Source organism: Ictidomys tridecemlineatus, chromosome X (assembly GCF_052094955.1).
Source record: "Ictidomys tridecemlineatus isolate mIctTri1 chromosome X, mIctTri1.hap1, whole genome shotgun sequence".
NCBI lineage: Eukaryota > Metazoa > Chordata > Mammalia > Rodentia > Sciuridae > Ictidomys > Ictidomys tridecemlineatus.
In genome coordinates, this window is record NC_135493.1 from 57,555,431 (window position 1) to 57,689,734 (window position 134,304).

A 134,304-nucleotide genomic window follows, 5' to 3' on the forward strand; every position below is an offset into this window, starting at 1 on the left:
AATTATATGTATCCACCATTGTGGTATTATATAGAATATTTGTACTGTCAAAAAACACAACAAGGGCTGGGGATATGGCTCAGTTGATAGAGTGCTTGCCTTGCATGCACAAGGCCCTGGGTTCAATCCCCAGCAACACACACACACACACACACACACACACACACAAATACCCTTTGTGCTCCACTTATTAATCCTTTCCCCTTCCCTTCCCCTTGCCCTAATGGTGTCTTTTTTGTTTTGTTTTGTTTGTATCAGGGATTGAACACGGGGGTGCTCAATCACTGAGCCATATCCTCAGGCCTTTTTTTAGTATTTTATTTAGAGACAGGGTCTTGCTGAGCTGCTTAGGGCCTAATTTGCTGAGGCTGGCTTTGAACTTGTAATCCTCCTGCCTCAGCCTCCCAAGCTTCTGGGTTTACATGTGTGCCTCACCATGCCCAGCTAATGGTGTCTTCTTTAGGTGGGTAGAAATTAGTATCACTGCATCTTATCAATTTTACAGAATTATAAAATGACTGGACCCTAATCGATTATGCAAAATCACAGTTTACTGTAGATGTAGAAAGTCAGATGACTCTCAGCATGTTAGAAAATGTCTTAATATGACCTTAAAGCATCAAGTAATCATCTTGCATACTAGCTTCTGGTGCCTTTGTAACAAATTAGCACAAAGTGGGTAGCTTAAAAAACCATACATTTATTTTCTTGTGGTTCTGGAGGTTAGATGTTGGATATCAGTTACATTGGGCTGAAATCTGAAGGCTCTAAGGGAGACTATTTCCTTGCTTTTTGCAGTTTCTAGAATTGCATTCTTGCATTCCTTGGTTTGTGTCCTCCTCCTCCATTGTTAAAGCCAATAGCAGCTAGGTGTGGTGGCACACTCCTGTAATCTCAGTGGCTTGGGAGGCTGAGGCAAGAGGATCATGAGTTCAAAGCCAGTCTCAGCAAAAGTGAGGCCCTAAGCAACTCAGTGAGACCCTGTCTCTAAATAAAATACAAAATAGGGCTGTGGCTGGGACTCAATGGTCAAATGCCTTGAGTTCAATCCCCGGCACCTAATCCAAAAAGCCAACTGCAAATCTTCTTCAAATCTATCAGCCTTCATCTTCATATCAGCTTCTCTCTTATAAGGACCCTTATGACTACATCAAGCATAACTAGGTAACTTATTTCAAGGTCAACTGATTAGCAACCCTAATTCCCCTAGTCATGTAACATAACATTCACATGTTAAAAAGAATAGGATATCAATATCACCAGGGGTATTGGTGGGGTCATATTCTTCCTATCACACCCTTGTTTCCAAATTTGAATGATTCTTTATAACCTCATCTTGTGTTTTATTCAACTTGGATATTGTCACTTATCCTTTCACTCCGCACATGCTGTATACATCGACTCCTCCTCTTCTTCCTCCTCTTCCTCTCCTTCTCCTTTTCCTTCTTCTTCTTCACTGGGGATTGAACCCAGAAGTGGTGCTTAACCCCTGAGCCACACACCCAGCCCTTTTTAAAAATTTTATTTAGAAACAGAGTCTTGCCAAGTTGCTTAGGTCCTAAATTGGTAAGGCTGGCTTTGAACTCATAATCCTCCTGCCTCAGCCTCCTAAGGTGTAGGATTTACCCCACTCTTTTTATATCTTTTTTTTTTAAAGAGAGAGTGAGAGAGGAGAGAGAGAGAGAGAGAGAATTTTTAATATTTATTTTTTAGTTCTCGGCGGACACAACATCTTTGTTGGTACGTGGTGCTGAGGATCGAACCCAGGCCGCACGCATGCCAGGCGAGCGCGCTACCGCTTGAGCCACATCCCCAGCCCGGATTTACCCCACTCTTGTAACTCATAATCATCCTGCCTCAGCCTCCCAAGGGGTAGGATTTACCCCACTCTTCTTAATGGATAGATAGCATTCCAATAATGGAACTGCCAGAGTTTAATCATGTCCCCATAGATGAAAATTTATTACCAATTTTCACCATTATAAATAGTGGTGCAATGAACATCCCTGTACATATCTCTTTGTACAATCAACCATATTTCCATAGGAAAAAATCAAAGAGTTTAAAATTCTAAGACAAAATGTACATACATTTTGACAAATCCTTATTCAAAAAAACGTGTGGCAATATTCTACACTCATAGCAATAGAGAGTGCCTGTTTTTCTCCAACATTACTTATGCCATGTATTTGGGATTCATTTTTTAGTCTTTTGACATCTATATAGCACTTTATAATAGCCACATTGCTTTTCCTGGTGCACAAACAGACACACAAAGCTTAATGATGTTTGGTGAATTGGAGGTTAGAGCAATACAAATTCATGTGAACAAGTCATAAGCCTTGTCTTAAACAATGATGTCTTTGGAACAGATAATGTGTATAAATGTGCCTTGTATATTACAAAGTGCTATTCCAATGTTATTTTCATGCATGGAATGTGGTCTTTTCACACTTATTTTTCATATATTACACAGGTTGAACTCACTACTTTTGTTTCACATTGTATATGCTTTGTTGTTAAGGCCAACAACATACTTTGACCATGTCCCCCACAAGCTTTAAGGTTTAAAGTGTGAGACTAACTGTGCCAGTCCTTCAGGAGGAAAGACATAAGATTATAGACATATGTGTTCTCTAATGATAGTAAAAATAGCACAATTGCAAAAGCTTCAAAGAATTAGTATTCCCTCTTGGATAGGCGAGTATTTTGGAGAGTTCATAGTCACCTATGTATTTAAGGATTTCTTAGAGACAGAGCTTCATGGCTTTAAATGGACCATTCTGGTGGGCATCCTACCCTATGTATATACCCTGCCTCCACCCTGGGAAGTGACAGTAAACTCTGCAACACTAAGGACTACACCCTTATGAGGTGTGTGGGGACTAGTTGAGGGCACTGAAAGTTGACCTAAATCCTTAGGACTATGATAGCAGAAAGAGGGTCATTATTCTTCAGCATCCATTTCCCCTGGCTCTAGAACAAGGAGTCAGCTTCTCAATGGGAGTAAGAACAGTGTTGGCAAGAGGAAGTGTAAAAGAAAGGGGTTAGGAACTTCCCTGATGGATTGTTTCCGGGGTCAAAGTTCATACAATCCTGAGTATAAATTTCTCCCTAGTTTCCTCCCCATGACAAAGTTTGAAGGTATGTGTTTAAGAACAAAATGAAATGAAGTCTGAAACTAAAAAGGAAATGTGCTCTTTTACCATACTCTCTCACACCTCCTTAATACTAACCTACAAATGCATAGAAGCATGTGCTCAGTTTCATCCCAGACTTCTAAGAACTTGTGCCTTCTCTTTTTACTGTGAATTGAGGGGTATTCTCTGATAAGAAGTGTTTGTGGGGAAAAAAGTTTGGTACAAACCCATTCATAGCTCAGAAAATACTCCTGAGACCAGGAACATATTAAAATAATTTCACAAAGACCAAAGAGGACTCAAGAGGCTTGGGTCATAGTTAAGACTAAGTTCTGGAACCTATGAGCCTAAGACTGAATCCTGGCTCTGATACTAGCTGTGACCTTGGGCAGATCACATGAATTTTCTTTTCTTTAAATATATTTATTAGTTGTTGATGGATCTTTATTTTATTTATTTATATACAGTGCTGAGGATTGAACCCAGTGCCTCACATATGCTAGGTAAGTGCTCTACCACTGAGCCACAACCACAGCCCAGGTCACTTGACTTTTCCATGCCTTATATTCTTCACCTGTAAAGTGGAAGATGATAACGATGATAACAATAGCTTCATCAGGTTGGTTGTAAGAATTGAACAAAGTAATGTGTATAAAGGACCTATGACAGACAAAAAGTGCCCAGAAATTCAAGCTATTATTCAATTCTCCCACAGTACCTCCCAGTTCATTCCCCCAAATCTTTAAAGTATTTGTGGAGCAAAGAAATTGACAACTGGGCTGGGGATGTGGCTCAAGTGGTAGCACAATCGCCTGGCTTGCCTGCGGCCTGGGTTCGATCCTCAGCACCACATACAAATAAAGATGTGTCCACCAAAAACTAAAAAATAAACCTTAAAATTCTCATTCTCTCTCTCTCTCTCTCTCTCTCTCTCTCTCTCTCTCTCTCTCTCTCTCTCTCTCTCTCTCTCAAAAAAAAAGAAGAAATTGACAACTATTAGTTTATTTATATTTCCCTAACAGGATATTTTACTCACATTTAGCCTATCAAATTCCCAATAATGAGAATATGTGTTGTTACAATAGCCTAGTTCCTTTCCTCAGACTTCCACGATTCTGCTTCCTTATCCAGAAACCATTTATTGACCCCATCTCAACCTCCTCTTTTACTCAGTAAGACTTATCCCCACACATGTCCCCTGTGCTGCTGTAAGATTTCAGAGGATCAAAAAGAGATTTGTCAATTAAAGACATGTTTGCCACGGAAGGTGGTACTTCCCCTGCCCACCACCTTACGTTCCACAATTCCTTCTTCTGTGTATCTGGAAGATTTCTGTGGAACAGAAAAGCCACCACCTATAAGAGGTTCTGAGGGTCCATTTGCATAATGTATCACTAGAGTCTCCTCCTTGGGTGAGGACAGCAGGTTTTTCAGGTTGGAAGCTACTCCACACCCTCTCCCTAAACTCTCTACATTCCTACCACATTAAGTCACCGCAGCTGGAGGACATGGGGGAGAAAATTTTGCTTTGTCCAGTACTGAGGAACACTTTTCTGCCCTGTGCATCTTCTCTTTATCTGTAATTGATCTGCCTGACTCCGTGTGTGCATATGTGTATATGTGTGTGCATCTTTCTCTCTGTTTCCATAGTAGCCTCCTCTTAATTATCTGATTCACTTGGCTTTTATGGACCAAATTATTGTTCCATGCTGGTTCTGCTCTAAATCAAGGGCATGTTAACAATTGAGGAAAAATTCTTGTTTGAATTCCAAAGAGGCAGTGTGTTCTTCTAGAGATCTGATGGATTCTTTCTTTCAAGTTCACCTCAAATAACAGAAGTCAGTGTGAGCTTTATAGGACAATCAGCTTAATCTCTTCATCATGAAAAAATGGAATGAGGGAACTGGGTTTGTAAAAGAAAATCTCTGTTGCTCCAAAGTAAGTCCCTACATCTCCTCCAAATTAAGTAGCTAATTCTTTTAACTCCAAACAGTTGCTGAAGTTGGGAAAACCACACTAGCCATTTCAGGAATTAGGATAATTCTGGTTAACAGCCTTGCTACTTAGAAGAGGAAGCTCCCTCAATATATAGAATGCCCTGACACTGGATAAGAAGAGGGGAAATTGTTATATGCATGCATGAATATATAACAACAAATCCCACCATTATGTACAACTATAATGCACAAATAAAAATATGAAAAACATAGCTGGCATGGTGGCACATGCCTGTAATCCCAGAGGCTCAGGAGGCTGAGATAGGAGGATCCCAAGTTCAAAGCCAGCCTCAGCAATGGCGAGGTGCTAAGCAACTCGGTGAGACCCTATCTCTAATCAAAATAGGGCTGAGGATGTGGCTCAGTAGTCAAGTGTCCCTGAGTTCAATCCCTGGTACCAAATAAATAAATAAATAAATAGGAGGGGAAATGACACACAAAAAATTATTTTTAACTTCTTCTTAAAAAATAGAGCTTTATAGTTACACATAGTAGTTGGATTCATCCCAACAAACCATGCACAGAATTCAAATTCAGTTCATGATCCTTCCCTTTCCCTCCTTCCCTCCCTCCCCTCCCTTGTTCTTCTTTCTCTACTCTATTAGACTTCCTTACACTCATCTATTTATACTTGACTGGTTCTTTTTACTTATATATACAGGTGAAATTCCCTGTAGTATATTCATATATGCACATAACATGATTTTTAAAGAATTCATTCTGCATTGCCTCCCCTTTCCCATCCCTCCACTCTACCTCTGGATCTCTTTCTTCTACATTACTGGTCTTCCCTTTACAAAGATAAATTTCTTAGCATAATCCCAAGAGTAAAAGTGGATAGGGATGGAAAAGTTTAGGTCAGATTGTTTATAAATTATTGAAGCATTGGGAGTGGCCACAACTATACACAGTACTAGGAGGACTACTCACTTTCCTGGTCTGTGGAGGAAAAACATTCCTTAGGTAATTATTGGAATACTTGGTCACAATAGGAAGTGGTCATAGTAACCTCAATTCCTTGGTTACTTTAGAGGCATCCAGCTTACATTCCCACCATGAGATTAAACATGAAAGGTAAACATTGAGGTACATGAAAAAAGGAGGTATGAATTCATTCACTGGTTCTGAGAATGGTCAGAGGGTTTGAGAAACCCATATTACTTGTTATAAAGTAAAGTCCTGCAAACAAAAACAAGTACCTGTGGTAATTTAATGTTATCTGGTTTCCCCTCTCTATGTTCACGCTACTTTGAAGTATTAGCCACCCATCCCAACCCCAAGCAACATGAGGGTGATAACACAGCCATTATTACTTTCTCTTTCTCCTGTCCTAAAAAGCAAACCACAGATCAATGAAATACCCAGGACAGTAGCAGACACAAAGAAGTCTTCATTTCTTTCATATACAGAAACAGTTTCAATTACATTTCAGATTCCCTGAGGCCTACATCAAATAGTAAAATGACAAGAGCACAGAATAGCTGGGTTAGAGGGAATCCCTGTTAATGAGGCAATAAGTAACCATTCCACTTGACAACTGGATGCCCATGCAGGTTCCTAAGAAAAGAGTCATTCTGGCTTACACCCTGAAGGAACCCTACCCTGCACTCCCTCCTCAAGGTGTACCTATGAAAGACCACTGCAAATGACCTGTGAATAGCCATTAGTAAAATCCTAATAGAGATCTAATACATCTGGGGAGCAGCTCTTTTAATGGTGGGGCTCTTTTCTTCTTGGTCAGAGCTTCTCATTGGAGTTAAAAGAATCTAGTCACACTCATATCTGTAGGTTCCACAATAGTCAGAGGGTTTCCTGAGAGATACCCATATCTAGTAAGCTGCCACATATTCTGTTTAGCAGGATATATTCTAGTGAGATTCTGAGTCTTCAGCACCTTTTGGGCAAACTCTTTTGCCCCAAGCAAACAAACAGACCTGCAAAGTCACAGAGAGCCTAAGGTGCTTAGAGGTCAGTTATCTCAACTGACCTGGGTAGAAGGGGCGTGAACAATATTTCTGACTGTTCCACTCCTGGTTTCCAAACATAGCAGTAAATCTCCAAGAAGTAAAACCTATTTGGGGGTCACTCTTCTGATAGACTTACCAGAATACTCAAGAAAATGTTCTGTTGAGTACTCATCCATGAGCCTCACCCTCTCCTTCAATTTCAGAGTTGATCTTGGCAACCCCCAAACCATCCCATGATACTCAGATGATAGAATCAGACAATGCTTTGTCTTGTTTCAGCCTCAAAGCTTGGCTCTGAGTTCTCAGCCCTTCGCTGATGGTGCCGATGGCAGCAGACACAGTGGAGGTAGTCTACTACGTTATGAGTGAAGAGTGAGCGCAATGGGTGCAAGTACTGGAAGAAAAGTAGCATGAAACCAATGGAAATCAGATAAGCAATAATAAGCTGCAGGGCAATCAAGGAATGACAGTAATTCAGCAATACTTTGACTCCCCAAAACTTAAAAACCAAGACCATGATCACATTCTCTACCAACCTCGCACTATAGTGCAGGCCCATATGTCCCCAGTTTTGACCTTTGTCAACAAGATCTCTGTCTGCCAACCTCAACTGCAAAGCTGACCAGCAAGAGAAGTTAATGCCAGCATAGAGGATGGTGACTGAAATCAGCACCACCAGGGTGCCAACACGGCTGAAATTTTTCTCAATATTATTGGGCATCTGGGCACCACTCCTCCAGAACCTAACCCAAGGCTCAAAAAGGATAATCAGGAAGTTGAGCACTAAGAAGGGCACAGCCTTCAACTTCAAGGTAGCTGAGAAGAGCACCAGAATCATGAGGCGGGAAGTGATCTCCAACGTCCTCCAGATGGTGATGCAAAGGACTTCTAGTGGCCCAAGGCGAATCTTGTAGTCATCATACTTGATCTGGATAGCCAACATATTGCAGAGGGTAGCCCCATAGGTTACAGACATCAGGGAAAAGACCATTAGCACAGCTGTAAAAACAAAACAAAACAAGGAATGGGGGAGGAGGAGAGAGGCAAGCAGTTAATGTTGGTATAAAACCTGTACTCAGACCCAGAGGTCCAGAGATGATAGGTAGGACTTCAGAGCCTCACCTAAGAGTAAATTCATGTATGATAACAGCTATGCAAACAAATAACATGCACCTGAATAGACATGTTTGCAAAGAAGACCAAATGGCCAAGAGATACATGAAAAGGTGTTCAATATCACTAATCATCAGGGAAAATCAAATCAAAATCAAAGTGAGGGCTGGGAGTATAGCTCAGTATAAACATATACTGTAATACATTAATAATCATAAATGTACAAACTAAGCTTTTTTAAAAAAGGGTAGGTCTTAAAACACTAAGAAGTCACTAATATAAGAAAAGGACATATAAAGGTTCCAGGTAGGACTACCTAACAGAGCAGGCTTCTGAGCAAAAACTGTATGAGGGAAATAAATAAATAAATAAACTTTCTGAAAAAAAAATCCAAGCTTAGGAGACTCAGAGAATGTATTTTCTAATTGAAGTCCCTTCTTTGATGTATATTTTCTTCAAGGAGCAAATCTTCTTTGTGCGGGCTTCTAGAATATTTAACTCCAGTTGCATGTGTCAAAAAGTATACTAAATATTTCATGAGGGCAGAGGAGATCATATCTATTTTACCCACTGCTGTATCCTCAGAGCCTAACATACTGACTAGAACATGGTTGATGCACAATAAATGTGTGTGGAATTAATGAAGAATTTTGAGTTTAGAGAAGCAGCATAAAATACCTAGAAGTCCTTGGTTCAGCTGTGTATGAGCTTGTGAAATCATTGAATATCTATGTGCCTCAGTTTCCCAATTCATGAGGTAGTCTAGAGTTGCTTGTATTTGTCATCAGTAATGCCAATTCATCACTCCTATTTGTTAGTACACATTAGGAATCTCTGAACTTCCAGTAGAGTGGTTCAAAAACATTAAAACTCTGTTTCCCAGTCCATGGCATCCATAACACTAGATGTTAAAGTAGGGGCCAAGAAAGGCAGAATGCTCCCTAACCTTCCTTAACTATAGACCATACAGGTGGCCCTTTGCTTATTTTTTTGTTGTTGTTAAAGTATACTGATTACTGGGGTGCACGGGCGAGGGGTGGGATTTAGTGCTCTCAAGAAAAGTGGAAGGTGTAAGGAGTATTCCCCCAAAAGAAAATCTGTAGTTTTCTCTTCCTATAAAAATAATGGATCCAGAGAAACTTGAGCTATAGTATATCAAGTTAATCTTCAAGAAAAGTGAAGCCTTCCCCATGAAAATACAAAAGAAAATACAGCTCTCATTTCTAAGAATTTTCTTCAGCTAATAAGTAGTGTTGGAATCTTAAAGAATAGAGTGGGAGACTCTCGAAGTGGCTACTCTTAAATTTCTTCTTTTTTTTTTGTACTGGAGATTAACCACTGAGCCACATTGCCCCCTTTTATATTTTATATTGAGACAGGGTCTTACTAAGTTGCTTAGGGCCTCACTGAATTGCTGAGGCTGGCTTCACACTTGCACTCCTCCTGCCCCAGCCACCCAAACTGCCGGGATTACAGATATGTGCCACTGAGCCCAACCTAGTACTTTTGTATTTCTAAACCACTCTCATTCCTATCCTCAGGAAATGATACTCTTTGTGGACATGGGAACATCAGCTATACATTGAGCCAAGTGTCAAGTGTCTGATGCCTTCTCTTAAATTAGAACTCATTTCTTGAAAGTAGTACAATAGAAGGAAGAAAACCTGATGCTTCCAATAAATGGAAAACATTTTCCATATGTCTCCCTACAAATAGATTCATGCCATAAGAGATCAAAAGGCTGCTATAGTTAGAAACATAGGCTCTGGAGGCACACATCCTGAATTTCCATCCAGTCTTTGCCATTTACTACTTATAAGACCTTGGGGAATTTTCTTAACCTCTCAGAGTCTGTTTCCTCATTCATAAGAAGGGGTTAATAATAACCTTGAAGAACTGTTTTGAAGATGAAATGAAATAATTACATGTAAATTGCTTGGAGAAATGCCTGAAACCTAATAAAAGCTATCTGCTAATTTCTGTCTTTCTACTCTCTCCACCCCCACCCCCCACCATTTAAAATTTATAGTATGTACATTTACTTTACCAGTGCTCTGTCCTTGCACTTAAATCTAGCATTTAAGGGGTGGGGTTGGAACTCAGTGGTAGAGCGCTTGCCTTGCATGTATGAGGCACTGAGTTCGATCCTCAACACTACATAAAAATAAATAAAAGTTAAAAAAACTAATATTTTAAAACTGAAAGAACACCTAGAAATAAGCTCTAAAATGTTCAAGACCTGGGCTGGAGTTGTGCCTCAGTGGCGTAGTGTTTGCCTAGCATGTGTGAGGCACTGGGTTCGATACTCAGCACTGCATATAAATAAATAAAACAAAGGTCCACTGATAATGAAAATAATAAAAATAAATTAATAAAATTTTTTTAAAGTTCAAGACTTATGGTGAGAAAACTACATAATTTTACTGAAGTACATGTTAAAACATTTAATGAAATGGAGATTTATCATCTTCCTATATGAATTTGATTGATCCTGTGAACATCCCATAACTTGAATAATTTTACTGCAATTTCAATCAGAATCTCCATGAAATGTGATTTTTTGGTTATTACTTTGCTTTGCTTTATTCTTTGGTGGGGAAATTGACAAATTTATATTAGACACTAATATATTTGGAAAATGAGTAAATTACTCTATCAGCTAAGACTCTGAAAGGCCTTTCTTGTAAGAAAGACACAAAATCTATAAGCAATAAAGAATTTGAATACATAAAAATGTAATAATTCACAATACCAGAAGACATAGCAAAGTATATTGTGCACATTAAGTGTAGGGTATTGCACATGTGTGATACGTATATGCACATAGAAAATGTGTGTATTTTAAACACAAAAATATACAAACATGTATGCACATGTTTGTGTGCATAGCAAAAAAAAGAATTAATGCTAGAATAAGTAAATAGCTCCTACAAATTAATTTGAAAGATAAACAATCCACTAGAAAAAGTGAGCAAAATATGTAATTAGCAATTCAAAGAACACATACAATGACCAAATGTAAAAGATACTTAGCTATAGCCACAAAGAAAACCAATTATTTTAAAAGCCAGTTACTTATAATTATAAAAATAAATATTTAGTTTGAGATATGAGGAAACAGCTACTTTTATATACTGTGAATGGGAGTATAAATTCATAAACCCCTTTTCAGAGAGTTATTTGGCAACATCAATAAAATTCTAAACACACATTTTCTTTCATCTAGAAATTCTAATACCATATATTTGTTGTACAAAGTTTAATTCACATACATAGATGTTTATAAAGATGTTAACTGTAGCATAATTTGTAATTGGAAAAAAATTGTGAAAAATTAGAAACTTTAGAAAATTAGGGAAATGAAAAAGAATGTTCCAATTCATACAAGATAAATATATTCTATATACTTATACATGTATGTATAAATAACTATTGAAAAATAGCATAGTTTTGAGGATGATATCACTGAAAAACATGTTTAATACATTCCATTTTTGGCAAAACATGTACATATATGTTGTATGTTTATATTTACATAGTAAAAAATCTGGAATGATACATACTGAATGGCTAACAGATTATTTTGGGGGAGTGAATTTACATTTCCTTTTTTATATCTATTGTTTATTTTGAATTTTTACTATAGCTAGTCCTATTTTTATAATTTAAAAAATGACTAAAAATAATAGTACATGATCTTGGCAAAAATTTCAAGCCATACTGAAGTAAAAATAAAAGTCTGCTAATTTGTCATTCCCACTCTTCAGAGGTAATATCTGTCATAGCTTTCTGGAAAATTCCTGTGTATATACAATTGTCTATAGGTCAATCACTTTGCACATGTATTACTTTTGTAGTGTATGTATGTATCTTAATTGGAAGATTTCATGACCCTCAAAATTCTCAAGAGGAAAACCATCATCATTTCCCTGAAACTACTGTCAATTCTATGTACATGAAAAGCTTCAGAACCAATAGAACTTTATGAAATGTTCTCAGTGGAATTAGTTCTCCCTGCATTTGAGACAGGGGACTTTGCCAAGCGGAATCAACACAAAATAATAAAAAAAATGATCCAAAGCTGCACCCACACCCATACCAGCTTCTGTCCAAGCAGATGAAGCAAATCACAGGCTGTTAAAACTCATTAACAGCACTTTATCTTGACTTTGAAAACACTGACTCACATTTCATCCTCTGCTGGAGGTCTTACTCATCTCAGGATCCATTTTTTTACAAGTGAAAAATTAAGACAGTGACTGCTTTATAACTTCCTCCAAAGATTACAGCAAGGGTCAGAACTTGAACTAGGTCTGATTCTCCTCAGTATTCATCCCATACCCTTTTGCTTTCTCTTCACTGACATTGGGAGAAAATGATTAAATTAGTGGTTCCCAAATCAGGCTGCTCAGAATCAATTAAGGTACTTCATAAAAATGCAGATTCCTTACCTCCCCACATTCTGGGATTAATTCAGATCTGGGGAGGAAATGTGATTTTAAAAAGAACCTTACCACATGATTCTGATGATCAGTAATATTTGGGAACCTCTTCCTAAAGATGGCCATCCCTAAACAAACAAAACAACTAACATCATAATTTAAACACTCTGAACAAGGGAAAATATCCTACTGACTGTTGGTGTTACTAGCTTCTTTTGAGGCCAGGTAGGGTTTATCTGTAACATTTTTAATCTAAATAGTTTGCTCCAACTTAAAAATCAGGCAGGCCTAAGATGCCTGACTCCCTAATTTTTTTAACTACTAGTGCTTTTCAGAATTTTCTGTGATAATGGAAATATTCTAAATCTGTGCCATTCAAAACAATAGTCACTAACCTACATGGCTATTGAAAACTTGAAATGTGGCCAGTATTACTGAACCAGTATATTTCTAATCTTATTTAATTCTCATTGAAATTGTCACATGAAGCTAGTGGCCAGTATATTGGACAGCTCAAGGCTAAACTTCTAAGACCCTTGATTTAAGTGGATCCCTCCCCTCTCCTGACCCCACTCACCTCTACCCAGGGGGACCTCTGCAGAGATCAGGGTCACATAGAGCTGATAGGTCAGCTGGGGCACTGAGCCCAGGAAGGCTTGGATCTGTGACATACGTTTGTAGGCATTGCGATGCATAGCCAGGGTCCGGATGGAGTGGCCCACCTCCCATTCTATCAGCACCTCCTCGCCATCTATTAGCATCTTCTTTCTGGTGAGGCTGACATACGGCTCCTCCTGCCCCTCTTTCTTCCACAGTGTGAGGTACTTAATCATGGCCTCCAAACACCTGCAGGTGTAAAGCATCATGGGAACTTAACTAAAGCTGTCCTGGGAAGGGAGGTTGTAACAAGGAGGGAAATTTGGGGAGGTTATGCTACTTTTTGCTTTTTACTCTCTTCTGCTAATTTCTGGTGAGTCAAAGGATTGGTCATGGGGCTGGACTTGCAGCTCAGCGGTAGAGAGCTTGCCTAGCATGTGCGAGGCCCTGGGTTCGATCCTCAGCACCACATAAAAATAAATAAATAAAATAAAGGTATTGTGTCCAACTACAGTTAAAAATAAATATTAAAAAAAAAGGATTGGTCAGACCTTCTACAAATTATGTGAGTCTAAGTCCATTTCTATTTGGTCTAATCTACTAACCTAACAACACCATTTCAGAAGTACTTCTTGGAAAACAGGAAATTGTTTTGTCTGCTTAAGAACAGGCCTGCATTGGAGGCTGAGGCAGGAGGATCATGAGTTCAAAGACAGACTCAGCAATTTAGCAAAGACTTAAGCAACTTTGTGAGACTCTGTCTCTAGATACACACACACACACACACACACACACACACACACACGTGGCTGGGGAGGTGACTCGCCCCTAGGCTTAATCCAAAAAAAAAAAAAAATAGATTTGAGGAAATGTTTTATTCAGAGAAAAAGGTGAAGGTTCCCAAAAGCCCTGTTTTGGGTTTTTTGTTTTGTTTTTTATTTTTAGCTGTAGGGGTAGAAAAAATATATTTTTAGTTGTAGATGGACACAATTTATTTTTATGTGGTGCTGAGGATTGAACCAAGTGCCTTTCAAATGCTAGGCAAGCACTCTACCACTGAGCCCCAGCCCCAAGCATTCTTTTTTCAAGGCATTCAGCTCTATAATTGGGGTCTCAAATTCTGTTTTTTCAAGAAAGTGCCTTTGTTGTGTCATGAGACCTGTTGGAAAACAATAGCCTTTTAAACCTGATTACTTCTTTATGAAGAAGAAAATATTCTTATGAAAATCTATCACTCTTGAAATAGTGATAAGACATTTCCTGCTGTATCTCTCTCATCTCCCCAATTATATCAGAAGTCTCTAGTAGTTCTGAAGTGGTGAATAGATGAGAAACAACTAGAACATCTTGTTTTGGAACACCTGAGTTACCACTTCCCCCATTGATTCTGAACTCAATGGAAGCTATGGGCTATTTTTTTAGTGACAAGTAAGAACGTTTGTGGTGGAAATTAAGACATCTTCCCCAATAGACTGAGGGCAGGGGTTGTATTTATCTTGCTCAAAGGCCTTATCACATAGTGGGAATTTGATAAATATTTGCTGAGTAAATGAAAGGATGAAAAGGAAAACAAAGAATACAGGGTGAAAGTGACAGAAGGAGAGGATAATAGCACCAATGAGATTTAACAGAAAAATAGATGAAAGACAAGCTTAGAGATTTATATGCTCTCTAGTCTTTATCCCCCAGTAGGAAGGTTTGAAACATGCACTGACTGCCATTCTCCACAGGATCGCCCAGAGATTGATTCAGGTGTACCAATTCAAAGTGTGTAGCCAGAAACTTCCCACATTCTAGAGACAAACTCAAAGACCTGGGAAAGAATAAAAAAGAAAAAGCAATATCTCTTCCTAATTAGGGAAAATGCATAAGTGCCTTTTCCACAAAAGATTTTAGATTTTAACCCAAGTCTATCCACACTATTGTGGAATAAACTATTACTCTTTATTTATGTTTTTTTTTGTATCAGGGATTGAACCCAGGGGCACTTAACCACTGAGCCACATCCCAGCCCTTTTTCATATTTTATTTAGAGACAGAGTCTTTCTGAGTTGCTTAAGGCCTCACTAAGTTGCTGAGGCTGGCTTTGAACTCCCAATCCTCCTGCCTCAGCCTCCCAGGTCACTGGGATTACAGGCATTTGATATTGCACCAGGCTATTCTTCTCTTCTCAAGGCTGGTTTGAAATAGGGTGTTTGCCTTGCTTATAAGCTTCAGTAAACCAGAGTACATTTTCATTTCCAGAAGAATGTTTGGATTTCATGTAACAGAGTCAGTCTCTACAAACACCTTCATTTGCTCGATAGCACTAATCAGGTTCCTACTTGATTAGTAAAAAGTAATTGGCCTTGAATATAAGCATATAAAGAATATAATTTATGGGCTGGAGATGTGGCTCAAGCTGTAGCACGCTTGCCTGGCATGCATGCAGCCCGGGTTCCATCCTCAGCACCACATACAAATAAAGATGTTATGTCCGCCGAAAACTAAAAAATAAATATTAAAAAATTCTCTCTCTCTCTCTCTCTCTCTCTCTCTCTCTCTCTCTCTCTCAAAAAAAAAAAAAGAATATAATTTATGAGTTTTCAATTACTTTTCCCTGCTATGGGTTTAAGTGATTGAGGCTAAAAATATTTTTTAAATTATTCTTAGTGGAAGCTAAACAACAAAAATGAAAAACAGTGAATACAGAGGGTCCAAATCAAAGAAGCTTAGGAAGTCACAAGCAAAAGTCAAAACTGGGATCTGAAAAAAAAAAAAAAAAAGAAGAAGAAACCTGGGGTCTGGCTACTCACTGAAATTTGCTTCTTGAGAATTCTAGATCTTAATATATTGCATTTGAAAAGGGACAGAAAAATGGTTCCCTTGCTCCTCTAGTGACATCTTAAAATTTCTTGGTTCCAAGTTCAAGATAAGGTCTTCCTTTATAACTTCAAAAATTTAGAACTGGAAAGTACCTTTAGAACACCCAGTCCAAAGGACTGATACAATGTTGTTTGTTTTAAGTCAGTTGCCAATATTTAAAGTCATGACATTTCATATAAAATCCTGCATTGGGAAATTCTCCTGAAAAATTAGGAGATCTGGCAATACTGGCTCTGAATCCTCACATGGATAATGGACTGGAGTTGTAGAGTGGCTGCCTCCTCTATAGGCAGGTCACAGACTCCAGATTACCATGATACTTCCCAACATTTCTCTAACAATGAGACTTTGTTTTCATTTATCATCACACATGAGACTACTGGTTTTCTCATACTTGCCCTACATCAATCATTAAATTACCTGCCTGGTTCCTGCAAGCATTTAGGATTCGTGATCTAGCTTAGACAATTTATTTTACAAAAGAGGGAACTAAAGCCCAAGGCATCTTCTGAGATTTCACCAAGGCCACACAACTAGTCAATGGCAGAAGGAGGACTAGATTCCAGGTCTCCTGAATTCCAGGCCACTCTAAGATATCTCATATTTTCTGTGATGAAGCCTAATCAATTCCTCTCCATTAAAACCATACTGATAAAATTTTTTTCAAGCTTTTTGAAGGTATAATTGTCAGTAAAATTATGTGTATTTACAGATAAAATTTTTTATAAACGGGGAAGTTCCATCCTTAACCAGTTTCATAGCCTATTTTTAGTTCTTAATGATGAGATACCTTCCCAGCCAATTACAACATTAACACTCTGACCCATATTTCTCAGCTGACTGAGAAGGTGTTTGTCTCTCTTGCAATCATGACAAACTTGGTCCATTCCTCCCTCCTGACCTCATAAGTTTTGCAATGTCTACTTTGAAAACCCTATAGTATCCAAATGAGACTGTTGACACAGATTCCTGTCTCCCTACAATTAAGTACATTATCTTCCCTTCAAAGCAACCTGGATGGGAACACATGATTCTATTACATTGTGCTACTGCATCCAGACAGCAATGGATTCCTTTGCCCCCTTCCAACTGTGTACTTTTTTTGCAGAATATAAATAAATAAACAGGAGATTTGATGACCTGAAAGAGAAAAATGAACTACATTGGGTTGGGGTACCGGATTACCACTGGTAGCTATTTTGGTATTTTCCAGATGTCAAATAACTATAGAATTTGAAAATGGCAGCAGCAGCAGCCTAAGTAGCTCAAGGTAAAGAAAATAAATGTGGGATATGAGGGATGCAAGGAAAAACTTTCATCTCATTTACAAAATGTCTGAAAGACAAAGTTAAAATTACACACTCTGGGTTGGGTGGGGGTGTATGTAACTCAGTAGTAGAGCACTTGTCTAGCATACCCAAGGCCCTGGGTTCAATCCAGCACCAAGGGAAAAATTACACTCTACAGCTATTGGCCTGTGTGCACAGGGTGACCACATCTGTTAATCTCAAATCAGTTTCCACAGTCCAAATCCAAATATCATGCATAATTTAATGAAATCTCTTAGATGGTATCATTTACAGTTTTGGAACACAGATACATGCCACATGTTCATCAGTTTGGCACTTAAGGTTCCAGATAAGTTTTCTGGATGGCAGGCAGGGAAGCCAAGAATGGAAAGGAATGGGAGAGTCATTAAGATTAGAGGCCCAGGGGCTGGGGTTGTGGCTCAGTGGTAGAACCATCCTCTAGCACATGCAAGGCCCTGGGTTCGATCCTCAGCACCACATAAAAATAAATAAAGGTATTGTGTCCAAGTACTTCTAAAAAATAAATATTTTGTAAAAAGATTAGAGGCACAGTATCAATCTTGTGAATATTAGTTTTCTCTTTCTCTGCACAAGTTTTGAGGGGGTATGTAGAGATTTAAAAAGTGCTCACCTGATAACAGGTCCCAAGAGGATTAGATGCATAAATAATGACAGTGGTTTGTCTTTGGCCAGATCTCTGTGGACAAAAATGAGGGTCAACTGGACCATAATGGATGAAAACATAAAGAAGGAAAAGGTGTATGTCATCCAGAAGGTTTCATTATTCTTTCGATAAATTCTAACCATGTATAAGGCAGATGCAGCCTCCCCACAGTACAAAAAGGTGGAGAACAGGATACCAAATGGAAAGGTAAATCGAGGGTTGGCCCCACGGATGACATCTTCCTCCAGAGATGAAACTGGATCTACATTTGGCTCCTCAGGAATTTCATAAACTCTGTCCATTGTGGAGGTTCTGAGTGTTGTGGTCTGGTGTTCACAGCACCACTCCACCCATCCCAACAGAACCTGTAGCCACTGCAGTCCAAGTAACAGTCAAGTGGGCTCTGTCAAGTTGAATTCCAGAATGGAGATCAACTAATTAGAACCAGAGACTCCTGTCTTCTAGACCCAATTAGATGTGGAGTCTGGGATGAAGAGTCCAAGAGGACCACTCTGAACTTGATTCTTGATTGGCCCAGGAATCCAATCGTCAATATACGTGCTGAGAAATTTGGACAAGGCAAAAGCAAGCATCCCAGCGCCGAGTCTGGAGTCCAGTTCCAAGCGTATGAAAAGACATGGGAACAGCGTTTTCCTTTCCGTGGCAGCTCCTTTCGCACCCCGGCTCCAGGCAGGAGGGTAGCCACTCTGTCAAGACACTGCTAGCAGCTCCCCGGGAGATATTCTGAGCAGTGTGCCCTCTCAATTCAGTAGCAAATTGAGCCAGAGCAGAAGAAAGGGCGCAGTTTGAGCGTTCCCTGGAGGATTGGGTTCAGCGCCAGGATACCTTAGCTACTTCTAGGTTATGGCTCTTAGCTCGCCCTCTCATGTGTTCACCGGTGCTCTCTCAAGATCCGCGCCAAATCACAGGTTCTCCAGGTGGCTCTACGGATTCCCCAGGCCCCGCCTCCAAGACAGCCGGGCTGGGGGCAGGAGTAATGTCACTACTCCGTCCTCAAGCTCAGTCACTAGGGAGAGAAGAACTGCACGCTTGCTCCTGGAATCAAGCAAAGGCTGGAGGGGCTTCTCCACCCAGAAACTTTGCTAGTGAAAGGCACAAGGTGCAAGCCGCCAAACCGGCCGGGCAGATGTCGCCAAACTCTTGGACGCTGTAGGCTGCCCGGGTCTAGTCTGGCCTGCGGTTCAAGCCACAAGAGGTCCGGTGGCTTCAGGCGCTAAAGCACCTGGATGGCGGGGGCGGGCGAGATAGGAGGGACAGCTGGGGCCAAAAAAAGAAACCCGAGAGTTCCAAGTCAATCAGCCAAAGGATGCTCCGGGTACAGGCGCGACAAGGAGGGCTTGGACCACTCTTCAGAAGCACTGCTCAGCACGACCCCCAGACCCAGGAGGGAGCCAAAGCTTTCCTCTCCCCAGGAGCATAAGGCACCCACTTCTACCCCCACCCTCCCTAACTAGCTAAGTGGCTGCTCCCACACTAGCTCAACCCACGCGGTTAGGCAGGTGTGTCTCCCTTGGGCGCAGGGTTGAACCTCCCTAGGTCCTATTGCCCTCCAGATAATATCACAGGAGAGGGTACCTGGGAGGCAATTGGGAAAGAATTTCCTTTTCAGTTGATTTTAGCTAAAGGAAGACTAAACAGGGTAGAAATCAAGACACAAAACTAGCCCACAGACACTGAAAGCTCATATTATACGCCTTGATTTCTCCACTTGCAAAATGAAGCCAGGACTGGAGCTTTATGGACTTTCAGGTTTTGGGCTAAAACGTTCCAAAGAGGGGCCAAATTCTAAATAGACTGACAAGTAGCCAAGGGTGCTGTTAGTAAAACTGACATGTCTTAGCTCTGAAAATTTGCTGGATTCTTAAGTGCAATCCTCCCCCACCTCGCCAAGCTTTTGTTTTCATGCCTAATTTGCATAATTCTAAACCCCAGAGAAAAGGAGAAAACATCTGCCTCTGGGTGGTAATATAAATGTACTAGAGCCTGTGCCAATCTCCTGTTGGTGCAGTTAAAAGAATCAGTGAGGAGTGGTCAAGTTAGCCACCAAAAGGATGGCCTCAAGATAGACTTAGTCTTATCATTTTTTTTTTTTTTAAGGTTTCCTGGATTGCTGCCTCCTTTCCTCAGGGCTGATTCGGGGACAGACTCAGCATCTAAGGGTTGTTGCTTTCTGAAGCAGATTCTCCATCTTGATCTGCACCTGTGGTAGCAGCTGGGCTAAGAGGGTGATACTTTCTCCTTCCCATTTCACACTAGAGGTCAACAGTATAGAGAACTTCAGTCCAAGTACTGATTACCTGAAACATTCTAACTAGAAAGAGGTTCTCTACCAGGGGCATACAATACAGATCATCTTGGGGATACTGAGCAACCTGCTTGCAAGATGGATCTCAGGCAGGGTGACTAACTCATTCCACTTTGCTAGGATGGAATAGATTAATCATCTTAACACGGGAGAATGAGGCTAGGAAGAATATAGAACCCTAGTGTTCTAGTTTTTCTTCCCCAGGCCTTTACCAGTCCCCAAATATGCAAATTTACAATGCCTTTCTACTTTGTTCCAAAATAACTCCTTTCTTCTGCCATCCAAGGCTCTCTGTAATCACCCTGCTTCTCTCTCAAACTTTAATTGCCCACGCTACCCTACCACACACCTTTTGCTCCAGTCCAGCAGGTTTTCTCATTTATATTCAACCTGCTCACTACCACCTTATGTGCCTTGTTGATGCTATTTATAGCCCCATTCACCTTTTCCTCTATTAATGCAAACCTTCCTTCAAGGGTCAGCTCCAGAATGACCTTCTCCAAGCTTTCTCTCCTCTCCAACCCTTTCCTAGCTTTGTGCTATTGGCACATGTCTCTTGTACTAACTAGTCCCTCAACTCTTTGTTTGCTCTGCCTCCCCAATATAAGTGTAAACTTAGTGAGGAAGGGATGTGCAATGAATGTTTACTGTGGATCTTGTTGATGACAATGGTGATTGACAAATGATGACGAAACTTCCTCCCCCATATTTCCTCCATGAAACCAGGCAAGACTCAGACACACTCATCTCTAAAAGCTGTAGGCACTGTAGCTTAAAGTACTTTGGCTGAATGAACACTGCCTTATTCACTCATTCAGCTCAGAGGAAGCCAGCCTACATGACCAGTCCCTTCTCAGACATTTTTGTCAAATACCAGTTTAGCACCAAATTACAAATTTGTTTCAAGTGTACAAACTTTTATGCCCCAACTAAATTATTATAGGCTTCTTGATGGCAGAAGTCCTACTATAATGCTTTTATTGGATTCCCCCATGGCTGCTACAGACCTGTAAATTTCCTGCCATCTGATTCCTCTCATCCATCAGCTTCTCCATTTTCATCCGTAAGACTTTCTGGCGCTTTAGGACACTAAATCTCTGGTCTCTGATTTCCCTTTTCCTTTGCCCTGCTGGGAGAAACTTAAAAGACGATGTTCCCTATTGCTATCTAATACTCTTTACCCTTTAAAGCAATCTCTAGATTCCAACTTCACTCTTCTTAGGATGAGATGCTGGAAATGTTGGTAGTGGTGAGCCTGCCCAGTAGCCCCTTCCCCACTGAAAGCACAGATCTCCCAAGGGCTAATTTGCTGAGGTGGTACCTCTAAGTGGCCCCCTAAATTCTAGGTAATGCTCAAGGGTCAATTTTCCCCTCCAGGAAGTACCAAAATTCTGCAAGAAAGGGAGGCCTAGGATCCAGAAGGAACAAATAATGGGCCTAAAAGCTATCTGATCTAAAAGCTCTTTGCATCTTAAGCAGCATTCAGAAGCCCCTGAAATCACATAAAGCTTTGGGATAGGGATGAGGTTTCTATGCCACCATGGCCTGAAGAAAAATGGCTCCTAGACGTTCCAGGAGCTGCTTCTGTAAAAGGCAGCTAGCTGGCCTCTACAAGAGGAGAGGAAGAGAGATGAGCAACAAGTGGCTGATTGTCCAGTCACAAATGTACAAGTGGCTGGTAGGTGGGAAGTAATGAACAAGGTCCAGAGTATCAATTCCTAGGGAAGAAGGATGCCTTCCTTCCATAGAATTCTGTTTGGTCTGTTAAGAGTTCTTGAAAGGGCTGGGGATGTGGCTCAAGTGGTAGCGCGCTTGCCTGGCATGCCTGTGGCCCAGGTTCGATCCTTAGCACCACATACAAAGATGTTGTGTCTGTCGAAAACTAAAAAATTCTCTCTCCTCTCTCTCTCTCTTAAAAAAAAACAAACAAAACAAGTTTTAGTAACCAATGTGATTCTGCAATCTGTATACGGGGTAAAAATGGGAGCTCATAACCCACTTGAATCAAATGTATGAAATATGATATGTCAAGAGCTTTGTAATGTTTTGAACAACCAATTTTTAAAAAAGAAAAAAAGAGTTCTTGAAAGATATCTAAGGCAAAACCAGTCACCTGGATCTGATTTTTTTCATTGTAAGCTCCTTGAGAACAATGACTTTTGCTTTTTAGTATTGAGTCCATGCCCTCATTAGTATTATCCATAGGTAGGATCTGGGCTTAAGTCAAAACACAAATTAGATCTCTCTGCAGCCCTTAAGCAGCCTTGAAGAGAATGAAGGGCTATCACAAAATATAGCATAAAACATGGGGATGGTGGCAAGCTCCATTTACATTGCTTGGTAGAGGGAATGAGGGAGAGGGATGCAATGAATAATACTTATTTCTTAAATAATACCTTTAAATATAATTCATGTACCATATAATTCACCCATTTAAAGAGAGCAATTTAGTGGTCTTTAGTGCAAAGCTGTGCAGCCATTACCCCAATCTAATTTCAGAACATCTCATCACCCCCCAAAATAAACCCATACCCATTAAGTGCTCACTCCCCACTCCCTAAACAATCTAAAATCTACTTTTCATCTCATTGGGTTTGTTTATTCTGGATTGTATTAGCCTATTTTGTTGCCAATAATATCATAGAAAGGGTGATTTAAGGTTTATTATGGGTCATAGTTTTAGGTGAAGGATGATGGGCCACATTTGGTGATAACTTTTTTTTTTTCCTTTTTGGTACTGGGGTTTGAACTCAGGGGCACTCAACCACTGAGCCACAATCCCATCCCTATTTTTTTGTTTGTTTGTTTTTATTTAGAGATAGGGTCTCACTGAGTTGCTTAGCATCTCATTATTGCTGAGGCTGGCTTTGAACTTGCAATCCTCCCATTTCAGCCTCTCAAGCCACTGAGATTAAAGGTGTGCAACACGGTACCAGGCTAGTGATAACTTTTTTTGCTGGCAGAATTCCAAGTTGGCAAAGAGTATCACATAGCAAGAGAATGTGTTCTCTTTTCCTCCTCTTATGAACCTTCCAAGATTCAATTATGGGGCTCCACCCTAATAACTTTAATCCCAATTATTCCCCAAGGACCCCATCTCTAAACACCAGAGTTGGATTAAGTTTCCATCCCCTTAATACCTCACAATGGGGGTTAAATTTCAACACATGAAAACCTAGGAGACAAACCATGAAATGTGTACTTCATGTAAATGGAAATCAATTAATATGGGACCTGTTGTGTCTGGATTTTTTTACTTAGCATGTTTCAAGGATTATTCATGTTGTAACATGTATTACTTTGTTCCTTATGAATAATAGTCCACCACATAGGTCTACCACACAGAAACAGAATCACTGGGTCACTTGTAGTTCTCAAATTCAGGGCACATTGGGAGGCTGCAAATTCAGGGAAAAGCTGGTGTGGCAGGATTCATCTGGAAGTTGAAAAGTCAGCAGAATTTCTATATTGCAGCCTGGAGGCAGTATTCTATCTTCTGCAGGGGACCTTTGCTCTTTAGGCCTTCAATGGATTGGATAAGGCTCACCTATATTATGGAGGGTAATGTTTTATTCAATATCTGATGACTTTAGTGATAATCAAATTTGAAAAATATCTTCATGATATTTAAACTGGTGTTTGACCAAACTGGGCACCATAACCTAGACAAGTTGATACACAAAAACATGACAGGGTTGTTTCTTCTTTTCAACTCTCATCAATAAAGCAACTAAGAACATTTGTGTACAAGTTTTCACATGTGTTTTCAATTCACTTGAGTATATGCCTAGAAGTAAAATGCTAGATCATATGGTAACTATGTCTAAATTTTTGAGGAAAAGTCATCAGACTTTTCCTAAATGGCTGCACAATTTTACATTTCCTTTGGCTGTATATGAGTTTCTAATTTCTCCACATTCTCAACATCAGTTGTCTTTTTTATTATAACCATTGTACTGGATTTTTATTTGCACTTCCATACAGCTAAATTGAGTGTAGGTATGTGTGTGTAAGGGCATTGGAGCACCAGCTGCCTACATTCATCCAATTATTTCAGTAAATAAGACAAAGATTTCTGGTCTCAATTTTACATAGTGCAGTGGACATGTGCTTTTTATTGGAGGTTTGGGGATTGCTCTCCAGCATCTCAACCCTTTTATCTGGGAGAGAATACTTACGACTCTTGTTGGGGGGGAAGTCAGGACACAGGTATGTGACTAAGGCTCACTAAATCCAATGATCTAGCTCTTGAATTGGGAGCCAGTGGCCCAAAGCAGTGGAAAATTTCTAAAACATCTATGAAAATGTGTATCTCAGTTCTCCCAGTTTGAAAGCACTATTGACCTTGACCCCAGCTGCTACGCTTTAAATTCACCCCAATATTTGCTGCTTTGCTCTGAGGTCACACCACTCCCAGAAAATGACTGAGCACAGCAGGCTTATTTCTGAGAAATATCAAACTATTCTAGTTGATGTCTCTGGCTACATAACTTGCTGTCAATCTTGCCAAATTTTATTAGAACTGCACTCCAGTCTAAAACTCTTCCTACCCAAATTTCATCTTGCCTTCCCTCATCCATAGATAAAATTTATATTGCAGTCCCAACCTCCCCTAGACCTATTTTCTGTCACACATTTTCCTCCAACAAATTTCTTGCATCCCATCTTGTTATCTGCTCCTCAGATTACCTCAGTGTAGCAGTAGTAACAGTGGCTGCTGTGATATTGACTGTGTAGCCTGAACTGGTTCTCTAGTCCAAGACTGGCAATTCTGTGAGCTATTTAATACACTTTCAATATATATGTATTCTTCTTAAATTAACCAGTCAATTTCTTTTGCTCACAACTAAGAACTCTCCAGATTATACAGGGACAGGACAAAAACATCCAACTAATACAGCATAAGAGAAGTGTAGAATCTATGGGATTACATTGGGGAGGAATCTAACCCAGTCTTTGTCTTCCCAAATAAAATACCTACATGCTACCTGGATTTGCTAGTCAACTCTTATCACAAATTTTATAGTCCACCCCAAATTGAAAGGCTCATGACCATCTCTCCAGTTTATGACTTCTTATGCCAACAGTTCTCAGTTAAATTCACATAAAAATCACTTGAGGGCTGGGGTTGGAGCTCAGTGGAAGAGCACTTGCCTAGTATGTGTGAGGCACCACATAAAATAAAGGTCCATAGACAACTAAAAAAATATTTTTACTTGAATGCAGAAGATGACAAATCACCAACTCCAGAGCCCCAAATGTCAAGCAACACACATACTCAGGTTAAGTATGCTTCTGAAAAACTGTCCTAGGGATAGCTCTATAGTCTGTTTCTAGAACACTTGTATCCATCATCATACTGGGCATTTCATAAAGATTTGCAGCAGCTGACCACTCTATGACCTGGGCCAGATTTAAAAATTGACTTAAGTGAGCTGGGATTATAGCTCAGAGGTAGAGCTCTTGCCTCACACATGTGAAGCACTGAGTTCGATCCTCAGCACCACATAAAAATAAATACATAAAATAAATAAAGATATTGTGTCCATGTTTTTAAAAAATCTTTTAAAAAATTGACTTAAGAGTAATCTGCACACAAGGGTATGTCTCCAACACCAAAATTCTCGATTTCCTTCGTCTGCACACAAAGAATATCATCTTCTACTATAATTTGGTAAGAATGAAACTGTGTGTACAAACTTTGATTTTTTTTTTAGTTGTAGACAGACACAATGCCTTTATTTTTATGTGGTGCTGAAGACTGAACCCAGTGCCTTACATGTGCTAGGCAAGCACTCTACCACTGAGCTACAACCCCAGGCCATGATATTCTTTCTTAATGGGCACATTCAACATTTTTTGGGCCTAGCAGTTCTCAATCTTATAACAAAGGGAAGGAGATGTTCTGGTAATTCCAAGAGGAAAAGGGACTCCTTCTGTACTGCAGGATGACTCAATGAAAGAGGTAAGCATAGAAAGTAAAAGGAAAGATCATGAATCTTTTGCCAGATCACCTCCTTAGCATTTCCATGTCTCATTCTTGGCTTTAATTCTTTTTTTAAAAAAAGTCCTTTTTTTCCTCAAATAATTATCACAAACTGCATTTACTGAAAGCTAGTGGCAACCAAAAGTGAAAAGTTTACAAAGATCTAAAATTTACACCCAAGAACTGATCATAGGTTAATAGGAAGAACAATTCATCCTCTGTTTAGACTTATTTTATGAAGGATAATTATATATTAAATTAAGGGCAGCATTGTGCTTTGAAATACAATAAACGAAAAAGACTAAAAACGGACTCAGTTTTAATATGCTGAATGGGCAAATTTAACACTTTTGTGATATGTAATTGACTGGCTCTATTATACAAATGGGAATAAACTAAAGAGTTTTTCAGTTTAAATAATGTTAATGCCAATATTTATTGATTACTAAGTGCCAGGCACTGTTGTAAGCCCTTTCTGAACTAATTTAATACTTACAAAGCCCTCTGAGATAGGAGCTGTATTCATCTCCAATTTCCTATTAGGTAAGGAAATTGAAACACAGAAAAGTTAAGACATGTCCAAGCTAAAGTAGCTTATATAGTAGGGCTGAGGTCTAAATAGAGGGAGTCAGATTCTGGTGCCTTGGCCCTAGTCATTTAGAACAGCAAACAAATTGCATTGAAAATTCAAGATTGTCTATAATCTGCCCCACACCTGGCTAACTCCTATTATGAATGTTCCATTTTAGAATGGCTGTCATCCCCAAACTTCTCAAATACATGCATTTCCAACTCCAAGCCTTTACCTGCCCCTTTCAACCCATCTGGAATAACTTCCTGCCTGCCTTCCTCCTATCCAAACCCTCATACCTCCCTCTAGGTCAAGTCCAAGTTTTACCTGCTCTATAAGGTTCTAAATTCTAGAGGGCATTTTTTTCCTAAACAATTAAGCCTCTACTGTCTGAACCCCCTTACTTTTGGTGTTTAACTGGTCTCAAGAATATATACCTTGCTCTTCAATTAAGACTAATGGCTTTCCCAGGGCAACCAGAACTACACTATCCACATAATAGAAAGTTCTAATGGAGGGGCTGGGGTTGTAGCTCAGTGGTAGAGTGCTTGCCTGGCATGTGAAGCACTGAGTTCCATCCTAAGCACCACATAAAAATAAATAAAACAAAGGTTGCTAAGGCCGTCACAGCTCTAGTTACCTTTTTACATACTCACTCTATGTAAATACTGCTTGCTCTAAACTTATATATCCTAAATAAAAAAAAAATGAATTTTCTTTTTAAACTCCAATTCTTTTAATATTTTTTTAGTTGTAGATGGCCACAATCTTTATTTATTTTTTATGTGGTGCCGAGGATCAACCCCAGTGCCTCACACATGCGAGGCAGGCGCTCTACCATTGAGTCACAGCCCCAGCCCTAAACTCCAATTCTTATTTCTAGTAAAAGGAGCTCAGAAGATGTCTCAAATGTAAATATCACTAGCATTTCTAATCAAATCTCAATACTCTTGATTTTTCTCAATCCTCATCCTCCTTGAGCCCCAGCTGCACCTGGCATTATGTAGACCAGCTTCCCTCTCCTACTCAAAAATTGTCCCAGCTGTCTCACTCCTTGGGGTTTATCCAAAAGAAAGAAAATCAGGAGCTGTTTTATAACTCAGTTGTGGAGTTATGGTTTAGATATGAGGTGGCCCCCCAAAAGCTCATCTATAAATGACACAGGAACGTTCAGAGGTGGAATGGTTAGATGATGAGAGCTGTAGGAATTAACTGGGTGGTAACTATAGGAAGGTAGGATGTGATTGGAGGAGGTGGGTCATTGGGAGCATGACTTTGGGGTATATATTTTGTCCCTGGTGAAGAGAATGCTGTTTTCTTGTTACATGTCCTGAGCTGTTTTCCTCTGCCACATCCTTCTGCCAAGATGTTCTGCCTCACCGCTGGTCCAGGGCTATGAAGTCAGTGGTCTATGATCCGAGTCCTCTAAAACCATGAGCCAAATAAACTTTTCCTTTTCTAAATGTTCCTGTGAAGTCTTTTGGGCACTGTGATAAAAAAAAAAGTTGGCTAAAATATAAACAACGGCATTTTATTTAAAAAAGAATATTATCATGGTATTTGCTGGTAAAAGGATGGAACTAGAGAACAGGACATCATGTCAGGGGAAATAAGGTAGACTCAGAAAGTCAAGGATCAAATATTTTCTCTCAAATCCAGACGCTAGAGCAAAATAAAGAAAAAAAAGGAGGGGATCTCATTAAAATTGGAAGGAAATCAGTGGAATGAGTGGGGGTAGGAAGAGATTGAGGAAGAGAGAGGAGGGACATGAGAAGGGAGGAACTGCAGAATGAAATTGACTAAATTATGCTATTACATATATGAATATATCATATTAAATTACATGTTTATGTATTATCTATAAAGCACCAATTGAAAACAAGTAAATATAAGGAAGACCAGTAGAGTAGAGAAAGGGGAATATAGGGAGAGAAAGGGAGGGAAAAGAGGAAGCACCAGGGACTAAAATGGGCCAAATTTTATTCCATGCATGTATGATTATGTCAAAATGAAACTCACTATTATGTATAACTATAATGCATTGATAAAAACATTAAAAATTGTCCTTTTTGTGTCTATGACACTGCAACAAAGAGAAGAATGATCATCACTAATTTATTGATAGCTTTGTGCCACATACCATGGTAAATGCTTTAGGTACCTCAACAACTACATTAGGTAAACATTATTACAGCTTGAGCATCCCTAACTGAAATCCAAAATGTTTTGAAATCTGAAACTCTTTGAGCATGAGAAGTGTTTTGGATTTTGAAGCATTTTGGATTTTTTTTATTTTTACTTTTTGTAGTTGTGAATGGTCAGAATGCCTTTATTTGTTTATTTTTATGCAGTGCTGAGGATTGAACCCAGTGACTTATGCATGCTAGGCAAGCACTCTGCCACTCAGCTACAGCCCCAATCCTAGATATTTTTTTAATCGGTATTTTTAAAATGTATTTTTAGTTGTTGATACACCTTTGTTTTATTTATTTATTTATTGTGGTGCTGAGAATCAAACCCAGTATTTCACACATGCTAGGCATGCACTCTACCACTGAGCTACAATTCCAGCCCCTGAATCTGTACTTTTTATTTATACATGACAGTAGAATCCATTTTGACATCATTATAAAAGCATGGGATATATCTTTTTCTAATTCTGTCCCCAGTACCTCCCCTTCCCCCACTCCTGTTGCTCCTTTCTCTCTAATGATCTTTCTGCCATTTATCCAGTTATTTTCAAAATTAATTTCTTGTGGATGTACACAATGGTGGAGATTCACTGTGGCATATTCATATCTGGACATAGGAATGTTATGTCAGATTCATTCCATTGTCTTTCCTATTCCCATCTCCCCTCCTTTCCCTTCATTCCCCATCCTCTACCCCATTGGACTTTTATTTTTTTTAACCCCTGCTCCCCATTGTGGATTAGCTTTTACATATCAGAGAAAACATTCAACCTTTGGCTTTCTCAGACTGGATTATTCACTTAGTGTGGTAGGATTTTGGATTTTCAAATTAGGGATGCTGAACTAGTAAAGACTACACAGATATTCCAAAATCTGGAAAACTGTAATTTAAAACACTTGTCCCAAGCATTTCAGATAAGGAATGCTCAGTCTGTGTTATCACCATTTTAGAGATGAGGTACCTAAAGTTCAAAGATATTACTTGACATGTTCAAGGTCATTGAGCTGGTGGTGCTAAAACTAAAACCTAAACCTCAAAAGACTCTTCTTATAAGTCATTACTAGATCAAATGGATAAAATAGGTCAGTCAAGCAATCAATTTCAACATCAAAGAACAGAAACAATCTATTCAAAAAAGCCTTCTTTTTCTATTTCTAAAACTTACCCCAATACACCTCTGGTAGATTTTTAAGGTTGTAATAGCCTAGGAAATTTAAAGGCAATTACCAAGTAATTGAGACAAAATAACCACAGTAGGTCCAGGAGAGCAATCAATTTCAACATCAAAGAACAGAAACAATCTATTCAAAAAAGCCTTCTTTTTCTATTTCTAAAACTTACCCCAATACACCTCTGGTAGATTTTTAAGGTTGTAATAGCCTAGGAAATTTAAAGGCAATTACCAAGTAATTGAGACAAAATAACCACAGTAGGTCCAGGAGAGCAGAGACCATGTGGCTTTCATTTTCCAGAATTCTGTTTTCTCCTAAACACCCTGTAGGCCCTTTACATTAAAATCTGAGTTGTTCAGAACTTAGAATTTCCATCTAAGCACTTTGCCAATGGTCCATTTTAATTACACCAGGGACCACTTATAGCTTTTTGGTTCGCTGGGCTAGTCTTTATGTCTGCAGCTGCTGCCAGAGCTAGTCAAACATAACTGAGAAGTGCTAGAGGGGGTCAGCTTTAGGTTGGAACAATCATCTGGTTACTACAGTTTTATGTTACCCTGTTTACTGATACCCTGAAGCAGTTCAAACTCAGTATTTCTGGCCAGTAGACAGAAGGGGAGGATGTGAAAAAAAGTTTATAGCAAACTTGCCCCCTGCCTTCCTATAAAAGAGATGATTAACCTATTGATTCCACAGTCTCACCAGGCTCCCATAATGTGTTATGAGCTACACACTAGGAGATAGCTAGGCCTTGTGTAGTTCATAACACATTATGGGAGTGTGGCAAATAATTGTGCAGACCTTTGGATTTTGAAGCCTCTAATACTTAGGTTAATGAAGAGTAAGAAAAATTGGCTTCTTATCCTAGTTCTGCAACTGATTATTTGGTGAGAACTTTTTTTCTCTTACAATCTATACCTGCGCCATAAACACCTGATCTACTCATGTACAATGAACATAAAAATCTAAATTTTTCCTTATACTGTCTGTGCATGTACCACAAACAATATCCTATTATATATTTATGCTTTTATATTTTACATAAATGTGACTACAAAGAATTTTTCCTTCAACAATGTAGGTTCAACCCATTTTGCTCTGGTTCTATGTTGCTATGTGTAGCAATAATTCATTTTACTGGTTTTATGGAATCTCACAAGATGAATACACCATAATTTATGTATCATTCTATTGATAGTCATTTAGGTTGCTTTCCATGTTTTACTGTAGTAAAAAAAAAATTCTTCAGTGGACATCGATAAATGCATGCATATCCTTATGCTCATATGGGAGAGTTTCTCTTGGTTAAAAATCTAAGAATGGTATTACTTTGTCATTAACACATACCTAAGTTCAGCTTTAGTAGATACTGCCAAAGAGCTTTCCAAAATAGTTTTATCAATTTACATCGCCACAGCAATATACAAAACATCCAATCTTCATCAGTATATGGCATTTCCTGTCTTTATTATTATTATTATTATTATATTTAATTCTAATGGGTATGGAATAGTATCTCATTTAATTTCCCTGATTACAATTAAGGCAGGAAACATTTCATAGATTTATCAGCCGATTCTTCCCCCAGTCCTGAATATTGAACTATTTTTCCCCCAGTTCTCCTGTATATTGAACCCAGGGCCTCAGGCATTCTAGGCAAGTGCTCTATCACTGAGCTATACACCCAGCACTATTTTTTTTTTTTAATTTTACAACAGGATACCACGAAATTGCCCGGATTGGGCTTAAACTCACAATCCTCCTGCCTCAGACTTCCAAGTAGCTGGCATCCAAGGTGTGTGCCACCAAGCCCTGCCCAATATGTTTTTTTTAAAGTAGATAATATCAGGAACAAAAAAAAAGAGTTGAAAAGGAGGGCATGAGGGTGTGAGTAGTAGTGACTATGGGATGATTTTTTTCAGATTCTAGTTGGAAGATCATGCAATATTAGCATTAATGAGCTCAGAATGGCCAATGATTTTTTAACCCAGCATCAAACACAGAACATTCTATATTAGTCTACAATAGCAAGACTATAACTCTATTGTTTAGAATACTGCTTCTCAACCTTTAAGATGCATGGGAATCACTTAGGGATCTTGCTAATACACAGATTCTGACTCAAAAATCGAGGTGAAGCCAGGTATAGTGGCACATGCCTGAAATTCCAGCAGCTCAGGAGGCTGAGACAGAAGGATGGTGAGTTCAAAGCCAGCCTCAGCAAAGGCGAGACACTAAGCAATTCAGTGAAAATTGTCTCTAATAAAATACAAAATTGGGCTGGGGATGTGGCTCAGTGGTTGAGTGCCTCTAAATTCAATCCCTGGTACTCCCCTCCCCCCAAAAAAGTGGTTAAGCCCGTGAGTCTACATTTAAAAAAAAATTAGTTGTAGATGGACACAATACCTTTATTTTATTTATTTATTTTTATGTGGTGCTGAGGATTGAACCCAATACCTCATACATGCAAGGCAAGCACTCTGCCACTGAGCCACAATCCCAGTCTGAATCTACATTTTTAACAAGTTCCTAGATGCTGCTGATCTGAGACTTTAGAACATGAAGTATGGAATCATTCTGAGTCTCAACTCCAACTCTGTTTTTTCTTAGGTGTGAAATCTGTAGCAGGCTATTTAATCTCTCTGAGCTTTTGTTTCGTTGCCTACAAAAGGAAGATTTAAAAAATTGGGTTATTTCATTGCGTTGCTATGGAGGTTACAAGAAATAATGCACATAAAACATGCTTAGCACAGTGCATGGGAAGAGCAAATAATTAATAAATGCTAGTTATTAATAATATTCCATGAACTGACACTCCCAAATGTCGACGATTCTCTGAAGACTGCAGTTCAGAATGATTATCTGAAAGCACTGAAAGAGCCTAGATTAATCAGAGAGACAGATTGAATCATATTTAGTCATATTTTGTTAGGCTTATGTCATTGTATTCTAATTCTTTGAAAATTGAGACCTCATCTGTTATCAGTCAGGGTCCCACCAGGAAACAGATGGCATACTCAAATTAGCATAATTAGTGGAAAGTTTAACAAAAGGACTATCTACAAAGGTGTGAGCAGAGTGTAGGAAAACCAAGAAGGACAGAGAGTAAAGTAAGTTGGGGCGTTACCACTCTAGGATGAAGAGAGGGAACTGGTGTTGTATAAGAAAAAAAGGGAGAATGTGGTATATAGAAAGAATCCCTTTGAGAAGAGTTGTGACCTTTAGTTAAGGGACAGTTGCCAGCCTGAGGCAACGCTGCAAGGAGTAAGCCAAGAATAAACACTCTGACCTCGGTTTCTTCCCTTCCTTTGAAGTCCTGCCAGGCATCTCCATTACTCAAATCTACCAGAAGCCAAGAAGAGACTCACTGATGTGACCCATATAGGTTAGCCTCCCTGGGCACAGAGCAGAGAACAAAAGGATGGCAAATTAATCAGGACCAGGTAAGTAGAAAATATCTGGTACACCACCTATGGTACATACACTCAACCAAAATACATTCAAATCAGAGCACTGTATTCCTCTGACCAAGAGAGAAGAGACTTCTATTTTAGACAACACTAAACTCACTAAATGAGGATCAACAACTTCCAAGATTATCTCCCCACTGGATGTCCTATAATCATACAAAATTCAACACAACTAAAACTGAAATTCATCTTCCTCTACTACCCATAACTTTCCCATTACGATCTGTGGTAGCCCATGAATATGCCAATCTCTCAGCCTGCAACATCCTTACATTTTCTCTCAGCATATTTAAGTCCTACTTATCCCTTATGTCCAACTAAAATACTTCTCCATCTTCCATGAGATCTTCCCCAACAAATACTGTAGCCCACACTGATTTCCCTAGTCTATGAAAAAACATTGCTAATAATTTAGTCACTACTATTTTTTTAGTTGTAGAAGGACATAATATCTTTATTTTATTTATGTATTTGTATGTGGTACTGAGGATGGAACCCAGAGCCTCATACATGCCAGGCAAGTGCTCTACCACTGAGCCACAACCCCAGCCCTTTAATCACTACTACTGGCTACTATTTTTTTAACATTTATTTTTAGATGGACATAATAACTTTATTTTATGTGGTGTTAAGGATGGAACCCAGTGTCTCATGCATGCTAGGCAAGTGCTCTTCCCCTGAGCCACAACCCTAGCCCCTGACTACTATTTTTAACTGGTTTGTGTATACATACCATCACATCGACCTGATACTACACTTTACTTAAAGTCAAGAACAATGTCTTAACTTTTTCTCCTTGATGAGAGCAAGAATCTTGAGAGGTATTGCATATAAGTATAAAATAAATACCCAAAGAATGAAGATAGGAAAAGAATAGCAGGAGACCAAATACCCAATCTCATTTTTCCATGAGAACTTTTCTCAGAAAAAAATCCTAGTGCTCTGAGAGCCTGCCTGGCCTCATGTGGAAATACACAGGCTCAAAGGACAGCTCTACCTCCCATCTGTCTGTTTGGCATTTTAAAAACACTCTTCTAAATAAACCTTGAGTTAAATAGAGAATCAAAACAGAAATTACAAACATTTGAACTTATCAACAGGGAAACCAACACCCATCAAAACGCATGAGGGCTGAGGGTATAGCTCAGTTGGTAGAGTACTTGCCTAGCATAATGAGGCACTGGGGTCCATCCACAGTCCAGCAGAAAAAAAGTTAAAAACCCATGATATATATAGCTAACATGGTACTCATAAGGAAGTTACAGCATTAAATTCACTTACTTATTCCAATATATACAAATATATTTTAACTGACAATGCATGAATTATTTTGACTGACAATAAATGAAATAAACAGTTAACTCAAGAATATGATAAATAACAAAAAGCACACCCAAAGAAAATACAATGAAGGAATTAAAGGTTTTTTAAAAAAAATCAATGACCATCAGATTGGGGATGCAGGTCAGTGATAGAACATGTACTTAAGCTTATGCAAGACCCTGAATTCAATCCCAAACACCTCCCGAAAAAAAATCAATGACCCATTTCTCACTAGTCCTCACTCTTATAATAATAGTTTTGTGGGGCTGGGATTGTGGTTTAGTGGTAGAGCGCTCGTCTCAGCACCACATAAAAATAAACAAAATTAAGATATTGTGTCCAACTACTTCTAAAAAATAAATATTAAAAATAATAGTTTTATAAAACTTTGATGTAATAACAATCAATTATAAAAAGATACTGAAAGGCAGAAAGGACAGGGTGGACTGCCTAGGGACTAGAGGACCTAAAGAACACTATGGTGGTAAGTTGCCTGGGATTTCTGTTGTTTCTCATATATTCCAGATGGGTTGAAGAATAAGCTCATTACTTTAAACTTCTAATAGGTACACATCCCCAAAAAGAGTTCCAAGAAAACTCTGTACCCATTAGTTAAATGACTAGGAAAATGGTGGCTAGAACAGAAAACCTTTTGAAAATACTTGTTATGCTTTGGATCTAGAATGTCCCCCAAAGGCTCATGTGTTGAAGTGGAGCTTTTGGGAAGTAAACAGATCATGAGAATTCTGATATCATCAATGGACTAATCCATGGATGGGTTCTAGCTGAATGGACTATTGGGAGGTGATGGAAATTATAGGTGGAGGGGCTCACTAGGAGGGAGTAAGTCGCTGGAGGCATGCCCTGGAAAGGTATATCTTGTCCCCACCACTTTTATCCTTCTATTCCTCTGCTGCCTTGCTGCCATGAGGTAAGCAGCTTTGTTCTTCTCTTCTGCCATGATGTTCTATCTTGCTTCAGGCCCAAACCAATGCAGTCAGCCAACCATGGATTAAAACCTCTGAAACCAAGAGCCAAAATAAGCCATTCCTTCTTGAAGCTGTTTTTCTTGGGTATTTTGTCCCAGTGATGAAAAGCCAATTAACACAATACCCACCCTACTCTAGTCAAATATTACAGGAAAATCTGCCCATTGTTTTCAGTGTCAGCTGTACTAGAGATACCAATTTCTGGCCTCACATGGCTGTAGTCAGGCAAGGTTAGTAGGTCCTTGACCTTCCCTATAAAGGTGTTGTCAGCAGGGGGCTGGATGGTTCAGTGGTAGAACACTTGCCTAGCATGTGTGAGGCACTGGGTTTGATCCTCAGCACCACATATAAATAAATAAATAAATAAATAAAATAAAGATCCATGAACAACTAACAAAAATATATTTTTAAAAAAGGTGGTGTCAGCAGGATCAATGGAATTGAACTTCTACCCGCTTTCCCCAGTAGCAAACAAGTAGAACAAGACTATGGTAGGTAGTGCTAGTTGGCATTCTACTTTCCCCACTAGGGTAGTATCAGTGGGACCATGCCCACCTGATAATCCACACTCCATTCCCCATTCTTTTACCTGTCATTTGGATAGGGCCCATCAGGGGGCTAACATTCTACCTCTCCCACCTCCAGTGCCTATAAGGTGGAAAAAGACAGGTTATGTACCACACTACTTCTCCCAAATTCTATATCAATGGGCTGGGGTTGTAGCTCAGTGGTAGAGTGCTTGCCTAGCATGTGTGAAGCCCTGGGTTTGATCCTCAGCACTGTATAGAAATAATAAATAAATAAAATATAGGTAATATGTCCATCTACAACTAAAAATTTACCAAAAAAAAACTTAAAAAAAAAGGCCTAAGAAGGAGCACAATTTCCAACTTCAGCCAGAAGCAACAAGCTGATGCAAGTAGTACTACATTTTTGGCAGGAAGGTGTCAGTAGGTAGAGTGGGGAGAGAAACTTTCACTCCCATTCATTGAAACAACACAGTGAGGTAGTATTTCACTTTTGCCAGGGTCAGCAGAGTCCAATAGAGAGCTGTATATTTACCCCAACACAAATCCACACAGCACAACACACTTAAACAGGATGACTACATGCAAAAAAGGAAGAAATAAAATATAGTCTCACAACATAATACCCAAATATCCAAAATACAATAGAAAAATCACTCATTATTACCAAGAACCACAAAAATCTCAACTTGAATGAAAATAACAACAATAAATCATGGGCTGGGGTTGTGGCTCAGCAGTAGAGCACTCACCTAGCATGTGAGAGGCCCTGGGTTCAATCCTCAGCACCACATAAAAATAAACAAAATAAAGGTATTGTGTCCAACTAAAACTAAAAAACATATATATTAAAAAAATACACTCAAAGTCTATATGGATAAATCAAAATAGAACTTTTTTTTTTTTTAAAAAGAGGTCCTGTAATCCCAGTGGCTTGGGAGGCTGAGGCAGGAGGATGGTGAGTTCAAAGCCAGCCTCAGCAAAAGTGAGGCTAACCAACTCAGTGAGACCCTGTCTCTAAATAAAATACAAAATAGGGCTGGGGATGTGCCTCAGTGGTTAAAGGCCTCTGGGTTAAATCTGTGGTACTAAAAAAGAAAAGAACAAATTGATAGTTAAAATATGACCAAAAGATGCTATTTACAAGAAATCTTCAAATATAATGGCACAGGCAGGATGGAAATAAAAGGATATGAAAAGATATATCATGTATACAAAAATCAAAAGATAAGGTAGACTTTAGAATAAAGAAAATTACCAGGGCATAATATGGTGGTGCATGTAATCCACCTATCAGCAGGCTTAAAACTACAAACCACATGATCATATCAAATGATGTAGAAAAAGCATCTGACTAAATTCCTTGAAAAACAAGTAGAAATGGTCATAACCAACTTTGTTATAACAAAGGTTATAATAGTCAAGTAAACGAAACAAAAAGGAGAAGCTTCAAAATGGTAGAAGAACTTTGTGGTGTTCTATTCATCTTTGTCCTACTTCTTTCTTCATTCATGAGTGGTCTTGAAGATGTTGGGTTGCATTCCTAATGTGGGACCATACAACTTGGTCAAAGAGAGCACAGAACAGATTTTGTTGATAAATTATTAAGTAGTGTTGAGAGCCACAGCCGAAGGGGCCCCAGCAAACTTCCAGCTGCCAGCAAACTTCCAGCTGCCAGCTGATGATTGGCTCACAGCGCCCCAGCAAACTTCTAGCTGCCAACTGATTGGCTCCTCTTTGGTAATGCTCATTGGGCTGTTTCCCCGCCCTTTCAGACCATGCAGCTACTCATCGGGGACTTTTTTTGGCTCCGCTCATGCGACCCAGTCAATTGGCCTCAAGAGCAGGAGGAGTAGGGGAGGAGGAGAGGCTTGTGGGAAGCCGGTGGTGGCAGTTGGGCTCTGAGGGTTTTCCTGAAGAGCTGTGTGGTGCGGTGTGTGTGTTCTAAAAATAAAGTTCGTTTTCTTTTGACAAGTGGCTCCTGAATTGTGCCCAGCCAGACTGTGGCAATGTAGGTCTACTCTAACCTGTCTGGGGCTAGCTGAAGAATGTATCCAAGGTACCATTCAGGGCAGAAAAGTGAGGATAATTGCTTGAAAATATTGTAAGGCAAAACAACAACAAACATAAAACCACCACAGCTGCAGCTGCCTGGGGCAAGGATGACTGGAGAATCATACAACATTCTGCCTGAAATCTAGGAGAAAAAGCTGGGGAAAAAATTATTTTGGAAATTAAGGCCTTTGTAAGTGCTTGTGTATACTTGGGAATGTAGCCACACACATACATAGGGTAGAATGTGTGCTCAGAGAAGATATGAGAAGACCCTAAACATTTGCCTTTGACTGATCTTTAGATCCAATGCAGGCAGGAAGTGAAGGCCAAGACAAAGTTGTAAACAGTTTGCATAAAGGTTGAAGAAGTCCTCTATAACAGACCCAAGAAGAGGTGAGGTTTTTTTTTTCTGGGGGGGGTACTGGGAACTGAATTCAGGGGTACTCAGCCACTGAGTCACATCCCCAGCCCTATTTTGTATTTTATTTAGAGACAAGGTCTCACTAAGTTGCTTAGCACATGGCTTTGACTGAGGCGGGCTTTGAACTGGCGATCTTCCTGTCTCAGCCTCCTGAGCCACTGGGATTACACAGGCATGTGCCACTGTACCCGGCAAGGTGGGTTTTTGTTGTTGTTTATTTTAGTTCTTTGAGCTTAAGGAAGTTTCTGTCAAAACATGACAAGATAAGCTAAAAGAAAAGAAACCTCAGTGATAACACACAATAAGGAATACAACTTTTACAAAAATAATTTGGAGAAGTCACTAAATAAACAGATGACTACAGCTCTCAAAAAAAAAAAAAAAAAAACCAAAACCCTGAGGGAATGGGAGAATCTGATTTTCAGAATTATTACAATAAAATATTTAAATATGCAGGTTTCAACAAAAAAAAATCACCAGGCATGCAAAGAAACAAGAATACAAGATCCATTCACAGGAAGAAAGAAAAAAAAACTAAAAAGTGACAGAAACCAACCCTAAAGAAGCTCAGACATTGGACTTAATAAACAAAGATTTTAAATCAATTGTCCCAAATATTCTCAAAGGAACCAAATAAAAATTCTAGTGCTAAAAAGTAAAAATAATTGAAAATTTAAAATTCACTAGAGGATTTCAACAGCAGATTTGAACAAGCAAAAGAAATAATCAGGGGACTTGGTTATGGCTCAGCAGTAGAGTGCTTGCCTAGCACGTGTGAAGCCCTGGGTTTGAGCCTCAGCACCACATAAAAATAAATAAGTAAAATAAAGGTATTGTGTCCAACTACAACTAGAAAATTAATATTTAAAAAAAGAATCAGTTAACCTGAACATAAATGGAGATTAAAATTATCAACTTTAAATATTCATACATATGCACACAATAAAAATAAAATTTGGAAAATGCCATTCCCTAGTATTTCCCCTTTCCCTCCCCTCCCCCTGGTCCCCATACTCTATTACTCTCCCTTATAATTTTATGAGATTCCACCCACCCTTCTTTTTTTCCTCTCTAGCTTCCACATGAGAGAACATACATATACCTTGACTTTCTGAGTTTGGTTTATTTGCTTAACGTAATAGTCTCAAGTTCCATCCATTTATCTGAAAATGATATGATATAAATTCCTTCTTTATGACTGAATAAAACTTCATTGCTGGCCAGGTGTGTGGTGGCACACACCTGAGAGGCTGAGGCAGGAGGATCACAAGTTCAAAGCTAGCCTAAACGAAAGCAAGGCGCTAAGCAAGTCAATGAGACCCTGTCTCTAAATAAAATACAAAATAGTGCTGGTGGGTTGGCTCAGTGGTTGAGTGCCTCTGAGTTCAATCCCTGGTATACACCCCCCCCCAAAAAAAAAAACTCCATTGTCTATATGTACCATATTTTCTTTATTCATTCATTTATTGATGAACACCTAGGCTGGTTCCACAGTTTGGTTACTGTGAATTGTGCTGCTATAAAACATGAGTATACCTGTAACCCTATGATATGATGACTTCAATTCTTTAGGATAAATACTGAGGAATGGTATAGATGGGTCATATGGTGGTTCCATGCTTAGTATTTTGAGGAACCTCAATACTGGAATTGGTATATTTAAAGTGTTGAAAGAAAGAAGTCAACCAAGAATTATGTATCCAAAAAAAAAAAAAACCTCAAAAATGGGGCAAATAAGGCATTCCCAGCTTTAAAAAAAAAAAAAAGCTGAAGGAATTCACTACCAGTGGACCTGCTTTATAAAAAAATGCAAAACAGCATCCTTCAAGTCAAAACAGATACTAGACAGCAACTTGAAACCATATGAAGAAATAAATATCTCTAGAAAAGGAAACTACATAAAAATTAAAAGCAGTATTAGCACATGTAAGGCAATGGGTTCAATCCTCAGCACCACATAAAAATAGATAAATAAAATAAAGGTATTGTGCCCATCTACAACTTAAACAAATATTTTTTTAAAGTATTACTGCATTTCTGGTTTACAATTTCATTTTTATTTCCTATATGATTTAGAAGACAAATGCATAAAATAATCCTAAATGTATATTATAGAGCATATGATGAACAAAAAGATATAAGTCATGATAACAACAAGGTGGGAGTACAGCTGTAAAGTAACAATTTTTATATGCAATTGAAATTAAGTTGATATGAATTTGAAATAGTGTCATAAATTCAGGCTGTTAATTATAGTCTCTGGGTAACTACTAAAAAAAACCTTAAAAAAGAAGAAAATCTATAATGTCTAAGAATAGATCCTTAGGTGATAAAAATAAGGAAACACAAAGAAGTGATTTTACCAAAAAAGTCAAGATAATGGCTACTGGGGACGGGGTGTGGGGGTAGGAAGGATAATAGAATGAATCAGACACTATTACCCTATGTGCATATATGATTACATGACTAGTATAATTCTACATCACGTACAACCAGAAGAATGTGAAGTTATACTCTGTTCATGTATGTTGTGTCAAAATGCATTCTATTGTTAGGTATAACTAATTAGAACAAACTAAAAAATAATAATAAAAAAAGACAATGGCTACTTTTGTAGGGAAGGAGAGAGCTGCGATTTGAATGAGACACAAAAAGGGTCTTATAGGATGGCTGACAACATTCTCCTTCTTGACCTAGATGATGGTTATAAGGGTGTTCATTTTAAAATAACTCTTTAAGCTTAGCTATGTTTTGTGTAGTTTTCTCTAATCATGCTTTATTTTATACTAAAAACTAGTCAAAAATAAATATAAGGGCAGGGATTGTGGCTCAGTGGTAGAGTGCTCACCTGGTACATGGGAGGCCCTGGGTTCAATCCTCAGCACTGCATTAAAAAAATAAATTAAACAAAGGTATTATGTCCAACTACAACTAAAAAAATGATATTAAAAAATTAAAAATAAATAAATATAACAGGACTAGAAAAGAACATAACAGGAATAGAAGGGGAAAGAGAAATAAGATGGGTCAGAGAAGTCTTCTTTGAGGAAGAGTCATATAAGTTGAGCACTGAAAAATGAAAAGGAGCCACTAAAGTGAAGGATGGCAGGGGAAATCTAAGGCAAAGAACAAGGAGAATAGAAGGAGTAGGATATAAGGATGCCTCAAGGAAAGAATATGTAGTTGTTCACATCGTACAAGCTGAGTTGAGGCTGGAATTCAAAGGGCATGGGGAGAGACAGGAACAAAGAGGAGGAGCTGGCAAGGTGGAAAGGTACAAATCAGCCAGGAATTTTCAGAGTACGAAGAGAACTTTGGAATTTATTGAAAAATCTAGGAAAGTTTTAAAGGTTTTCTTTCTTTATTTTTCCCCTTCTCCAGCACTGGGGATTGAACCCAAGAGCACTCTTATGTAGCTCTGAGCTACATCCTCAGGCATTTTTGTTTTAATTATTTTGTAGCTGTAGATGAACAGATGCCTTTTGTTTATTTTTATGCGGTGCTAAGGATCGAACCCAGTGCCTCACATGTGCTAGGCAAGCATTCTGCCACTGAGCCAGAGCCCCAACCCTGTTTCTGTCCCCGTCCTCAGCCATTTTTTTTTCATTTTGAAGAAAAATCACACTAAGTTGCCAAGGCTGGCTTCAAACTTGCAATCTCACTGCCTCAGTCTACAGAGGCACTGGGATTACCAGCATGTGCCACCACACCTGGCACAGGTGAGGTTTCTAAACTTAGAGTGCTATGTTCTGTGTTGGCTCATTTAAATACTCTGCCACTTATTCGATGGGACACTATATGGGAAGAGGCACAAATGGAAGTGCAGGCTAACACAGAAGTACAAGGAAGAGGTGATAGGAGCTTGCAGGTGGATAGGAGCCATGGATGGTTTCTAATTTCTATTTTTATATTTCACAACAATCCAAATGCACAATTGTTCACAACACTGGAACAAAATAAATAATAATCTTCCTTACCCCCTCTTTGCTTTCCTACCTCTACTACTCAAAATAATGAATATAACATCCTGATTTTGTGAAATCATACTTCTCTATCCTCATATAAACATAAACATGTATGTATGTTTATAGATTGAAAGGGTTAATTATGTATTTGTGAAGAAATAATTGTTTCATAATTATGAAATAGAAAATAAACTGTCAGTCAGTCGTGGTAGCACACACCTGTAATCCCAGCAGTTCAGGAGGCTGAGGCAGGAAGACTACAAGTTTGAGGCCAGCTCAGCAATTTTACAAGGCCCTAAGCAAGTTAAGGAGACCCAGTCTCCAAGTACAATTCAAAATTTTTTTTTAGTTATAGATGGACACAATATCTTTATTTTGTTTGTTTTTATGTGGTGCTAAGGATCAAACCCAGTGCCTCACACATGTAAGGCAAGCACTTTGCCACTGAGCTACAACCCCAGCCCCTCTAAATACAATTTTTAAAATGAGCTGGGGTTGTGGCTCAATGGTAGAATGCTTGCCTTGCACATGTGAGGCACTGGAATCAATACTCAGCACCACATAAAAATAAATAAACAAAATAAAAATATTGTATCCATGTATAACTAAAAAAAATTTTTTTTTTTTAAAAAAAGGGCTGGGGTTGACTCTCTCCTGGAGTTCATTCATCGTCCTTGGTCAGTGAGCCTCCTGGGTCCTGTAGTGTGGCAGAGCCTGCAGAAACTGGATCCTGGATCTGTGAGTTTCTGGAAACATTCAGGGACACTTCAAATCTACAGAGTAGAAACTATCCTGCCTCAGAACACACGGCTAGATTGGAAAACAAACAAACAAAATGAAAAAAAAAACAAGGGAATAAAGTGCTCCAAACAAACCAAGCTGCTCCCATAAGAGAATCCATGGAAGAAATATCAGAGAAGGAGTTGAGGATGTATTTAGTAAAACTGTTCTACAACTTAAAGAATTATATAAGAGAGCAGGCACAGGAGTTTTGCAGTAAAATAACAGAATCGCTCCAGGAGATGAAAGATCACTTCTGTAAAGATCTATTAGAGGTCCTGAAAAGAAATAAAGAAGAAATCATTGAAGGGAAGGAATCACTAAACCAACTTAAAAGTTCAATGGAAAGTATCACCCACAGACAAGACCATTTGGAAGATAGAACCTCAGGCAATGAAGACAAAATATATAATCTTGAAAATAAAGTTGACCCCACAGAGAAGATGATAAATTGTGTGACATTCCCTCACCCAGACACCATGCCTGAACAGCAACTGCTAAAGCCAACCGAGTGGAGCTACTGTGACTACTTCTGGGCTGATAAGAAGGATCCCCAAGGCAATGGCACGGTGGCTGGGTTCGAACTGCTGCTCCAAAAGCAACTGAAAGGCAAACAAATGCAGAAAGAAATGTCTGAATTCGTCTTAGAGAGGATAAAGATTGAAGAAGAATATGCAAAGAATTTGGCTAAGCTCTCTCAGAACTCCTTGGCTGCACAAGAAGAAGGCTCCTTGGGAGAAGCCTGGGCCCAGGTGAAGAAGAGTCCGGCAGAAGAAGCAGAGGTTCATCTCAAGTTCTCCCCCAAGCTTCACAGCGAGGTAGAGAAGCCCCTAATGAACTTTCGTGAGAACTTCAAGAAAGACATGAAAAAGTGTGACCACCATATCGCTGACCTCCGCAAGCAGCTCGCCAGCCACTACGCGTCGGTGGAGAAGCCCCGGAAAGCCCTCACAGAGCGGCAGAGAGACCTGAAGATGAAGACTCAGCAGCTGGAGATCAAGCTGAGCAACAAGACAGAGGAGGACATCAAGAAGGCACGGAGAAAGTCCACATAGGCTGGTGATGACCTCATGTGCTGTGTGGACCTCTACAACCAGGCCCAGTCCAAGTGGTTTGAAGAGATGGTGACCACCACTTTGGAGCTGGAGCGGCTGGAGGTAGAGAGGGTGGAGATGATCCGGCAACATCTGTGTCAGTACACACAGCTGCAGCATGAGACAGACATGTTCAACCAAAGCACAGTGGAGCCTGTGGACCAACTGCTTTGAAAAGTGGACCCGGAGGAAAAAAAAAAAAAAAAAGAAAAGTGGACCCGGCCAAAGACAGAGAGCTGTGGGTCAGAGAGCACAAAATGGGCAACATTCGCCCCATGGACATGGAGATCTAGACACGCCTGTGCAGCCCTGGGGGTCCTGCCCCAGGAGAGGGGCTGGGGGTCCCATGGAGAGGGGGTGGTGGCTCCCGCTGGGTGAAGCTGCCCTCCCACCCACTCTCCTGTCCACTGAGGAGAGAGGAGAGAGCTAGCAATTCCAGAAGGGTAATCTGGATGGCTCAGCTGGGGAATCCCAAATATTCCCAGGCCAAGAAGACAGACCTGCAACCCCGTCCTTGACTCCAAGACTGAAACCCCCCCAAACCCCATGCCGTGCTTGTTGCTCTGAGAACAAACTGAGGCTGGAACTTTGTGGTCCCTGCTGAGTTCCATAGGGGTGGCCGTCATATACTTGTACCCTTGGATGCCCCAAAGCCCATCCTTCACCTGGTCCCTTTATCTCCCGGGGTTTTGGAAGATCAGGGAAGGGCTGTCTCTACCTCCAAGCCAATGTCAGGATCAGAATCTTGGATAGAAGGCACCGTCAGCTCAGCCTGCACCTAAAATCCTTTACGGCCCTCTCTCTTTCTCATTGTGTTCTGGGAGCCCAAATCTGGCTTTTCTTGGCCACTTTTCATCCCTGTGGGTCTTGGGAAGGCCTGTTTTCTGTCTTCCCTGACCAACCCTGCCCAGGGAGTTCAGGATGGAACTACCTCATTCGGCAAATTAGCCCCAAGTCAGAGCATTGAATCACGGTTCCTATCAGACCAGGCATCATCTCTGAAGTCTCTGGAAATCCCCATCCCTCCATTCCTCAGCTGTTTTTTCAAGGCAGTCCCCACCCCCACCCTGCCACCCCTGCCCAGTCTCACTAGAGGGAGCTTTCCAAAGTTCTCCGCCAGGGAGACCTCCTCCAACTATGTGCATGTCCAAAAGCTTTGAGAGATGGAGATGAGCCAGAAACCACATGGGGTCTGTCTCCCATGGTATCCTATCCAACTCTGGGCTACCCTGACCCCCGCTCTCTCAGGCTGCCCACCAAGGGCTTAATAGGGCGAGGTCAGTCCCACATGGGAGACAGGTTAGGGCAAGTCTTTGTCAGCTTCCATTTTGCTTATGCATGAGGGGGTTTGGACTGCTGTCCCTTGTATGAGCATTGCAGACTCTCTCCTTGCTATCTAAGTGTGTCCTGCCACCTGGGCCTCCAGCTCCTCTGAACTTTCCAGAGTCCTGTGCCAAGCCCTTCCTTGGTACCAGCACCTCTCTTCCCTCTGTCCATCTTCCCTGGAGAAGCCTGAGCCAAGCGTGACTTGGGAAGCTTTTCAGCCCTACCCCTGGGTTCAGCCCATCACTTCCTCTCTCAACTACAGCAAACACCATCTCCACCATCTTAGCCTAGAGAATCAGCCTGAGGGGGCTGGGAGAAAAAATTGATACCATGAGCAAGGAACAGCTTCTAGCCAGAAACCCGTGCTCTGAGAGCCCATCTTTCTTCATCTTTCCCATTGATGGCTTTCGGCTTGACCCTTCCATCTCCCTTGGGGGCAGAATCTTTCCCTCCATTTTACAGTGCTAATAATGGATATTAATCTTGAATCTTTCAGCATCTCTTCCATTGAATTAAAATGGCTTTCTCATAGTTTATTTTAGAAAGATGTTCAATATACTAAAGCAAACCAGAAAAAAAAAAAAGGGCTGGGGTTGTAGCCCAGTGGTTTAGCATCCCTGAGTTTAATCCCCAATATATATATATATAAAAGAAAGAAATTAACTGTCAAAAATTCTTAGCAGACCTTCAATAGATGAATGGATAAAAAATGTGGCATTTATACACAATGGAGTATTACTCTGCATTAAAAATGACAAAATCATAGAATTTGGAGGGAAATGGATGGCATTAGAGCAGATTATGCTAAGTGAAGCTAGCCAATCTTTAAAAAACAAATGCCAAATGACTCCTTTGATATAAGGGGAGTAACCAAGGACAGGGAAGGGATGAAGAGCTTGAGAAGAAGATTAACATTAAACAGGGATGAGAGGTGGGAGGGAAAGGGAGTGAGAAGGGAAATCGCATGGAAATGGAAGGTGATCCTTAGGGTTATACAAAATGACATATAAGAGGAAAGGAGGGGTAAAACAAGATAATACAAGTGGAAGAAATGATTTACAGTAGAGGGGGTAGAGAGAGAAAAGGGGAGGGGAGGGGAGGGGAGGGGAGGGGGGATAGTGGAGAATAGGATAGACAGCAGAATACATCAGTCACTAGAATGGCAATATGTAAATCAATGGAAGTGTAACTGATGTGATACAGCAATCTGTATACGGGGTAAAATTGGGAGTTCATAACCCACTTGAATCAAACTGTGAAATATGATATATTAAGAACTATGTAATGTTTTGAATGACCAACAATAAAAAAAAATTCCTAGCAGAATTGGTCAACAAAAAACTAAATGGCCAGTAAATCAGAGACATATAGGTACTGTGAGAGGCAGTGCCACTAGGTTGGTGGAATTATGAGGTAGTAATAAAGGAATCTGAGAAAAAATTCAAAAGAAAAATAGCTTTATTTTCAAAGGGTCATGAAAGAACTCTAATGGGCAACTCAGGCTGGTTTGGAAGCGAAGTGTTATACCAGGGTCAAATCAGTAGAAGATCCCACAACCAATGCCCTAGGACAAAACTGGACCTATATAGAGAACTGCTGACACATATTTATCCTCCTCTAATATTTAACTGCTTCAAAAGTAGAATTTATTCCTGATGACATTTAACAGTAAACAATTATGGTTATTCTTACTAATTTTATCTCCACTAATTGTAAAGATAATCAATGAGGGGCTGGGGCTGTAGCTCAGTGGCAGAGCACTTACCTTGTACCTGTGAGGCACTGGGTTCCATCCTCAGCACCACATAAAAATAAATAAAGATATTGTACCAACTACAACTAAAAAAAGCTAAAAAAAAGATAATCAATGATATTAACTACTACAATAAATATCCATCTGGTTAGGTCCAATTTTATCCTAAGCCTGCTATTCACTGATACTCATGCTATCCAATATAATGCTAGTCAGTAAGAAGTAAATGATCCTAGTTATTACTAACATTTTACCTTGTGTGAGGACAAATCAATTTTGGACTGGTCTCAGTCACGACTCCTCATTCATCTTCCTCAATGTTAACTTTTCCTTCAAAAGTCTAAATAGCATATGAGAATCCTTTGTACTATATTTTTAATTTTTCTGTAAGCATTCTAAAAAGTAAAGTTTTTTAAGTTCACTAAAAATGAATAAGTAATGATATAGTTTAGACAGAAGAGATAGAGAGGCCCAAATCATAGGCAGTTTCTCTGGTACCTCAGGGCTTCTCACTCACACAGCCTGTCAGACCTTTTACCTAGTACACAGACTCTGAAGCCCGACTGCCTAGGTTTTGATTTTGGCTTCACAATTTTCTAGCTGTTGGCAAGCTACTTAACCTTTTCTCTTAAATGTAAGAATGACAGACCAGGTGTGGTAGTACACACCTGTAACCCCAGCACTCCTATAACCCCTGCTGCTTGGGAGTCTAAAGCAAGAGGATCATTCAAGGCCAGCCCGGGCAATTTAGAGTGACCCTGTCTCAAAATTTTAAAAAAGTTTTTAAAAAAGGCTGGGGATGTCACTTATTAGTAGCATGCCTGTCTAGCATGTGTGAGGCCCTAGTCTCAATCCCCAGTCCTGCCCCCCCCCCGAAAAAAAGAATGTCAGTCCCAACTTTTTTTGTGGTCATAAGGATTAAATGACATAATATGCATAAAGTACTGAAATGAATGATGTCACACAGTAACTTCCACATAAGTATTTGTAAAATGAATAAAGTTATTATTAATTATCTATAGTCACACAAGTTAAGAAGATATGAGCATGGTTGCTAAGAACCAGGTAGTGGTTGCCATAGATATACCAGAACCTCGACAGCCATTATTAGGACATTGCCTACCCTTTAGAAGTGGACAAGTGGGCTGTTACTCTGTCAAGAAGGCTAGAAAGCTCAATGAACCTTTTCATTACTCTATATACCTTATGTTTCTCATCCAAAAAGGAGCAACTACTCATTACAGAAGTAATTAACCACCTCAAGGTAAGCAAACTATAATGTCAATCTCCTTTTACAGATGAGAAATCTGAAAACAGTAGTTTCAATGTAGGTGATACACAGGAGAGGCACTAGAAATAAAAGATAGGATCATTTATCACTAGTTCAATTGTTTTCCCACTTGGTTATACTACTTACTCTCTGTTCTAAAGGAAGAACTTCTGTGATGCCTATTTGATTCTTCTTAGTGGCACTGACAAATACACAGAGCCAGGGTTCAAGCCCGGATGCTCTGCCAATGATCAGAATAGACATGAAGCTGTTACTGGACCTTGCTTATCTTAAGGGGAGATAGCTATCATGGAACCCAGACAATTAGACTCTGGTGTTTCAAGCTTCAGGTCTTATCAGCTTCATCAGCAAAACTGGAATAAGGCCGGTTTTGATCACTAGCCATATATAAGGTTTCCCTTTTGTATGGCATAAGCCAGAGCCATACTCCAGGAGTGTTTATGGAAGCTGAATGATTTCCTACAGAGAGAGCTGTGCTCTAAGAAATGCTATGAAATGTGACTATTTGGGAATGGCAATCCTCCAAAAGAGGATGACTAGATGACTCTGCAAAACCCTGCCAAGTTATCCATTAATAAGCTGGCACACAAACGCTCATCAGATAGCAAAATCCCATCTAAGTATCAACTGAAGTATTTTCCTAAGCCAACCAGGCCTTCCTCCAATTCTGAACTCCAATATAATTAACTACTAGGGAAATGTAAACCAAAACTACAAGGAGCCAGATGCAGTGGTACATACCTGTAAACCTAGTTATTGGGAGGTGAGGGAGTACGGAAGCAGAAGGATTCCAAATTCGAGGCCAGCCTGGTCAACTTATTGAGACCCTGTCTCAAAATTAAATAAAAATATGACTCAGGAGACTGAGACAGGAGGGTCACAAATACAAGGCCAGCCTCAGCAACTTAGTGAGACCCCTATCTCAAAATAAAAAAATAAATAAAATAAAAATGGAGAGTTGTTACTGAGAACAGATTTCCCAACAGGGCCTTCTTTAAATCTAACCTGATTTCTCTCCAAGATATAGTCCTACTCCCTTCCCAAGGTAGAATAAATATATTACTAACAAATAGGGACAAACTAGTTGAAGGGATAGACCACACCACCTGTGTCTATGTGGGTTGCTTTAATAACAAGCCACTAGCTGGGCATGGTGGCACATGCCTGTAGTTTAATTCCCAGCAGCTCAGGAGGCTGAGCCAGGAGGATCGCTAGTTCAAAGCCAGCGTCTGCAAAAGTGAGGCACTGCCAGGGTTGTGGCTCAGTGGTACAGTGCATGCCTGGCATGGGTGAGGTGCTGGGTTTGATCCTCAGCACACATAAAAATAAACAAACAAAGGAATTGTGTCCAACTACAAATAAATAAATAAATAAAGGGAGGCCCTAAGCAACTCAGTGAGACCCTGTCTCTAAATAAAATACAAAATAGGGCTGGGAAGGTGGCTCAGTGGTCAAATGCCCGAGTTTAATCCCTGGTGCTGTCCTCCACCCAAAAAAAGCCACTTCATTTTGTTGGAAGATATATATCAGCACAAGAGCTGTCACTGGAGTTGAGGATAACCTGTTTCTCTATGACATTTATAGACAAAGTTGGACAGAATAAAGTAATAAAATTATAACAGTCCCAGGATTTCTGTTTACCAGCACCTGTGTAGTTGTAAGTTGATTTAGGTTCAAGTGTTAATAATGGGCCTGAGTTCTCATATACTTTCTTCTCTTAATATTCAAGAACCAAGTTGAATCATGTTCCGGCTACTGACCTCTTGCTGGTCCCGGCTAAAACCAACTGAAGAGAAACGAAGGTAATGTTACAATTATTTTTCTAAACCCATTCTACCACCTCCTCCCATGTATTTGCCCACAATCCCTCAAGGGACAAATCATTGTGATATATTTGGGAAATGACTGAGTAGTAGCTGCATGATGGGGAATAGGGCTGAGGGAGGAAGGCTGTTTCTACAAGGTAATTTAATTAAGAAAGAAGAGCATCCTTGGAGGCTTTGGGGAGGGGCTCACATAGCACCTTCTACCACTTTAGCTGGGCTTTTTATGTTACATGCATTGGGACTACTACATATCCTCAAACACTAAGGAAGACTAGAATTCTAGTATCTTTCGCTGAACAATTAACAATGTTTTATGGGTTTGGCTAATTTCTCTTTTCTATTTCCAGGAATGCGACTGTCATTATCATTGGCTTGGAAAACTCAGGCAAAACTGTTCTTGTGGAGGCCTTTCAAAGATGTGAGAAACTAAGAGCATTAGATACTGGTGTAGGTCTTCCAGAGTCCAGTGAAATAGTCATTCCATCCTAGTCTTATTTCCTAGACCTTAATTTCCCTCTTTTGAAGGATAAACACCTCCCAAAACACACACACACACACACACACACACACACACACACACACACACACACACACCCTTCAGTGTTACCAGCCTGTTTTTTAACTTTTTATGTTTTAATTAGTTATACATGACAGTAGAATGCACTTATATACTTTGATATATCATACATAGATGGGATATAAGTTCTCATTTTTCTGAGTATACATATTATAGAATCACATCGGTCATACAGTCATACATACATAAAGTAATAATGTCTGCTTCATTCTACTATCTTTCTTATCCCCACATACCCTTCCTTCCCCTCCTTTCACTTCCCTCTACCTAATCAAGATAACACTATTTTTTTTATTTCTTAATACACATATATACCACAATTTTTGTATCTGTTTGTATATAATGTTGACACCCAATTAAAGTCTTCATACATGTACTTTGTATAATAATGTCCATCACATTCCACCATCCTTACTAATCCCCTGCCCCCTCCCTTTCACTCCCACCCCTCTTTCCCTATCTAGAATTCACCTATTCCTCCCATACTCTCCCTCCCAATCCCACTATGAGTCAACCTCCTTATATCAGAGAAAACATTCGGCATTTGTTTTTTTTTTGGGGGGGGGGATTGGCTGACTTCACTTAGCATTATCTTCTCCAACGCCATCCATTTACCTGCAAATGCCATGATTTTGTTCTTTTTTAATGCTGAGTAAAATTCCATTGTGTGTATATGCCACATATTTTTATCTATTCATCCACTGAAGGACATCTAGTTTGGCTCCACAGTTTAGCAATTGTGAATTGTGCTGCTATAAACATTGATGTGGCTGTGTCCCTATAGTATGCTGTTTTTAAGTCCTTTGGGTATAGTCCGAGGAGAGGGATAGCTGGGGCAAATGGTGGTTCCATACCCAGTTTTCCAAGGAATCTCTGTATTTCAGCCTGTTTATATAATATCTGTCATGCATTCCCTTTGTAAGATGACCTAATTGAAAGTCTTCTCATATTGTCTATATAAATGAATTCAAACTATGTAAAGCATTGCAGTCAATTATGAAGGAGGGCATGTTTGAAATGGTGTCTAGTTCCAGAACTCAATTAAAGTGGAATTTGGTCTAGATAAGAGACAAGTGTGGATGATAAAGAAGTTTAATAACATGAAACCCTTGGTGACAACTAATATAGAAAGTTGGAGCTTCAGAACTGTCAGTTTGGAGATGTGCAAGTTTAATACCATATCTCTAGTTTAATACCTTGACATTTCAAGAAGCACTTACACAGAATTTCAGGAAGCTACTATACTAGTTGTGAAGACCCAGCTAACTGCTAGTCAATCACTTAAAGAGGCCAGTACTGTGTCTGGTTTAGGACATCCTCAATGTTCACTGAATAAATGAAGGGGTATGATGACATGGCTGAATTTTATCTAAACTGGCAGCCCTAAGCTGACTCTTCTGCCACTGGCCAATTTGAAGCCCCTAAACTATAGCAGCAGCTTTCTGGATGATCTTCCTATCTCCGGCCTCCCCACCCCCAGTTAACATGAGGAATTATACAAAACTCTGATCATGCTTTCCTGCACAAAACTGCTCAATGCCTCCCCGTTGTCTTCAAAACAAAACTTACATTCCTTAGCAGTACACAAAGCCTTTCATGGTTTGGTCCCCAACTCCTCCTTCAGCTTCATTTTCCATTCTCCCCACGTATGTCCTCTGATAAAATCAATACAGATGCTTTGCCATCCTCTGTCACCACAGCACTCTAAGTCACAGGACTGCATTTTCTGAACCTGCTGCCCACTACTTAGAATTTCATTCCCTCCATTATCTATCTGCTTAATCAAACACCTCAAGTCACAGTGGAAGCTTGAACACAGGAAAGCCTCCTCTAATCCCCAGTTCCTCACTCCCACTTTATCCTAAGCATCCCTATAGCATGCATTTGTAAGAATACCCTGTTCAACTCCAAGTCCATACCCTAGACTGTGATCCCCTTGAGGAGACATAATGGATCTCGTCTTCTCTATCTTTAGTGCCTTCACTAAAGTGAAGTATCTTCAGGAGGGTACTCAATACATATTTGTGGAATTAATGTGTTCCCCCATTCAAGACTACATTTACCATCTTATCTTTTTTAATATTTTTTTATTTGTTGATAGACCTTTACTTTAATGTGGTATTGAGAATCGAACCCAGTGCCTCACACATGCTGGGCAAGTGTGCTTTCACTGAGCCACAGCCCCAGTCCCCCATCTTATATCTTCTTCCCCTGCCCCAACAGCAGCTCCAAGCACCACATTTTAGCCAATGGTTCCCTGCCTCCCTGCTCAGTAAAGGCAGCAAACTTGATTCCTTGCTTCTTAATTCTCATAGGCAAACATTATAAGAAAATCAGCAGCAGCAGGAAAGTCAAGGAGCCAGGATAGACCACCATATTACTGATATAACTGAGGTTAATTTTCTAGAGCTCCAACTCAGCTTCATGTCTAGATTCCCATTCAGTTTGGGTGGGACCTGGGAATCTATTTTAAGAACTCTCCAGGTGTTACTGATGGTCAGCCAGCTTTTGGGAAGTACTCATCTGAAAGTAGCCCTATGTAATTTGTCTATGAGAATAGTGTCTGTTTTCTGCTATAATTCCTGAGAAAAATGCCTGAAGTCTATTTATTGTTACTGCATAACTTGCCTTGTGCTCAGTGAATGACTTGGGACTAATTCACAAATGTATTGGTTTATAGTGGTGACTTCATTCTCAGAAGAGTTTTTAATGAGCACTGATATCACATTCTGAGGCATATCTCATGTTACTCTGTTCACACAGGACCACCAGAGTCAATGTAGTAGGTTATTCTGTACCCCAAATTGAGTAGGTCACCTCCCCTACTCCTGCAAATGTTTTTAAGATGATTGCCAAGAACAGACAATTGCCTAGAAGGAAATTCCAGTCTACAAGTAGTAATTTGTGTGAACATTTAGAGACATCAGCTATAAAATATTGTGGTACACTTTGGGGGGGGCGGGTACCTGGGATTGAACCCAAGGGTGCTTAACCACTGAGCCACATCCCCAGTTCTTTTATATATTTTTATTTAGAGACAAGTCCTCGCTAAGTTGCTGAGGCTGGCTTTGAACTCATAATCCTCTGGCTTCAGCCTCCAGAGCCACTGGGATGACAAGTGTGTGCCACCTACCGACCCTGGCAAGATATGATTATTGATGACACCATTCACTGTAACTGTTTTTTTCTGACATGGTCATATGGGGTAAGAAACTCGAGCATGAGCACAAAAAGGTGCCCTAAATAAGGACATATGGACCAGTGCCTCTCAAAATTGGCTATGTGTTTTAATTACCTAGAAGCATTATTAAAAAAAAAAAAAAAACTCACAGAAACCCATGATGTTTAAGCACCACCCCAGATCTATGAAATCAAACTATCAGAGAATGAAGCCTATCTTCACAGGTTTCCACAGGTAGCCTGATGTGGTTGTGCATGTGTATAATCCCAGTGACTTGGGAGGCTAAGGCAGGAGGTTTGCAAGTTTGAGACCAGCCTTGCAACCAAGTGAGACTCTGTCTCAAAATTAAAAAACAGAAGTGTTGGGGATATAGTTCAGTAGTAAAGCAAAAAGCTTCAGAGGTAATCATGAACAATGAATACTAAGAGCCTATGACCAGAATCACCTAGGAAGCCTTCAAACCTCTGACTAAGCACCTGCAGGCCCAGACACTTTGGTCTGGGGCAGGTTATGAAATCCGTAACTTAATAACTTTCTCCAGATGATACTGAGATACATCAGGCATGAGTTTCATGTCTCTCTAGAGCAGTGGTTTTTCTGCTCTTATGTGCAGAAGAATCACCTGGGGATTTTGTTAATTATAAGGAATTTGTTACACATACAAATGATTGGATCCCAAACCTAGAGATTCTGAATCATTTGGCCCAGTTTAGGAGCTAACAATCATGCCCATGCAACTCTGAAGTAGACAATCCCCCAACCATGCTTTATGAAACACTGTCAGGAATGAGAGCCAATACTTTTCCTTGGGGGTGTTTATGAATTAATAGAGGAAATAAGAGAAATGTAAATTGTAAGGGAACTTATGGCATCTAGGGTTCATCAACAATAGATTGTTACTGAAGGAATTAGCAAGATTTCAAGTAGAAGGAAAAAAATAGGAAAAACTTTTTTTAAAATTCTGACATGGAAAAAATAGCATAAAGCTCATCAAGGTACAGGAATCAAGATTTTAAAATTACCTTCTGAGTTTTTAACCTATTCACTTATTAAGTAGTCTAATACACACATACCAAATGTCATATCAAAGTTGTGACTGAAAATTGTTATCTGAGAGCTATAATGAAAAAGATCATTGACTTATAAAACAGGTTTTATAAAATCAGATTAAAATGTAATAATATACATATAAACATATATACTCATAAAAGTGTGGAATCATATATTTCTAAAGATCTAAAAGCATATTACTAACTACTCAGCTTAATGACTCATTTTGGCAATCCTGTGGAGAATGTCACAGGCAGATCTGAGGCTATAAGAAGTTATTGATTCTGGTCTTAGTACTCCCAGGTGTGGGTGTCAAGAATCAATAAAAGCATTTTGCTACTAACATGAGCAGAGAGCTAGGCCAGAACTAACAGTTCAGCAGACTGAAATTCATATAAAGGCTGTTTGGGTTGTTTTTTGTTTTGGTACCGGGGATTGAACTCAGGGGCACTCAACCACTGAGTCACATCCCCATGCCTATTTTGTATTTTATTTAGAGGCAGGATTTCACTGAGTTGCCTAGGGCCTCGATAAATTGCTGTGCCTGGCTTTGAACTCAAGATCTCCTATCTCAGCCTCCTAAGCAGCTGGGATTGCAGGCGTGAGCCACCACACCTGGCTAGGGCTGTTGTTTTGAACTGAATTTCTATGGATGCTGAATGAAGTATGGACTTCTGTATGAGATTTTATGATCTGGACATGGCTTTTAAAGAGGGAAATGTGCCCAAGTCTGTCATGGTTTCTTGGAAGAGATATGTGAGACAAAGCTTCATACCTTCATCCATAGAAACTGCCACCATAAACACTTAAGCGAATACATACGGTGTAACCCACGGTTTAACAGGTAATAGGCAAGCACAGAAATAGATGAAGGACCAGTCCAGACAATGTGTTGAGAGAGTTGAGAGGTGAGCAGACCAGAGAAGGCTCTTAAGTTGGGCCTAAAGAAAGGGGGCAGAGAGAAGGGCCTCCTGTTGGTTCATTCATTCATCAAATTCTTTCAACAAATATTTAGTGAGTACCTGTGTGCCAGCCGTCATGCTGAGCATCATGAATCTAATAGCGAACAAAATTAAAAGGGCTCCCTTTCCTGTTGTAGTTTAGTTGATAAGTAAACCATAAAATTAATAATACTGTGATATATGTGATGAAAGGCACATTATCCATACTGGGGATGGTGGTGTAAAGCAAATTTTTCTATAACAAACAAGATCTAATTGATTTTTTTAAAAAAATAGGCTTTATCCAAACATATAGTAGTAGAAGAGTATTCTAAGCTGAGAGAATAGCATCCTGTGAAGGCCAAGGAAAGAGAGAGCATGGCATGTGTGTCAAGTGGGGAAAGTGTAAGCAAAGGAGCAGAGGGAGGAACAGACTGGATGGGAGCCAGAGACATTGTGACCATCAACTTTGTTAGAGTGCAGGAGACAGGCCTGGCAGGTTAGAAGCTAAAGATGTCTGCATTCTATCCTGGGAGCAAAGGGTTATTCACTGCAGGTTACTAAGCCAGGAAGGGGTGGCACAGGCAAAGTGATGGTTTGAAAAGATACATCCACCAGAATGAGCAGGGTGACAGGATTTTTCAGTAACATTTTTCAGAGTAGGATCTAGTCAAAATTCAACAAATTGTTTGACCTAATATTTCCCTGATTTGTGGTTGCTTCTCCCCTCTGCCCCTGTATCCAGTACTTCCCAGCAGGATAAACAATGATGTGAAATCAGAACTGACTACACTCCTGCTAGATGAGTATGAAGTGGCCATGTATGACCTAAATGGAGATCTGAAGGGCCAAGAAAAATGGCCAAACTACTATGCTCAAGCACAAGGGCTTGTTTTTGTCGTGGATTCCAGTGATGTAGAACGTATGCAGGAAGCAAAGAACATCTTAACACGTCTAATGTCTGACAAAAGAGTGGCAGGGAAACCCATCTTACTGTAAGATTCTGCTTTTATGCACTATTTCTCTTTCCCAATTTTTACCTTAAGAGAAGTCTAGAGATAAAAGGCTGGGCAGTCCCTTTGTCACACCTTGCTAGATCTCATCTTCACTTAGGCTCAGTGAGGTGGAGTGGCCCAGTCCTCTGTTTTCAAGAGCCACATTCTACTACACACTGCCACATGGAATACATTATTGGTTTGTGCAAAGATAATTCTGAAGATATTCATCAAAGAAAAATAGAAGGGATATCTGGATCACCCACCTCCAAACCTGGACTCTTCCTCAACTCTTTCCAACTTTGCTTCTCATATTTTCTGGTTTCATTCTCTGATCCTGAAACCTCATGGTACAAGAAAACAACCACTAAGAACTAGCTCCCCTATCAACTTGCTCAAGAGTTATATAACTGGCACTTATTTCAGGGTGATAATTTAGGTGACCAGTCAATCTTCACCCCTAACAACTCCTTTTTCATTCCTCATTAGCAAGCCCAACTAGAACATGAATAGAGTTTAAATGAAGATGTAAAAATGCTAAGTCCATTCATATCCCAGTTAGCAACTGTAGTTAAAAGTTTGATGGCATGAAGTAGGAGAAATGAGAAATGAGCCCTGTGGATTACTTTGGACTCAAATTATTTGTACCATTATTTCCTCCACTGAGAGCTGGCTAGAAAATTTTCTGTCTCATTAGATGTCTTTCAACCCAATTCCTGGATATGTAATAGTTATACAAGATTAGTTCTCCTCTTACTGTTTGCCTCTATTTTGGTTCACTCTTTCTCTCTTCTTTCCTCCCTCTATATGTTCTATTCTAGCCTGGCTAACAAACAAGACAAAAAGGATGCCCTCTTGCCTTGTGATATTATCGAATACCTACTTCTGGAAAGGCTAGTGAATGAGAATAAGTCCAAGTGCAGAGTGGTGAGTGTTAACCTCTTCCTTCACTCTTCCTCTATAACCTGTCTGATAAAGTCTAGGCCATTTCATAATTAGCCCCATATGTTGGATTTGGGGCAAAGCCACTCCCTGACAGGCAACATCTACAGTGATGATTTCTAATTTGATAGTGGTAACAAATATTGCATTTTACCTTCAAAACAGTTGAAAGTTTTAATATCCCCATTTTATAGATAAGAAAACTAAGGCTGCCAGGCGTGGTGGCACACACCTGTGTTCCCAGCGGCTCGGGAGGTTGAGACAGGAAGATCAAGAATTCACAGTTAACCTTGGCAACTTAGTGAGGCCCTAAGCAACTCAGTGAGACCCTGTCACTAAATAAAAATATAGAAAAAAGGCTGGGGATGTGGCTCAGTGGTTAAGTGCCCTGGGTTCAATCCCTAGTACCAAAAAACAAATCAAAAAAATGCTAAGGCTTAAAAAGAGATCAGAAGTGACTTGCTCCAAGTCACACATCCAAGATCCCCCATCCACTTTGTTAAAGGACTTCAGTTTTTGTGCCTTCCATTTACTTTTTCAGATGTGAATGCTGAGTGTCTCATAGGGAGTCTAGAGTCTCTCCAGACACAGCATAGCTTATATGTACCTCTGCTATTTAGATGAGTGATTGGTTTGTTGGCCCCAAGGGTCCCAGGCTCCAAGTCTCAGACCTTCTCTTCTTTTTTGTCACAGGAGCCATGTTCAGCCATCAAAAACCTCCAAAGGAGGAACCATCATCCCATAATTGAAGGGCTGCGCTGGCTACTAGCTGCCATTGGAGATAAATATGAAGAGCTGTATATTAGCCAACAACCACCCACTTTGAGCTTTCCAACCTCCAAGAGTACCAGAGGCTCTGGAGAAAGATGCTCATCAGATAGGTAATGAACTGCCTCCATTAGATTTATTCCACTAGATTTACTGATAGAAGCAGGAGTCAATCTTCAACCTGAGCAAGTAGTTCTGAGAGATAGGTTATGGGAAGGTACTAAGCAAGTCTCTCAAGATCACATGGGCAGGGCTGGGGATGTGGCTCAAGCGGTAGCGCGCTCGCCTGGCATGCGTGCGGCCCGGGTTCGATCCTCAGCACCACATACCAACAAAGATGTTGTGTCCGCCGAGAACTAAAAAATAAATATTTAAAAAAAAAATTCTCTCTCTCCTCTCTCTTTAAAAAAAAAAATCACATGGGCCAAGTGGGGCTAGGGCAATGCCCACCAACACTCCAAGAAGTCAGGTACACACCACCCCTGGCACAACTTCAATGGTCATGCCAGAGGGAAAAGTTGCATAAAGGTAAAGTCCATATATCCCCATTACAGCTTTTCCAAAATAGGGCTTGTTCTGTTCTCTGGCTTGCCATGTGGAGGAGAAAAGGAACATTAGCATCAGTTAAGGAGTCTAGTGGTATTATTCAATGAATGTATGTCATGGAGCTATTCCACATTTCTGCTTTCAGTTATCTGATCCTCCTAATAAGGAGTAAGAAGATAGCACAGAGATATTGAAAAGAGAAAACAAAAATAAAACAGGTGGTGATCAAAATTTTCAGGAATAAAAGGCCTAAATGTCCTCTTGCTCTGTTGTCACTTTCATTGACCAAAGGCATATGGGAGAAATGGGGTAATAGCTACATTAGATGTTTGTGTGTCTGTTTCTACTACTGCTTTGTTCTTTCAAATTTCCTCAGCTTCTCTACCAGAATAGTAATGTCCAAAGAAAAAAGACAGAATTTCGAGAAAAGACAGCATTTTGAGAAAAGACAGCATTTTGGACAACGCTCCATGGAAGCTAGGCCTCTAAAACCAATTCTACAGGTAAATGGCTCTTTGTTACTACCCAGGGACAATTCTTGAATTCTTTGAGCACCAACTGACTTTTCCCCCCATGTTCTTGCTGTACAGAAAGATGGCCTAAGATTAAGGCCTAAAAAGAATATATCAGTGACATTTGCTTTAGATGAACCCATGGAGGAAGGTGAATGTTCTGGGGGAAATGGAGCACAGAACATTACTGAGCCTCACTACAACCGAAGCAATAACTTACAGACTCCAGCTCCATATGTTGGTGATGATCTTTTTGAAGGTAATATTGAACCAGTGACTAAAGAAAAGGGCTTCCCTTTCCCTCACAATTTCAACAATATTACTCCTGAGGCTGAAATCCTTTTCTCACACCATGGTTGATGACTAGACTAAGTATAGGGAAAATGCTTAGGGATCACCACTTAAAAGCCCAGTATGATACCCTAGTATTATTTGATATATGATCTTTGGATGGCCATAGGGATATCTTAAAGGTTGACTCTCAGTGGTGGAAATATAATTGGTAAAATCTTTATGGAGGATAGTTTGACCATTTCCCATCTTCCCTCAATATATATATCAAGGAATTTTAAAAATGTGGAAGCCTAGCCTGGTGCCATGGCACACACCTATAACCCCAGGAGTTCTGGAAACTAAGGCAGGAGGATCTCGAGTTCAAAGCCAGCTTCAGCAATTTAGCAAGGCATTAAACAACTCAGTGAGACCCCGTCTCTAAATAAAATACAAAACAGACCTGGGGATGTGGCTCAGTGGTCGAGTGCCCCCAAGTTCAATCCCCAGTACCTCCCACAAAAAAAAATGTAGAAGCCCTTTGATCCCAATAGTCTCATTTCTTCAGCTACATCCAAAGATAATTACGTAAGTACCCCCCACCAAAAAGTAAGTATGCTCAAGGATGTTAAATCACAGCATTGTGTACAACAGCTAAAGGTTGGAAATAAACTACGTGTCCAACAATGGGAAATTGCTAAATAAATTAGGATACCTCCACATAATGAAATGCTATTAAAAATGTGACATGGAAAGTTTTCCACAACCTGACATTTTGGGAAAATAGCATTATTTATATTGAATAGAATATTGAATAGATTAGAATACATAGTGTGACGTGTGTGTGTGTGTGTGTGTGTGTGTGTGTGTGTGTGTGTGTGTAGAGAGAGAGAGAGAGAGAGAGAGACAGACAGACAGATAGAGACAGAGAGAGGTAGGTAACACCAAAAATGAGCAGATTTTTCTCTAGGGATAAGGTACTGGGTGACATTAACAAGTCTTTGGATTTGCATTTTATTCAAAATGTTCTTTTTTATAAGCAGATATAATCCCTCCCAATACAATAAAGACATTTGAAAAAAAAAGCTGTAAGGGCTTAAAGGCTCACTGTTATTAATGGCCACTCCTTATTTTTCCTTGGGACCAGTCTTCAAAACTGTCAACTGTCAATCTTACAATGTCACCTCAGTTCTGAAAGGAATCTAGCCCTTCAGGATACCCAGAAGTCCAGGGACCTGGACTTAGCCAGAGCCAATAAGGCAAAGACACGGATAAAGGGGAAAGGATGAGAATTAAGTAGAAGGAATCTAGGGCTGGGGTCGTGGCTCAGCAGTAGAGCACTCACCTAGTGCCTCCGAGGCCCTGGGCTCAATTCTCAGGACCAAGTAAAAGTAAATAATTAAAAACAAAGGTGTATAAGTAAAAGAAATAAATATTTTAAAAAGTAGAAGGAATCTAAAAAAAGAGAAGGAATATATTTCTAGATTATCAGCAACAATCCCTAAATCTTTGGCCAATATTGAAATCCCTTTTCATTTTTATAACCTCAGAACCTACTGCAAAAAAGAAAATGGATACCTGGGAGATGTTATAAAAAAATTCCTGTGGAAAAACCCTTGGTTCCTGTATTAGTACTCTTTAAATGAAGGGCAGAGGGGAGAGAGTAGGAGAAAGCATGAGGCTGGGCACCTCATGGGTTGCAGTGTATACCCCTACCCCCCATCCCCGGAAACTGGCTTGCATCCTCCTACCCTTAAGTGTTCAGGGAAGGAAAGAAAATCTGACACTTGGCTTTACTTGCAGTGACTGACCTTTTCTTTTATTAGGCTTTTAAAGGACTATTAAAAAAGAGAAAAACAGAGGGAAATCCAAAGAAACATCTCAATATACTTCCCTCACCAAACGGATTCATCACCAGAACCAGCAGGGACACTCAGGTTTTTTTAAACTTCTATTTGATAATATCAGTCCACCATGCACAAGTCCACCTACTCTAACATCACATCCTTGAGAACCACCATTATACCTGTACGTCTGTATTATACTCAGCAAATTAATCCTACACCCACTAAGAGGCTCAAGAAGTTAGGGGGTGTCCATTTGAGAAGGAACACCAACTTGGCAAAGAAGAACAGAGACTTTACATCTTTCATACCCAGATGCTCCTACTGAAGCTTCAGGCAAGATGTCGTGGGTGACTAACTGAAATAGATTGTCAGAAGTACAGGGTTACTTTAGAATCACATTTTTTCCTTTAAGGTTCTTGCACGTCAAGGGGATGGCAAAATAAATAGAATCTTTTTGTTGAGAATTATGCTCTACTGAATCATTTTAAGTCACACCTCCAAGAAAACAACTTGGTTTTCAAGTGCTAGCCACTATCTGATAAGCCCAACATTTCTTTGCTGTCTCTTCAGGGACGGCAACTAATGCCTCTCTTACCAACTAAATAAATTCAACCCTGTATCCCAAGGGTGGTGGTGGTGGTAGTAGTTTTACTATTATTTCTATCATTACTTTCATTATGAGTACCATAGCCACCATTTATTGAATACCTTCTCGATGTCAGTCACACTACACTAAGTGTGAATACACACTACACTAAGTGTGGATATCTGGGAAAAGCCCTTGGTTCCTGTGTTAGTACATCTTAAATGAAGAACAGAGGGGAGAGAATAGGAGAAAGTGTGAGGCTGGGACAGAAGGTGGTCTTCTTCCAGGACTTTTAGGGCCTAACCCCCGTCAGAGGTACTTAAAGCACTAAGTGCTAAGCTCTTCACATTGATTATCTTATTGATTATCTTTGGAGGTATGCATTACACTTGACTGCATTTTACAGATGAGGAAACTGTAAAAAGTAGAGCGAGGAATTGAATCCAGACTTGTCTGACTTTAGATCAGAAAGATTTACTTATGCCTTTCTTAACCTCCCTTCAAAGAGAGAAATCTATAGAGCTGGGGAATGTAGCTCTGGAGTAGAGAACTCTGCCTAGCATGTGTTTGAGCTCTGGGTTTGATCCCCAGTACTGGGGGGAAAAAGAAAGCTATAACCAAGAAAAAATGCTGAAGTATATCTATGCCCATATCATAAAAATTATGTTAATACCAATAAGAGCAGCAATAGCAGACATGGTTGATTGAGCATTTCCATTTTTCCAGGGCTAAGTGCTTTACATATATTATTGTCTTTCATCCTCATAAGCAGATGAAGTTACATAATTATTACCTTACAGAGGTAGAAACTGATGTTAAGAAAGTTTAGATAATTACCCATGGCACCCACTAGGAGGCACCAGAATTGATTTTCAAACCAAGGTCTGACTCTATAACACAGTCTTAGCTCTACTCTATACCATTTTACAAAGCAATAAAAACGAACTAATCCATAATTGTTTGAGGGACAGAAATCTGACACAGAAAGATCCATCTTCCAACCTCACTTGGAAGATCTGACACTGTTTAAGGCTGCATCATTTGCTCTTATCTCCAAGGGTCTCTGATTGGCTTTGTGCTCAGCTTATTAGTCATGGAGCTGAGAGGAAGATTTTAGAATCTCTAGTTCAATCCTGTTGTTATACAGAAGAAAAGCTTAGGGTATACACAGGTTAAGTGACATGCCCAAAATGATAGTTGGTCACTGGCAAAGCTATTCAAAAATCCCCCCATCCTGTCCCAAAATACTATATCCATGCTAGGTACCCTGAGTCTTAGGCTGAGAAGCCTACCTACCTACTTTCTCTAGTTTTCCTGATAAATGTCACTGGAGAATTCTGCTGATAAACATTCTCACCAAGGGAAGCAAACACTTCTACTAAAGAATAATTCTGGGGCTGGAGATGTAGCTCAATGGTATGGCATGTGCAAAGTCCTGGGTTCCATCTCCAGCACTGCCAAAACAAAAACAAAACCACATGCCTGGATTAAAGCTTTTAAATTACTTTTAAAAGTAAAAACAGCTTTCTAATGATCTGACCAAGATCTTCCACTAAATGATAGTGTTGGTAGATAATATTTACCAAGTTACTAAGATATGCCAGAGGCTATCTAGACATTTTTATATGAATTGTCTCCTTTAAACTTTTTTTGGGGGGGGTGGGGGTGCTGGGGATTGAACCCAAGGCCTTGAGCGTGTGAAGCAATCACTCTACCATCTGAGCTATATCCCCACACTCTCCCCTTTAAACTTTAAAACAGGCCTCTAAAGGAATTGCCAATATTTCTGCCTGGGATTTGGAAAGTACATTAATAGCCTATAGCAACAAAATTCAGATTCATTCAAAAAGTTTTCTTATTTTGAATCAACATGTACTGGTTGTATAGAGATTATTCTTTAAGTAACTTTTTAAGACTATAGATTATGTGTAGGAAATTTTGGTTGATACCTAGGCATACATATATCGCATAAAGGGAAGTGCACCAATATGATGAAATTCAGTTTTGTTAGAGGTCTTCAACCTAAATTCTCTACACTGCCCATATTCATAGGGAATACACCCATCCCCTTTTCTTGCCCACTTCCCCTCCTTTGTTGACTGAGAAAGTATGCCTGCCTCAGAAGCACACATGGCCTAAGGAGAAATGTGGATGATCCAATTTTCTTAAGAACCATGGTATTGTACAGACATGGTATCAAATGTCTGTGATTCCAGCTACTGGGGAGAATGAGGCAGGAGGATCACAAGTTGGAGACCAGCCTCAGCAACTTATTGAGACCCTGTATCAGAATTTTAAAAAGGGGGTGGGGGGCAGCCCACTGGGGTTGTGGCTTAGTGATAGAATGCTTGACTAGTATGTGCAAGGTCCTAGGTTCAAGGCCAGTAACATAAAGTTTTATTTCAAAATGTATCCCCTTTTCTGTAGAGAACAACCCAAAGAGGGATTTCTTATATTTTATTTTGTGAATATAATTAAAAAACAAAGAAGAGAAAATATAGGGTAATTATAACCACCACCTTCCATTTTCCCCTCTTTGAGAATCTTAACTGCCCAAGATGTTTTACAAATCTGTGTATCTGCAGCAGCCTAGGGACCAAGATAAGGATAGTTTCTTGAGCCAGGAGGGCAAATTTTCTTAAAAGGAAAAGATGGTTGCCTTGGGGTTTTCTCTTCTTCAGTTGTCAATGTCTTCTTCCAGGATTTTAGGGCCTAGCTCCTGTCAGAGGAGCACATGGCCCTGACCTATCTGGTTTCAATAAGCCCCACATAGGTCCAAGTACTTGTGCAAATTGTCTTTAAAAACAGACCTGGGCTGGGCACACTGGCTTGAACCTGTAATTCCAGACTCAGGAGCCTGAGGCAGGAAGATTACAAGTTCAAGACCAACTTCAGCAACTTGGAAAAGCCCTAAGCAACTTAGTGAGACCCTGTCTCAAAACACAAAAAGAGGGCTGGGGATGGGGCTTAGTGGTTAAGCACCCTGGGTTCAATCTCCCCGTATCAAAAACAATAACAATAAAAACAACAGACCTGGGCTTTCTTACTAGAAAATTAATTGTGAATCGGTACAGGGCTCCTTCTGTCTGAGTGGTTTTCAACTCCTGAACTCCGATCCCCATTCATTCACGTATTGATTCTATCTACCAGTAATACCCTGTTGGCAGGGCTGCTAAGCATTCTACAAACTGCAGAGCATGGATCATATAGTTAGCACACAAAAGAAGTTAAGAAAGAATAGTGACCTGGCATGCACAAGGCCCTGGGTTCAAATCCCAGCATCACAAAAATGAAAATAAAAAGAAACTGATTATTTAGGGTTGGAGCATGGAAACCAGCTATAGCTAACCTAGCTATAAATACCCCAGAACTTTGGGTGCTTGAACCATACCACCTGTGCTTTGGATGTGATTCTTCCCTCCCAGCAACCTCTCTGAAGCATTCATCTGCAAGGCAGTTGCTACTAGCGAGACAATTTTTGAATGCACCAAATATAAAACATCAATCCTCTCAGGAGAATCCTGTCAACTGGTGTTCTTAACCACAAGGTGTCACTGGCCATGGCTAGGTTAGGGATCAAACCTGGACTCCCTATTTTGTTACTCAAACTTACAAGCCCCTTATTGGGCTCATAAAACTTGTATTTCTAACAGGAAGGCAGGTAGAGAATGAGAGCTGCTAACCAACTTTCCAGAACTTGAAATCAATCATCCCCTCATCCCACTTCATTTTCACAGATGCATCTAGAAGAACTATGGCATCCCTGCTCTGCACCTTATTCCTTCAGCTGTAAGCATCCTTCCTCCCCACTCCCCTTGCCTATTCACTCACTTCAAGCTCTGTGGAAGATAAAAGTGGCATTGTTGTCCCAGACAAGGAAGAGAGCTGCAGATATTTTCTACCATGGGCACATGGATAATATCAGCTCAGGGTAAGGGGAGTCAGAGGTCTTTGTACTTCTTCCTGTGCCCAGGAAGTACCCAGCTCAGGTCAAAGGGGCCTGCAAGGCTCTTGCTGTGGGGTGGTGGGCAGAGTAATGTTAACAAAGCACTCAGACTATGCTGTATGCTGATGACTCAAGAATCCCATGTGGTCCCACATTCAAACTAGTTGGCCACTTCCAGCAACTAAAATAGACCTCTGATGCTAAAACAGCAGAAAACAGAAGAATAAGACAGGTATATATGCTGATTACAACTATGTAAAGCATACCTATAAAACTACACTTCTCAAGAACTTAAGAGAATAAAGAGCACATAGCTATTTTAGATTCCATACCACTCCTGCAATGTTTTTAATAGTACTTCTTTTCCCCCCAAGAAAATTGTCTTGCTGATCACATTAGATTACAACCTTTTAGCTAGTTTAGGAGTTAACTCCACAGATGATTTGATTCAGGGAGTAAAGAAGAACTGAATGCCTAGGGGGCTAGTGCTTTGGATTGGTCCTTTCCCCCTCCCTTATTAGGCTCAGGGAACCTACCAGAACACAGTTGCCAGTTTAGGATTGGCACTACAATGAGAAATTCCTTCCATGACCACAGCCAACCAAACAACACCAAGATGGGAGTTTAATATATTTGGGCAGGCACAGTGGCACACACATGTAATTTTAGTGGGTTGGTAGGCTAAGTAAGACAAGAGGATCACAAGAGTGAGGCCAGCCTTAAAAAAAAAAAAAAAGAAAAAAGGCTGGGAATGTGGCTCAGTGGTTAAATGCCCCTGGGTTCAATCCCAAGTACCAGTACAAAAATAATAATAATTAAAATAAATTTTAAAAGGCCTGGGGATTTAGCTCAGCACCCCTGGGTTTAATTCTCAGTAACAAAAAAAAAGTGCCTTATATCTAGACATCTTTTAAAGTCAGGCTGCTATGTTTTTGAATGTGCTTGCTTATTCTGGAAAAAGGAACTATTCCCTACCCCCAATAGACTGATTAAAGTCCCTTATTTGTAAAAGCTTATACACTACCCCCCTCATCACCCTATCCCAAATAGTACATAGTCAACCATATAGCACATATCTGGGTATCTGGATGAGTAAAATGATCTCCCTGGAGCCCTGGCCTCAATACCGATGTAGACCTGAGAATTACTTTTCAATCAGTATGTTTAGTATTTTGGTACCAGGGATTGAACTCGGGAGCACTCAACCACTGAACCACATCCCCCGCCCTACTTTTTGTATTTTATTTAGAGACAGGGTTTCACTGAGTTGGTTAGCGCCTCACCATTGCTGAGGCTGGCTTTGAACTCACCATCCTCCTGTCTCAGCCTCCCTACAGATGTGCACCACCGCACTTGGCAAGTTTTTTTTTTTTAAACTCTGCATTTGAAATAGATTTTAGACTCACTGAAATGTTGTAAATAAAGTACAGAGAGTTTCTGCATACCCTTTACCCAGCTTTCCCTAATGGGAACATCCTACCTACCTGATATATTGATCAAAACTATCACATTAGGGCTGGGGTTATGGCTCAGTGGTACAGTGCTTGCATAGCATGTATGAGGCAATGGATTTGATTCTCAGCACCACATTATAAGATATTGTGTCCACTACAACTAAAAATATATTTTTTAAAAACTACCATTAACATTACTATAATACTAGTTACTACTGACTTAATTCAGATTTCAATTTTTCCACCAGTATCTTTTTTCTGTTCAGGACCTAATTCAGGATTGCATGCAGTGTGTACAATATGTTTAGCTTTTAAACTCTCGCCCAGGCAGAAACAAATTTCCCCTCAGGAGGTTAAAGGGTGAACCAGTAGGTGTTCTGAGCAATTTGTGAGGCTGAGCTATTGTACCTAGAAGGAACTCCATCACTTCTATACCAAATCCTTTAATCCATGACACCTTATCACAGCTATTTTCAGAAAACATGTCTTACATTAACACCTCTCATAGTAGTACAAAGGGATTTGACAAGTGGGCTATTTTTAGCAACCAATATTATGAAGATGACAAATTGAGAGGGATGGCCTTCCCTGTTTTCTATGCTTCATTTTTCTTCAAATTGTACTTAAACTTTGCACTGAAGCTCTGATATTTAACTATAACATAAACGCTGAGCAACACCCACACCAACAGGGAAAGGACTCTTTCCAATGTGTTTAGTTTTATTTGCCTGAAATTAAGTAGCAATTTTCAGTGATTGGCTTAATTTCTCAACTTATCATGGTACAAAAGTGATGTGCAATCATTAGAAACAGCATTTCAAATTTTGAGTCAAGATCTTTTCCCAGACCTGGGATATGCAGTTCCATACTCTAAATGATGCTAGGAAGCTCCCAGTCAGCCATACCATCACAAAGGTAAACAACCAAATATTCTACAATGCACTGCATTGGTAAGCTATGATGTTCAATAGGTTAGATGAATTAAATGCATTTTATAATGGGTTTATAGAAACGGAACCCCATCAATTGGGCATGACGACAAGCACCTATATAATCCAAATGACTAGTGAGGCTGAGGCAGGAGGACCACAAGTTCAAAGCCAGCCTCAGCAATTTAGTAAGACCCTGTCTCAAAATAAAAAATAAAAGGGCTTGGGATGCGGCTCAGTGTCAAGCACCCCTGGGCTCAATCCCTAGTATCGGGGGGAAAAAAAGAGATGGAACCCCATAAATCAAGGAGAATCTGTACTATGATCATTTATTTTACATGGAGAGGTGTGGGTAACAGAGTTGAAGAGGTTAAGTAACTTGTCCAAGGTCATACAACATATAAGTGGTAGAGCCAGGTTTGAGCCCAGTCAAATCCCAGTGATGTTCTTTTTAATATTTTTTTTCAGTTCTGGTTGGATACAATACCTTTATTTATTTTTTTATGTGGTGCTGAGGATCAAACCCAGTGTCTTGCACATGCTAGGCAAGCAGTGTACCACTGCTGAGCCACAACCCCAGACCCCAGTGACCACCATGCTACACCACCTCTATGAATATCTACTACATTTCAGGTACTATGCTGATGTCAGAGATACAACAGAAACCAAAATAAAGTCCTTATCCTATCAATCATTACAGCACCAATGGAAGAGAGACTATTTAATAGCTGAGTATAATACAACCCACCCCCGTCTTGCTCTCAAGTATTCCTTGGCTTGGTTAAAAGTGATCAGAAGATGCAAATTATGAATAATTATTGAAATATTTAAATTCCTTGTTCAGGTCCTCAGATCTAAGGTCTATGGCCTCCAAATTTCTCAAGGATCCCTAACAGTTATAAATGGATTTAAGGATATTTACATGTTCCTTCATTATATGGCTGTGGACCATGTGTAGGCATTGTCACCTAGCTTAGTCTCCTTTGAGGAGAAACAATGAGAACTACAATGTAGAAACACATACACTGATGGAAAAATTTAAAGTCTCACACATAATAGTTATATTTCATTTCAACTGTCCTTTTGCACTTGGCATTAATTGGTGAGCTCTAAGGGAGCTTCAATTGGTTCATGACTGCACTTTACTGGCATGCCATTTAGAATTATATTTCTTAGAAAAATGGCTAATGATCCTGTAAGTTATAAATTACAATGTGATCTTAAAGGTGAAAGGTTGGAAAACTAAAATCTCAGCAAATGACAGTCATTCTCTTTTCCTTTTCAGTCCCCAATCAAATGGCATTATCAGAGACTCTGACACTGTGGTTCTCAATGCTGGCTGCACATTGAAATCATCAATGCCTGTGTCCCACCCCCAGAGATTGTGATCATTTAATCTGGGTATGGCCTGGGCTTTGAAGTTTGGGGGAAAAAATCCTGGAGGATTTTAAGGCGCAGACAATTTTGGCAACCAAGCCCTAATCAAAGGATCACAATCATGACTGCACATTAGAATCACCTTGGGAACTCTTAAAGATCAAGATGCCTGGGCCCCACTCTAGGCCAATTAAATAAGAATGTCTGGGGGTAAGGCTCAAGTCCCAGAAACTGTGAGATGTTTTTAAAGCTCTACAGATGATTTCAATATGCTAAGACTGGGAACCACTGTGCTAAATGAAATTCCAAACATGACATAAAGGCAATGGCAAAATTGACACTCATGGTAACTCTAAGATGAGTCTAAGGAGAAGCAGGAAAAAAGGAAATAGGTTGAGAGTAAACCCTTAAAAAATCTATCCTACTTTAAGTGAGCTCACATTTCCCTTGTGTGTTTGAGGGTTAATTTTATGGCTTAGCTAGAATTACTTGCAACTGATGGTACCTAATCCCCACTTTCTACCACAAAAACCTAAACAATTATATGAAGCAAGGGAAAAGTAAATGCTTAAAAGGGATGAAAATCTTTACAAAGGACTGTAAAGTCTAGAGGAGGAAGAAGCAGACAAGATAGTTGACCTACAAATCACTTTTTTTTTTTTTAGTACCTGGGACTGAACTCTCAGGGGTGCTCTGCCACTGAGTCACATCCCCAGCCCTATTTTATATTTTATTTACAGACAACTCACTGAGTTGCTTAGTGCCTCGCTTTTGCTGAGGCTGGCTTTGAACTAGCTATCTTCCTGCCCCAGGATCCTGAGCTGCTGAGATTATAGGCATGCACCACTGTGCCCAGCCTGTTTTCTTGTCTTGTCTTTTTTAAACCTACAATTTTATGTGCACTTTTTCTCATCACACCAGACATTGAGTGTGAAGACAGAAACTTTAGTGATACTAGGTCATACCCAAAATGAATTAAATCAGAACCTCTGAGGCGATGATGCTTAGGAATCTGTTTTAAAAGGTCCTCAGGAGCAGGGCACAGTGAAACAGGCCTGTAATCCCAGAGACTCAGGAAGCTGAGGCAGGAGGATCACACATTCAAAAGCAGCCTCTGCAACTTAGCAAGGCTCTAAGCAACTTAGTGAGAACCTGTTTCAAAATAAAATGGACAGAGGATGTAGCTCAGTAGTAAAGCACCCCTGGGTTCAATTCCTGGTACTTAAAAAAAAAAAAGTCCTCAGATAATTAGAGTTTTGCAAACAAGGCTGAGAACAGTTGCTATAAATCAGTGGTTCTCAAACTTGAGTATGTATCACAAACACCTATAGAGCATGTTAAAACAGACTGCTGGGCCCCAACCCCAATGTTTGATTTAGCCAAGTTGGAGCTTGATAATATCTGTAATAAGCACCCAAGTTACGCTAAAGCTGCTAGTCCAGAGACCACACTTAAGGCCCAACCTAAATCACTGATTCTCATCGTTGACTGCACATTAGAATCTTGGGGTAGGGGGTGCATTTCAAAAATACTAGTGCCTGAGCCCTTCCCCAAACCAATTAAATTGGGATATCTGGGACCCAGGCATTGGTATTTTTTCATTATTCTCTAGGTGATACTAATGTGCTGTTAAGTGAACAATCCATTGCTATAGACTAGATATTTTACAGAAAGATCATACATCTCACATATTAGAATACAGTACTACAAGATTAGATTTTGCCTGAAAAACCCAGCATCTGGATCTTCTAAATATAATTGTACATTAAAAGGAACCAGGGCTCATTGGAAATGGCTGGTTCCAGGACTAGGGCAGGAAAAATGCACAATGAGCCTGGGAATCTTGTGCCAAAATCTAAGGATGGGTTCAAAGACCAATGAAGCCATGTCTAAAGGAAATGGGAACCAGCCTAAAGGGATTCCCCCTGGCCAAACTGGAAAAAATTTGAGCAAAGAAAATGAGCTGAATAGCTGGGCACAGTGGCACATGCCTGTAATCCCACAGCTCAGGAGGCTGAGGCAGGAGGATTGGAGTTCAAAGCCAGCCTCAGCAAAAGCCAAGGCACTGAGCAACTCAGTGAGACCCTGTCTCTAATAAAATATAAAATAGGACTGGGATGTGGCTCAGTGGTTGAGTGCCCCCAAATTCAACCCCCAGGACCAAAATTAAAGAAGCTGAATACATAACACTGAAATTAAGTAAGAAATACAAGTGATATTTTAAAAAACTGCCATAATTGGCAATGATATATGAACTTCTTTTTTCTATGAAAATTTGTATTTAAATGGAAAGGATTATATACACTTCCCTTGCCTTTTTGAAGAAACTAGTTAATGCCCTATAGATGCGGAAAAACTCATTTTTACAGTAGAATATCAGCTATAAACAGTGAATGACTGATTTAGGAAATCAAGATTGTATAACTCCCAATTAAATTACTATCAGAAAATTTTAAAAACTAAATAAAATAGTAATAAATGGATGCTAAAATCTTTAGCTAAGAGGTTATTGGAAACAGGAGTGTTGCAAGTACCAGTTGCAAGGTACCAGTTGGGGACGTGGCTCAGTGGTCAAGTGCTCCTGTTTTTTTTTTTTTTTTTTTTTCCTGGTACCAGGAAAAAAAAAAAAAAAAAAAAACAAGGCTGGGTATATGGCTCGTGTAACAACTGCTAGGCCCTGGGTTCCATTCTCAGTTCCACACACACATAATTATAGATATTATCAAAAATATTCTAATCTGGATCTAATCAAGCAATTTGACCTAATTTCCAGTTTACAAGAAATTCATGGGTTGGAAGAAGGAATTAAAAACCCCATAAGAAAACAAACCATCCTGATTTACCCAAGACTAATGGGATTCTCCAGATGCAGAATTAGTGCTTGCTCAAAATGGCAAGAGTCCAAGGCAAACCAGGATAGTTTTTAGACTATGGTCAAACAAATCCATAACATGGGACAGGCCTGGTTCTCAAGAAGTCAGTGCCACGAAGAGTAATTCAGGAGAATGAGGCAGGTGGATCACAAATTCATGGTCAGCCTCAGCAACTTTGCAAGATGCTCAGCAACTTAATGAGACCCTGTATCAGAATTAAAAATAGAAAGGGTTGGGGTTGTAGATTGGTGATAAAGTGCCCCTGGGTTCAATTGCCAGTGCCATGAAAATTAAAAAGATGGGGAGAATGTACTAGATTTGAAGACTGAAAAGACACAACCAAATACAAAGAATGAATTGGCCATGAAAGACTTTTGGGGGGCAATTGAATATACACCCACTCAGCCAGGTCATGCATGTAAATAAACCATGCAATATACTGGTTACTTTAACTGTTTTCTTCTTGTAATGACTTTCTGGATGAAGAATGTTGTACTCTGATAGAAACTCTAGTGCAAACTCCATCATATCTGTGAACCACAAGGTAGTCTAGATCACACTTTATGAAGCAATGGACTACATATTTTCTCGGTAACAAGTGCTGAGAACTTGTTAATTTTCTTAGCTGGGCTTATGTTATTATGTATGGCTATGTACAAAAATGTCTTTATGCTTACAAGATGATGAGGTATTTAAAAGTTAAGTGTCAAGGTACTTACAAATTCACTTTCAAATGGTTTATTGAATAACATTTACTCAGGGCTGGGGTTGTAGCTCAGTGGTAGAGCGTTTGCCTAGCATATGTGATGCACTGGGTTCGATTCTCAGCACCACATTAATAAATAAATAAAGGTACTGTGTCCATCTACAATTAAAAATGTAATATTAAAAAAATTTACACATGTTATATTAACACACCATGTTAACATTTGTTGAATCTTGGTGGCAGATTTATGGCTTGTTGTACTCATCTGTCAATTTTCTTTTATGCCTGAAATTTTTCATAATAAAATTGATGAAAGCTCAATTCTAAAATGAGCTAACAGGATATAAAATAACAAAATAATGAGGAAGGAAATTGTCCATAACCAATCCTGTATTTATCCATTCACTAGATATCCCTTCAAAGAAAAATATCCAAGTTTAAAAACCAGATGAGTTAGCCAGAAGAGGTAAGGAAAAAAAGTTGAGGAAACAGTTTTTTGTTGTTGTTGTTGTTGTTCTTTTAAATCTACATCCCTAGCCATTTTATTTTTTTTCTTTATTTGAGACAGTGTCTTGCTAAGTTGCTTAGGGCCTCATTAAGTTGCTGGGGCTGGTGTGAACTCATGATCCTCCTGCCTCAGCCTCCTGAGTTGCTGGGATTACACGCATGTGCAACCACACCCAGCCAGGAAACAGAATTTTAAAAGGACCAAAATGGAAGAAATTTGTCCTTTTAGGAAAAGTTATTCAATGTGTACAGAGAAATGAGGCTCCCTAGATTATGAAGTGGCTTTTTAGGTTCATAAAGGAGTTTAGTACTTTATTTTAAAAATAGTAATAAGCCAATGACAGATTTTGAAAGCAATGGAGAAACATAATGCAATGTGCATTTTAGAGAAAAAAAACCTAGGCTGTAGAGAATTTTCGGAATGGAAGGGGATAAGGAGTGGATATAAACAACATCAGTTGGAAAGATGACTTTTGCAATAAAAATCTGGCGAGAAATGATTATAGCCTGCAGGGTTGGCAATTTGATGATAAATTAGATGAGGGCAATAGTACAGGATAATTCAGATCATTCCTAGGCTTCTCACTCCAATGACTCTGTAGACTGGTATATTCATTAAGAATAGGAATAGAGGAGGAAGAACAGGTTCAGGGAAAAGAAAGGACTCAACATTGAATACATTGAGTTTGGAGTATTTAGAGGAAATAACCAGGTGGAGCCAGGTGCAGTGGTGCATGCCTGTAATCCTAGCAGCTTGGGAGGCTAAGACAGGAGGATTGCGAGTTCAAAGCTAGCCAGCCTCAGCAACGTAACAAGGCCCTAAGCAACTCAGCAAGACTGTCTCTAAATAAAATATAAAAAAGGGTTGGGGAAGTGGCTCAGTAGTTAAGCACCCCTGTGTTTAATCCCCAGTACAAAAAAATTAAAAAGATATACAGGTGGAAATCTACCTTTTAGGCAGTTAAAACAGGAATAAGAGAACTCTGGTTTCTGGCTTAGATAACGGGTAGATGCTGTCGCCATTTACTCATATTGGGGGGGGGATATAGTTGCATTATAAATTCAGGGACCAAGGATGTAGTTCAGTGGTACAGCATGTGCCTATCATGTGTGAAACCCTAGGTTTTATCCCCAGCACTACAAACAAAACAAAATCTAAATTTTAAAATTCTTTGGTTATAAAAATCTTTTCAAGGGCTGGGGCTGTGGCTCAGTGATAGAGCACTTGTCTAGCATATGTGAGGCACTGGGTTCGATCCTCTGCAACCACATATAAATAAATAAATAAAATAAAGGTCCTTCAACATCTAAAAATATATTTTAAAAAATCTTCAAAATGTAACCCCAAAAGATGGGGAATTTTTTTTAAATGTATGTTTCAATACGAAATATATATATAAAATATGTATGCTTATATATATGTGCATATATACATGTTTCTGTTTTCTATTACATAAAATTAAAACATAAGGAAGTAGGGAAAAAAACTTAGTTGACTACCATAAGCAAAGGCTTAATCATTTTAGATTATTTCCTTCTATTAAAATGAATAGTCATCGTAATATGTGTGGTGTGTGTGTGTGTGTGTGTGTGTGTGTGTATTATGCTCTTTTGATGTCTTTAAAAAAAAATACCTTTTTGGTTGCAGAGACTGCCCTTCCTAGAGTTAACTAATTCTTGCTACCTTAAGGGTGTAGGCAGAAGGTGCCTGTTCATCAACTTTCCATCACTGTGACAAAAAGATTTGTTCGGTTCATGATTTCAGAGGTTTCAGTTCAAAGTCACTTGGCCCCATTGCTTCTGGGCCTAGGGAAAAGAACAACATCATGGCAGGGAGTACATAATGTAGAGAAAAGCTGTTTACCTCATAGTGGCCAGGAAGCAAAGAGAATAGATGTCCAGGATGCCCCAGTCCTTTTCAAGGGGATGACCTCAATGACTTAATTTCCTTCCACCAGGCTCCACCTCCTAAAAGTTCCACCATCTCACAATCGCTCCACAGGCTATGGATCAAGCCTTCAACACATTGGATCTGTAATGTGCCCCAAAGTCCCAACTGTAGCAATGTCCTTTATATACAAAGGGACCCAATTCAGAGGCCTACCACCTCTATCTGGTTGGTGTACTCCAAGGAACAACATTATTCTACCCGAATCATCCTAGGGCAAAGTACCAGACAACTAGAAACCACACCTATAGCTCAAGCCTGTAACAACTGTTCAAACTAGTTAATCCTAAACTGTTCACCCTTCCTTATCTTTCCAGAAGAATCCCCAGTAAAGGCTATGGCCTAAACCTTCCCCTTGCTCTTGCCTCCTGCCTCCTGCCAACCTTGGTGTCTTTCTTATGTATGTGTCCCTGAGTGATATGGGATGCCTTCTGTCCCTAGGACCTGTGAGATAATAAATATTGTTCTCTGGAGCCTCTCCTGTGTCTCCTTTTGTAGCTGCACCTGACTGACCATCTCATAAAAGAAAAGGAAATAAAATATAGTAGCTTCAACATATATTTTTCTGATAAAGAGGCTTCTCTAGAAGTATTTAGGACTCAGAATTACAAATACCAGTTGACCTGATATCATTTTTTAAATTATGCAATGATTGCTAAATTACATATCCTTAGAGTATTAAAAAGTCAAAACATAATCTGTGTTGGTGGGCAACTGTTCAAGAAAAACTCCAGAATTGAAGAAATCATGAATTAGAGAATTTTGAAGTCAGTTTTCCATATATACTTTATTGTAATACATATTATAATAGCTCCAGATTCTGTAGCTTTCTGCCTTCATACTACACAGCAATTACAGGTATTTGATCTCTTCTTTGAAAACCTCCCTTCCCTTGGTGTCTCCCCAATAATTCAATCTCCTTCTGTGGGTGATATCTAATTGGTTGTTCCTAGAGAAAACCATATTTTTAAAGGTTATTCAACAAGCCTCAAATCCTAAAAAACCAAAGGAATGAATCTCTACTGATGATCAGTCACCCTACAATCACTATAGCAGCTGGCTCTGCTTTTTTAAGTTCAAGTTCTAACTCTTGATTATCTCATGACCTTTTAAGTCTTAAAATATCTAGAAATAGTAAAATGCACAGATCCCAGGCAATGTGAAATTATTATCACCTGCTAAAAAAACTCAGTTGTCATGCTGCAAGCAGAATGAGAAGGAGGAAACAAGACTATAAACTGGTGCCAAGGGATCTATGTCAGCTGATAGGAAAAGGAAGGGAGAAGTCTAAATCTAGGGCCAAGATGTGGTGAGTGGTCAAAACTTGGCAAACATGAATAATCAGAGGAACCTAACAATTAAGGTTAAATCTGCCTCAAACAGGAGCCTACTATATTCTTCCTGTTCATGATCCAAAGACTAGTTTCCCTAATAATGTTCTCAGAGTCTGCAGTGTAACAATATCACAAACCTGGAAGTTTCCAACATTTCAGCCTCAACAAATAACCTTCAGTGTTCTAGGAGGCTTCTTATCGAGTAAAGAGGAGCACCAGCTCGCAGTGCAGGGTATGGGGAAACAAATCCACAGGTACAGCTCGGCTCAGGACAAAAGGCTCACCTAGAAGCTTCTTAGCAGAGTTTGGAGGACAGCACAGCCTGTAAAAACAAATCATATTGATTTCTAAAAACAAAAGTACATACAAGAACACAAATGCTGAAAATGAACAGGGCACTGTGGTGCACACCTGTAATCTCAGTGGCTCTGGAGGCTGAGGCAGGACACGAGTTCAAAGCCAGCCTCAGCAACTTAGTGAGGCCCTAAGAAACTCTGAGACCCTGTCTCTAAATAAAATACAAAAAAGGGCTGGGGATGTGGCTCAGTGGTTAAGTGCCCCTGGGTTCAATACTCAGTAGTAAAAAACAAACAAACAAACAAAAAAAACTGCTTAAAATGGAAGCCTTTCCTTTGTGTTCCCACAACATCCCATGTTTCTCTCATATATCTAGTTCATCATATTTAATGTAATGGTTTTTCTTTTTTTTTAATTTTTATCTGCAGATGGAAATAATGTCTTTATTTTTATGTGGTGCTGAGGATTGAACCCAGTGCCTCCTGCATGAAGGGCAAGAGCTCTACCACTGAGCTACAATCCCAACCCCAAATGTAATGGTTTTTCTTATCCATCTTTTTAAAATTATTTTAATTGTCAGTGAACCTTTATTTATTTGTGGTGCTGATAATCGAACCCAGTGCCTCACACATGTCAGGCAAATGCTCTACCACAGAGGTACAACCCCAGCCCCTTATCCATCTTCTTAACTGGAGTTCAGATGCTCCTCAACTTATGATGAGGTTTTTTTTTTTTTAAAGAGAGAGTGAGAGAGGAGAGAGAGAGAGAGAGAGAGAGAGAGAGAGAGAATTTTTAATATTTATTTTTTAGTTTTTGGTGGACACAACATCTTTGTTGGTATGTGGTGCTGAGGATCGAACCCGGGCCGCACGCATGCCAGGCGAGTGCGCTACCGCTTGAGCCACATCCCCAGCCCTTATGATGAGGTTTTAAGTTCTGATAAACCCATAGTAAGCTGCAAATATCAAGTCAAAAGTACATTTCACAGGCTAGATTAGAGCATATGCTTAACATGCACAAAGCCCTGGGTTCAATCCCACAGTATCAAAAAAAAAAAAAAAAGATTCTTTGGTAATCATGTGACTGGGAGATGTGGTCTGCTGCTGCTGCCAAGCATCATGGTATTGCTAGCTCAAAAAATCATGAAAATTCAAAGTGTGGTTTTCACTGAATGTGTATACCTTTCACATCATCATAAAAAAAAAAAATTTCAACCATCATAAGGTAAAGACCATCTGTAGGGGCTGGGGATGTGGCTCAAGCGGTAGCGCGCTCGCCTGGCATGCGTGCGGGCCCAGGTTCAATCCTCAGCACCACATAACAACAAAGATGTTGTGTCTGCCGAGAACTAAAAAATAAATATTAAAATTCTCTCTCTCTCTCTCTCTCTCTCCCTCTCTCTCTCCCTCTCCTCTCTCACTCTCTTAAAAAAAAAAGACCATCTGTATAATATTTCTGAGGATATAACTGAAGCAAAAGCCATTTATCATTCATCTGTGTTCCCAGATGTGACAGGGAGTTCAACATATATTTGGTAAATGGAATGTGAAGCCTAAGTCAGGTATGGCCTAAGTCAGGTATGTTCTGTATGATTTGCATACAGAAGGCAATTACTAAATATTCACTGAATTATATTCATTCTATTGAAATTTTCAAAGTAGATCACTTCTCCCCCCTTTCTCAATGGCTCATTATAGAAAATGCAGTCAGACAAAAAAGAACAAAAATTCACTTATAAACTCCAGAAGAATCATCACTCCAAACTTTTCAGTGTATACCTTACAAATTATGTGTATTTAAGTTGATTTTTAAAGATGGAGGTGCATTGTACTTAGTTCGTACTGCTTTACAACGCGCTTCTTCACACATCACGAGCACCTCTCCATTATAGGTAAAGCTACCGCACATTTACTGGCAATATGCCATTTCACTAGATAGATGTAACAGTTTATTTATATAATTGCTTGCTACTGGAAATCTAAGCTGCCTCTAACCTTTTGCTATTTCAAAAAGTCCCTCTGTGAATATAAGTAGTTATAGCTTTGCACATAATTTTAGCTATTTAGTGGAACTGCTAAGTTGAAGAGCCTATATTTTTTTAAGGCCTTAAGACATGTACCACTAAACTGTTCTAAAAAAGGTTGTTTCCAGTTTAAACCCAAGAAAAGTGGAAGAGTGTTTGTTTCCCTGGATAACACTCAAGTTTAAGCAGCACTGTTCCATTAAAAATGGTGGCTCAAGCCTGTAATCCCAGCGGCTCAAGAGGTTGAGGCAGGAGGATCGCGAGTTCAAAGCCAGCCTCAGCAAAAGCAAGGTGCTAAGCAACTCAGTGACACCCTGTCTCTAAATAAAATACAAAATAAGGCTGAGATGTGGCTCAGTGGTCAAGTATCCCCTTTCCCACCGCCAAAATTAAAAAAAAAAAAATCAAGTACAAGACAAAGATATTCAGTATTACATTTACAATAGAACATTTTTAATACAATAAGGAAAAAAAGTTTTGGAAGGAACAACTTTGCAAACATTATGCCATTTGAAAGAAATCAGATGCAAAGACTCATACAATATAGGATTCGATGTGTATGAAATGCCCAGAGTAGGCAAATCTATAGAGACAGAATAGTGATTTCCTAGGACCAGAGGGTTGTGGTGGGAAGTAAATAAATGATTTCAATAGGTATAGGGTTCATTTTTGAGATGACAAAGCATTCTGGAATTAGATCATGGAGATGGCTCCTCAAGTCTAAGAACATATCAAAATTCATTGAATCATATCCTTCAACTGGGTGAATTGTATGACACATGAATTCTATATAAATAAAGCTGTTAAAATAACACACCCTAGAGATTTTCATAGAGAACATAGTCATTCGTTTTCATACTAGTACGACATTCTATTGTGTGGATAAGCACATTTGATTTAATCAGTTCTTTTCCGATGGTCTTTAGTCTATTTAATCTTTTGCTGTTAAAATACTGCAATAACTTTATAGTCACTTTACATGTATGAATTTTACCTGTAGAATAAAGCCTCAGGAATGGAATTTCTGGTTCTAAGGGTATATATACTTCTGTAATTTTAATCTATATTTCTAAATTTCCCCCCAAAAGGATAGTACCAATTTCCATAGGGTTAGTGCTCAATTTACCACATTTAGTTTTTTAAATGCATATTATCTCATATTATTGCCAACCGTGCATATCAAACTTATACTTTTGCCAATCTGAGATGTAAAAAGTGGTATCTCAATATACTTTTAATTTCATTTCCATTACTATGGGAGAGGCAGTATCATTTCATGGTTTGTAACCCATTTATAAAATGTCCTTTTCATATCCTGTTTATTTTTCTGCTGCACTGTAGTTCTTTTTCTTATTGATTTCCAGGAGTCTGCTATAGACTAAGAAGTTTTTGTGATATAAACTACAAATATTTTTTGTCTTCTGTCATTGCTTATGGAACTTTTCATCATGTGTAAGTTACTGACTTAAGTTTTATTGAGATAGAATTCACATACAATATAGCTTACCCACTTACAATTCAGTGATTTTTAGTATATTCACAGAGTTGTGCATCCATCATCACAATCAATTTTGGATCACTTTCATTTCATTAGTCCAATATTCCACACACCTCTTAGCAATCACATACCATGTCTCCCCAGAACCCACCTCCACCCTAGGTAACCATAAATCTATTATGTTTCATAGATTTGCCTATTGTACACATGTCGTATAAATGGAATCATACAATATGTGGTCTTTTGTGTCTGGCTTTTGCATATATTTTTGCAATTCCTATTCCATGGGTTGACTTTTTTTTGGGGGGAGGGGTACCAGGGATTGAACCCAGGGGCATTTAACCACTGAGCCACTTCCCCAGCCCTTTTTGAATATCTTATTTAGAGACAAGTGTCACAGAGTTGCTTAGGGCCTAAGTTGCCAAGGCTGGTTCTGAACTCAAGATCCTTTTGCCTCAACCTCCAAGCTGCTGAGATTACAGGCTTGCACCACTGCAACCGGCAACTTTTTTACTTTCTTGATGCTATCATTTGAAGCACAAAATTCTTTTTTATTATTTCAATACATTATTTTTGTCCTTGGGCTTTTGATGTGACATCAAAAGCCTAATCTAAGGTCACAGAGACATAAAATCATATTGGTTTTCTTCTAAGAGTTCTTTAGTTTCAGCTCTGACATTAAGTTTTATGACACATTTTGAATTCATTTCTGTGTATAGTATAACAAAAGGAAAAGTTACATGTGCCTCATAATGACATTTCAGTCAACAACAGACTGCATTTTTTACAGTGGTCACATAAGCTTATTTCATTTAGTAACATCTTAGCCATCATGGTTTGTGTAAGTATACTCTATGCATACTGGAAAAAAATCACCAAATGACTCATTTCTCAGATCATATTCCTGTAGTTAAGCAACACACAACTATATTTTTATATAGTCAGATAGAACAACCTTTTATCACATGGCTTCTGAATTCTCAGAGATGGCTTCTGCATGCCAAGATTATAATGAATGCTACGATGTCTTAGGGTGAAGTTATGGTTCTCCCCCATTTTACCAGTTAAATCTTTGATTAGTTTCTGATTTATCCTGGGTTTACAGCTTTTTTTTTCTTTTGCCATGGCTACATGGCTGTCCAACACCATTTATTGAATAGTTCATCTTTTCCTCCACATTTAAGATGCCACCTTCACTACACATTCAGAAATATTTTAAGCTGGGTATAGTGGCACACACCTGTAATCCCAGTGGCTTGCTTGGGTGGCTGAGGCAGGACGATCACAAATTCAAAGCAGCCTCAGCAACTTAGTGAGGCCCTAAGCAACTCAGTGAGACTCTGTCTCTAAATGAAATATAAAACAGGGCTGGGGATATGGCTCAGTGATCGAGTACCCCCGAGTTCAATCCCTTGTACAAAATCCACAGATTTGCCGTTTTTTTCATTTATGACTTCATGGTTTTATTTTACCCCTTCATATTTAATTACCTTTTTGTTTTGGGCAGTACTAGAGATCAAATCCGGGAGTGATACACCTCTGAATTACACTCCCAGCCCTTTGTAAGACTGATTCTACATTGCCAGTCTGGCCTCAAAATTGCCATCCTCCTGCCTCAGCCTCCATAATCACCGTGATTACAGGATTATACCACTATGCTCAGCTTTATATTTTTTTCTCAGAATTCCTTATTGTTTACATATCAAATGTTAACAGATTTTTTGTTTCACAATTCATTAACTTATGGATTTTTTTTGGCAGGACTGGAGATTGAACCCAGGACTTCACACATGCCAGGCAAGCACTCTACAAGTGAGCTACATTCCAGGCCAACTTAATTTTCAAGTCCACAAGCTAAAAAGTAACAATAAACCTAAAGAAAACTGAAGAGAAAGAAAAAATAATGATAAAAAAAAAACCTAATCTGGGCTAGGGATGTAAGTCAGTGGTAGGATGCTTGCATAGTGTGTATGAAACCATGGGTTCAATTGCAAAAATCCAAATAGCTGACCAGGGCCAAAACTAGAATGAAGTGAGTTATAAGCATTTAAGCATTTGGAGCAAAATTTAACTGGCCATCAAAAATCCCAGTAATCAATATAATAAATACTATGATGCAATATTTTAGAATATCAAATTGGAAAGTTCCAGCCTATAGGCTAGTCACCTACTTTTATAAATGTTTTATTGAACTCAATACCAGGATTAGGGTAAGGCACTGAGGCAAGGTTTAGCAAGTGCAAGGGCATTTAAAATTAACACATAATAATTTTACATATTTATGGAATACAGTGTGATATTTCAGTGGGATATTTCAGTGGGATATCACTCCATGGTTAAGCACCCTAGGTTTAATCCCTAACACCAAAAGGGGGAAAAAAAAGGATAAATGATATGAATGGATACTTCTCAAAAGAAAAAATTCAAAATGATCAGCAAAATTGCTCAATAACATTAGCAATGATGTAAATGGAAGTCAAAACCACAATGAAATGTTATGTCATCCCAGGTAAAATGGCTACTATAAAAAAGACAAAAATTAAATGCTGATGAGAATGTGGAGAAAAAGGAACTCTAACACAGTGTTGGTGGGGATGTACATTAGTATAGCCACTAGGGAACAATTTAGAGTTTTCTCAACAAACTAAAAATAGATCTATTATATAATTCAGCTATTCCACTTTTGGGTAAATATGACAATCATATTCAAGAAATAAAATCATCTTATCCAAGAGATAGTGGAACACCTATGTTCATTCCTATGTTATGTTAAATAAAATAAGACACAGAAAGACAAATACCACATATTTTCATGTGTAGACTCTTAAATAAAAAAGGGCTGGCTATATAGCTCAGTAGTAAAGCACCTGAGTTCAAGCCCCAGTACTCAAAATAAAGAAAAATAATTAAAATATTGTATTAAAATTTCATCTTAATCACTGAAATTTGACAGCCTCTTAAAACTACATACCCAAAGTTAGTGTCTGTCTTGCCCCAACCTAGACCAGGACCTTAAATGACTTTTAAAAGTGGTATAATTTTTTTTTTCTTTTAGTTTTCTTTATGCCTCTCTACATTTTCTAAATTGTGTACAGTAAGCATGGATTACTTTGATAATAAGAAAAAGTAATTTTTTTAAGGAGAGAGAGAGAAATAGAATTTTTTTTTTTTGGTAGATGGACACAACACAATGCCTTTTTTATTTAACGTGGTGCTGAGAATCGAACACAGGTCCGCCCGTGCTAAGCGAGCGCTCTATCACTGAGCCACAATCCCAACCCAAGAAAAAGTAATTTTTAACAAGAAGCTAAGACTCACTCAATAATGTTCCTTGTGGTTTCACCATGGGGCTTGCAGGAAACAAAAACTAGAGTGCGGATGGCCCTGCAGTTTCGAATTGCTTGAACCACCTGGTAATCTGATGGAAAAAATAACTTATTAACATAATTAACCTATCATGGTCACATTATCATGAACTCCTGACAAGGACATAGGATTGGTTAGGAATAGAGGAGAAGCTAATAATTAGTACACCAAGAGCCCCCTTAGCATGGTGTGGGAATGAGGAATCAAAGCTGGGAAGACATCATAGGGAACATCCAACTAATCCATTCCTCCTTACGCAGTCCAGCGCGGGCTGGGTTCACCACAGCAACGATTAACTGCCTATCTTCCTTTGATTTGAGTAGCTGTGGCAAAATCGTTTCTGCTCTACCAGTGTAAAATTCACAGTTGGTGATGCCTGCAGAAGAGATACACATATGATAAAACTTGACCCCAGGAAGAGAAGGTTCAGCTTTATCAAAATGTATAGGAGCCAGGGCTCTGCCATCTTCCTTTTGATTCTAGCGTACCTATGAAAAACAATGAAAGAGATGCATTTGGACTGCTTCATTCTTTTTTTTAATATTTATTTTTTGGTTGGACACAATATCTTTATTTTTATGTGGTGCTGAGGATCGAACCCAGGGCCTCACATGTGCTAGGCAAGCTCTCTACTGCTGAGCCATAACCCTAGCCCCCTGCTTCATTTTTTCCAAAATATTTTTGGAACATCTCAGTAAGCCTTTCAGCTTGAAAGACTAGTGTTATTTTACAACTTAATGACTCACATGTATGTAAGTACCTATATCAAATGAGAACCTTGACTTTTACTCAAGCATTCTTCCTGCTGGACTGGAGGATTTTGCCCAGCCTCAAGAGCTATCTGAAGGTAGGGTAGAAGGAAAAAGATAATTGTTTTCTATATAATAGTTTGGGATGATTTTATTTGACGAAAAGGTTCTGCTGCTGAAAATATAGGTTTGAAACTTGTCATATTACATAATGATGCCTTGTGATTCTAATATCAAGAAGTCTCTTCTGTCTCAAGTTTTATGAGTTCCCTTCCTATCAGCTGGGCTTATTCCTTTTCTCAGGCTCTTCTGGACAAAAAAATTGATACTGGGAACTTTTCCAGAAAATCATCAGGACCCAACTCCTGACTATTCCAGAATTTTGCCTTCCCAAGTTCAAGGATACAGTAGTTCTCCTTTTTCATATAACTCTTTCTATATCATGGAAACAATTGCATCTCTTTTATTCCCCAGTCCCAGAGATAGAAGCCAGTACTATGCACACAGTAGGCAAGTGTTGTACCACTGAACTATGGCCCTTCAACTGTATCTCTTAATTTCCCCCAAAATGGTAACTGTTTACCATTGAAGGCTGCAGTCCACCTGGCATCCTCTACTGCCTGCTCCACTAATTCAATCCCGAGGATCTGGGATGCATGCCGAGCCAGAGACAGGCCAATCACACCTGGCGAAATCAGAGGATAAGAGGAAGGCATTTCAGGGTTTTAAACACATTTATGCCTATACCACCTACCCTACCCACCCTAAAATGACTCTGAATATTATGTAGACAGCATTTGGGAGTTCGCATCACACAGCTTCTTCCTTGGGCTATCACTTGCCAGTTCCACAGCAGATGTCAAGGAGGATGGTATTAGAATTCACTCCACTCAGCTCTCCCACAGTTCGATAGAGCATCTCTGCACCAGCAGTGTTAATCTGGAAAAAAGCATCTGGAGAGATGCGAATCTTCAAACCCAGGAGATCTTCAAAGATATGAGGTTCCCCAAATAGGAGCTGGTAGGGGGACTGCTGATGGCTACAACGGGTCATTTTGCTAGGAAAGAAAGACAAATCATCTTAGAATGTCAGACCATTCCATCTCTAGAGCTTGGTTGGAAGGGGATGCCCCTATCTTGGCAAGGAGACAGAGCTTCCTTGCCATGGCTCTGAGGGCTCTGTAGGAATTCCAATCTCAAAAGATGGGGGCACATGCAGATACTCTCACTTTTACATACTGGTCTGGATTCTCAGACTTGGCTGGTATACGAAAACCAGGACCACTCAAGCCTAGATCCTCTGCTGTCAATAGCCCTGGACCAGCAATCCACAAACCCCAGCAATCCACAAACCCAGACTACAGCAAGCCATCAGGCTCCTACTTGCTTGTTTGGCTGTCCCAGATATACCATTCCTGGAAGTAAAGTGAGGTCAAGTCACAGACTGCTCCAGGGCCTTTGATGAAAAATTCCTTTATGGCTTCCTTCTGAATATGGAGCTCCTCCTGTCCAGACCACAAAAATCAGGAGTCTAGGAAAGACTTACCTCTAATAAATTTTCTCTCCAAGTTCTATGTTAATCAGTCCTACAGTAGTCAGACAAGAAGATATGTCTCTCAAATCTCACTATAACACTTAACATAAAACAACATTCTATAGGAAGAAAAAACATACTATTTTCACATCTCAGTAGAAGCACTGCTTAACTTTTCAGCTTTTACCAAACCTATACAATAGAATTGGTACTTTCTTTAGTTAGAGCTTCTAATAGTTCTCTAAAGAAAGTGAGAGTTGTCTGGGTGCAATGGCGCAGACCTGTAATCCCAGTGGTTCAGGAGGCGGAGGCAGGAGGATTGGGAGTTCAAAGCCAGCCTCAGCCATTTAGTGAGGCTCTAAGCAACTCAGTAAGACCGTGCCTCTAATAAAATGCAAAACAGGGATAGGTATGTGGCTCAGTGGTTGAATGTCCCTGAGTTCAATCCCTGGTACTTCTCACCAAAACAAAAACAAAAACAACAACAACAAAAAGAAAGTGTGAGTTATTCTTGTAAAAAAGGAGATAAACTAAGCTTCTGTCCCATCATGCAATGGCAATAACTTTCCACTGCCTTCATACTTCTCCACTTCAGAAATCCCAACACTACCTCAGAAGACATGAGTCCTAGAAGAAATGAAAGAAATTCACAGAGGAGAATGAGAATGGTAGCTCCTTTTGTTTAGTTCAGAATACCTGGAAAATCCCTACATCATTACAGAGAGCCTAAGCATTAGCTTGACACACCGACATAGCTCAATAAAATATATTGGAGCCATGTGTAGTGGTGCATTCCTATACTCCCAGTGGCTCAGAAGGCTGAAGCAGGAAGATCTCATGTTCAAAGCCAGCCTCAGCAGCAATGCCCTAAGAACTCATCCAGAACCTACCTCTCAATAAAATATTTTAAAAAGGTTGGAGATGTGACTCAGTGGTTAAACACCTCTGAATTCAAACCCCGGTACCAAAAAATAACAACAAATCCATGTTGGAGCCACAGAGTTAAAACACCAGGCCAGGAATTCAAATCCTGGATTTGCTATTAACTGACTTTTTTTTTAAAGAGAGAGAGCCAGAGAGACAGAGAGAGAGAGAGAATTTTTTAATTTTTTTTTTTTTTTTTTTTTTTAGTTTTCGGTGGATACAACATCTTTATTTTATTTGTATGTGGTGCTGAGAATTAAACCCAGCGCCCCGCGCATGCCAGGCGAGCAGGCTACCACTTGAGCCACATCCCCAGCCCTTAACTGACTCTTTAACCTTGAGTATTTCAATGCCTCCATTTGCTCATTTTTTAAAATAAGAGTGACAACATTCCTCTTTCTCCTGCCTATTCCACAAGTTGGTTGAGATGATTACCTAAATATAGGAATACTTTAATATGGGAATATTTGAAAGCTCCAAGTGCATTACAAATTCAAATTATGCTTTTATCTGGACTATAAAATTCCAAGATTCTAGTCTATAGAATTGTCTTCTTGGCTTAGTGTACCTACTATTATGAGCCAAGTTCTTATGAAAATACTTAGAAGTTACTGCATGATAACAAATTTGGCAACCTAGCCAGTCTCTGCAACTTTATAGATTGCCAGCAGTATGTACCCTTTCCAATTTCTCCTAATTCCCAAACCCTCTCAGAAATATTTTGTGGATGTGTGATTTCTACTATCAGCCCCAAAACTTCCAAAAACCAACTGAAGCATTCATAGTAACAGTGTTACTACAGAAATTGTCCTTTTTCCTGTGAGGCTCACCTGACTTAATTCCTGGGGATGGAAAATGATGATAGCCATTGTATGTCCTTGATTATTGGTACGAACTATGAGCTCACGCCAGTATCCACCTTCATGAAACAGAAGACAGGGTTCCATTGGAGACTGTCGAAGGAATACTTCATAGTACTAAGAAGAAAACAGTATCATTACATGGGTAAAACTGTCAAGTTCCACAGCTGATTATTCTGAGAAGTGATTTTTTGAAGCTATATTGTGCTCCCCAAGAATTCACATGTTAAAACCTTCACCCCTCAATACCTCAGAATGTGACTATATTTAAATACGGGCCTTTAAGGATGTGATTAATTCAAGATGAGGCCTCTAAGAAAGCCTTAATCCAATCTAACTGGTATCCCAATAAAAGGAAATTTGGACACAAAAAAATGGCCACTTTCCTCAGAAGAAACCAAAACTATTAAGGACTATGACCTCAGACTTGTAGCCTCTAGATAGTGAGGAAATAATTTGTTACTGAAGTCATCAACTTTGTGGTATTTCACTATGGCAGCCCTAGCAGAATAAAACAGTAGTATAAAAAAACATGAACCCTGCCCTTTGACCTTATAGAAGACACAATCCATTATATCTGAAACTGTGAGCTACACAAGGGCTTGCCTCAGTCTGGCACATAATATATGCCCAATAAATATCTTTGAAAGAATGTATGACTGAATAAACAGGAAAGGTATTCAGACATAGCATCTCAGTCCATTCTATATATAACATGGAATATAATAAGTTCCCATTTCCGTGAATTCCTCCTAACAGCAATTCCTGATGTCTAAGCTATGATTCATTCTTACTTACAACTTCCTGATATAAGTCTATCATTTCAACATCATATAACCAGGTACCAAATACACTATAGATGAATCAGATCCTCCATTTCCTCCTAGTAAATATAAGTCAAATGTAATTCTGATTTAGTTGCTGTGATCTCAATAATCCTTAAAACCAAACTTTTCAAACAAAAGCCATTTCCTACAATACACACCATCTGATTAAGTCCTTTTATTTTCATAATGCATGAAAGCTTACTATATTTTCAAATGAACTCCATATTATAAAGGGAACGGGGAAGTTATACCAAAAAATAGTGCAGGCTGGGGCTGTGGCTCAGCAATAGAGCACTCGCCTAGCACATGCGAGGCCCTGAGTTTGATCCTCAGCATCACATAAAAATAATAAAATAAAGGTATTGTGTCCAACTACAACTAAAAAATAAATGTTAAAAAAAAGGAATACCTGAGAGGTTCAAATCATTTAAAGATGCACTTAATGACCTTTCCTATAATTTCATATAAATGTAATAGATACTAATCTACACTGGACATATTCTTCAAATTTTGAGGTTGATGATTTAAAGAAGGCCTGGTCCAACAGTTGTTCACTGGCTGCATCGGAAACAATGCTTTTTGGAAGCAAAATCTAAATGTCACATAAGTCCTGAAAGGATGGTTAATTGAAAACCTGAGCTTGACCTGGAAGATAACAGGTAAGAAAACCAGCTTCTTTACTATATGACTAAAACTTTTGTTTCTTCATTGTAAAATAGAGACACACTCCTATTCTATGGGAATGCCCAAGTATTAAGACCAAATGGGGACCTGGGGTTGTGGCTAAGTGGTAGAGTGCTTGCCTAGCACAGGTGAGGCACTGGGTTCGATCCTCAGGGCCACATAAAAATAAATAACTAAAGGCATTGTGTCCACTTACAACTAAACAAAATATATAATTTTAAAAAAAAGACCAAATGGGCTTTCTGGTTAAAAGGTTAAAATAACAGAACATGCCTCCTGCAAACACTACTAAAATGAAGTAAAGGAATAAGAAAAGGCCTAAATTTATTTTAGCTTATTGTTCCAACAATGCTTCCTTCTCTTTCTCCTGCAATCCTCACATTCCTGCCTTATTAATACAATATATAAGCATGCTTTTATCCTCCCACTTTAAGGAAAAAAGAAAACTTCTAGACTCCATATTCCCCACTAGTTATTGCTCCATTTCTGTTCCGCTTCATAGCAAAACTCAACAAGCACAATATTCACTGCCTCTCATTCTTCTCCTTGCCTGATTGAATCAGGGTCTCATTACTCCACCAGAACAGCTCACATTAAAGTAACCAAGGACATCTTAAGTCATGAAGGGAAAAAAATAAAAAGAATTGGCCATTGGACTAACTTCTTCTATGTGGTGCTGAAAATTTGAACCCAGCGCTTCACATGTACTAGGCAAGTACTCTACTACTGAGCCACAACCCCAGGCCCAATGGCCAATTCTTAATCCTTTAAATATTTATCAACAGCACTGAGTACAGCTGGATGAGTCATTCTTCTGTCCACTTTACTTGGCAATCAGGACACCACACTCTCCAGTTTCTTATTTCCTCATTGGCTGCTCCTTCTTAGACTATTTTATTAGCCTTTCCTCTTCTCCTTGTCTTAAAATGGGAATGCCTAGGGCTCAGTCCCTGATCCTCTCCTTTTTTCTATTTATTTTCACTCCCTTGATCTCTTCCCAGTTTTCTATTTTTAAGTAATATCTACATAATAAAAAACTTCTAGATTTCTCTCCCTGGAATCCTAGATTAATACAGTCGTGTACCACATAATGACATTTCTACCAACAATGGTGGTCTTATAAGATTATAATACAGCCAAAAAATTCTTGTCACCTAGTGATACATAGAAGTCACCACTGCACTGTCATAACAATGCATTACTCACATTCGTGGAGATGCTGGTATAAACAAACCTACTACACCACCAGTCATATAAAAGTATGTCACTTACAATTATGTATAGTACATAATTTACTGTAAAACAAACTACACTAGCAGCAGCCTCACATATTTCATGTTCATGATGTCTCTTGATTGCGTTATTTTCTCTCATGTTTGATTTACTCTTATTTTGTTCATCATGGCCCCAAGAACAATAGACTATACCATATAGCTATGCCATATAGCCAAGGTGTGTAGTAAGCTATACCATGAAGGTTTTTGTAAGTACAATCTATGATGTTCAAACAACAAAATAACCTATCAATGCATTGCTCAACACATACTCCTGCTATTAAGTGATGCAGGACTATATATCCAACCATCGACTTAACAGCCACTCAGATGTCTAATAGGCATCTTAAATGCAACATGTCCAAAACTGAACTACCTCTGCTTCTACTGCTGGCCTATATCCTCTCACCTAGAATACTGCTACAGCCTCCTAACTGATCTTCCTGCTTGAATATTCCCGCTCGAATAATCCATTTTGAACATCACAACCTGAGTGACAGTTGTTAAAAATCTGATCATACATAACATTCACCCTCACCAAAAAACTTCAGAGGCTGGGGTTGGGGCTCAGTGGAAGCACACTTGCCCAACATGTATGAGGCTCTGGGTTCGATTCTTAGCACTGCATATAAATAAATAAAGTAAAGGTGTAAACAACAACTAAAAAAATTCTTAAAAAAAAAAAGAAAAAACTCCAATGGGGCCAGGCACAGTAGAATACTCCTGTAATCCCAGAGGCTCAGGAAGCTGAGACAGGAGGATGGCGAGTTTAAAGCCAGCCTCAGCAACTTAGTGAGGCCCTAAGCAACTCAGTGAGACCCTGTCTCTAAATAAAATACAAGAAAGGGCTGGGGATATGGCTCAGTGGCTGAGTGCCCTCAAGTTCAATCCCCTGCACCCCCTCCAAAAAAAAATCTCTAATGGGAAGCTGGGCACAGTGGTGCATGCCTGTAATCCCAGAGGCTCAGGAGACTAAAGCAGGAGTATCACAAGTTCAAAGTTAGACTTAACAGCTTAGCAAGGACCTAAACAACTTAGTGAGACCCTGTCTCTAAATAAAATACAAAAACAGTCCAAGAATGTGACTCAGTGGTTAAGCATCCCTGTGTTCAATCCCCGGTACAAAAAACAAATCTCCAAATGGGGCCCTGTGACAGTGGCACACAACTGTAATCCCAGCAGGTCGGGATTACACAGGAAGCCTCAGCAACTTAGTGAAGGACTAAGCAACTTATCGAGAACTTGTTTCAAAATAAGAAACAGCCAGGTGCGCTGGTGCATGCCTATAATCCAGTGGCTCAGGAGGCTGAGGCAGGAGGATCACAAGTTCACAGCCAGCCCTAAGCAACTCAGTGAGACCATATCTCTAAATAAAACATAAAAAAGGGCCTGGGGATGTAACTCAGTGGTTAAGTGCCCCTGGCTTCAATCCCCAGTACCAAAAAACAAACAAAAAACCCTCTAATTGGTCCTCATTTCATTCAGAGAAGCTAAAGTTCCTCCAATGACCCCTGAGACACTGCATGATCTGGCCTCTGCCAACTCTCACCTTATCTCCTACTATAAGTTTGTTCTTTCCAACATTCCTGAGCCTACTTTCAGGTTCTCCAGGAAGCCAAGCAAGTTACAGTCCCATCTTAGATCCTTTGCAACAACTGTTCTTTTTGCATAGAATGCTCTTCAATCAGACTTCTGCATGGCTAATATGCTCATTTTCTTTAAATTTTTATTCCTGGATTTCTCAACTTTAGCAATACTGACATTTGGGGAAGATAATTATTCTTTGCTATAGGAGGCTTCCTCATGCATTGTACAGGCACTTAATGGTATCCCTGATCTCTACCCACCAGATACTAATAGCAGGACTCAACCATTCTCCAGTGATATCAACCAAAAATGGCTTCAGATACTGCCAAATATCTCCTAGGAGGCAAAAATGCCCTCAGTTGAGAATCACTGTTTTATTTAAACACCATTTTCTTAGGGATAGGGATGTAGCTCAATGGTAGAATGCTTGCTTAGCATGCTGCTTAGCATGTGTTAGGCCCTGGGTTTGATCCCCATTATCACACACACAAAAATAGTACTTTTTCACTGTAGTCTAACTTAATCCTATTTAAAATTATATCCCACACTTCTCCCAAACCCCAGAACTTATTCTCTTCTTTACTCTGCTATTTTCCCCTGGCACTTACCGCCTCCTTCCAATACACTATAAAATTTACTTATTTTTTTATTGTTGTTTTGTTTTTTTGTGGTACCAGGGATTGAACCAAGAGGCACTTAACCACTGAGCCACATCCCCAGCCCTATTTTGTATTTTATTTAGAGACGGGGTCTCAGTGAGTTGCTTAGCACCTTGCTAAATTGCTGAGGCTGGCTTTGAACTTGCAATCCTCCTGCCTCAGCCTCCTGAGCCCATGGGATTACAGGCATACTCCACCATACCCAGCTGTTATGTTTATTTTTTAAAATCTCTTTCCTCAACTAGAATTTAAGTCCCACAAAGGAAGAAATATTTTTGTCATTACTTATCCTACATGTTTAGAATAGTGCCTAGCACTTGTAAGGACACAACAGTGCTTACTGAATGAATAAATGAAAGAAAGAACAAAGATAATGGGACAAAAGACAACAGAAATGTCAATAAAGTCTAAGAAAATGGAAAGCAGATCAGAGTGACAGTGACTTAGAAAGGTGAAGGAAGTTACATATGGAGTACAACCGGGAAGGACATGACAAGATGTAGGTTTATCAGCCCCAAATGACCCAAGAAAGGCTCACATTTGAAGATGCAATATAGCAGAGGAGGAAGAGATGGGGTAAGGTGCATGGCTAAATGAGAGATTAGTTAATAATCTGGATACAAAACTGGATAACATTCTCATCCTATCAAGAGCTTCCATTTTCCTCTATCAGAGAACTAGAGATTATTTCCACAGGAGAAAATGAACCTTCAACTGCTCTGAACCTGGTAATACCAGGCAGACATAGTGGGTGATACAGAGATAGAAGCAGGAATAATCAGTGTACGTCTGCATTATTAAGGGCAAGACCCTTTGTCCTCTTTCTACATGTAACTGCAATAGTCACATAGGAGATTTAGAGCTGATTCTCAGGAGACTGGTAGCCCCATAATTCAAATGTCAAGAGATAGAAACAAGGAGGACAAGGGCTGGGGGGGTGTGGCTCAGCACTTGTCTAGCATGCACAAGGCCCTCAATTCAATTCCCAGCACCAACAAAATAAAATTAAGTTAAAAATCTTATTTACTATCATATATACCTAATTAGAATAAATAAATTTTTAAAAAATCCTATTTAGCTGAGCACGGCGGTGCACACCTGTAATCCCAGTGGCTAAGCAAGCTGAGGTAGAAGGATCACCAGTTCAAAAGCCAGCCCCAGCAACTCAGCAAGGTCCTAAAAAATGTAATGAGACCCTGTCTCAAAATAAAAATTAAAAAGGGCTAGGAATATGGCTCAGTTGGTAGAATGCTTGCCTCATATGCACAAAGCCCTGGGTTCAATCCCCAGCATCACCAAAATAAATAAATAAATAAGGCTGGGGATGTGATTCAAGTTGTTGAGCATCCTTAGGTTCAATCTTCAATATATATATATACACATATATACACATATATATAAAGATATAAAGAGCCAGGGATGTGCCTCAATGATTAAGAGCCCCTGAATTCAATCCCCAATACAAAAAAAAATATTAAATCAAGATGAAATTTTATTTTAACCTTTTATTCCATTTATTTATATATGGTGCTAAGGATCAATCCCAGTGATTCACCCGTGTTAGGCAAGTGCTCTACCGCTGAGCCACAGCCTCAACCCCAAGATGAAAAATTCTTAAAAATCAATTCCTGCCAGGTGCAGTGATGCACACATGTAATCCAAGCAGCTCAGAAGGCTGAGGCAGGAGGATCATGAATTCAAAGCCAGCCTCAACAACCCAGCAAGACCCTGTCTCTAAATAAAATACAAAAAAGGGCTAAGGATGTGGCTCAGAACCAAAAATAAATATAAAGATAATTCCTAAAATCTGAAAGATGGGGGAAAAATGTGTATCCAGCATCAGGTTGGTGGCATAACAACAAAGATGAGAATTATTTTCAGGTGGAATAAAAGAATTTGTGATTGCCCAGTGACCCATGAGTATCCGATGAATTGTGATTGCTAAAAGTAGGATAGCTTGTGAATTTATCATCATTTAATAAATCCTGACTCTATGGAAAGACAAAAAAAAATAAGTGCCACAATTATTTGACAAAAGGAACTGAAAAGAAATCCTGAATTGTTTTTTTAATATTTATTTTTGAGTTTTAGGTGGACACAATATCTTTATTTTATTTTTATGTGGTCGAAGAATCGAACTCAGTGCTAGGCAAGCCTACCACTTGAGCCACATCCCCAGCCCCATCCTGAATTATTTTTAAAAAAACAGTAACTGTATTGTTACTGTTGTTCTGAAATTATATACATACTAGGATAGATCAAATGAGTAATTATGTTAATGCTGCCGGAGCTAAAATTATATGAAAATATAAAATCAAATATTTAAGATTTAAGTAATTCTAAATTTGATTTGGATATATCACTATGGACACATAATAAATTTTCTTTTTAAAAAAATACTACCTCATAGCCAGGTGCAATAGCACACACCTGTTATCACAGTAGTTGGGGAGGCTAAGACAGCAAAAGCACTAAGCAACTCAGTGAGACCCCGTCTCTAAATAAAATACAAAATAGGGCTAAGGATGTGGCTCAGTGGCCAGGAAGTCCTGAGTTCAATCCCCAGTACTGTGACAGGAAAAAAATATATACTACATCATTCTGTCCACTAGAAAGGTCTTGAAATATGACCAACCTGGCACCCATACCATGGCCTCTAAATACTGTTTACCACTCAAAGAAACAAGGACTCCTTAAAGAAATAGCTGATTCCAAGTCTCAGGCAGAAAATGGAATAACTTATCATATCAGAAGTTATCACAGACACCTAGGGCTCTGAGGCAACTTAAAGAAGTTTTAACTAGCCCAAAATGGAATTATTTGAACATAAAATCAACCCAGTATCTACAGTGGACAGAAACATCAAATGTTAAGAATTCACGAGTTTGGCTGGCTGTGGGAGCACATGACTATAATCCTAGCACCTCAGGAAGCTGAGGCAGGAAGATCACAAATTCAAGGGCAGTGTCAGCAACTTAGTGAGACTCTATCTCAAAATAAAAAATAAAAAGGTCTAGGGATGTAGCACAGTTGTTAAAGTGCCCCTGGGTTCAATGCCCAGTACCAAAAAAAAAAAAAATTAATCCATGAGTTCATAATGATACCAAAATAAACAAATTTAAGCTGACCTCACCTTTTCAGGAATGTGAAAGAATCGTGCATTTGCTCTGTTCTTCTTTTACAAGTATAGTGTAACCAAATAATGAATAAGTTATTTTTAGAATAAATGAAAAGGGCACAACAGACTTAAAATTATCCCCATATTACATACAACCATTCAAGATATAATGGATATAGGCAATGATCAATGACTCCTAAAACCATTGGGTAAAAAACTGATGGGGAACTTGTTAATGAGTGCAAGTGGCAGCAGCTGAATCCATCTCTGCATCACCAAGAGAGATCCATTAGACCTATTTGTATGAAAATATTATTGTCAAAAATCAAATCCGAGTCAGGTATGGTGATGCATACCTGTACACCCAGCAACTTGGGAGGTTAAGGCAAGAGAATCGCAAGTTGGAGGCCCATCTCAGCAACCTAGTGTGGCACAGTCTGACAATAAAAAATTAAAAAAGGCTGGGGATGTGGCTCAGTGGCTGAGTACCCCTGGGTTCAATCCCAGTATAGAAAAAGAAAAGAAATGCTATGTATATACAGGCAACTCTCCAAATCTGCAAGATCTGTGCATTCAGACAGCCAACCACCCAGATTGAAAATATTTGTAAAAAAAAATCATATCTGCACAGAAAATGTACCAAATGTTTTTTTGTCACTACTCACTAAACAATACAACTTGGCAGGGTTTGTGGCTCTGTGCCAGAGCACTTGCCTAGCATGTGCTGGGTTCTATCATCAGCATCACATAAAATAAAGATAATAAAGGTATTTTTTTCAAATACAACTAAAAATATTTTTTAAAAAATGCTATTTAAAATTGCTATTTACTCTTTACATGGCCTTTACATTGTATCAGGTATTTTAAATTTTTAATTTTAAAATGATTTAAATTATAGGGAATGATGGATCTATGCAATCTTTTTTTTGGGGGGGGGCATGTACCAGGGATTGAACTCCTGGGCACTTGACCACTGAGTCACATCCCAAGCCCCATTTTGTATTTTATTTACAGTCAGGGTCTCACTGAGTTGCTTAGTGCCTTGCTTTAGCTGAGGCTGGCTTTGAACTCTCAATCCTACTGCCTCAGCCTCCCAAGGCACTGGGATTACAGGCATGCACCACCACAGCTGGCATTCTGTCATCTTATATAAGGGACTTGCGCATTTATGGATGCTGATATCTGTAAGGGACCTGGAACCCAAAACCCACGTGGATACCAAGGGACAAGTGTACTTTGAATCCTAATTTGAACAAATCACTATAAAAGTCAAAACTGTTATGAGATCAATGGTCATCAAATCTAAACATTTATATTTGACAATATGGGAAAAATGCTAATATTTAGGTGTGGTAACAGTATAAGGTTATGTTTTAAAAAGAAGTCTTTTTAGTTCTCACACTAAAATATGAATATTCTATATGATATGTCTGAAATTTGCTTCAAACCAATTCAAAGGGGATAGATAGAAAGTAGGTGAGAGTATAGATAAAATGATAGGCTATATGTTGATGGTTACTAAAGCTGGGAATGGGTACATGAAGTTTCTTACACCATTCTCTACTTTTATGTATTTGTAATTTTTCATGACATAAAATTAAAAACTTATATAATAAAGGAAACTAAATCTTAGTACATCTACTTTCACTCAGCAGTAAATATCTACATGGTCACAGTAATATAAATTATTAAACAAAAAATGTGCTATAAATATATTCAAAGGCTGGGTACAATGGAATACACCCATAATTCCAGTTGTTTGGGAAGGTAAGGAAGGATGACCACAAGTTCACAACTTGCCAAGACTGGCTCCAAAAGAAAAAAAAAAAAACAAGGGTGGGGCAGACTTCTGTGGATTTGGATCAGAGTAGCAAGTCCCTGGGTTTAAACCCCAGAACTGAGGGACAAAAGATATTGAGGAGTATAGTTTGGGAGGGGAGACAAAAATAAGAGTAACAAATTTCTTTATGCCATAACCAGAAATCAATATACTATATGTAAATGTTATAGGTTAGAATTAATGTGTATATAATAGGGTAATGTAATCTTTTTTTTTTTTTTTTTTTTTTTTTTTTAAGAGAGAGTGACAGAGGAGAGAGAGAGAGAGAGAGAGAGAGTTTTTAATATTTATTTTTTAGTTCTCGGCGGACACAACATCTTTGTTGGTATGCGGTGCTGAGGATCGAACCCGGGTCGCATGCATGGCAGGCGAGCGCGCTACCGCTTGAGCCACATCCCCAGCCCATAATGTAATCTTTAGAAGTATGGAACACCAGCAGAAAGAACTAAAAAAAAGTTGCTGATTCTGGGAAAAAAGACTCAAGAATAAGGAGAGGTAGAAATAGAGGACTTCTATCTCCTTGCTAACCTTTTAATGCTGTTTTTTTTGTTTTGTTTTGTTTTGTTTTGTTTTGTTTTGTTTGTACTGGTGATTTAACTCAGGGGCACATTACCATTGAGCTATATCTCCAACCCTTTATTTTTGAGACAGGGTCTTGCTAAGTTGTTTAGGACCTCCCTAAATTGCTGAGGCTGGCCTTAAACTTGCAATCCTATCTCAGCCTCTTAAATCACTGGGATTATATATGTGTGCCATTGCACCCAGTTTTTGTTTTGTTTTGTTTTGTTTAGGGTACTAGGGATTTGATCCCCAGCTCTTTTTATTTTTTGAGACATGGCCTAAGCTGTTGAGGGTCTTGCTGAGTAGCTGAGGCTGGCCTTGAACTTGCAATCCTCCTGCTTTAGCAGCCTGAGTATATGGGATTACAGGCATGGGCCACAGTGTCCAATTTAATGCTATATACTTTTTTTTTTAAACTCCTCTCTTCAGACTGCACTTCTGTTCTGTCTCATGTTGTCAGGACCTGGAAGATGGGGATTTTGTTATTGTTGTTGTTGTTTTAATTTTTCTTTTTTTATAGTTGTAGATGGACACAATATCTTTATTTATTTTTATGTGGTGCTGAGGATCGAACCCAGGGCCTCACACATGCTAGGCAAGCACACTAGGAGCTCCCCAGGTCAGCACTCCTTAGTGAGTTAGCTTTTTCTACCTCCTACCTGGGCCGCCATCCCACTGTGACTACCTGCTACAGCTGGCCCAGAGAGCTTAAAATAGCAGTGCGAGCTGGTCATGTGCGGGGAGCCTAGTTATATTTCTTTGGTAAAAAAATAAATAATATTAGGGCTGGGGCTCAGCGGTAGCACACTTGCCTGACATGTGTGAGGCACTGGGTTCTATTCTCAGCACCACGTATAAAAAAATAAAATAAAGGTCTATCAACAACTAAAAAATATTAAAAAGAAAATATTATTAAAGATTCTTCTTTGACCTTGATGCTCTGGCTACCAGGTCCCATAAATTTCACATTTTCACTCAAAAGTAGATATTTAAGGCTGGGGATATAGCTCACTGATAGAGACCTTGCCTAATATGTACAAGCTCTGGGTTTGATCTCCAGTACCACATAAACAGAAATTTAAACCTAAAATAGAGATGGAGGAGTAGACAAAGATTATTCTTATCTTAAAGGAATGAAATGTCAGCATCAGTAATGGGTATAAATATTTAAAAATCTTAGAACATTAAAAAATATCTTATATGTACATATCCCAGTGCTATATATATAAGATACTTTACAATCAGCATATGGCCAGCATTTGATTCCTTAATGGATTGAATTTTAGGTCCAGAAGAAATTCTGTAGGGAGGAAGAATTCATCTAGATAGATGTAGAGGTTAGAAATTTGCCCAAAAGAAGCTGTAAGAGCTAGAATCAAGTAAATATTTGATGAGTATCCACCATCTGTATAAATATGTTATGTGCTAGAATACAAAGTTGGATACAATCGAGCTGCTACCTCCAAAGTGTATTGTAGGAAGCACTCACAAATGAGGAAATATAGTATACTGAGTGCTACAACAGGAGATCCACAGTGGAGATTCAGAGTACAAGAGAAGGAGACCCTTAATCAGTCTGAGGAGTCAGATATGGTTTTCTACAGGCTCCAATGCCTGAAATTAATCTTACAGAATAAATAGAACCAGCTAGATATGGTGGTATATGCCTATCATTCCAGCTATTAGGGAGAATGAAGCACAAGGATGGCAACTTGGAGGCCAGCCTGGGCAACTTAGCTAGCTAGCTCCTGTCTCAAACAATAAAAAGGACTAAGTATATATAGCTCAGTGGTAGAGTATTTATCTAACATATGCAAGGTCCTATGTTTGATCCCCAGTACCAAAAATAAATAAATAATAAGTGGGAGCCAGGCAAAGTAAAATGAAGGCATTCTCAACAGGACACTTAGGCAGGAATGTTACAGCATAGCAGAAGAACACCAGTTCAGAATAAATGGATGGAGGAAAGCATGAGAGGATGTGGCAAAACATGAGGCTAGAAACTTAATGATGATCTTTAAGTAAAACTAATTTATATTTTATTCCATAAGTTATTGGGCAACTACTGCAGAATTTTCAAGAAAAATAGCATGGCGTTTTGTGCCTTTCAAGAATAATTCTGGCTACTGTAGGGATTATACACTGAGAAGGGGCTAAAATCAGTGAGGCTAGTTTCTAGGTTCGTGCAGTAGGCCAGGTGAGAGAAATAAGATGGTAATCTGGTATAAAGTGAAATAATGGTGAAGTGAGTAAAATTAAAATATTTCTAGAAAATAAACTAACAAGGACATGGAAATTGATTAGATATAGCTCAAGAGGAAGATCTATCTAAGATAGAATCTTTGATGACATGTTTCTAGCACACGGTAGTACCACTAACTAAGGTGAGAAACACAACATTTGGTAAGGTAAATTCAGTTCATGGCAGTGGCCCCCAACAGTGGGCTCTGCATTCCCCAGGGGACATCTAGTAGTATTTGGAGACATGTTTTGATTGTCACCCAACTAGTGGGGAGAAACCAGGGATACTGCTAAACATCCTACAATAGACATAACAGCCCACCACATAACAAAAAATAACCCAATTTAAAATGCTAACAGTACAGAGGTTGAGAAACCCTGATCTAGTGCAAAATTTATTTCAGTTCTGCAAGACAGTCAAGCAAGTACGTTCGGTAGCCTTTTGGAAATGCACATTCCAAAGCTCAAGAGGGCGCTAGAAGGCAAATACAAGTTTTTAGGAGCTGTCAATTTATAAGTCGTCATTTCCATCATCAGTTAGGGTTGGGTATAATCTCCCATGAATATAACCAGAAAGAAAAGAACCAAAGATAGAGTCCTGGGAGATACCAACATTTATAGTGAAAAAGGGGACGAGAAAAATATCCCTTAAGGAAGACTAGGAAGTGATGAAATAAGAAAATCAGAAAATGGTATCACAGAATCAAAGAGAAAGCACTGTTTCAGGAGGAAAATAAGAATATGAAGTGGTGTTAAGGAAGAGAAAATTCTGAGTAAGCTAAAGACAAAGTTTCTATTGGATTTGGCAAAATGGAGGTCACCGATGACTTTGGCAAGATCAATTTCTATTGGGGGCAGAAGTAAGAAACACCAAACTTTCTTGAAGATGGGTGATATTTAATACTCTCATGAACTGAAATATGTTGAAGGAAAGGTTTATTTATTTATTTATTTTTTAAAGTGGGGGTTGCATATTAATAAAGGAGCAAGAATCCTGGGAGGTGGGAGACAAGTCCAAAGAGGGGAAGGATAAGTTTTGGCCAGGGGGAGTACTAACCACCTCTTTCACTGTGACAAGAGAGGAGGAGAGGTAAGATTTCAGTGAAATTTGTAGATAGGAGAAGCAACTAAGGAAGTTCTCATCTAATAGTTTTAGTTTTCCAGTTAAAAACCAAGCATGGTCATCTGCCAAAAGAAAGGGCAAAGATGATGTGGTAAGAAATTCAAGGAAAAAGTTTAGAATCACTGATAAGGAAGGGAGAAGCAGCTGATGAGGGCTATAGAGGAAAATTTCTGAAGCATGATCCTATATACTAACATCTAGGATCCTAGAGCTGGGTCCCAGCAGGTCAAGTCTGGAGGTCTGGAGATCAAGATGTGTTTTTTATCAGAAGGCAACACCTAACTCTCAGAAATAAAAATTATTAGAAGAATGGGTGCTGGTCAGAATTAATAGGGTATAAGACAGTCAATTAGGAATGTTGTTCAGCCCCTACTAATAAGGCTTTGACCTTTAAAGTTCCATGAGAACAAGCACTATGTCTATTAACATGCTGAGTCACCACTGTAGCCCCAGCATCTACCATAGTTCCTGACCCACAGTAGGCACTCAATAAATAATGGGTCCATGACACAGGATATAAAAATATCCCAGAGGTCAACCTCATAACATAGATACCTATCACCACTCCTATGTCTCTCATGATGTTTGTCAAAAAAAAATTCCCCCCCACACACAGTATCAGGAATTGAACTCTGGGCCTTGCATATGCCCTACCACTAAATCTCCAGTCTTTATTTTGAGACAGGGCCTCACAAAGTTGCTGAGGCTGGCCTTGAACCTGTGTTCCTCCTGCCTCAGCCTCCTGAGTAGCTTGGATTACAGGCCTGTACCAAATTAATTCTCTATTTTTTCTGCTAAAAATGCTAGCCTTCCAAGTATTTCAGACACCTGACACTTGCTCTAGTGACCTCATCAGTACCTCTTTCTTAATACTTTCCAGCTATTAAAGTCCTTGTATGCCTGAAATTTCCAATAATAAATGCAGTTCTGTCTCCTCTCTACCCTCACTAAAATGAAACACTGACAATGTTTTCTCCAATTTAAAAGGTCTGCTTTTAGTACAGAGCCCCTCCTCCCCTCCAGCACTAGTGCAGCTATAATATTAAAATGTCAGGGACACTGCTATTATAGACTACAATGCCCCAGGTCATCTTCAACCAGCCCTTGTTACTTTTTACCTGAGCCACTTGATTGTGTTTCTGAGGGATGTTTTTCAGATGGTTAGGCTGTACACAGACGATGTTCCCATCTATGGAAAAAAAAAAAGAATTTACAGTTTTCTTCCTAAAAGATGATTTAAAATAAAGTGTCTGGCAACACAAATTCCCTCCTTCAAAGAGGCACATGTAAATATCAAAAAGTAGAGTGATTAATTTAAGCATGTAGCCATTTTTCAGAGAAAACCTAATTGTTTCCTGGTTTAGCCATTAAGCAGCTAATTCATAATAGAGCTAGTCCTCAATATTTTCTCCTGTACCTCAAATGCACCATATGACAACATCTGTTTTCTGTTCAGATTTTAAGAGGGAAATAAAATGTAATGGGTTTTGTTTTTCTATTACTGAATAGAACACTGATGTCATATATACACATTTAATTCAACACATGGGGTGGGGAGGAGCCAAATGCTTGCCCTAATGAACTGTATTTTAAGGCATACAGGTATTAAACAGGGTAAAAGTGATGATGTTTCAAGTGGGTTTATTGAAAATGGGCAAATAAAGCTCAAGAATGGAATCTGGGAATGGATACTAGAATTAAGCATAATGCTACCATGATTTCCCTCACCAGTACTCACTTCTCCCTTCCAATTCTTTTAAGGCAGATTTACTACAGAAAGCTTTAGTTTTCAGAGCTTTAGGGGTATAAAACAGGAAAAGAGACTCTAATGAGGACTCTTGCTCCCAGTATGGAAAACAGCATAAACAATAACAAGAACAACAATGAGACAGCAGCAGCAATAATAGTAAGATTTGCTGAGTGTTTTCTAGGTATCGGGTAAATTGCTTTTAGAAGAAAGGACAAGGCTTATGATTTCTATCACTATGCTACAATGACTACCCATCAGAAAGTATCCCAAATCAACCATGTGATCATGTTCTGTATCAGACTTCCATTTCAACCTTCTTTAATTCACTATATTTCCTACTCCTACTGACACTGTTCTCCATGTCCTTCCTTAAACCTTCAACTGACCTCTCCAAGTTCCCACGTAGTACCCCACAGTCTTTGGATTCCCATCTGGGCCTTGGTTCACAGAGAAGGTGGACTTATTTCGGTAACCATTGATGATAGGCTGGAGTGGGCAGAAGGACATGGGGACAAGAGGTCAAACAAATTCAAGGAGTAAAATAAAGGGAATGCAGAAATGTTCTCTCAATGAAAACAAATGATGCTTGCTTGGAAGGTATGGCATACGTGGAAGACTGTGGCCAAGATGATTCAGACACTCAATTATAGGAGTTCCAATCTTGCCTTAAAGCAGAAGGCAACAAACTTGTTCTGTCAAGGGCCAGAGTAAATATTTGAGACTTTGCAGGCTGTATGGCTCATGTCACAACTTCTGAACTCTGACTTGGTAGCATAAAAGCAGCCACAGGAAATACATCAAAAGGTAAGTTTGGCTGTGTTCCTATAAATCTATTTACAAAATCAGGCACTGAACAGATTTGGCCTGAGGGCCATAATTTGCCAACTCCTGCCATTCACGAAATTATGCCTCTCTGAGGTCTCATTGAGGAGTTTTCTAAAGCCTGGAATCTCTCTAAGGAGATAATAGTGTAGTGGATGATAAGGGAGGGGGGGCTCTATATCAGAAAGATCTTAGTGAGAATCTCAGATCTGGCATTGTCTACATATAGTATCCTTGGAAAATTCATTTCTCTTCAGCCTTAATGTTTTCTTCTATAAAACGAGAGTACCTACCCCTCAGCATTATTGTAAACGGTAAAACGAGACAATGATGCATAATGATCAACTAGAATAGGGCCTGGTCCCCAGAAAGTGCTCAGTACATATTAGCTGAAATCATTGGCCATTAACAAGACTGAGTAGGTAAGGAATAGTGGTGTGGAAGCTTACAGAGGGTATAACAGGATGGAGAAGACAACAGAGCCCCTCAGATTTGGGTGCAGTGATTGTACCATTGACTCTATTGAGCATTTGTAGGGAAGACTCTAGCCTTTGTAAAATTTTCTTCTGAGCTTCAAATTTCACCTGTAAAAGAATATAAGCAATGAAACAAAGCTTTTTGTAGTTTCCCCTCAAAAAATGAAAAACAAAGGCTGGGGTTGTGGCTCAGTGGAAGAGCACTTGCCTGACACGAATCAGGCACTGGGTTCAATTCTCAGCATCACATATAAACAAAAAAGTCCATCAGCAACCAAATCATATATAATGAAAAACAGGAAAAGAAGGGTACCCCACAGATTTGTGGGTTGTAGCCTCTGCAAATATAGAACCCAAAAATATGAACAGCAAGAGACCTAATAAGGTATTGGAAAAAGGTCAAGAGTGAGCTCTGGGAAAAAAAAAAAAGAGTGAGCTCTGTGTAAACTCACCCTTCTATTTGACCTTTCAGATTGAACACTCAAGGTATATGTCACTGCTGTCCAGTAGAACTTTCTATAATGAAAATGGTCTATTTGTACTATGTTCCACATATATAGTAGCCACTAGTCACATGCAGCAATTGAGAATTTGAAATGTGGCTGGTAGTTGGATGCAGTGGCACACGCCTATAATCCCAGCAGTTTGGGAGGCTGAGCCAGGAGGATCATGAGTTCAAAGCCAACCTCAGCAACTTAACAAGGCTCCAAGCAACTCAGTGAGACACTATCTCTAAATAAAATATAAAAAAGGGCTGGGAGGGAAAGAGGTTGTGGCTCAGTGGTAGAGCACTCACCTAGCATGAGTGAGGCCCTGGGTTCGATCCTCGGCACCACATAAAGACAAATAAGTGTAGTTATCCATCTACAACCAAAAAATATAAATTAAAAAAAAAGGCTGGGAGCTGGGCGCAGTGGTGCATGCCTGTAATCCCAGTGGCTTGGGAGACTAAATTAGGAGGATCAAGTTCAAAGCCAGCCTCAGCAATGGCAAGGCACTTAGCAACTCAGCGAGATCCTGTCTCTAATAAAATACAAAAATAGGGATGGGGGATGTGGCTCAGTGGTTGAGTATCCCCAAGTTCAATCCCCAGTACCAAAAAAAAAAAAAAAAAAAGGGCTGGGGATGTGGCTCAGTGGTTGAGCACCCATGGGTTTAATCCCTGACATAAAAGAAAAACAAAATGTGGCTGGTGGAGCTAAAGTGAATTTCTAGTCTTATTCTGATTAACTTAGAGAGTCAGTTCTGCTATAATGTGACACTGTTTCTATACCATGCTGTGCTATGTCAAAAAAAAAATTACAGGGCTCATAGTAGAAATAAGGTTAGGCATACAACCTTCCAAAACTTTATCAGAAAAACACTCCTAGAAAAGGAACCCAAAAAAAAAAGTGGCATCATTTAACGTACATCAAATGATTAAGAAACACAATACTCTGATAAGACTAGACTTTAGGAGCTGGGGTTGTGGCTCAGTGGTAGGGCACTTGCCTCACATGTGTTAGGCACTGGGTTCGATCCTCAGCACCACATAAAAATAAATAAATAAAATAAAGGTATTGTGTCCATCTACAACTTAAAAAAAATAAAATAATATTTAGACTATACTTTATCCAGGCTAGGGCTATAGCTCAGTGGCAGAGAGCTTGTCTAGCACATGTGAGGCACTGGGTTCAGTCCTCAGAACCACACACAAAAAAATAATAATAAACAAAATAAAGGCATGCTGTCTAAAAAAAAATTTTTTTTAAATACTTTACTGGGCTGGGGTTATAGCTCAGTTGGTAGAGTGCTTGCCTTGCATGCACAAGGCCCTGGGTTCAATCCCCAGCACCACAAAAGAAAAAAAAAAGAAATACACTTTACCCAAAGACCTGAGGTTTGCTTGTAAAAGTGGGCTACAGCTCAGAGTAGCCCAGTGAAGTGGTAAAAGTGAGTCAAATGGAACATTCTAACAGAGGCAAAAGGGTGTGGCTCATAACACACAGGCAACTAAGGTAGCCAATAGATGTATACATGCACATCTGAAATATTTTATGTGTTCTTACATATCCTGGTTCACCTGGGTGCAGATTTCTTTCACCAAGCATTTCTCACAGACACAATTATTCCTAAGCAAACATGAAATCTGCATTATGCTTAAACTGCTCCCTAATATGTCAATCTACTAAAACAAATTTCTGTTTTCAAAACAAGCATTATGGCAGAATTGACTGTATTTAAACAACCACATGTGGCTAATGGCTACCCTGTTGAAAAGTGCAGTTATATGAAACAGCAAAAGTACTGCTCCTCACATATACAGAGCTATAAGACAAAAACAAGCAAGTAATAAATCAGCATTTTCATCAGTGGTTTGAGGGTTTAGAACATATAACTGGCCTAAAGTTCAAATTGTGGAGTTATTAGCATAGTGTGTTTAAGGACCTTTTGAGACTGTCTAGTCAGGCTTCCCATTAATCTAATACCATTCCGTTGCTGAGGAGAAGGGGTTAAGATTTAAGCTGGGCACCTACCTTGAGTTGTTCTTCATAGCTCAGCCTCCAGAGTGGTGTCACAACATCAGCCAGCCTTGAATAAAACAATCCATGCACTTTGTTAATTTCGAAATATGCACTGAGCACCTACTATGCCTAAGTACTTCCTGCCACCCCTTTCTCTGGTGTTTTACTTATCATTAAGAATAATAAGCTCAGGGCTGGGATTATGGCTCAGTGGTACAGTGCTCGCCTAGCATGTATGAGGCACTGGGTTCCTCACCACCACATAAATGTAAAATAAAGATATTTAAAAAAATAATGATAAGTTCAAAAGGCAGACATACAGAAATTGGGAAACAGAGGCACAAAAACCCCTCTAAAGATATAGCTGAGTGGTAGATCACTTACCTAGAACACAAACTAGGTTCAATCCTCAGTACTGCATAAAATATAAATAAATTACAACATGCAACCCAGGGCTGGGGATATAGCTCAGTCAGTAGAGTACTTGCCTTGTATGCACAAGGCCCTGGGTTCAATCCCCAGCACCAAAAAAAAAAAAAAAAAAAAGCAACTCTCATGCCTCAAGGGAGATGGAGTCTGGGAGAAAAGCCCATTTTGGTGCTGCCTACTTAACAAAGAACAGATGGGCAAACCTAATATAAGAAAAATCCAGATTTATCAGGTGGTAATTAATCATATTACAAAAAGCTTCACTATTGGGTTCCTTTAAATAGCTTACCTCCCTGATGCTTTTAAAATATAATTTAATTTTAAAATACATTTATTGCATAAAATGAGGTATATTTATGTTTGCATGGCTGCAATGGGACTATTCATTTCTAATCCATCTAATACCATTCTGGGTCCCTGGTTTTCAGCATAACCACCATGGACCCTTTTTAGACACAAGTTCCAAGTTCAATATCTTCTTTTTGACAACTCTCAAAGACAAAAACATTTTCTGTGATCTCAAAACATTTCAGGCAATTTCCTTCAGATGTTCTCGTGAATCATTGCGATGCCACATTAGTTATATTAGGAATACAGAATTTCAGTAAAGACCCACAGATTGAGACTTGCTAGAAAAAGGATATTGAACTGTGTCTTACCTTTCCTGCCAGGAACCATCAAGTGGTCCAAGATAAGTTGGTTTCTCACAACTTTTTTGACCTCTTGGACACTTCTTGGATATCCCATGGCTGAAATTTCCTTTACATGCTGTGCCCCAAAAGGGCTGTGACCAATCTGATGGTTTTCTGGCATACCAGGGAAGCAGTCCTGGTTTGGAGAAGAGACCCACTCTGGAGAGGAAGCATCTCAGACTGTACATTAGGACTCCTCTTAATGCCTGCCAACCAAAGACACACACTGCAATTCATCTGCACAAAAGGCAGAAATATAGAAATTGGGAAACAGAGGCACAAAAACCCCTCTGGGGATGTAGCTGAGTAGTAGATCACTTACCTAGCATATACAAGGCCCTAGGTTTAATCCTCAGTACTGCAAAAAATATAAATAAATTACAACATGCAAATCCTCCTCCATTCTTATGGAACTCTCCAGCACCCAGCAGTCAGTGTTGGCACAAAGTAAACATTCAGTAAAGTAAGCCTCTTGAACACAACTGATTTAGCACATAAAAGGTAAGGTCTTAAGCCCAAATAAAGAGATGAAGAAAATATAGTCTTTGTTACGCAGGGAAGAGTTCAACTCTCGATACATTTCTGTAGTCTCTCCTTTTCTCTATTCTGCCCTCTCAACCAACAGCCAATCAACTAATTAGTAGTATTAAGTACTTACTATGTGCAAGGTAACCTGTTAAGATACTTGAGGAGTTAGAAAGGTTACAATCTAATTGAGGAGATCAAATGCCAACACAGGAGCTGGGAGCAGTGGCACATACCTGTAATCCCAGCAACTCAGGTGAGGCAGGATGATCTTGAGCTCAAAGCCAGCCTTAGCAAGGCTCTAAGCAACTTAGTGAGACCTTGTCTCAAAAATATTTTTTAAAAGGCTGTGGATGTGGCTCGGTGGTTAAGCGCCCCTGGGTTCAATCCCTTGTAGAAAAAAAAAAATAATAATAATGCCAACACAGGAAAGGCATTAGAAAATAACACAAAATGCTTGGTTCCTGGTGAGTTCTCAGGAAAAGCTACACAGAGCAGGAAGGAAGGCAATGCATGTCTTAAAGGATGGTGGGGAAGTAAACTATATGTTTGAAGGACAGTAGGTAAACTTGTCTGGCTGAAATGGTAATTCATTTCAAGGAACAGAAGCAATGAGGCTGAAAAGTCAAGTCAAAGTGAGATTTGAAAGAACTTCAATGCCTGCATAAAATACAGACTTTATTGTGAAGGCAACAGTGAGTTGATAGAGGCTTTCTGTAGAGAAATAAGATGAAATAAGGAAGCCAATAAAAACCAAGTTTATGTTGAGTTTGAAGTGATAGGAAAATATCCAAATGGAAATAGCAAGTAAGTAGAGAAAGAATACAAGCCAAGAGAGAAGTCAGAACCAGGGATTAGATCAAATGTTTATAAGTACGAGCTGTAAGATAAAATGAAAGTTTTGAGTAAAGAACAAAAGGCCAATGACAAAACCTGGGGTAAATATAATATTTAGAGAGCAAAAAGAGACACTGGTGACTCAGAAGGAGAACCAGGAGCGTGTGAAGCCATGGAGGATACAGAGGTGCCTTTGATGTAGGATTGACACATCTTATTAAATCTAAGGGGTGGGGGAAAAAAAGTAAAAAAGAAGAGAAAGAGCAATGGGAAATGGTGGGCAATAGGAACATATCAAGGCTTTCAGACATCTGGAGTACAGACCTGGCCTGGGCTTTCTGACTCCAATATTTACTAGATAGGTGGCATGGTAAGCATTCCCTCTGACCTTCCCTTTTTTCACCTGTAAAACAGAGATAATAACAATACCTATCTCATATGGTGGTTGTTAAAGAAAGATAATAAAAGTACTCCTGGAGGTGTAACTCAGCGGTACAGTGCTTGCCCAGCATGAATGAGGCCCTGGGTTCCATCCTTAGCATTTCAAAAATAAAGTAAAAAAAAAGCAGAAGATTAAATAGAGATGACATCTATAAAGCTCTGAGCACAGTGTCCAGTACCTGGGCAAAAGCTCTTCAATAAGTATTAATATCTGTCACAATGTTTTTAAAGACAGCAAGGAACTGAGTGGGAGAGACAATATTGAAGATACAGAGAAGCAGGGGGAAGGAACAGTGGGAGTTAAGATGAGAAGAGTTAAAAAGATGGAAGAGTTAAAACAGATGACAGAGAACACAAGTGGAAGGCTCCTACATAAAGAGGAAGGAATCTCTCTTCCTCCAAAATAGGGCTCTGGGGCTGAGGATGTGGCTCAAGCGGTAGCATGCTCACCTGGCATGCGTGTAGCCCTGGTTCGATCCTCAGCACCACATACAAACAAAGATGTTGTGTCCACCAAAAAAACTAAGAAATAAATATTTTTAAAAATTCGTCCCCTCTCTCTCTCTCCCTCTCTCTCTCTCTCTCAAAAAAAAAATAGGGCTCTGGCCAGGCTTGGTAGCACATACCTATAATCCCAGCAACTAGGGAGGCTAAGGTAGGAAGATCGTGAGTTCAAAGCCAGTCTCAGTAACTTAGAGAAATCCTGTCTCTAAAATAAAATGAGCTTGGGATATTGCACAGTGGTTAAGTGTCCCTAGGTTCAATCATTGGTACAACTAAAAAAAAAAAAAAAAAAAGGCTCTGTCCTTTTGCCTATTTACTTAAGGGTATCTGTCCTTGCTGTGAGAATGAATACCTTCCTTAAGTACTAAGAACACTTGAATGGATTTGACCTGACAACCTACTGATCTGCTAAGAAGTTACCTTTTAGCCATTGCTCTATACCTTAGATGCTGTCCCAACGTTAAGTTAGCTTAAGTCTGTATTATGTGTTTGATTCCCAGCACGGCCAAAAGAAAAACTAAAGAATATAGGCTTTGGAGCCATCTTGTAATCCTAGCCCCATTTACTAGTTGTGTGGCTTTGGGCAAGTTACTTAAACACTGTGTATCTCAATATCACCATCTATAAAAACAGGAATGGCATCACCTACCTTTCAGAATTGTGGTGAGAATACATGTATATGAAGTGTTCAGCAGGTGTTCAATGTGTATCACTGCCTTTCCTCAGGCTACGATTTGAAGCATGTCACTTGGCTTCTTCATGATTCAGTATCTCCAACCTATAAAACTGGTGAGGCAAGTGTTGTGAGGATATATTGTGGAAATTTAAAAAATAACACACACTTTCCTGACTGTACATGAGTGTCTATTGCAGTGTGGTGAGATCATAGCCCACCCAGGACCACCTGTTAATACTATCAAAAGTGCGTGACCTCGTGGGCTGGGGTTGTAGCTCAGTGGTAGAGCACTCACCTAGCATGTGTGAGACCCTAGGTTCGATCCTCAGCACCACATAAAAATAAAGTCATAAAATAAAAGGTATTGTGTCCATCTACAACTAAAAACAAATTTTTTTTAAAGTGTGTGACCTGGGGCTGGGTTGTAGCTCAGTGGTAGAATACTTGCCTACACATGGGAAGCACTGGGTTCAATCCTCAGCACCATATAAAAATAAAGGTATTGTGTACATCTACAATTAAAAATAATTTTTTAAAGTATGTGACCTCTGATCATCACTTCTCCAAGATGAGAAAAATGTATTTAACATAGTGAAGAGCAAAAGCCAGAGAGAGGCAGGAAACAAAGGATGAATGATCTAGTTGGGGTGAGGTCATTGGCCTTGAAGCCCTGACTACAAGAAGGGGCCCTGTCCCTCCAGCTGGCAGGGAAGTAAGAAGGATGAAGAAACTTATAGGACTATTTGGGGGTTGGTTAAAGGACAGATGAAATGAGGAATTTGAAGACAGCTATCCTTACGCTACAACACTAGGACATTTTGGGGAGCATGTGGATCCTCTCACTAGTGATTTCCACCATGATTGTGATTCTTTTGCCCTGTACCCCAGCACAGGGTCCTTGTCCATCTAAGTATTTTCCTCCAAATATCAAACATTGTCTAAAATTGGACTCTACCCAGGGTCTCAGTTAGCTGGGGCAGGAGGACTGCAAGTTCAAAGCCAGCCTTAGCAAAGCAACTTAATAAGACCCTGTCTCAAAACTAAAACTGATAAAAAATAAAACGGGCTGGAGATATGGCTCAGTAATAAAGCGACCCTGTGTTCAATCTCTGGTACAAAAAAAAAAAAAAAAAAAAAAAAAAAGATAAGAACCCAGAAGGAAGTTGGCAACGCAGGGAATCTAGTCTCTCTCAAAACTCTGGTTTTACCTGTCAAAGTGGGTTCCATTTGTTTCTTAATGACAGAGTGGGCATTTGTTCATAGAAAGATTACTTTCTTCTTATGGTTTTCCCTGTAAATAAACGTTAGCGTGTTTTCCTTTATAAAAGAAAAGTATTACAAATGCTTTATTCCTACCTCAGGAATTGATCAGAAAGGGCCCCAGAGCCTGCAGGGCTTCAATGGCTATTTACCTCCAGGGCTCACAGAGGTTCTACTTAGACTACATGAAAGCTCTGACCTGCGCAGGGCCAAGTATACACTTGGAGCAAAATGTTCACCACTGCACACGCAGACAGGTCCTTCCTTCCCCCACCAGCCAGCACATCCATTCCCCTCTTTAGGCAAGCTCTGGCCGCACGTGTTTGTAAGAAGGCTTAACCAAGCCGACCCCAGGAAAGTCTACGACTTAACGTGGTACGGACTGCACAGCCAGAAAAGGCCCGGAAGTGGGGAAGGGGGGAACAAAGGAGTTGGAGCACAAGCAGACGCTGGGCAGACTGGATGCCACCCTTGGGCAGCCACTTTCGGATCCTGTCCTCAGCCCCTCCGACCTCTATATCCGGCCCCATGGGCAGTTCGGCGCTGTGAGCAGGTTTTCGCCCAGTAGGCTTAAACTAGGTTTTCCGGGCTACTTATCCTTCCCCGGCTTCCCCGCCTTACCTTCCCTTCGTGACTAATAAATTCTCTTAGTAATCTGAGGCGGCAAACGAAAAGATCAGCGGACGGCCCGGCTTGCTGCCTCAGAGGAAGAGTCACTTCCTGGTAAGCTAGGCGCCTCTCTCCCTGCCTTACGCACAGCCTGCTCGGGGCAGCAGAGGCCACCGGGGCTCCTCCCCACGTGGGCGGAGCCGCCGTCCCAAACCGCTGGACTTGGAAAGCAGGGACTGCTCCAGGGACCTACTTCAAAAGTATTTATATCCTAAAGGCCTGCCGACTTCTCTCTACAAGTTCCCCCTCCCCTCCCTGTGACCCCGCCCACCGCCTGCTTCTTTTGCCCTGTCCCGTTTGGTGAGTCCTCTAAACCTAGAAAAGTGATTTAAAAAATTCGCGCTAGTGTTAACAGCGTTTCCCATCACAGGAATGGTTCATTTTAACTCTTTCAACCCAAAGAATGTTTTGTTTGTTTTTACCAAGAATTGAACCGAGGAGCTCTTAACTACTGAGCTACATCCCCAACCCTTTGGGTTTTTTTTTTTTAAGGGGGGGGGACGGGAGCAGCGTCTTGAAACAACTTGCTAAGTTGTTTAGGGCCTTTAAATTGCAGAAGCTGGCTTTGAACTTGCATCCTCCTACCTCACTCTTCAAGCCGCTGGGATTATAGGCATACGCCACCGCGTCTGGCCAAAGAATGATTTTCTAATGGTGGAATTGCTAAGGCGACCTATATGCGAGGGGCAAGATGGTTTTCAAAAAACCCAACCATTAGTAAAACTCCCATTCTAGGCTGTAGAATTTTCCAGGCATTCATTCTCCTTTATTTTTTATTTTGGGCACCCAGAGTTGAACCCGGGGAGCTTTACCACTGAGCCACATCCCCAGTCCTTTTTCTATCTTATTTTGAAAGAAGATGTCTCTAAAATTGCTCAGGCTAGCCTTGAACTTTTGGTCCTCCTGCCTCAAGCTTCCAAGATACTGAGATTACAGAAGTACGCCACCGTGCCTGGCATCTCTATTTTATGTTGCTTCAGAACTTTCTTTTTAAAACTTTTGACAAGGTAAACCAGGTTTCTTAAGTGGATCCCACTCAAGGCTATTAAATCATAAACCCTCAGGGAGTGGTTTTTTTCCCCTACAACTACAAAATTCAGAAGGTTCTTTTACCAGCACCTGGACCACACCCACTGATTCTTCTATCCCCCTAAGTTTAAAGGGTTCAGAAGACCAGCCAAATGAGTAAAAGAAAATTGAAGTAGGCACATGTGTATGCTGTAAAGAAATATTGCTTTACAGTCATCAGCTTAGCGAGACACTAAGCAACTGAGACCCTGTCTCTATAAATAAAATAAAAAAGAGGGCTGGGGATGTGGCTTAGAGGTCAAGTGCCCCTGAGTTCAATCCCCAGTACCACACACACACACACACACACACACACACACACACACACACACACATATATATGTATATATACATATATATATATGGCGCATATTACTTTAATACAAAATTTACAGCAAAGTGAAACTACATTTAATGACATTTGATGTTTATGCTTAAAAGTAATTGGGTTAAGTGGGAAGTACTTTACTATCAACATTTCACTTTATTTACTCAAAGTATACCATGACTATTATGTGCAAAGCAGTGCATTAGCTCTAGTGACTACAGTAGTAAGTTAAACAGAGCCCAGTAACTTCAAATAATAGCAAACATTGAGTTAATGGGGCTAAGGTTCAAAGGTCACAGCTACCACTTATAAGTTGTGTGTACTTGAGCTCCATGCCTGTTTCCTCATCTGAAAAAAAAATTCCATAATAATTATACCTACTTCATAGGGTTATGATGAAAATTAAATGAGTTGATACCTACAAAGTGCTTAGAACAGAGTAAGCACACAATAAATCCTAGCTATTATTCCAAAATAATTTTAGAGGCTGGGGATGTACCTCAGTGGTAGAACTCATGCCTAGCATACACAAGGCCCTGGATTTGAACACCAGTACCTCAAAAATAATAATTGTATATACTGTGTGTTCATACACTCACCCACACATATAGATCTTTAAAAGGGTGGGGGAGGTCATTTACTTTTTTTATAGTTGGGGATAAACACAATACCTTTATTTTATTTATTTTTATGTGGTTTTTCAAGTTTTTAGATCCTCCTTATGGTGCTATCAGGTGAGATTAGAGAATGCAAGTTTGGCTCTTTTATCCCTCCTCCAGTTCCCTTTTATGTGGATTGTCAACTCTACTCCTTGCTCCTCTTTCCCTTTTTTCTCCTTCCCATGCCCTTGTACCCCTTTATAATTTCTCATCTGGATATTCTGATGCCCAGCACAAAGCTAGGTGTCCAATAGGAGCTGGATAATTACCTGATGAACTAAATTCCACCTTGTCTACTGAAAGGGAATGGATATTTCCTCCTTTATCCCCACCCATTCCCAGCATCCAAGCAAACTCATTTAAAGTAGATCAGTCACTCAAGAAGGCAGAGCCCTGAGGGGTAAAGAGAAAAGAGATTAAGGAAGCCATAATGTAATTATTTAGCCATTAACCCATTTAGATTTATTTAATCTGCTAAAACATGTTCTTCAAGAAAGGAGAAATCATTACATTTGCAACAGGGGAAAGAAATAGCCCATACTATAGGGAAGGTTAGACTCTTCAACTGGAAAGTCAATAAATAGACATGTCACAGGTGATAAGCAATATTGTTGAATTAAATAAGACCTGGAAACAAGATAATCTTTTCCTTAAATTTCTGGAGATTTCTTGTTGTGATATAGTTTGCTGGTAATAAAGTTATGTCTAACATGTATTAAAATTATTTGGCAGTTAGAGCTAGTTTGTTCTATTAAACAGGTCCTTCCATACACTTTCCTCACACCTAGGACTGGGCTAGAGGATATGAGGCATAGATAGACCAAATCCTGGAGGATAGTGTGACTTACTGGCAAGACCAAACTCACAGAAGGAGAATACACAACAACTGGAGCATCGGCAATTCTAGGAAAGCAGCCAATATCTTGGTAGCCAGGGAAGGGATAGAATCTGAGACTTGAATTACAATGTGAGAATTGAGTTGAATGCATAAGATATGAATAATCTTGGAGAAGGTAAGGGCTGCAGCATGAAAGCAGGAATGAGCAATATGTGTACAAGGTTTTGAAGAGGCAGGCATAGCTAGATGGTGGACTGTTAACAAAGTCATTGCCATCTGGCTGATACAGGACTGATGATAGTGGAGGGCTTGGAGTGCTAGGATGAGGAGGAGTTAGAACTAGTTCTTATAACAATAGGAAGCTACCAAAGAGGATCCTTGTGAAATGTTTCTGTAGGAGAACTCTAGTATATGTGTATAGGATGGATTTTAGAGTATGGGGACCTGGAAGTGAGGAAGGCTGCTGCAGTCATTCAGATGGGAGGTGACAGGCCTCTGTACTAAGGCATGCTATACCACATATTGCACACGTTACTTAAAATATGTTCAGGGGCCCATCTGCAACATAAATCAACTGGGGTGAGTGGAACAAATGTGGATTCCTAACTCCCAGCCCCACACCTACTGAATCAAAATCTCAGGGGAAGTCATATCAGGATTTGTAATTTTCTCTGTAATGTCAGAATTTGTAACAAGCGTCCCATATTATGCCTATATTAAAATTTGAACCCCATTACCACACACCAACTGAAATTCCAGTTGAATTAGTGAAACCGGTCTTGAAAATTAGGATCAGGTACTCGTTTCCATTCGCCCCCTCTGCCCCTGTGTTGAAGATTAAGCACCCAAGAAATACCAAGGCAAGAGCAAAAAGTAAATTTTACTCACGAAACAGAAGAGGGGGCATGATTGAAAGAGAGACTGATACTCCTCCAGAGAAGAGGAAGCCCAGAGCTGGGGGTGTTCAGCACCTTTACAGATTTCAGTTTTCCTTTCTTCTCAAGCCTACTTTACAAAAACCACAGGAAGAGAGCCACAGGGTGTGATTGCTTGTGTTGGAAAGTGTGACCCTTCCCCCACCCCAGGCCGTTAGCAACCAGGTGATGGGGAGTGCTATCTACCCATTTCCTTTTCTTTGATAATCAGCTACCTGGTCTTTGCCCTGGTCTCATTAGTTGAAACTAAATAAATATGTGAGATTGTATCTCAAACCATAGCCAGACATGGTGGTGCATACCTGTAATCCCAGCAATTTATGAGGTTGAGGCAGGAGTACCACAAATTGGAGGACAGCCTCAGCAATGTAGCAAGACCCTGTCTCAAAAATAAAAAAATGAAGAAGGGGTGTAGCTCAGTGGTAGAATGTCCCTTGGTTCAATCCCCAGTACAGGGGGCAAAAAAATCTAACAATGCAGGGCCCAGTGGTGCACACCTTAATCCCAGCAGCTCCAGAGGCTGCAGTAGATGATTACTAGTTCAAAGCCAGCCTCAGCAAAAAAGCAAGTGAGACCCTCTCTCTAAATAAAATACAAAATAGTGTTGGGGATGTGGCTTCAGTGGTCGAGTGCCCCTGAGTTCAATCCCTAGTACCAATAAATAAATAAGTAAATAAATAAATAAATAAAAGTTTTAGAATAAAATATAGATGATTATACATCTAAAATTTTGATAAGAACATCATAATATTTTAAAAAGTAGGAAAAAAATCAAGTAGGTAAATTTTACTACATCAACCAAGAGCATCTATATGAGAAAAAATACAAATAATAACATTAAATAATATCAGTAAATATAAAGTATAAAAAGGGTCATTTTTTGTATAAATAGTTTATATAAACCAGGAGCAGAGACATCACCTGTAATCCCAGTGGCTTGGGAGGATAAGGCAGGAGGATCGTAAATTCAAAGCCAGCCTCAGCAACTTAGCCAGGTCTTAAGCAATTCAACTGTCTCTAAACAAAATATTTTAAAAAGGCTGGGGATGTGACTCAGTGGTTAAGCACTCCTGAATTCAAACCCTGCTATCAAAAATTAAAAATAAATATATAAAAGGGGCTGATAGGGCTGGTGCTGTGGCTCAGGCATAGAGCACTCACCTGGCACATGTGAGGCACTGGGCTCAATCCTCAGCACCACATAAAAATAAGTAAATTAAATAAAGGTATTGTATCCAACTACAACTAAAAATATTTAAAAAAAATAAAAGGGGCTGATAGTGTAACTCAGGGTAGAGCACTTGCCTAGCATGTGCAAGGTTCTGGGTTCAATCTTCAGCATTGAAAAAAAAATGGAGGAGGGAGAAAGCATGATTACCCCAGTAGAGTTTTTTTGGTTTTTTGTTTGTTTGTTTGTTTTTTGATGGTACTGGGGATTGAATCCAGGACCTCATGCATTGCTAGGTAAGCACTCTACCACAGAGCAACATCCCCAGCCCCAGGAGAGATCTTAACAAAGGCATGGAGAAATAATTCACAGGAAAAAAAAATGTTGTTTTTTTCCAATTTATTATTTCTTTTTTGTGATAATAGGTATTGAACCCAAGGGCACTCTGACACTGAGCAACATCCCCCCCTTTTTAAAATTTTATTTTGAGTTAGGGTCTTACTAAATTGCCAAAACTGACTGCAAACTTGTGCTTCAGACTCCCAAGTAACTGGGATTATAGGCCAGCACTATCATACCTGGGCAGAAATTAATATATAAATGCTCAATAAAGTCATTTGTTGCATCTTACTAGTAACAACAGAACATGAACAGTGTATCAATTAGGTAATATTATTTCATCAAATTGGTAAAGCTTTAATAAGAACTGATATTCCCAAAAGTAGACCACAGGCAGTAAGGCAGAAACTCTTATACACTGCCAGTATTGATACAACTTTCATGGAAAGCAATTACAATCAAAAAGCCTTTAAAATTTTCATAGTAAGCTGGGTGCACTGGCACATGCCTATTATTCCAGCAGTTTGGGAGGCTGAGGCAGGAGGGTTGCAAGTTTGAAGCCAACCTCAGCAATTTAGTGAGACTGTAAACAACCTAGTGAGACCCTGTCTCAAAATAAAAAATAAAAATAAAATAGGGGAATGAAAGGAAGGGAGGGGGGATCGGAATAGGAAAGACAGTAGAATGAATCGGAAATAACTTTCCTATGTTCATATATGAATAATGACCAGTGTAATTCTACATCATGTACAACCACTCCATGCGTATATGTCAAAATACACTCCACTGTCATATATATCTGAAAAGAACAAAGAAAAAAATTTTTACTCTAATTTTGTATAAATGACAACAGAGAGCTGGGGATATAGCTCAGTTGGTACAGTGCTTGCCTCAAATACAGAAGGCCCTGGGTTCAATCCCCAGCACTACAAAAATAAATAAATAAATAACTGACAACAGAATGCATTTCAATTCATATTACAAAACAATTGTACATTCAGTATGTGTTTTTTTTTTTTTTTTTTTAAGAGACAGGGTTCACTGAGTTGCTGAGTGCCTCACCATTGCTGAGGCTGGCTTTGAACTTGCAATCCTCCTGCCTGAGCTTATGGAGACGCTGTAGTACAGATGTGTGCCACTGCACCCATTCACTATGATCTTAAATTTGTTAAAAAAAAATGCACTGAAATAAAAACTAGAAGGAAATATGCAAATACTTATAGTGGTTGCTTCTGGATAGTGGACTAGGGGATGATTCATTTAACAGTTTCTTTTCCATTTCTGTACTTCCCAATTTTGCTACAGTGGACATGGATTATACTGACAATAAGAAAAAAAAAGTGAATTGCTGAATCCTGGAGAAGCCCCATAGTGTGGACTCTGAGAACTAGATTTTATCAATTCATGTGGGAATGATTAGATTCTGAGGAACTAACTTGCACTAAGCAGATTTACAGGAGACTTGTTTACAAACCAAGTACCAGTGAGAAATATCACTTCCAGTGATAGAAATATTCTTATCTACTATCTAAAATCATCCGTTCTAGCTATTAACATACCTGAGAAACCAAACTAGTAATCAGGACATTCATCATTTGAACAAATGGAACTGTATGTTTTTTGTTTGTTTGTTTGTTTGTTTCTGTACCAGGGATTGAATCCAAGGATACTTAACCACTGAACCAAATCCTGACCCTTTTTATTTTTTATTTTGAGACAGGGTATCACTAAGTTGCTTAGGGCCTTGCCAAGTTGTTAAGGCTAGCTTTGAATTTTTTTATGTGTTTTTTTTAGTTATAGATGGACAGAATGCCTTTATTTTATTTGTTCATTTATATATGGTGCTAAGGATCCAACCCAGTGCCTCAACACATGCCAAGCATGCACCCTGCCACTGAGCTACAGCCCCAGCCCCTAGCTTTGAATTTGTGAACCTCCTGCCTCAGCCTCCCAAGCCACTGGGATTACAGGTGTGTGTCACAGTGCCTTGCTTGAACTGTATGCTTTTGAGGGAATTCTTTGAGTTATTTATAACATGTCTACCAGACTAGTGTTCCTGTTACTTGAAAACTACGGCATAAACACTGACTCTCCAATGTTCTTTTTTCCACCATCTCTAACTAGTTACTAAAATATTCTGTCATTGCAATATTACCTACCTCCTATCCTCATTACATGTCACAGTTGCCAAGGTAACAGCTCATCTTACATGAATTACATTCTAGGTTGGTAGCTCCCAGGTGAGATATTGGGAAGCATCTTAATCTCATCTGCAGTATATCTACAAATTGTATTTACCAGAAGTTGCTTCTGGGAAGAGTCACAGATGGCTAGTTTCATCTACTCTTCTTTTTTTAATTTTTCAATTGAGGAGTCTATCATTCCTGATTTATGTGTCAATTTTTTTCTAAACTCTATTTCTTAGGTTTGAAGATACACATTACTTTTGGGGCCCTTTAGTTTGCTGATAAACAGTGAGGGTTTTGATGATTGTACTTAAGAGAATGGTACTGCCAGTAACAAAAATAGGGAAGTCAGAGAGGGAGTCTTTAGGGATGAGGGAGGCATTAGTGGAACACTAAGTAGAAGTCCAGTGGACTTGTAGAGAAAGAGTTAACATAATAGCAAAGCTCTTATGTTGTATGTGGGAGGAATTACCCTGGAAACTGTCTCCAAAGTACCTAGCTACCTTTATACTTCTGGTTTCTAGGGTAACAGATATTTACTACCTTACATTTACATGGCTGGTGCTGATGTTCATTTTCTCAATAAGGTCTCAACCCTTTGCTTTTTAAAATAGTTTTGAAATTTGTAATTCAATGTTATTAGCATTCTAGCACTAAGGATTCATTACCCACAGCTAAACGTAGAGAAATAACATAGGGATCACTATTCCATGTCCTGCACCACATTGGAACACTCTCAGTACTTGAACCTCAACTTCATGCCTGAGACTCTGCACCAAGAGCACAAATTCTACAACCACCTAGAGGCTATAATTTTCATCCTCTCCAAATCACCATCTTCAGGAAACCCTTAATAAAGATACTAGTTTCTACTTTCTTTCCTGATGCTATGCTCCTGGATTTCTTTCAAGAACCATTGTGATGTTGAATGGGACAGTAGGACTAGATTGCTTTTCAGGTTCCTTCCCACTTTTATGTTCCATGATTCTGTAAAGAAACTGGTAGATGAAAAACTTTTTATCCCATCCCATGAAGTTGTTAAGATGTGCTATTTGGCTGGGCACAGTGGTGTACCCATGTAATCCCAGTGGCTCAGGAGGCTGAGACAGGAGGATAGAGTTCAAAGCCAGCTTCAGCAAAAGCAAGGCACTAAGCAACTCAGTGAGATCCTCTCTCTAAATAAAATACAAACTAGGACTGGGGATGTGGCTCAGTGGTCAACTGCCCCTGAGTTCAATCCCCAGTACCCTCCCCCCGCAAAAAAAAGATGTGCTATTTGGTTCTTAAACTTATAATAAGGGCTTTTTTTGAAGGAACCCAATCCTGTTGGAAATGAACAGTCCCTATCTATAATAATGTGTATCCAACTTTTATTGAATCCTTACTTTGCTTTACTTTATGCCACATGCTGTGTTAAGTGTTCTATATACAGCATCCCATGAGAGTACCTATTTTACAGATGAGAACATGAGTAGCTACACTTTACAGATGAGGTAACTGACTTAGAAAGGGATAAAAAAATAACTTGTCCAAGGTCACACAGTAAGTGATGGAACTGGAACTTAAATCTCCCTGTCTGATGTCTCTATTTCTTTTTTTTAAATAGGGCTGAAGATTCAACCCAGGGCTTTGCATATGCTAGCCAAGCACTCTACTACTGAACTACACCCCTAGTCCATTCACTCTTTTTTTTTTTTTTTTGGTACCAAGATTAAACCCAGGGGCACTTAACCACTGAGCCACATTCCCAGCCCTTTTTTTATATTTTATTTAGAGATGGGGTCTCACTGGGTTGCTTAGGGACTCACTAAATTGCTGAGGCTGGCTTTGAACTTCAGATCCTCTTGCCTCAGGCTTCTGAGACCCTGAGTTTACAGACGTGCGCCACCATGCCCAGCATCCCCAGCCCTTTTTATTTTATTATTACTTTTTAAATTTTGGAGCGGGTACTGGGGATTGAACTCTGGCACTCAACCACTGAGCCACAACCTAGACCTTTTTCGTATTTTATTTGGAGATAAGGTGTCACTGAGTTGCTTAGCGCCTCACTTTCACTGAGATTGGCTTTAAACTTGCAATCCTCCTGCCTCATCCTCCCAAGTCGCTGGGATTACAGGCCTGTGCCACTGCTCCCAGCTTCCATTCACTTTTAATATTTCAACTTTAACCAGTGATCCTCAAGTGTTAGTGTGCATCAGCATTTTCTGGAGGGCTTGTTAAAACACAGTTTACTGGGTCCTATTCCAGGAGTTTCTAATTCAGATATCTTTTTTTTTTTTAGTTGTCAATGGACCTTTATTTTATTTTCTCTACCACTGAGCCACAAGCCCAGCCACTCAGATATCTTGTGAATTTGCATTCCTAACAAATTTGCAGGTGATGCTGATGTTGCAGGACCAGAGATCACATTTGGAGGACTTCTATTTTGTACCACTGCTTCCCATGGAAGAATAATGAAACTAAGAAGAAACTTATACACAGTAGAGGCTTTGCACTCTCCTCAGGGCTTAGTGCTTAGGATTCTGTGGCATCCTGGGGAAAACTCTGACCAATCTTTGTCTCTCCAGAAAAACCAGATGGTTGGCTAGAGATTCTACTTTGGGAGAGAACACAAAGCATGGGCTGTTGATTTCACAGGACACCGTATTTCTTTTTTTCTTTAAAATTTTTTGTTTATGTTTTTATTTTTATTATTAAATTTTTAAGAACAATATTTCTATAAAGACCTGGACATATGCTAGGTTAGGCTCTGTTTCTAAGTCCTTAATGCTATGAAAAGCTGATACATATACAATGTTATTTTAATTCTCTTTTGGAAGTAATTCAAAGAGTTAAAATAAAAAAGCGGTATTTTCCAAGTACAGATACCTGTCAGTTGGGGTTTTGATGTAACTGACACATTCAGCCTGATCCTGTGGAGGGTCTCCATTAGCACTACCTTGTGAAGCTGAGGAAAGAGCCATTACTGTGCAAGCTCTCCTCAGAGCTGTTGTTCACACCTACCTTATAAAGAATATACATTGCCTACAGTAGACAGACAGAGACACAAGTTGAGCATAACACTCACCCTACCAAACCTGGTCTTTTCACTTCAATTTTCTCACCTTGTCCCTTATAGTTCCCTGAGATACAGCTGAAGACACTAAGCTTTTAGGCAGTGAAGCATAGTGCAGTGTTCTTCATCAGTGTGACTACACACACTTGGGAAGCTCTTTAAAAATACCAATGCTTGCTAGGCATGATGGAGCATGCCTGTAATCTCAGTGACTTGGGAGGCTAAGGCAAGAGGATCACCAGTTTGAAGCTAGCCTCAGCAATTTAGCAAGGCCCTAAGCAACTTAGTAAGACCCTGTCTCAAACTAAAAAGAGCTGAGGGTGTAGCTCAATGGTAACGTATCTTTGGGTTCAATTCCCAGTACCAAAACAAAAAAATGAACAAAAATGCTGAGGACCTCACCCCAGAACTTTAAGTCAGAATTCATGTGGATGGCCCCAATGTGACATTAAAAACAAATTTCTGGGTGATACTAATGCAACTAAGATACAAACCAATAGTGGTCAAGAAAAAAAGGCTCCACTCCTGTGTAGGCTCCATTTTGAGCTCTGCTGCCAATGAGAAGATGATCATGAACAAATGGCTTAACCTCTCTGATCCTCAATTCCCCCTTTTGTAAAAATTGGCATAATAATAGAATCCAATGGTGCATACCTGTAATCCCAGTGGCTCAGGAGGGAGGCTGAGGCAAGAGGATGTGAGTTCAAAGCCAGCTTCAGCTATTTAATGAGGTCCTAAGCAATTCAATGAGAACCTATCTCTAAATAAAATATAAAAAAGGACTGGGGATGTGGCTCAGTGGTTGAATGCCCCTGAGTTCAATCTCTGGTACAAAAAAAAAATCCAATGAAGTTGTTTCAAAGGCTGTTAGGAGGATTGAAAAGAATATGTTTCAATGTTTCATTGCTGTTGTTTATAATATCGAGTATTGAACAGAGGGCCTTGAGCATGCTAAGCAAATAAATGGTCTACCAATGAGCTACAAACCCAGTCCTGGGCTACAGCATGGAATGAGCCATAGTTGCACAATACCTAGCACAGAGTGGTTGTTCCCAAGATGATAGTTAGTGACAAAATTAATTCATGCCCCTTCAACCTGCAGAGCAAGTTATGAGGCAGTTGCCCTCTGTGAGATGTGGGTACTTGTACCCACTCTGCTATGGTCATGGTCTTTCAATAAGGGCCATCATGATAGCAAAGACTCTAAAGATCTACCTGATACATGTCACAACAAACCTCTCTCATAAGAAATTGAGGAAATGATGTGGTGTATTTTTGTTTTTGTTTTGTTTTTTGGGTACTTGGGATTGAATCCAGGATCCAGGGATTCTTATCAATGATCTACATCCCCAGTCCTTTTATCTTATTTTATTTTGAAACAGGGTCTCACTGAGTTGCTGAGGCTGGCTCAAACCTGCTGCTGGGGCATGGTGGCACATGCCTATGATCCCAGCTGCTCAGGAGGTGAGGCAGGAGGATTTTAAATTAAAAGCCAGCCTCAGCAATTTAGCTAGGCCCTAAGTGACTTAATGAGGTGCTAAGCAACTCAGTGAAACCCTGTCTCCAAATAAAATACAAAAAGGAACGCTGGGGATGTGGCTCAATGGTCAAGTCCCCCTGTTCATTCCCCAATAACAATAACAACAAACAACAACAACAAAAGAAACCTGTGATCCTTCTACCTCAGCCTCCAGAATCACTGGGATTACAGGCATACATCACCTCACTTAGTGGAAATGATGCTTCTTTGGGTAAGATGCCAAGTAAAAGCAAACCAGAAACAAAGTAATAGCAATATCCTAAGAGTCCAACTCCTGAAGAACCTTGAGAAAATACTAGACCACTTGGGGTTCTCTGAGAACCACTGAAAGAGTACATAATGGTTTGCATTTATTGGTGGCTTTATTAGCAGTCATCCCAGAATTTCCAGAGTATTCAGGGGTCACAATACAAAACAGGTTAATATCTATTGCCAGTGTACTAAACCTACAAAAACCCAAGCATCAGGATATAGAGAATGAGATGGAACAGGGCAGTATTTCTCAGGTCCTAAGAGACAACAAAGGGGGCCACCACTTTGAGGAAACTAGGTGTTGGATATTGCCTCAGTTTCAAGTTAAAATTTAAAAAAATTCAGGGGCTGGTGTTGTAACTCAATGGAAGAGTGCTTTCCTAGTGTATGAGGCACTGGGTTTTATTAAATAGTTTTAAAAATTCAGTATCCTGGGGCTGGGGCTGTAGCTCAGTGACAGAATGCTTACTTTGCACATGTTGAGGCACTGGGTTCGATCCTCAGCACCACATAAAAATAAACAAATAAAGACATGCTGTGCATCTACAACTACAAAAAATTTTTTTAAAAAAAATTCAGTATCCTACTTTGCCTCCATAGCCCTATAAAAATAAAAGACATCTATCTCAAACCAATAGCCAACATTATGATAAATGATAACACAGAAGTTAGTAAAATATAGTAGTTAATAAAATGGGCTTTTTTAAATGGGGCTGGGGATGTGGCTCCAGCAGTAGTGCGCTCGCCTGGCATGCATGTGGCCCGGGTTTGATCCTCAGCATCACATACAAACAAAGATGTTGTGTCTCCCGAAAAACTAAAAAATAAATATTAAAAAAATTCTCTCTCTCTCTCTCTAAAAAAATAAAAATAAATGGGCTTTTTGCTTTAGAGCAATCTGTGTTTCAAATCCAAGCCCAGGAACATAACAGGCATGTGACTTTGAGCAAGTTGCTTAATCAAAGCCTAATAACAGTAGTTCCTTCTTGGGAGGATTACTATAAGGAATGAATGAAATTATGTATGTAAAACACTTAGAATGGCACTTGATACCTGATAACCCCCCCCACCTTTTCATGGTACCAGGGATTGAACTCGAGGACACTTAACCACTGAGCCACATCCCCATCCCTTTTTGTTTGTTTGTTTTAATATTTTTTAGTTGTAGGTGGACACAATACCATTATTTTATTTATGTGGTGCTGAGGATCAAACTCAGGGCCTCACATACACTAGGCAAGCACTCTACTGATGTAGCTACAACCCCTGCACCACCACCCCCAGCCCTTTTTAATGTTTTATTTAGAGACAGGTCTCACTGAGTTGCTTAGGGCCTTGCTAAGCTCCTGAGGCTGGCTTTGAACTCAAGATCCTTCTGCCTTAGCCTCCCAAGATGCTGGGATTACAGTGTGCACCACCACACCCAGCCAAGCCCTCTATTTTTTTGGGGGGGGAGGGTACTGGGAATTGAACTGAGGGCCACTCAACCACTGAGCCACATCCCCAGCCCTATGTTTTATTTTATTTAGAGACAAGGTCTCATTGAGTTGCTTAGTGCCTCACTTTTGCTGAGGCTGGCTTTGAACTCCTGATCCTCCTGCCTTAGTCCCCCAGCCGCTGGGATTACAGGCATGTGCCACCATGCCTGGCTAACCAAACCCTCAGTATATAACTCTATTAATTGAGTGTCAAAGACAAAGCTCGGCTGACGCCATTTACAAATACTTAATAGTGTTCTGAGTAATCAGTACCATCCTTAGACCCTAGCAAGAGTGGCTTCTCCCTGTGGTTCATGCTTTAGAGGATACCTCCTATTACCAATACTCAAAAACCAACCTATTTTGTGGTTCTGGGGAGTGAACTTAAGGCCTTGCACATACTAGAAAAATGCGCTACCACTGTTATATCCCCAGTCCTTTTTATTTATTTATTTTGAGGCAAGGTCTTGCCCAGGCTGCCCTTGGACTTGTGATTCTCTTGCCTCAGCCTTCTAAGCATCTGGGATTAAAGGCATGTCCACTCTGCCTAATAAAAACAAATTTATTAAGGAAGGGAGGCATAGGCACTTGTGTCACTTAGAATCTAGTGCCCAGTGTTGCCACAGCATAAGAAAAAACCTTAAGCATCTACTCTGTAATTAACATTAATCACACTAAGAAGAATTCTCCCTATCTCTTGTTCCACGTACTTGAAACAAAAGGTAAATGCATCCAATGTCATGAAGGTTTGTGAGTTATGTTGCTAATGAAACCAAACACTACTGGGGAGTACAGGGAGAATTTGAGCAGCAGAAGTGCTTAGTAATAGAAAAGACAAATGAACTTGTCAAAGCCTTCCTCTCTCAATAGCAATAGTTTCTTTCATAACCATTAGTAAACAGCATGGACTTTCTTGCTTCTCTTTATGCTCCAATTCATGGTTCCTTGATATGTGATATGTGGGCCTCCATTCGTGCTCTTGCCCTAGGCCAGGCAAATATTAAAAGCTGGTTTATAACAAGACATGGTGGCTGGCACATGTCTATAATCCCAGTGACAAAGGGAGGATGAGGCAGAAGAATCACAATTTCAAGGCCAGCCTGGGTCTCAAGATAAAAATTAAAAATATAAAAGCCTTGGAATATAGCTCAATTGTAGAGCAACCCTAGGTTTAATCCCCATTACCTTAAAAAATATATATCCATATATGTAAAGTTCATAATTTTGACCCATTCAACAACTTCTAGCAATTTATCCTAAGGAAAAATTTAGGCATTTACACAAAGATTATAAGGATATATATATACATGTTTATTTGTAGAAGCAAAAACCATAGAATCAATATCTAACAATAGGAAAATAAATGAATTATAGTATTTTCAAATGATACTAAAGTATTTCTTATACAATCATTAAGAATGAGGGGCTGGGGTTGTTGCTCAGTGGTAGAGTACTTGCCTAGCATGCGCGAGACACTGGGTTCAATCCTTGGCACCACATAAAAATAAAAAACAAAAATTAAAATAAAGGTATTGTGTCCATCTACAAGTAAAATTTTTTTTCCATTTTTTTATTGATTGTTCAAAACATTACAGAGCTCATGATATATCATCTTTCATACATTTGACTCAATTGGGTTTTGAACTCCCCAAATACATATTGCAGACTTACTTCTGTTACATACTCACATTTTTACATAATGGCATATTAGTGACTGTTGTATTCTGCTACCTTTCCTATCCCCTACTATCTCCCCTCCCCTCCCCTCCCCTCCCATCTTCCCTCTCTACCTCCTCTGCTGTTGTTCAATTCTCTCCCCTTTTTTCCCCCTCCCCCTTGCCCCTCATAACCTCTTATAATTTTGTGTATCACTGAAGGTCTCCTACCATTTCCATATGCTTTCCCTTCTCTCTCCCTTTCTCTCCCCCCATTCGTCTTAGTTTACTGTTAGTCTTTTCCTCATGCTCTTCCTTCCTATTCTATTCTTAGTGGCTCTCTTTATATCAAAGAAGACATTTGACATTTGTTTTTTAGGGCTTGGCTAGCTTCACTTAGCATAATCTGCTCTAATGCCATCCATTTCCCTGCAAATTCTATGATTTTGTCATTTCTTAGTGCTGCATAATACTCCATTGTGTATAGCTGCCACAATTTTTTTATCCACTCATCTATTTTAAAAAAAGAAAGATTGTGTTTGGACTGGGATTATAGCTCAGTGGTAGGGAGCTTCCCTAGCACAAAAGAGGCGCTGGATTTGATCCTCAGTACCACATAAAAAGAAAAAAAAATAATGAATAAATAAATAAAAGTATTGTAAAAAAAAAAAGAATATTTTGATTGGGCTGGTATTGTAGCTCAGTGTTTGTGCTTGCCTAGCATGTGCAAGGCTCTATGTTCAATCCCCAGTACTGCAAAAATAAACAAAAAGAAGCAATGTGTTTTTGCAGTTGTCTAATGACAAGGAAAAATTCTAACAAGTGAACAAAAGCAGGGGGCTGGGGATATGGCTCAGTTGGTAGAGTGCTTGCCTTCAATCCCCAGCACCACAGGGGGGAAAAAAGAAAAAAAAAAGAAAAGAAAAAAGCAGTCATAAAGAAAGGAAAAAAGCCCCTGACTAATAGGGGCTGGGGTTGTGGCTCAGTGGTAGTGCACTTGTCAAATATGTGTGAGGCACTGGCTTGGATCCCCATCAACACATTAAAAAATATACATAAATAAAGGTATTGTATCCACTACAACCAAATAAAAATAAGAATTTTAAAAATTGACTAATAGGATCAGATTTTGTAAAACTAATTTATGTACATTTTGTTCATAGGGAGGGAATTAAGAAAAAGATTGGGCGGGAAATGTGGCTCAGTGGTAGAGTGCTTGCCTAGCATGCATGAGATTCTGGGTTAAATCCCCAGAACCACCAAAAAAAAAAAAAGGTTAATGATAAAATTGACCAATATAAATTTAAAATGTTCATGTCTTCACAGTGAGGATCATGAATTATTTTTCCTTTTATTATAGAATTTGTGCATTTTATAATGAATATGTATTATTTCCATTATCATATAATTTGAAAGAAAAATATTTTATATAATGATCAGTTGTTGAACTATGAATTGGTTTCCCAAAGTGGTCATTTTACTGCCATATTCAATGTAGGATATCTGGAGAACAAATTACAAAGACAAACATTTTATACTTTAGTGTATTCTTTCCAGTCTTTTTTTTAAAAAAAAAATATATATATATATGAAAAAAATTCCTCTCTTCTCTAACAAATCCTACTGTTGACTACACAACATTGAGCCCATTGAGAGCAGTGTCTATCCCTCATCTGTCCATGTATTCCTACAATGTCTAACTCACTTGTGTACACCTTGTAGGTACTCAGTAGTTTATAGGATTCATAATCAGAAAAAAAGTCTGAAATTCTTCCATCACAAGATGGAACGGAAATCCCATCTGTTTCCCTCCCTTACACACAAAGATGCATTAGGTTCTCCTGCACAAAAAAATATTGTGCTGGGGGAATATATATTGTTTTTTTAATTTTTAAAATTTATTTTTTCTGGGGCTGGGGATGTGGCTCAAGCGGTAGCGCGCTCGCCTGGCATGTGTGCGGTGCTGGGTTCGATCCTCAGCACTACATACAAATAAAAATGTTGTGACCGCTGAAAACTAAAAAATAAATATTAAAATTTTAAAAAAATATTATTTTTTCTAATCAGTTGTACATTGCAGCAGAATGCTCTTCGATTCTTTGTGCACAAATAGAACACAATTTTTCACTTCTCTGGTTGTACGTGAAGTAGAGTCACACTATTCATGCAATCATACATGTACCTAGGATAATGATGAATGTCTCATTGCACCATCTTTCCTATTCCCATGCTCTCTTTCCTCCTCTCCTCCTCCGTTTGCCCAATCAAAATAGGGGAAAATGGTTTTACCTTTTAAATGCTTTTTTTTTTTTTTGTACCAGGGATTGGATCCAGGGGCCCTTAATCATTAAGCCACGTCCCCAGCCCTTTTTAAAAAATATATATATATATATATATATATATATATATATATATATTTTATTTTGAGACAAGGTCTTGCTAAGTTGCTTAGGACCTTAGTAAGTTGCTGAGGCTGCGGCTGGCTTTGAACTCACAATCCTATGCCTCAGTCTCCTGGGCCACTGGGATTACAGGTGTGTGCCACCGTAGCTGGCTAAATGCTTTTAATCTAATGCATTTCAGAGTGAATCAGAAATACAAAAGAAGCAAGCAAAAAACTACATCTACTGGGGTATTATTGTATTTTAGACAGTATGCTAGGCAATTTGCATGCATAGAATTCTTACAACAAATCTTTGACACACAATATTCCATCCACATTTGATAAAATGTAGAAATGAAGTCTCAGATGAGTTAAGTAACATCCAGATTTACACAGTGGCAGATATGGGATTCAACTCCTGAACTTTCTGGGTCTGACAACACTGTGTGTGTGTGTGTGTGTGTGTGTGTGTGTGTGTGTGTGTGAGAGAGAGAGAGAGAGAGAGAGAGAGAGAGAGAGAGAGAGAGAGAGAGAGAGAGAGACTACAGTGCTAACCAATATTAGGTAAATTGTAAATGCCATACTAATGATGCAAAATATTATAGGAGAGGCCTCAGAGCAATGGGTAAGAGCCTGGACTCTAGAAATGACTGACTAGGTTTGAATCCTAGCTCCACACTTACTAGCTATATATTCTTGGGCAAGTTACCTAACTTCCCTGGTGCTCAATGCCTCTATCCATAAAACCGGGACTCATACATACCTAGCTCACAATGTTACTGTAAAGGTTAAATGAATCAATACAAGTAAAGGACAGTGCCTCACACATGCTGAACAGTCAATAAATACTGTTTTGTTTTGTAATAGAAAATTGAAAAGGGAAGAAATCATATCCATCTGAGTGGATCATGGAAGGCTTAATGGAGGAGGTGACACTTAAGAAAATGTGGAATGTGAATGAAGAATGATGAGGAAGGGGAGTGATCAAAGGGAGGAGTAGTGGGAAGGGGCAAGTAGTATGGGACCATGAATAGAGAGATGTGGGGTGGCACATGGCAGTTGGGAGGTATTGAAAGATACATCTTCAAAGTGACAGGGGTCAAAATGTGGAGTGTTTTGAATATCCAATTAAAAACTGGAGTTAATCGTTGAGCAATGGGAATCATTAAAGGATTTTGAGGAAGAGATAAAGCCTTCATTTGGCTGCAGTCAAGCCTGA

At 39.4% G+C, this 134,304-nt stretch overlaps 3 protein-coding genes and 1 pseudogene across 15 annotated transcripts; 2 read left to right on the forward strand and 2 right to left on the reverse strand.

Moving 5' to 3' along the window:
* Window positions 1–1,933: 1,933 nt before the first annotated feature.
* On the reverse strand, window positions 1,934–77,192 carry Xkrx (XK related X-linked). 3 transcript variants are annotated; one of them, XM_078034485.1, is made up of 3 exons: window positions 77,035–77,192; window positions 13,237–13,505; window positions 1,934–8,103 (listed from the first exon to the last, which is right to left on the reverse strand). In XM_078034485.1, the coding sequence occupies exons 1-3, from the start codon at window positions 77,037–77,039 to the stop codon at window positions 7,358–7,360; spliced, it is 1,020 nt and encodes a 339-aa protein (XP_077890611.1). In that variant the 5' UTR covers window positions 77,040–77,192; the 3' UTR covers window positions 1,934–7,357. The 3 variants fall into 3 exon arrangements, with proteins under 3 accessions (XP_077890611.1, XP_005340736.1, XP_077890612.1); XM_005340679.3 differs by lacking the exon at window positions 77,035–77,192 and adding an exon at window positions 18,063–20,587; XM_078034486.1 differs by lacking the exons at window positions 13,237–13,505; window positions 77,035–77,192 and adding an exon at window positions 12,732–13,187.
* Trmt2b (tRNA methyltransferase 2B) lies at window positions 32,747–115,347 on the reverse strand. Of its 11 annotated transcripts, none has more exons than XR_013431765.1 (17): window positions 115,154–115,346; window positions 113,246–113,382; window positions 111,051–112,054; window positions 110,612–110,647; window positions 110,257–110,495; window positions 109,181–109,235; window positions 106,638–106,772; window positions 105,753–105,852; window positions 104,735–104,805; window positions 89,673–89,819; window positions 87,768–87,889; window positions 87,228–87,442; window positions 86,969–87,070; window positions 85,893–86,012; window positions 85,589–85,688; window positions 78,590–78,774; window positions 32,747–33,005 (listed from the first exon to the last, which is right to left on the reverse strand). XR_013431765.1 is itself a non-coding variant. In XM_078034483.1 (17 exons), exons 5-17 carry the CDS (start codon window positions 110,475–110,477, stop codon window positions 78,054–78,056), a joined length of 1,440 nt encoding a protein of 479 aa, XP_077890609.1. In that variant the 5' UTR covers window positions 110,478–110,495; window positions 110,612–110,647; window positions 111,051–112,054; window positions 113,246–113,382; window positions 115,154–115,347; the 3' UTR covers window positions 77,887–78,053. The 11 variants fall into 11 exon arrangements, 9 of the variants coding, with proteins under 9 accessions (XP_077890609.1, XP_077890603.1, XP_077890602.1 ...); XR_013431764.1 differs by lacking the exon at window positions 32,747–33,005 and adding an exon at window positions 77,887–78,067; XM_078034483.1 differs by lacking the exon at window positions 32,747–33,005 and adding an exon at window positions 77,887–78,067 and having other exon boundaries at window positions 78,737–78,774; window positions 115,154–115,347.
* Window positions 44,173–45,141, forward strand: LOC144371669 (growth arrest-specific protein 7 pseudogene; annotated as a pseudogene).
* Arl13a (ARF like GTPase 13A) lies at window positions 51,081–64,495 on the forward strand. The gene is made up of 8 exons (XM_078034111.1): window positions 51,081–51,139; window positions 51,511–51,581; window positions 57,658–57,907; window positions 58,729–58,834; window positions 59,543–59,730; window positions 60,540–60,666; window positions 60,754–60,934; window positions 64,437–64,495. Exons 1-8 carry the CDS (start codon window positions 51,081–51,083, stop codon window positions 64,493–64,495), a joined length of 1,041 nt encoding a protein of 346 aa, XP_077890237.1.
* Window positions 115,348–134,304: the final 18,957 nt, after the last annotated feature.

Excerpts from the sequence above, each read along its gene's own strand:
- Trmt2b (XM_078034481.1), bottom strand. The coding sequence starts at position 110,477 with ATGTACAGTCTGAGATGCTTCCTCTCCAGAGTGGGTCTCTTCTCCAAA. Across the intron at positions 86,013-86,968 it reads GTGGACTGCAGCCTTCAATG|GCATCACCAACTGTGAATTT; the intron begins GTAAACAGTTAC and ends TCTCTTCTGCAG. Across the intron at positions 78,775-85,588 it reads ACCACAAGGAACATTATTGA|GCTGTGCTGTCCTCCAAACT; the intron begins GTGAGTCTTAGC and ends TTGTTTTTACAG.
- Arl13a (XM_078034111.1), top strand. The coding sequence starts at position 51,081 with ATGTTCCGGCTACTGACCTCTTGCTGGTCCCGGCTAAAACCAACTGAA. Across the intron at positions 51,582-57,657 it reads TGTGGAGGCCTTTCAAAGAT|TACTTCCCAGCAGGATAAAC; the intron begins GTGAGAAACTAA and ends CCCTGTATCCAG. Across the intron at positions 58,835-59,542 it reads ATAAGTCCAAGTGCAGAGTG|GAGCCATGTTCAGCCATCAA; the intron begins GTGAGTGTTAAC and ends TTTTTGTCACAG.
- Xkrx (XM_005340679.3), bottom strand. The coding sequence starts at position 18,397 with ATGGACAGAGTTTATGAAATTCCTGAGGAGCCAAATGTAGATCCAGTT. Across the intron at positions 13,506-18,062 it reads CTCTTGGGACCTGTTATCAG|GTGTTTGGAGGCCATGATTA; the intron begins GTGAGCACTTTT and ends TTACACCTGCAG. Across the intron at positions 8,104-13,236 it reads AGAGGTCCCCCTGGGTAGAG|CTGTGCTAATGGTCTTTTCC; the intron begins GTGAGTGGGGTC and ends TTGTTTTTACAG.